This window comes from Molothrus ater, chromosome 3 (genome assembly GCF_012460135.2).
Source record: "Molothrus ater isolate BHLD 08-10-18 breed brown headed cowbird chromosome 3, BPBGC_Mater_1.1, whole genome shotgun sequence".
Lineage (NCBI taxonomy): Eukaryota > Metazoa > Chordata > Aves > Passeriformes > Icteridae > Molothrus > Molothrus ater.
The window spans coordinates 68,903,529-69,047,707 of record NC_050480.2 but is presented as its reverse complement, the minus strand read 5'-3'; the positions used below and the strand labels follow the sequence as shown (position 1 = coordinate 69,047,707).

Genomic DNA, 144,179 nt, shown 5'->3' with positions numbered 1-144,179 from the left:
AAATAATAATAGTAATAATTAAAACAGTAGTAGTAATGAAAAGAAAGACAACAAAAAGAGAGAGATAAACTCCAAGAGAGGCACATTATACTCAACACAAATTGCTCACCATGCACTGACCAATGCCCAGCCTGTTCCCAAAGCACAAGCAGCCCCTCCTAGACTACTTCCCCATCTTATACACTGAGCTTGATGTTTTATGGCATGGAATATCCCTTTGGCTAGTTTGGGTCAGCTGTCCTGGCTACGCTCCCTCCTGGCTTCTTCTGTGCCTCCTTGCTGGCAAAGCATGAGAAACTGGAAAGTCCTTGATTTTGGGTAAGCACTACTTAGCAACAACTAAAACATCAGGGTGATACCAACATTGCTCTCAGGCTGAATCCAAACCACAGTGCTGTACAAGATACTAGGAAGAAAACTAACTAGGAAGAAAACTAACTCTGTCCCAGCTTAAACCAGGACATTCCTTTAGGCACAGGAAGGACGCAGAAAAGCTGATAGTCACACGGAGCATACCAGAAGCAACTCAGCATTTCTTTGCTACTGTTTCTGTGCTGATACTTGTGACATCTTCTGCATTCTAAAAACACAAACTTGAATTATTTAAAAAAAATCCCTTGAATTATAATATGCATACATTGTATATACGTATAAATAATACATTATATAGAAATTTATAGGCAATGAGGCAGATGTGTGCCCTGTAAATATAAAAACTTGCTTTTTCTTGGCATTTTACAGGCAAATTCTTTTTGGTAGAGAAATTCATGCTAACATGAAGAAGATTTTTACCAGAATTTGAAGTGCAAGAATAAGTGCAAGATATTTTTAATAGCATGTTGGTCTTTAACGGCCCGGAATTGTGCTTAATTTATCCTGAAAACCAGTCAGTTAGAGTATTATTCTCTAATATAGTTAATAATATTTAATATAATTGTTTTATTTTTAAAATCTTTCTGAGACATTATGCTCCACATGCTGCATAGGATATAGACCTCTAGATATCCAAACAGGTCTTGGTTCCTCATGTTTAAAACCTCAAACCAATGGCTCCAGGCAATAGTTTCCAGCACATTAGAGCTAGGACAGCATTGTTTAAATGTAAACATCCCAGATTGCAGTAGCCCTTGTCTTTGCCTTCCTCCCCTGGAAAATGATGGCTTCCCATGTCTAAACAAAACACTTCTTCAATGCTAGGTCACTTTCTTGGTCTCAACACTGAACAGGCTGGACTCGCTGTAGCCACTGTCCTTGACACAGCTTCCTTCAATGTGTAGGGAAAGTTGTCACAACCAGACCGGTAAAAACTCCAGCTAGCCAGTTCTCCCAGCAGGTTGAAAAATATACATGTTAAAATTCCAGGACTGTCCAACATTTCACTTGAAATTCTCCATAGCAACACCAATTTGGTACTGTAGTTGCAAAAGAGAGTATAAAAAAAACCCCAAGATCTACAAAAAAGGCCCTTCAACTTTAAAGCGAACGTATTCTTGGAGAAGTGAAGGGTCTGTTGTGCAGATGGCTGTTTGCTCTCATCGCTGGGAGCAGACACTCTCCAGTGGGGAGGAGAGGGGAGTCAGATAGCGTATTACCATGCAAAAGCAGCGAGCTCTGCCTATGATGACTGCAATATTAACTCCCAGAGCTTCCTGCGGCTGAGAGGCAGCGGCGGCAGCAGCAGCAGCAGCGAGTTTCACTTGCCCCCTGCCCCCCACCCCCAAGCTTCCAGGTTCAATAAAGATTACATCATGGAATAAGTATGCCATGTAAGCCTGAGAATCAAAGCCGTCACAATTGGCGGCTGTTTAACTGTAATGTCGCTGAAACACACACTCCCCCTATGTGCACACACTCTCCCCCGCACCCCTCCCGGCCCATCCCGAACCCTCCGCGGCTCCTACGATTAAGGGTAGTGTTATTGGGGAGAAGAAAATCTGATCAAAACTGTCGACGGCAAACTGACAATTTTCTATGGATTCAATGAAGGCCACCTTAACGATTTCCCTAATTAATGGATGACATCTTTGGCTGGAGGAGAGGCGCTGTATTCTACTCTGCCTTAGTCTTTGTTAACCTTCTAATTAACTTTCGTAGGTCACCCAGGTCTCCCAAACCTAAAAGTGAAGAGAGCCATTGTGCTAGAAGCAGTAAACTTACTTTTTCTGCCTGGGTACTTAAAAGGGAGAACGATTATAGGCAGGGAAAAATAACTCCATTTAAACTCTTTGTGACTGCCAGAATGCATAGGTCCCTGCCTTAGAAAATAATTGAAACACCTTTTATACCAATATTTGCATGCATAATACACCAAATTAGCAAATATACATCTAAATTCAGCTGCAGTTCCAAATTGATTAGAGATTTGGAGAGGTTTTTTGGTTGTCTTTTTTTTTTTTTTTTGGAATGAGAACTTCAGTGGGTCGACAAAAGGAATTGGATTTCTTGAGCAAATTGCAACTGCAACAGCCACCAGCTTTTACACGGCATGATCTCCAGCAAAGAGCCTGGGCTAATGGTACACACACACACACATTCTAACACTATAATATTAGGCCAGATTAATCCCTGTGGTAAGACCATTGAAGTCAATGGAATTGTATCAGAGATGAATTTGGTTCACTGCCTTTTGTGGAATCTAATATGAATTGACCATTGAGCTGGAGGCATCAAAGATGATAAATGCAGCCCTCTTTCAAACAGTCTGATGCAACCCAAAAAAGGGCAGGCAGAAGGCATTTAGGATGGGTGGCCTTTTCTTCTGTCTACAGCTTTCTCAGGGAAATTCTGCCCTCATTCACGCCCATTGACTGAAGTCAATTAAATTATTTTAATAAATTGTAATTAAAATTCACAGTGTACAATGAAAGATTGAAACTTCATAGCATAACTTGACTAATAAACCTGAAGTTAATTGCTTCTTGAAAGTAAAGATTTAGAGTGCTTCTTTGGCTTACGGAAGAGACATGAAATTAATTGTTCCAAGTTTTTTCTACTCAGCAGAGGACAACAGAGAGGAATAGAAGAGAGTAATAATTGTTCCCCAATATAAACATACATCCCTGCACAAATATCTGACTCTGCAGCCTGTATTCTTGGACAGAATGAACTGAGCCTAAAATTTACATTGAAAAAAGTCTGAAAGAGTACAGTTTAGAGAAATTTTTTTATTAACTGAGGAGGAAGCATGTTATAGTAATTAAAACAGGCCTGAAAATCAGGCTTTCTCCAGACTTATCCTTCACTGCCATTAGTTCACAGTGGAATATGTCAGCTTTGACCTTGACGCAGTTTCTCCCTCTTTAGAGAAGTTATAAGTCAGTGAAGTAGCATTAAAAAAAACCCAAAAGGCCTTGAACTAATCAGGTGTGAAAGCTGCAGTCATGCAAAATGCAATATGCCTGACCAAGAGTCAGAGTTCTTGAAATTCTTATTTTGATGGTTTGATTCTGCCACCATGTACATATTTTCTAGTAGAATAATTGGGAAGTACATTGACATCTACGGCTCTTTACTCTCCAGAGAGGTGGCACAAAGTACATTAATCATACTCCCAAGGGTCCCTTGATTGCCTTACAAGTGTCTTGGCTGTGGATAAACAAGACCCAAATTTCTGAGGAGATTTGAATCATGGCACCTATCAAAAATATCCTCAGTTGGACACGCCTTGTATGTTTCCACCTGCAGTGTCCTGAAGGATGTTTGGCATCATGTGTGACTGATTGATGGGGAAAAAGAATCAAGTTACAGGTATAGGATCAATATACAGAAAAGAAGCAATTCAACCTCCCTCCCTCCCTCTAGAAGTCTCATCTCTGGATAGCTGGAGAACTACTGGAGGCCCAGTGTTCCACCTTGTCCCTGCTGAGCACCCCAGCCAGGCAATGATTTTCCTGACCATTCAGAGGAGATACAAGCGACCCCACATCAGTCGTCATGTATTGCCCTTTATAGCTTCTGGAAACTTCCAGGGCCCCCAGCATCAGGCTCTCCCTCAGAAGGAGTATTGGTGCTAAAGCCAGAGGTCTTCAGAGAAAGGAATCACTGTTAAATTCTCAGGAAAACTGGGCTCATTCTCAGACACCAAGACAAACCTCCCATGAGGCATGGACTATGGGGGATTCGTCTCACCTGACTTTTAATATCCATGTGATGTTTTCTGCACCTGAGCCTTGTGGGACAGAATGCCTTGAGAGTCAATGGAAAGTAAGAAATCATAAAATTACTAACCAAGAAGTTCTTGTTTTGGATGTCTGGTACAGCAAGAATGAGCTGTGCTCCAGGAGAGTTTTCCCACTATCAACTATGAAAAATCCACATACAAAACTCGAATATTTGCAGCTAGCAATGCAATGGCTGTCTGAGGGCAGATGAATCCCACCTTCAGTCCCTCTTTACCTTTGTTTCCCATCTGTAAGGAAATGATGATTTTTCCGTTCTTCCATTTTCTGCTCTTTTTTCCCCTCTTAAACAGTAAGGCCCTCAATGACCTGTCTAGAATTGACTTGACAGGAAATAGTTACTTTTAGAGCATCTATTAAATTGCTATTTTTATGAAGTAATTAATATCATCCAAATTCAAAATCTAAAATAGATCTGAGAAGTGCATCACAATACATATTTTTTTTCTCAGCACAAAGGGAGTGAACATAACCAAGTCTGCAATTTGGATTTTTAAAGTCAAGTAAAATTAATCATCTCTGTTTGTTTATACAGTACCAATCACAACAGAGGGCTCTGATAAAAATAGTTTCAATTTCTCGTAATACTCATTGAACTGCTCTTTGCATCTTAAGTAATCCAATGACTAATTAATTGGGAAAACCTAGTTAATACTCAGTAGAATAAAATGTAAAACATTTTTCTCAGTGTCACAGTTTAACCTCAGTTGACAACTGCACAGCTGCTTTCACACACACACACCTCCCACCAGTGGGGTTGGGAAGCAGAATCAGAAAGAAGTTAAACCCCATGGGTTAAGCTAAGAGCAGTTAAATGATTGAACCAAAATATAATATTAGCACTATGATAATAATTGTAAAGAAAAGGAAGACAATGAAAAGAGAGAAAAAGATAAAACCCAAAAAAGACAAGTGATGTAAAATACACTTGTTTACTCCTGTGGACCGAATCCCAACCCATCCTGGAACTACTACCAGCCCCTCCCAGACAATTCCTCCTGGTTTGTATACTGAGCATGACGTTCTATGACATGGAATATCCCTTTGGCTGGTTCAAGTCCCCTGTCCTGGCTGTGCTCCCTCCTGGCTTCTAGTACATCTCCTCTTGGCAGAGCATGAGAAACTGAAAAGTCCTTGACTTTGGGTAAACACTACTTAGCAACAACTAAAACATCAGTGTGTTATCGACATTATTCTCAAACTGAATCCAAAACAGAGCACTGTACCAGCTACTAGGAAGAAAATTAACTCTCTAACAGCCAAAACCAGGACACTCAGTAATGAACATAACAATTTTAAACTTGTCATTTGAAGCTAAATGAATGATCAGTGGAAATACTTCACAGCAGCTAGGACACTCATTATTTACCTTCTTGACACAGCATACTGGGCTGTCTGTACCCAGAACTAGAATTAACTGTCTGACTCTGACATTAAAGTAATTTTTCACAGTTTGTGAAAGATGCCTTCTTGCAGTTCATTTTCCAGAGGAAATCAATTATTTTTACCAGATAGTGTAGATCCGGGTAGTGTGCAGTTAAATTAAATTAGGCTCAGATGTCATCTAGAAATAACAATGTCGTACAAATAGCCATAAAAAGGATTTATGGACAGAGAATGTAAACCAGGACACCTAAAATGCATTTAATTTGTCTTGTCACCACAGAAACATGAACCTTTTTAGGTCAAACTCGAGTGAGGTCCAACCCAGATCACTGAATGCACTGCCTTGGCAAGACTGGAGTTGGACCTGAGATAATGTAAATATTCCAGCTCCAGTACTATTGCCTGAACTAGAAATTCCTCCTTGCCCCCTTCTCAGCCCTGAGGGGTGTGATGAGCTGGCTTTCCAGCCCAGGAGGTCTGAATGGGCTTTCTCTGTCCTCTGAACTTTTCTGTGGGTGAGAAGCCCACGGACTCAGCAAAAAGAGAGATGACAGTCCTTGTCCTCTGCAACTTTAGGGTGAGCTCAACTCTCAAACGTGACCCTGCACAAAACACAGCAAAGCTGCACATTTGCTACTTCTTGGTGGTTTTCATACCAAACATGTTTCTTTTGCAGGAAAAAGACAGTGTTTCTTTCCCTGCTTGGTGCTCTGGCAGAAGAAGCCTGGACTCTAAGAAGCAGAAGGCTTGGAAAAGGTATGAAAGATCAACTCTACCTTGTTGTCTAACTGATCCCAGCAAACATAGTGCCCATGCACAGATCACCCTTGTAAAGCTTCAGTACAGTAGGTCTGTTTCTCTTAGAAGCCCAAAACCACCTAAATAGCTCTAAAGATAGAAGAAAGCACAACTCTCCTTTTTATTTCTCCACAGGCCCCGTACAGTGTCAGAACTTTGGGCATGAGCTGCACTAGACTTACAGTTTGAGACACAAGAAGGGCGACTGAGCTGCTCAGCATCATCCCATAGTAGACAGGAAGAAAAGGAAATGCTTTATCCCCAAAATAATGTTTTTTAAGTGCCTCCTGGTTGATATAGGAACCTGTATGTTGATCTTGATCTCTGAAGAGAAAATGTGGACTGAAAGGAAAGCACTTTGTTCAGTCCTAGTGCAAAAGCCATTGCTGAGTGCTAGACTCTCTAGACAGGAAGCAAAAATGACAGGCTCAGAAGACAGATCCATCTGTCCAAGATCCAATTCCAAATACCTGACAAGTTTTGAGGGTTCCAAGGGGTTTATGTGGATGAAAAATACAAAACGGAATCCATAGATTCTTCCCTGTATGCCATTGTTTCATTAAGAATATCCTTTATACTTCCCAACTATATCAACTGAATCAAGACCACGGGCTTTGGAAGCCTTTATGGCCACACCTCAAACTGGATTAATATGTCGAGATCCCTTGTACATAATAGCACTGCTGTGTCCCCAGTTCTCCTCTCCTCACTGTGGCCTCCATTATGTCTGCCAGCTGTGGTGCCAGTCCCTTTCTCCTGTTCTTTTATCTGCTGCCTTACAGTGTGATCCTGGTAACCATTCCTTTTCATCCTCACTGTCACTGATTTGGTTTCTCCTGCTGATTTTTGCAGTTTAACTCCCATATTTAGAACTCTAGTTTCAGCTGCTAGCTCAACAGAGAGTCATTGACCTCACTGCATAGCTGTTTCTGCCTTTTACACCTTGTGCGTTGTCCAATTACTTTTTGGCTACTCTGATTGTCTTTTTTTCCCCTCCTTTTTGTCACTCCTGGTGATAGTTAGCCCCAGCTCTCCTCTTAGCTTCCATCTCTGCCCTTCCCCATGCACTAACTGCTAACTCCTCCAGCCTCTATCCTGCCTTATTTCATCCAAGCATGTGGTCTGGTGAATTTCTCTAGACCCTTGTGTTCGTCCTCTGCATCTTTGCATTTATGCTTGGAAAACAATCCTTTCTTCACCCACTCCCTGCTAGGGTCCCTTCAGCCTCCCCCATTGCTACTCGTTCTTTCATTAGCACTTTCTTTCTCCAGACTCACCAGCAGACTCTTTCTATGGATCACCCTCTTCGTCTGTTTTCAAAAAAGCCTCTGAAGTCTCTGCAAAAACAACCCTTCTCTACATACCATTATGCCTTTCTCATCTCCTTACCTCTTATCCTTTCAAATGACCAGTTTACTCCCATTCTCTTGAACTCACCTCTCTGACACTCAGCAGTCTGGTTTCCAGCCACTTCACTCTGCAGGAATTGCTCTCTCTAAAATCACTAATGATGTCCTTCTAGTCAATTCTAACCACCTCTTCTCCAGTCCCTTTCCCTTTGATTTTTCCAACACCTTTGACGTATCAGACCATTCCTTCCCTTGGAGTCCCCTACAACTCAGCTGCTGTGCTGAAAATTCATTTAAGAGCTTGGTAGCTGGCAGCCAGAATAGGGGCACAATGAAAACGATAATTCTTTCTATTGTCTTCTGCACACTAATGAAGTCCCTCTTAGGAAACCATGAAAATTTTAAGGGCATACCCAACAGTAGGGAAAACTCCAGCACAGGATCTCTTTGCTTCCTATAGACCTCTATGCCAGACTTAATGTATAATAAAGGAAATTTCACTTTCATATCTTTGGATTTTCCTTGATGGAGTTTTGTAAGGAGAAAGAAAAAGGAAAATAAAGGAAACTAGTACTTTCACCTTTCTACAGATCTCTTGATTCCCATTTTTCTCTGTTCACTGATAAAATCAGAGATTAGTTAATTCAGAACTATATACAGATATACAAAACAGACAAAAAGAGGATCAGCCTGGGAAGATAGCTGAGTCTTTCCTGTGTCAGGTTAGCCAAAAGTCAAAGAACATGCAGAGGGCAAAAGCAAATGCAGTGGCATAGCGAAGGTCACAGTCAAAGGTTCGGGGGAGGGGGGTCTGTGGTGTGGTGTTAAATCCTCCAGCTCAGTAGTGAAGCCAGAGGCTCTTTTCAAGTTAAGCTATACTTGCAGAGCTATATGGATAATGTGAACAGATGTTCCTACTGTTTGGCTCTTGCTGTATCCATTTTTACAAAGATAGCTCTACTTAAACCATAAACGGAATGTAACCTGTAATCACCTTATGTGGACCTTAAAATACCAAAAGTTCATGAGCAAAGTGCACAGAGATATAACACACAAGAATTATCATTGACTTCAGATAAAAATGCTGCACTCTTGTACTCTTCTACTCTAACTTCAAGCTGTTTTTCTCCTTAAAGTCTGCAGCAAAGCTGTGGATGATAAGTCACACTGTGTTTTCCATTAGAGTAAGAGTAAGTTACAGAAAACAGTTTTTAAAAATCAAGGGAATTAACTTTAACTGTCGGATGCCCTCCTCCCTCCCCTGTGTGTCAAAACAATCAGTGAGAGTTAGATCAAAGGATCCACTCTGCAGAAAAAGGAGAGATAGAATGCAGTGCGAAATAAATATCCCCCTGCAAAGACAGAGTGTATGCAAATAAATTGCAGGTAACCTGGAGATCTGATACTATACCACCTCCAGGAGGAGAGGGTCAGCAGTTACATCTGATAATAGCCTCTCTCTTTTATTGGGGATCACTATTTTCTAAAAGAATAGCTAAATATTGATTAAGTGATACCTTAAATACCACAAGATTATCAAAGCAATTACAGGGATTAACTCCCCAAAATGCTCCAGTATAACCTCAGCTGCAGAAACTGTGCCAATTTGGTAATGGCTATTAACATCTGTGTGCACAAGAGTAATCCTGTAGTCTTCTTTCTTTTTCCTCTCTCTTTCTCTGATTGCTCCTATATATATCTTGTAGTTTTTCTGAGTGCATGCAATATACCTCCTGGGAGCCTCATTCTACATTTCCTTGTTTGACTTGCTTAGAGTCAGAGGAAGTCAAAGGCTATTCAAGAAGGACACAAGACATCTATCTGTGTTACCCACTCCCACGTGAGAAAACCTTCCCTGATGGAAAAAGCCAGGAGACACTGCTGGTCATGAAGTACCACATGGATATGCTGACTTTGACCATGTTGTCTCCGTTTCATGCCCTGGCAGGACTACCTGCCTAAGGACTGAACGTCCTGCAGACACCTTTCAGAACAGCATCAGATGGCTGGAGAAGTTTAAATCCCCAAAGAAGAGCCCCTGCTTGGTTCCCAGCACAGTTGCATAGTTCAGGATGGGTCCTGAACTATGCAACTGTGCTGGGTAGCTTTCTATTCCCAGAGCCCACACCCATGCTCACACTGATGAGAACTTCTCCTTTTTGCTTCCATTTTCCCCTCTTCACTCTTCTCTTAGTGGGAGAAGCAACTTTAAAGCATGGGAGAGACAGACAGAGAGAGCATGACGCCCTATAATCCAACAAGTCAACTTCCCGAGCTCAAACATGAACTGATTTTTTTTTTCTTCCCTCGCCTTATAAAAAAGAAATTGACTTTTGTTTGGAGTTTGTGAAAAGTGGGACTCGGGGCCCAGTCAATGGGGCTCCCCGCGGCGCGGGCTGAGTGGAGCCATCTCGAACCAGTCAGCCGCGGCACCAATTAATCCGCTCTTTGTCACAGCCCCGGCCTCAGCAGCAGCGGCAGCAGTAGCAGCAACACATTTGGCCATTGTTCAGACCTTCATGCAACGGGATTTACCCTTTCAAAGAGGCAGTTTTGTCCCAAAGAGTTCGAGCGGAAGTTTCTCACTGACAATTTGCCCCAAATAGATAGATTTGTCAGCAGCAACCTTTAAAAGCAAAAAGCCATGGAGGAAAAAGGGGAGAAAAAGAAGTGTGGGGGGAAGAGCAAGTGCATCCTTGTCCGTCTGTCTGTCTAGAAGCCTGTCCTGAGCAGGTGGGGTGGGTGCCAGGCCTGAGGTACAGAAGGGCGAAATGGCATTGATGGGGGCTCTTGTTCATCTCAAGGCAGATGTAGCAAGGGAGCTAACAAGCTCCCAGGCTGTTGTATACCAGCTCTGACTTCTGAAAGCCTTTCAGGGAACTTCTTTTACATGGCATTGTCATGCCTGCTACACAGCAATGTGCTAGGCTGGCCAGGGCTTCTCAGCCTCTAATACTCCAACAGCAGCTCAACCCTGAGAGGAGCAGGCCTCATTCTCTATGGCCTTGCCACCAAAAACTGCATTGAGGCCAATGGAAGAATTCTTTTGCAAACAGGCTTGTGTACCTTTCCCTATGCACAATGTAGCGGGGCTCATATTCCAGGCAGGAAAAGGGGAACCAAACACATGTGTGTTTCCTACACTGATGCTGCTGCACCCCTCATGGGTACACCCTTCGTACTTCAAGGTCTGTTTGCACAGACAGAGTCAAACATGCTCTGCTGCAAACTGCAGTTATTCACAGGCACTGACTGCTTTTGCTCCCACCCTCCGAGCATAGCACTGCCCAATATCCCTGGCTTACACATGGAACCTGCTCTTCCCCACAAAACTTCCTCCCAAACTCCAAAACCAGGACAGAAAAACATGAAGGAAACTCTCTCCACAGTCTGGATTCCAGCAGATCCAGATCCATGTACAGACAGACTCTTGCAGACTGGCTCTCACACTGGAGAGCAGAAACAGGGAATTCCCATTCTCTCTAATAGCACAAATTTTGGGTAAAAATGGAAAAAATGCGCCTACTCTCACCTGTGACTCCACCTTCTGTTACACCTGCTGAGCAATTGGGGAGGTGAGGGGCTAGCACATTCCTGTGAGCACCATGGTGCTGAAATCTAGAGCCCTGTTTTTTCCCTAGGAAGGGTTGGGAAAGGTTGCTCAGCCTGACACGAATGGCCTTTTGTATATGGGAAACCATCATCTAATCACCTACGCAGAAAGCATAGACTGCTCTTCCCCAGAGGACCCGAATTAATGGGAGAACAAATGGTTCTGCTGCAGTCTTAGTGCTTATCTGCTGCCACTCTGGCAGTTTGGCTGCCCAAATGAAGCTGAAGAAATCCAGTTTGCTCATGTAGATCTGCTGCAACCATCTGACAAAAAGGAGAGCATGAGAAATGGATGCAAAGCATCCCAAAAACTTTGAAACAAACTCTGGAAACTCCACTGCTGGGTGACAGGTGGTCCGGCACTCTATCAGAGTATTTTGTCTCACTGTACCTAAAATGGGGTTTATCTATGTTACTCAGAGAACCTCATTGTTTGAGTATAGCCCAGCCCACTCTTGTTTATTTGATGGCCTTCCCAAGGCATTTTCTGAAAGACAAAGATATGAAGACTGAGTTTAAAGTGACATCAAAAATGTCACTAGCCCACTTTTTACCCACCAAGTTCCCCTAAGCCTGCTTACACCTGCTGTTGGAAAGGGAAAAAGGCACAAGTGGCTGCAACCTAATTATAACTCAGCCTGAAGCAGGGTTTGTTCACTATTAGGTTAGGTCTGCTCCAAGTGATTTGGTTTCCAAGAGATCTAGAATGCTTTGAGTTAAACCTGAAACTGACTTAAAAGTCTGAGTTAAAACTGAAACATTGGGCTCCACACTTCAAGATACACCCACACCAGTGGGAGTCACATGTTCTGGGTTCTCACCACAGGGGACAAAGAGCTGCAGAGCAGCAGCATCCTCAGTCCCAGAAGGCAGATGTAGGAGCTAAGACCTTCCCCATCTGCAGAGGAATTTTAACAGACCATAAGGGCAGGTGAGTAAGGATGGACACAACTTGCCATGGCACAGTGCACTGAGATGAGCTGAAAGTCAAGCAGTACAATGGCAAATACCTGCAAACACAGCTTTCTCCATATGGCATCTCTCCAGCGGAGGCCTCACTCCTTCAACTATCCTGGAAATGCACATGTAAATTACCATTTACTCTTTCCTGGCATGGGAGGAACACCAATACCAGGGACAATGGTATTCCTGAGGAAGCTTAACTGTCCTACCCTTTATTCCATTGGCACGATTGGCCTTGGTTATCAATCAAATTTATGGGATTCCAAGAGAAAAACTCTTCTTTCTTTAGTAGTAATTTTGCTTATGATTTTCAATAAAAGAAAAGAAAGGCTACTGGATATGACAGAAAATATTCTACTACCTACAGTGTGCATACCATGTGCGTAATAAAAAGAACAGAAGAAGACCTCATTTCCACTGTTGGCCTGTCAGGTTCTGAATCACAGCAACCTCATTCCAGCAAAAGGGCTGTCTGGATTTTAGCAACATCAGCCAACACTGACTGTAATGGCAGTATATAGAAAATTTAAATAAGAATCAAACAAATGCTCCTGACAGAAGAAAACAGGTTGACCAACCACACAGTAGGTTTGTAACAACTTACCATGTGTATTTGCAGCAAAATTATGGTATTTGGATCACTCTTGGGGTTTCCTAAACATCATGATTTACTATGGAGCATAATCTCTGCACCTGTAGTTGGAATAAAACCATTGCTGAGCAATAATCTGTACATTGGATTTCTACTGATTTTGCTGAATCATCTGCCACACAACTCTGCTTACCAGCGTCAGCACTGTCACAGAACAGAGTAATTATGAAAAGCAGTTAAGGTATTGCTAGTTAAGGTATTCCTAGCAGTTAAGCATTACTAGTTGTTATCAATCCACAAGCACCATTCCATGGTGGATTGGCATCCATGCCAACCCTCGGAGTTTTTGATTCAGTGCTTCAACACTTTGTGCTCTGTGTTGCAGCATGAAGAATGAAGTCACAAGGTAAAACCCTGTCCTGGCATTCTCATAACACATTCCCCTGATTTATATTTGGTTAATAGAGCCATACTTCATAAAAAAGAAGGACACAGAGATAGTGCATCACACCTCAGCAGGGAAAACCATCTCCTATACACATACACCTGTAATTCTCTGATATTTATAGTGATAAAATGTTCTTGTGACAATTGCAGCAGAACTGTATCTGGCAAAATCATGTGAGGGTGTGAGAAAAAATATCTGAAGTCTCTTTTAGGAGCACTTAGAGCTCAGAATCCCTGGGTTGGTAGCATCTGAGTGCCCCACACTGAAGAAAGCACTACATGCACTGAGGTTTGAAAATCACCAAAATATATCTCAAGTTCAAGGATATGCGTTGAATTTTAATGGTGAAATCTTAGTTGAGGGCTGACAGGACTCTTTCAGTCAGGCTGGAAAAACTTTGATAGGCTGCCTAAAACTTTGATTGTTCACATCACATTTTCAGCTCTTGTGCACCCCAGCAATCCTGACAAAGTTGGTTAAAATACAACTTATTTCATATTTATGAGGGAAGACTGTAGGATCAGAATCTGCCTCAGTGGTGTGTTTTCACTGGGCTTCATTTTCTGTTCAGGCAGGACAAACGTAAATAGCTGCAGGGTTAATTCAATTTACAGAGGAACATGGCAGACCTCTGCTTTCCACTTTTCTTAGAGGTAAGAGTGCTAGATTTTGCTACACAGGCTCAGGCCACTGGTTTGCAAGCTCACCATCTTGCTCTCATCAATTCTGAAATCTCAAAAGGCAGAAAACCCCAAACAACCTCTTAATACATTTAGCTAATTGTAGAGTGATGCATATTGTGCTCTCCTCTGCTTGGACTTGCCACTAATTGCTCTACCTGCAAGGATACTTCTGTGACCTATATTTTATGAAGCAAGAGATAAACCAAGCCTATCTATAAATTTCTTAGTCAGTCATTAAACTGTACATGTCTTCTAAAAATCTCTCTGCACCGACTCAATAGTTTCAAGCAGCACTGAATATGATATGCTGATTCAATGCTGCATCTGGAAGTATTTATTGTTGTTGTTTTTAAATTCATTTCCCAAAATAGATACCACAGATCTGGTCTCCAGCCAAAATCAAGAGATATAGATAAATTGAAATCAATGGAGCTGAGCCATTACATTGCCAGCCAGAAATACAGCCCTCCTAAGAGCATTCTTTGCTGCCACTAACAGTATTTTTTGCAATTGCCTCAAAGGTCAGCTTGTTAATAGGCTTCTACAGCAAAATTTGGGAGGCCAGTCTACCACAGAAATTATTAAATTGAAAGGACAATCAATCAGGGTCATAGCTGAGGCAAGTCTTTCCTATGCACACCCAAGTACTTAAGACGTAGCCAGAGCTATTTGTTTGCTATACTGATAAAATGGTTTTTAAATGTTACAGCATGGCTCCAAGATGTATTTATTCCTTGCAGTCGGAATTCTTTTGCTGACAAATTAAAACTTAAAGACCAATCTTATTTTAAATTTTCTTTTATTAGTTTTATAATATATTTATTTGCCCTCTTATTTGGACCTTTCACTTCTTTTATACAGCTGTGTCTCTGCCAGCTTCAGTATTGATACTGTCTTTTGTGTTCATGTCAGGGAAACTAAAATGAGGCCGTTTCTCTCTAAATTAGATTGCAGCTGTTGCTACATCATTGGCTTATTACGACACTTTGATTTATATCTAACTAGCAAACTAACAAATAAGTCAAGTTGCTAACTAGAGCGGCTTTGTCAAGCGCTTGTCTGGCATTGTCTAGATGGGATCAGGTACCAATGTAGGCGTATAAGCCAAGCCTGACATATCCTTTTCAAAGGCATACGTGATTAATGGGGCATTTCATTGCTGCAAGTGAACTCAGGCTTGTTCCACCCCTGAATACAAGTATTGAGGAGAAGTGCCATGGCTTACAGCAATACTCTTTCCCCAGTATAAATTTCCTAGGTATAAATTTCCCTGCTGTTCTGCACAATGCTGGTGTGCACTCCAGATGCACATGTGGAAACTGAGCTGTACAGTTGCTGCTGCTCTCAGCCATTATCTTACTTAACCGAGCACACACACGCACAAGGGAGAAACTCACCACTTTTTCACTGGCATCTGCACGGAACACGGGTCTTCCCCAGAGCTCTGCTGGATAAATTACCCCACTTGGAGGATGGTCTGGGATCTGTTCAAGCCCAAACCCGCCAGAGGTAACTGGTGCATTCACTGTGGGACACGTCAGCATACAGAGATGGAACATATGGTGCCACCAGCTCAGGGAAAGTCATCCCCAGCTGCAGCCAGAAGGTGGTTTTGCTTTACAGAGGGTACATGAGCACAGGGAAATCCCTTCTTGCACCAGAGAGAGGAAGTGCTTGCAGGACAGACTTCACCAGGTCATCTCTCTGTGCCTTGAATTTTCACATTTTGGGGAAAAAGCCTTTTCTTGATTCACCTGGAGAAAATTCACAGCACCAAACTGTGATATATTTTTGTTTTGTGGATTTTGTTAGTTAGCTGGGGCTCTCAGCATGCTCCTGCAGCCCTGGAAGGCACCTGGCCCCAGGGCACCCATGATGGGCTGCCAGGACAGCTGCCACACAGCATCCTCAGCCACCGGGATCAGCTACTTTGGGTGTGTGTGAGGCTTAGCCCCAGCTGGCATCTCAGCCCCACACAGCCACTTGCCCACTCCCACACAGTGGAACACAGGAGGGAATGGGAAGAGTAAAACTGAGAAAATTCATGGGCTGAGATGAAGACAGTTTAATAGGTGAAGCAAAAGCCATGCATGTGAGCAAAGCAAAACAAGGGATTCATTCACTGCTTCCCATGGGCAGGCAGGTGTTCAGCCATCCTCAGGAAAGCAGAGCTGCATCACACATAACAGTGACTTGGGAAGGTAAATACCATCACTACAAATATCCTCCCCTTTCTCCTTCCTCCCTAGCTTTATATGATGCCATACAGTCTGGAATATCCCTTTAGTGTGTTGGGGTGCTGTATCCTCTCCCAGCTCCTCACACACCCCCACCCCATCTCTGATGGGATGGGGGGAGAGGCTGAAAAGGCCTTGACTTTGTGCAAATGCTGCTCGGCAGTAATGAAAACATGGCTGTGTTATCAACACTGTTTCCAGCACAAATCCAAAACACAGGTCTATGCCAGCTCCCGTGAAGAAAATCACCTACCTTGGCCAAAACCAGTGCAGTGAGATGGCCCAGGAAGGACAAGAGGATGGCCAAAACCAGTACAGTGAGATGGCTCAGGAAGGACAAGAGAAGAGCCAAAACCAGCACAGTGAGATGGCCCAGGAAGAACAAGAGGAGGGCCAATGCCACCACTGCTGGTTTTACAGTGCAGGGCCCTCCCAGGAATGCATCCTTGGGGCAGGGGCTTTTGCAATGAAAACTCAATACCACAAAAGAGCTTGTTAAGTGCATTTCCACACAGGGAGCAGCCCGAGCTGGGGACCAGGCAAAGCCACGTCGCAGACCAGGAGTGTGGTGGGACAGCCAAGGAGCAGCATGGTCCCTTCAGCAGCTTTCCCAGTGATGCTGCCCATCCATCTGCCTGCAGGGGGATACAGAGAAGGGATTTGTGGTGGTGCCACCAAAACACAGACTGTGACTTACAAAGAAGGGAAGGCACCTCAGATTTCTGGGGTGATTTGAAAGAACTTAACCCTGAAGGTATTTTTATGCTTCAAGGCTGCTGCTGTACTCAGCTCCCTGCATAGGGGTGCCTAGGGCACCAAGGGACATCTCTGGATATCACCCAGCACATGCACCAAAGGAGGGGAGTGGAGATAGCTTCTCAAGTCTCCCAAAGCAAGAGCAGCTCCTCCTCCCAGGAGAAAATAGCTCTATCCTTTCTCTCCTTATCACCTTTCCAAGAAAACAGGTGTGTTAGATTTGCCTTATCTTACCCATCTGCTTCCTGTTGAGAGAAACAGATGAAAACTCCACTTCCATATATTCTGCTGCTATATCCACACACCTCTGGCGTCTTAAATTTTTTCCTTACCTGACCTTCTTCACTGTTTCCTTTTTTTCCTTTTATTCACTGAAGACCTTTTGGCTCCCCATCCAAAGACCAGAGGGGAAAAGCAAGATAAAGGCAGGAGTGCTGTACTTGAAGATGGGTCACACATTGGATTTTTTTTGCTGCTAATACTCTAAGAAAAGAAAAGATACCTGGCAAGAGCCCATGGCACAATGCTGAGAAATGTCACCATATAACAGTAGAGTCCAGGGTCCTGGAGGAGATACACTTGGAAGGGAGCACATGCCATTTCCTGTCACAGGATTGACAACTATTTGTACTTCCAAGGCAGTAGAAGGAGACAGTAAATTTCATTGCTGCATTAGTATCTTCTGTATATGTAGGCCTGCTTAATAAACAAAATCTGTTTAACCCAACAGACAGCTAACCATCATACATCTGTTCATTTACTGCCAGCACTGTGGGGTGAGGAAGAGAATCAAAATAAAAGGTAAAACTTGTGGGCTCAGATAAAGAAAGCTTAAAGAAACAGAAAAGGAAGGGAAAGTAATATAATGGTAAAAGGATATACAGTGAAAGTGACGGACATTTGCTCACCACCAACTGACTGCTGCCCAGCCAGTCCTCTTGCCATCTCCCCCCAGCTTTTTTGTTCAGCATGATGCTGTATGGTATGGGATATACATATGGCCAGTTTGGGACAGTTGTCCCAGCAGCATCCCGTCCCATCTTCTTGCACACCCCAGCCTACTCTCTGGCACGGCAGTATGAGAAGCTGGAAATCCTTGACTTAGTATAAGCACTGCTCAGCAACAACTAAAACATCAGTGTGTTATTGACATTATTCTCACCCTAAATCCCAAACACAGCACTATGCTAGCTACTATAAAGAAAATTAACTGCTACTCCATCAAAAAACAGGACAATATGGTAAATGTTAAATGGCAATAATGGTAATCATTCCAAGTACTAAATGTTAACTGTAATTTCTCATATTTTGGAAGCTGAAATACTTTTTGTCCAAATGGCCCAGGAAACAGCTTTGATAGAAGCAGCAACAAAAAGCTGGAGGTGGGTGAGAGCTCTTCCCTGTACTCTTGGAAGTACTCTTGCCTTCATTTTCAGGGGTGAGATATCTCTGTCCATCACAGAAAACGCAGGAAAGGCTCTGAAGAGACAAAGGACAAACCTCAGCTGGTACAGGTTTACAAAGCAATGCCAGACACAGCCAGGAAAGAGGGAAGGGCTGGTGGTTTGCTCTCTCCACAGTGACTGCAGCCCCAGCCCACATGCAGAGCCAGCTTTTGGTGTCTGGGTTATGTTAGTGGAGTTTTGGGTGGAGAGGTGGGATGTTTGAGCTCTTTTTTTTTCTCTTGGCAGAGCCTGTACATGGGAGGGACACCCCTGACTGCAGTCAGAGCAGCCTCTCTCAGGTGCGTCTGAAACTTGTGGACATGATCTGATCAGCCTTTACAGTGTTTTTGAGGTGGCTTTGAGTTTACAACACAAACAACTGTGGCTGCTATAAGGCCAGAGATCTGCCTCTCTAGAGCAGGGGATGCCCAGGGCCAGATTTGGGCCCTGCTGCCATTTAATCCTCTTTCTTTTGGCCTTCAGACCTCACTAATGCAGCATCTCCTTCCCTGTTGCTTTTCACATTGCTCAAGGAGGTGAACTTTCCCTGCCTCCCTGGAAGCAGATTTGGAGTGAATTTGTCTGCATTCCCTGATCCCTGAAAGTCTTTGCTTTCTGAGATCTCCCTGAGCAACTTCCCAGTCCTCTGGACCGTGTCCCTCAGTGTCAGGCAGGACCAGGCTTGTCCTGGTTCAAGGCTTCCTTCTGTGCCGTGGATGCACTGGTCTCGTGGGGAGCAAGGAGCAGAAAGTCGCTGGGATTCCAGCGCTGCCCAGAGTCACGCAGCCCCGCGACACAGTTACAGTATCAGCACAAGAGGAATCACCCATAACCTGAGATAGAAAGACGCAAGGGTGAAATATGAAGTGCAGGAGGATGGGGACAGTGTGTTTGGTACTGGGCTGAGCATCGCATTCCCCCGGGATCACAACCAACAAGGGGGAAGTCAGTTGTGGTGCATCAACACCTCACACGAGTGGCAGGGATGAGAAGGAAGGGACCGAGGGACAGCACCTGCCGCCCCTGCTCTCTGGTGCCGTTGCCCGGCCCAGCTTGCATCGGCAGCAGAGACAGTCTTCCCTTCCTCCCCAGATGCGCACCTCTCACCATCCTTCGGCTGCTCTAGCAGCTCTCACCTCTCAGTTCCCAGCAGGAGTGGGAGAGCTCGGCAGCCTCTCGGTGAAACCGGAGTTGAGAAAGGGTCCCACCTCTGGCCCCTCGCTGCCCCCTGCGGCTCTGGCAGCGCTCCTGGGACGCTCGGGGGTGCCGAGCAGCTGGGGGGCAGCGAGGGCGGCGGTGCCCGGGGCTCGGAGCAGCCCCACCGGGCACGGGCGGGCTCCTCGCACGGCCGCCGTGCAACAAGTCCCGGCGCCGGGCAGCGGGAGCACATCCCGCCCTGCGCCTCCGGGAGCCGCCGGCCCTGCTCCCCCCGGGGCAGCCGCCGCCTCCCGCGGCAGGACGGCGGTCCGGCTGCCCTCAGGGAAAGCTGGAGGCTTGGCCCGGCTCGGCTCGGCCCGGCCCGGCTCACACCCCGGCCGACCCCGCCGGCCGCCAGCACAGCCGCTGCATGGCCGGGGCAAGGGCAAGGGCAGGGGCGAACCGCAGGCGGGCTTCACCTCAGCACGGGAAAATGCGAAAGAAACGGGATCTTGATCCGTTCTTTCTGCTTTCCTTTTGTCTTCTGTTGTGGTTTTTTTTCTGGGGTTTTGTTGTTTTTTGTTGGTTTGGGGGTTTTTTGGTTTTTTGCGGAGGGGGGGTGGGGAGTTGTCGCTTTTTATGACAGCGAGGGCACAAGGCGAGTGAGGAGGCGGAATCGTCTCGGCAGCCGCTGCATTTTGTGTGGAAGCCGCTCGGGGGTTCATTAATATCATTAGCATTTAACCCCCTCCCTGCCCCCTCCCCTTGCCAGCGCGGGGTGACGTCACGCGGCGGCAGGAGTTGGGGGGAAAGCGAGGGAAGCTCAGTGGGCAAGGGGCGTCCCTCTCCCCTCCCCGCCGCTGCCTGTCACAGCCTCTCTGCTGATATTATAGGGGCCGAAGCCTGGAGCTCAAAGCGCGAAGTCAGCCAGTGTAATGAACTTCTGGAAACCTTTCCCTTTTTATACCATTCAGTTTCTGAGAGGCAGAGACTGCCTCCTCTGACGCCTTTTCCCCCCTTCCATTATTTTTCCAGGCTCTGATCTCCCTGCTTGCTGCACCGAGGCGCTCGGCGCAGAGCCCCGCTCCCTATCCTACCTTCTCCTTCGCCTCATTGTTGTCCTGGCTGCTGTGGCTCTCGCTTGCCTTGCAGGAGCGCGGTGGCGAGCACAGTCGCACCCCCAGCACCCTCCCAGGGTCCCGAGACCATCTACTCGGAGAGGGGCAGCCGGCGGCCGCCGACTTTGGGTCACTTCGTTGTTCTTTTTCTTTTTTCCTTTTTTTTTTTTTTTTTCATTTTGCTCCACTTTTTTTTTTTTTCCGCGCCCCCCACCCCCTTTCCGCGTCCCCGCAGCGTGTCCCCTTCCCTCGGGAGGACATCGCTGGGGGAGCGGGGCTGCGGCGAGGATGTGCCGGCCCCCGCGGCGGAGCCAGCAGTGAGCACCCAAGGGAAGCACCTGCCCGCAGGAGCAGGGGGGCCCCCGGGGGGGCCGCACCGCCTCGCCCCGGCGCCGACACTTCGCCCCGAGTTTAGCGATTCACGGGGGCTTCGAGCATGAGCAAGCCGGCGGGATCAACAAGTGGGTAATAACGCGGTGGAGGCTTCGAGCAGCCGTTCCGAGGCCGGCTGCAGCCTGGCCTGGGGGGCGGGAGGTGGAGGGGAGGGAGAGGAAGGGGAGGGGGGGTTGTGGCTTGGGTTTGCACCCCCCCACACCCCGCGCCCAATTGAAAAAGAAGTGTATATTTCCAACCGGAGTGGCAACGAGTATATAGGCTCGGGGTCGCTCCGATGGAGTTTGGGCCTGGGGCTCACAAAAAGCCGTTTTCCAGCTGCGTGCCCCGGCTTTCCGGGCTGGGAACCGGGGCAGAAGCCCGTGGGCAGCGAGCAACCGGGAAGGCGACTCCGCCGACGGCGGGGAGGGGGCTGGTCCCGCCGGGACGCGGCCGGTTACGTGCGGGTCTCCGGCACAGGGGTGAAGGGGGAAGGTTTGGGTTTAAAAGGCATTTCGGCGTTTAAACGTGCTGGTTTTCTCACGGGCTTTATGCAACCTTCTGCGACATAATGATTTCTTTTTAAGAGTTTGAAACTCCGGTCACTCAATTACACGGAATCGCGTAAGCAACTCAGTCGAAGGAGGATTTAAATGCAATACTTTGCACACCATTCCTAGTTACAACAAATAATCCTGCAACGAGGAAAGCAGAAACAACTTAAAAGTCACATTTTCCTTAATCCTAAATCCATGCACCTCATAACTGGGGAATTTAAAGCATGACTAACCGCTCGTACAGAATGGCTCAATTCGTATAATCCCAATGGGACTTTCGGAGTTTGTAATATGGATGGAGTCAGTAACAAAGGGGGGAAAAATACCCAATCCAATTTAATGTCTGACAAGTGATGGATCGGACAGCTATTTCCTCTGCGCTCCGGCAGGCTCCCGGGGTTGCGGAGTGGCGGCCAAGGGAGGCAAATCTCCCTCCCGCCGCGGTACCTGCCACCGGCCGCCCCCCGCCAGCCCCGCGGCCTTCTCCTCGCCGCTGCCCTCCATTATTTTGACCCGAGTCCGCCCTTTGTCCGCGGGGGCCGGGGAGCCGGGAGGAGGGCGGGGGCGCGGCGGCGGGGCCGGGAGCAGCGGGGGCCGCGGCGCGGAGGGCGCGCGTGGAGGAGGCGGCGGCGCGGAGCCCCCGGCGCTGCGGCCGAGCTGCCGCCGCTTCGGCGTCGCTGGTTTGCCCTCTTCCTCCGCGGGGCTGAGTGCGGCATCTTTTTGCCCCTGCCCCGCGAGGAAGGGAATAAAATTGTAGTCGAGGTGCTAAGGTACTGGGGTAACCGGGGAAGGCGACGGGGGCTAAAAAACCTGCGTCGGCCGGGGCTGCTTCGGCCGACTGCGTTCCCCAGGCTGCCCGGGTGGTGCGAGGCAGCCAGAGCGGGATCGGGCCCGTGGGCAGCCACGCCGGGACCTGCCGGGGCTCCTGGCAGGTTTCTGGGTGATGAGGAAGGGGCAGGCAGCCCCGGGAGTCTTGTCCCCAAAGGGCAGCAGCGGAGCTTCTGCTGGAGACATTTTGCGGAGGTGAAAACCCGCCAGGCTGGATCGCTCCTCCGGCCCCACGGCGCTGAGCGATCCCCCGGCCACCGCCGCCGCTTTCACTGGTGACCCCCCGACCCCTGGGGACCTCCCTAAAGGGACCCCGAGGCCCGACCCAGTCCCACCCCACGGGCACGGGAACACGCTGTGTCTCCTCAGCGCCGGGGCCCGAGCCCAGCCGGCCTCGGCAGCGCATGCAAAAGCCCGACCGGCTGTCCCAGGGCCTGGGCGATCATCCCGGGGGTCCTGAGGGGCTCCCGGGCCAGGGAGCTGCGTCTTGGCTTTTCTGCCCGCCGGTGGGCGCCCGGCGATGTCAACTGCGATGTCTGCCTGGGTGGTAACAAGACCCCATCCCGCCGTCCCCCGAGCCCAGACTAACTTCTTTCAACAGCCTCTGATGGTAATTACAGTAATCGGGGCTGCCATATATCCTTTAAGCAATTATGACACACAAAAAAAGCCCCCAAGGACCCCCTGTCGTGGGATGTTCAAAACGGTTTCCCTGCTGAACAGAAATCCCATTTTCTTAGCGCTAAAACTTCTGAGACGAAGCGGTACCTCGGGGAACCGGAGCGCTTTTAAACAGAGTTAATCAGTTATCGCATGACCCCGTGTCAAGCTTACATTTTTCCCTTCCCACCCCCCGCCCTGCCTCTTACCCGTCTATTTATTTCATATTTTGCCCAGCAAGAAAGTTTTCTCATAACAGCCCCCGCGGGGCAGGGCTGGGGGCTCCCAGGGGCGGAGGGGGTGGGCAGAGCGCGGCCGGGACGGGGCGGCCCCGCAAAGGAGGGATGCGGGGGGCTCCGGCCGCTGCCTCCGCCGTGCCCCCCACCCCGTCCCCCGCCTCGCCGGGGACACGGAGCTCAGCAGACCGGCCACGCTGCTCGGGCCGCTGGAAACGTGCTTGTGTGGGTTTGGTGAGGTGCTCCAGGTGCTCGCCATCCACGGCAGGAATACGGGGACGTGTAAGGAGTACATGGGCCGTGTGTTTATATGCATGGTGTGGATATGTACTACATAGTGCATAGGATTTTTTTTTTTTTCTCAAAGCGGCTCCCAAACTTAAAATCTATGTGGGGAAAACTAACACAAGTTTTTTCCGTCTCCACTGGCCGACTTAAGCGCCGGCAGAGGAGCCGGCCGCCCCACACCGCAGGCCGGCCGGGCAAGCGGGGACCCCGTGGCTGCCCGGTGCCCCGGGCGGGTGGCGGTGACACGGTGGGCCCGGGTGTGCGGGACCGGGTGTTCCCGGGCCCGGAGCCGCGGGAAGGGGAGCGGCGCTGGGACGGGGTGCGCGGGGGCAGCGCGGCAGAGCGTCGCTCGGCACCGGGATGCACCACCGCCGCACGTACCGCTTCAGTGTGTCTGCCCCCACCCCCAGCCTGCCCCTCCTCCTCCTCCTCCTTTGTGTGCGTGCGTGTGGATCCTCTCTCTCCCCGTGGATGCTAAGGACTGGAGAGGGAAGTCGGGCGCTTTCCCCCGTTTGCATTGTGCGATATCCGAATTCCCATGCTACACTTTTTGACGGGTCACTGGTGCCCCAATAGGCAGGTGGCAAGGAGGGCTTGTAATTACACACTCCCAGAAACCGTGCCTTGGCCTCAGCCCTCCTCACGGGCGCCTACCTGCAGCTCCAAAGCCGCAGTTTACTCGCAGGCAGTGGTGTGCGGGGGGGCATCCTTCAGCTGCGCTCCTTATTAATTGCGCAAAACTTTTCTATTCTTTAACCTCTCTCCCCCCCCTCCCACCTTCCCTCCCTCCGCCACCCCTCCCTCTCGCAGTCCCTAACCTAATCCCCGTCCCTCTCGCCGTGTTGTGTATAGCAGCTGTCGGGTTTCATTTAGGGGAGAAGCTGGCAGCTTGTGCTCATTGGAGGCAGTCAAACGAGTTTCAATGGGCAAAATCATTAAGTTAACACTTTATCTAATGTCCCTATTGTCTGCCAGCAGGCATTGTCTTAGAACCTTAGCGCAGACATGTCTGAAAGTATCTCGGACTCCTAAATTCTCTAGGGAGCGAGAGGAGCCCCTGCGGCCTGTTTCCATTGCCCCCTCCCGCCCCCCAGCACTGCTCCGCACGCTGCCGCTTTTCCCTCTCCATCTTCACCCACCCGTAGCCAGGGTTGTCCCTGAACTACTGCCAAATAAATATAGCGGCCCCGAGAGCCCTCCATTAGAGTTTGGAGACCGAGGTTTGGTGAGAGGGACTGAATTTATAATTTAAGGTCTGGTAAGAGGGGAGAAGGCTGTTTGAGGCAGAGGGAAAGAGAAGAGAAGAGAAGAGAAGAGAAGAGAAGAGAAGAGAAGAGAAGAGAAGAGAAGAGAAGAGAAGAGAAGAGAAGAGAAGAGAAGAGAAGAGAAGAGAAGAGAAGAGAAGAGAAGAGAAGGGAAATGAAAAGAAAACAAAAATATTAAAGAAAAAAGAAAAAGTAAACAAGGAAAAGGAAGAGAATAAGAAAAAGAAAACAAGGGAAAGGAAAATGAAATTTAAAAAAAGAAAAAATAGAAGGAAAAAGAAAAAGTAAACAAGGAAAAGGAAGAGAATAAGAAAAAGAAAACAAGGGAAAGGAAAGTGAAATAAAAAGAAAAGAAAAAATTAAGGTAAAAAGAAAAAGAGAGCAAGAAAAAGGAAAAGAAACATGAAAATGAAAAGAAAATAAAAGAAAAAAATTAAAGAAAAAAGAAAAAGAAAAAGAAAAAGAAAAAGAAAAAGAAAAAGAAAAAGAAAAAGAAAAAGAAAAAGAAAAAGAAAAAGAAACAGCAGAAGTGAGGAGGAAAAAAAAAAAAAAAAAGAAGAAGAAAAGGCAGAAGCCGAGCGGGGTTTTGGCGGGTTTCTTAAACGGGGCTGCAATCGTCTCTGTACGAGTTTTTACACCTCCCTGAGAGTATTTGCAGTTCTAGTGGAAGCCGGAGCGAAAGCAGCGCCCGGCGGAGCGGGGGCTGCGGCGAGGCGGAGCGGAGCGGGACGGGGGGACACTGCCCGCCCGCCAGGCTCACAGGTCCGCTGGCTCCTCCGCGCACAAAACAGAGGCGGAAAGTTTTGCTGCAGGTTTTGGGGTGAAGAAAATGGCACGACTTCCCTGCCGTGAAAATCAGCCCCCTTTCGCCAGGGTTGCTAGCGGGGACAGGAGGTTGCTTGGCTTCCCGATCATTTTATTTTGTTTTGGTTTTGTTTATTTTGTGCATCGGTCTCCTGACTGCTCTCCTGCCCAGGGAAAGTGCCGTCCTGTTTGCCGAGTGCCAGAAAGCCAGGGAAACACACACCCCCTTCACCAAACCCCCCGAGTTCCCTCCCCTCCCCCTCATCCTCACTTCTCGCAGGCAAGACTGCTGCTCCCGCTGCTGTAATCTTCCCTTCCAAAATGGGTCTTGGCGATTATAGAAGATCCAAATAAACGTAGCGGGGCATGAATAATGCTCATTGTAGAAAACTGACACTTGCTCAAGGAAAAGAAAGTTGGCTATAAAATCACTTCATTATTTGCTTGTACTGCGGCTCTGGGGCTAATCCCTCCGGAGGTCAGATTGCTGAGAGCTCTCTCTCTCCCTCTTTCCCTTCTCTGCTTTCAGGTCGCATTTTAGACATCCCTTGCAAAGTGTGTGGGGACCGCAGCTCCGGAAAGCACTATGGGGTTTACGCCTGCGATGGGTGCTCGGGATTTTTCAAGAGGAGCATCAGGAGGAATAGGACCTATGTTTGCAAATCAGGAAATCAGGTACCAGCAGCAGCCTAGCCCCCTCACCGCCTGCACCCCCTACCCTGCATTTCCCCAGGGGCTCGCACTGCCCCTGCCCCGCCAACAGAGAGACTCCCGCAACAAGAGATGCAGCAGCCGCGCAGCCTCACCCTCCCTTGCCGGGTCCCGGGCCGAGGCCGGGCGCTGGGTGCCTCTGCCCGCCTCCCCCTGCACGTCCCCCCGCCCCAGCCCACCGGAGAGGATGGGGGAGATGCGCAGGGAGAAAGAGGGATGCGGGCAGGGGGAAGGCAGAGCCAGCACATCGCCTGGGTACGGGAGGACAGAGAGGGGCGGCCTCCCGGTGAGCCTCAGCACAGCCAGGCGATGGACAAACACGGGTTTACACGCCGCCCGGTGTCGTGCCCGCGCCCAGGCGGAGGCAGCTCCGCTTTTCCCCTTCTGCTCCGGCCGCTCTCCTTCCCACTCCGGGAGCGTCCCCGCGGGGATGTGAGGCTGGGATCGCGGAGGGATGCGCGGTGCAGCGGAAGCCCCGAGGGGGCGGTGCCGCCGTCGCTGTCTCGGGTGCTGAAGGAGGCCCGGCCCGCCCCGCCCGGCCCGCCCTGTCCCGAGGCCGAGCACCTGGCCCGGCCCGGCACGGCCCGGCACGGCCCGGCACGGCGCACGCAGGGCCGGCCCCTCCGCGCCTCCCGGGCCCGGCGGGGTGGGCGCTGCTGCCCCCGGCCCGACGGCTGGCTGTGTTGCAGGGAGGCTGCCCGGTGGACAAGACGCACAGGAACCAGTGCCGAGCCTGCCGGCTGAAGAAGTGCTTGGAGGTCAACATGAACAAAGATGGTACCTGCTCCCCCTCTCCCGGGGCTGGGGTGGCGGGGCAGCCGGAGGGAGCTGCTCGGAACTGAGGAGCGCTGTGTCACTCCGGTGTCTCCTTGGCCCGGCCCCGAATGACCCTCCCATCCTACGGCACCCTCGGACACTTCTCCCCAGGCACCCCTCGGGCGGGGGGCACAGGGCCGGCCTCAGAAAATTGCACGGAGGGAGGGAGGGAGGGAGGGAGGGAAGGCCGGTCGAGCAGCGCGGGGCACCCAGTGGTGACTGTCTCGCCCCTCTTTGGTGCCCACAGCGGTGCAGCACGAGCGGGGCCCCCGGACGTCGACGATTCGGAAGCAGGTGGCTCTCTACTTCCGCGGGCACAAGGAGGAGAGCGGCGGAGCCCCGCACTTCCCCGCCGCCGCCCTGCCGGCACCCGCCTTCTTCACCGCCGTCTCCCAGCTGGAGCCCCATGGCCTGGAGCTGGCCGCTGTCACCGGCACCCCGGAGAGACAGGCTCTGGTGGGCCTGGCACAGCCCACCCCAAAGGTCAGCCCCTGCCCTGGCCCCCCGCGGGCTGCAAACCTTGCTGCTGAGGTGCCTGCAACCTGTCGGCTTCTTCCTGCCTCTGGGGTAGACATGGCAAACGGCAAGGCTTGAGGCTTTGTGGGTTTTGGTGGGGACTTTTGTTACACCCCTAAAGGCTGTGAGGAGATGAGATGCAATCCCTCTGGAGAAGCGGTATGAAGCAGGAGCAGCTGATAACCTGCTCCATACAATCCCTGTCTCATGCATTCTTATACCTTCATGAATGCAGAAATGCTTTTCCTGCCTGGAGCCCATCCACAAGTCAGTTTTAGACCTTGTTTCACAAGGAATGCAATCCCTGTGAATGAGTTTTCTTCAGAGAAATGCCAGTCTCCATGGTGGTGTAGTTCAGAAAGTACTTTGTGTACTGACCAAAGCCTGCAGCTTGTCCCCACAGACACAAAACTCAAACTTGGCTAAGCTGGCTCTCTGCACTTCTTGGTTGTGACATTTCCTGAGCAGCCCAGTGGAAGCACTGCTGTGGCCTCAACTGCAGAGGAATTAGCTGAAAGGTGATGTTTTTCATTAGCCCATTTGCAATGGCATTTTGTGTCTTCACAGCATCTAGAAAATCACAGAAGAAACTGCTTAAATAGTTCTGCATTTTCAGAGCTTGGCAGAACCCATCATAAACGTGGTCACAACATACAGTTTTACGTAGTAATTTTAAAAAATGCTGAATCAGAATTTATTTGGCAAGAAAATGTAGCACACACTTGAAAACATAACTCCATTCAAACCCTACACAGCCTCTGAATAGTTATGCTTGGCTCTGTGCATCTACTTACAACCTGTTGCAGTCAGGGAGCAAGATGAAGGTTTAGGCTAAATGAATATTTACTGCTTTGCTGAGCAGGGCTGGAATGCTAAATCAGCTTCTGAAGCAAGGTTACAAACTACATGTTGTTAATTGAATTCTTATTCTTCTAACTCTCCTATCAGAGGTGTTCTATTTGAGTAACAGAGTAAAGCATGACACATAATTTTGGTACACTTTTTCCCTTCTGATGCAATAATTTCATTCTCCTTTCAAACTCCTGCTCTGAACAGTTTCTTTAGTACAGCTCATCCACATGGATAAGCAGCAAGGAGCAGTTTGAAGTGAGCCCACTGCAAGCAATGCCCTCTGCTTGCAGAACACAAGAGTGCACTCTCAACACTCTGTGTTGGGCATGAGCAGGAGCACTGGATGTAGGGGAGAGGAAGACCAGGCTGCCTTGGTGGCACTGTATGAAATGGCTTTATTTTCTCTTTGACATTAGTACCCACATGAAGTCAATGGCACCCCGATGTATCTGTACGAAGTGGCCACTGAATCCGTCTGCGAGTCAGCAGCCAGACTTCTGTTCATGAGCATCAAGTGGGCCAAAAGTGTCCCAGCCTTCTCCACCTTGTCCTTACAAGACCAGGTAAGGCAGTGGCAGTGGGAGTGGCAACGGCATGGCCTGCCTATTAAAGAAGGCTCAGACTTCACATTGGGTCCTGGACTCCCAGCCCTAGACTTTGAAATCCGTAATGGAGTTCAGTGGCTCTGAAGTTCAGTGCAGTGTTTCAGTCTGTCCCTGAAAACCAGGCAGTGATTTAGAAACTGCCTTCCTCCAACTTTTTTCTCATGAAGCAAGTGAAAAATCAAGAAAATCCGGGAAAAAGGAATCTAACATAAAACTAATATTATGGAAGGACAAGTGCTAGAGGAGAAATCATCATGCTGCAGACCAAACTTAGTATGCCCAAACTGCTTTTCTACTTGTAGGACAACTTTTCCTTCCATAAAATGGGAAATAGCATCTTACTTTGCTATTTAGGGATGATAAATGCTTAGTTAAGTTTATGGTCTCAGGATATGACTGAGGTTGTTTCTGAAGACCAATTCTCCTCCTCCTCCACCAGTTCCTCCTCTTCCTCCTCCCCCTCCTCTCCTCGTCCTCCTTCTCCTCCTCCTCTTCTTCTCCTCTCCTCTCAACTGTTTACACAGACAACATTTTTTCCTTATTCACCTTGGCTTACAATTAGATCAATATGGTGGAAGCAGTATTTGGCCAGCCTCCAATATTTTTCACCATTAATTAAAATCTTCCCTAATATGTTTTGTTTTCCTCTATGATAATTTTCCTTTGCCTCAAGTAAATCATAGGTGAACCATAAAAGATGAAACAATTTCTTAATGACTTGATTCTTGATGAGGACTCGGTGTGCTTTGTATAATGCACCAATTTTTAAAAAAGTAATCAGATAATTGTAAAATGGAAGGGTGGAAATCTACACAAAGCTCCAATCATAAAAGACATCTATTACTTTGATATGATTGAGCTAATTTACCAAAATGGTAACTAGAAAAACTGTGCCATAGATGTTACATAGCAGTCATCAGAGGAACTAGTTCCTCTCCCCAGAAGCACAGTACAAGTGTTGCAGTTGATATGCAAATATGTATTTTGAGCTACAAGAAAAGAGCTTCCTAGAAAACCAATAATGTTTTCAATCTAAAGGTAAATAATAGTCACAATGTGTTATAAAGCTAAGGTATATAAAAATGCTCATTTTCTAGCACCAAACTCACGTCTTGAAATCCTTGTTGTGAAATTAGTCAAAGAGGAATGCTGCTGAACTCTACCTGCTGTCCTGCTATGCAGTGAGGATGAGGGGAGAGATGAGATAGGGCCTGGAAGGTCACACATGCCAGTAGGAAGACAAGAATCCCAGAGTGGCATCCTGCTGCTCTCTAATTGTGTCTTCTGCTGCCACTAATCCTGTGGAGCACTGGGTCTGTCACAGTGAGCAACCAAAGAAACAGGCTCAAGTGTCAGGGACAAGAAGCAGGTGCGCTGCTCCAGCAGCAGCCCCAGCACACAGGAGCAGACTGGGTCCATCTCTGGACCAGTGATGTCCACAGGAGGCTCCCTAGGCAAAGGGTTTATCTGACATAACAGGGAGGCACTTCCCACACTATCATCTCTGTTCGTGTGCAGAGGAGGAGGCAGCAGGATCTGCAAGCAGGGGAGATCTCCCTGGTGTGTGACCAAGCACAGCCTGCTTACCTACCATAGGCACCACAGTGCTCCCATTAAATAACCCACTGCCTCTTTCACTTTCATAGCAGGGACTAATCTTAGTGAGGAACATATTAAAAACCCAGCCTTTGCTCAACATCACTCTCACTTGCTGTAGCTCATTGCAAGTCAGCTTCCTCAAAACTCAGAGCTGCTCAGCTCAAAAGCTTTGATTTGGGCCTCTTCCTGCATGATTCCCCTGTCATACTTAAGAGAGCTGGAGAAGAAATAATTCTGATTTTAATCACCTTATTTCATGAATAATCATACAGTTGATTTTTTTATAACATTACTATCGCTTTATTTAATTTGACAATGGCCCAGCTGTAAATGTCTGCATTTCTCTTTTGGTATCCCTGACATCTGGCTGCGGAGAAACTAAAATATTTTCCTGAATTTTGCTTTTTTTTGTGCTCTTCTAAAAAAGGCAAGTGCACTGTAATTTCAGACCTCTGGGGCAGTTTTACCTTGGAGGCAGGGAAATAAATAGAAACCAATTTGCTGATAAAACACAAGTCTGAGCATTGCTGCGTTTTTACCTCTGGTAAGACAGAGGCTGTGTCCCTTCCCTAGATTCATACAGATAAGTCCATTTTGAACTGGAAACCACACAACAAAGAATGCCATGCTTCTAGTGCTGCTGGCTTGCACACCTGCCCACGTTACCTGTAAGACAGGTTGGCCCAATGCAGGTCCCCAGCAAAAGGTCACAGCAAGGATGGGGTTGATTAAGAAGCAAAACCAGTTGTTCAGAAAGCCTGGTATTTGTTATTTCTTTGAAGAAAGAGGGCTGAGTATGACTTCAGCATGAATTATTTTAATTGGTGGTTTTACAGACTTATGCATAGGCATGAAGAAAGCTTTTGCTGTTGGAATAGTCTCTTATTTCTAAAGTCTTCTGACTTTAAAGGCTTAGTGGGAAAAAAAATATGAAATTGATATCTTCGAGGAACCACCATTCATTGCCATTGTATCTGCATGAATGGATGACAAAAAAAGAGCAAATGAAAGCAAATGACAAAAGCAAATGAAAGGCTGGCAAATCATTTTCTATGTCATACAGACACCTGCACATCCATCAGGTGGGATTATCCAGAGGAGCGACTGGGTTTGCAGGCTGCAGTGGTTAGGAAACTTTAGAGCAGGTTCATCTGCTCTCAGAAGAACGATGAGATGGGCACCACACTCCAGACACAGCACTCCCTCCCCGTCTCCATTTCAGGCAATAATCTGGGCAGTTTTTGGTACTGTGAAACCCAATGTAAGTGTTTCAAACAGCAACTGTATGCAGAGACACGAGTACCTTCCTGTCACAATTCCCTTAAGTTATGGAGAAGTTCCACAAAGCACACAGGGCAAAAAGGCATGAAATGGACATAACCCTGCAGTGACAAATTGAGAATTCAGATTGGAACAGGATGGCTTAAAACCTTTAATCATGGAATCACAGGAGGCATCAGGTTGGAAAGGATCACACCTGATCCAACCTCCCTGCCTCAAGCAGGGTCATCACAGAGTACATGGCACAGGACTGTGTCCAGGCAGTTCTTAAATATCTCCACTGAGAGAGACTCTACAACCACTTTGGGTAACATGTTCCAGTGCTTGGTGCACAGTAAAGAAGTTTTTCCTCATATTCAGGTAGAATTTCCTGTGCAGTTTCTGTCCATTGCCTGGTGTACTAGTGGCTGGCAACAAGTAACACTGTCCTGAATAGCAGTATTGTTAAGAGTTTGCACATAGATGAAGGATTTGCTTTTATTGATGCTTTCTGTATCACCCACTACTTTCACATACCTGATTCCAAGGATATCATCATTCATTTGGTACAGCATCTTTTTTTACTTTGCTCTTCTTTACAGACTCTTTACATACTTCAAATAGCCTCCTTCCTCTTTTCCTAAGAAGCTAAGCTGCTGGTAGTTTTAGGGACCATAGAAACATCAATGACTGCAGGTTTTGGGGTTCTGGTTTGGTGGCTTCATTTTTTTTTTGGGCAATCTGCTTTCACTGCATGGAGCTGCTAGAAGGTATCTTCTGAGCCCACTACAGTTCTCACCCCTTCAAATCTCTCCCACCCTATTTTGTGACACAAGGTCTCAGCAACATGTACACACCACCACGTGCCCTTTGGCCATGCACTTCAGCTGAACCAGAGGTCCTCCAATCCTCTCTTAAGAGTTGGTCTAAACTAACAATCTAACAACCCATAGATGCCCTCAAGACTAAATATGTCTGTCCTGGCTTTGCTAGTCTGCATTTCCAGAAGTCTTGTCTCCTCTTCAGATGCACCACTGCCTCTTCAGGGAAATCACAAGCATTGCCTCAGGGAAAACAGAGAAAAACACATCCTCCATACCGACATGCAATGTGCAAAAACTGCAGAGAACTAGCAATGCTGTCAGCATAGGTGCCTGGATATTCACATCTCTGAAAGGAAACAGCTTTTAGTGCCTGGAATTTCTGAGTGATTTTAAGCAAAAAAAAACCAGAAAAACAAGTGACACTGATGTTCGTGTGTTCAGATGCTGTGCTTGACATATATAGAGAGTGGCTTAGTAAGGAAGGGTAAGATGGATGTGTGCTCTAAAGCACTGCTCCCTACACTGATCCAGGATGTTATCCAGGCTTTTTTTCACAAAATCCTGCCTTCTGGAGGGAAAGGAGTGTAATCCCCAGAGATCAAGAGGAAAGACCTGTCCTAGAACAGCTGTATAAGTGCTTAGGGGGAGGAGAAGAGAACACATACCATGCTGAGAAAGCAGGTGTGTTCATGTTGTGAGCAAATGCTCTGGGAAAAGAATTCTCTCTTTCTTTCTCTTCCCTTTTGGTCCACAACATGGTGCCCAGTGAGCCAACCCTCAGTGTTTTTCTACAATGCATAGACTTTTTTCTAGACACCTTCTCAAAAGGCTAAGAGAAGAGCTAATGAATGCTGTGGGGGAAATACCATGACAGGCATTTAAAGTAGTTTTTAAAATAACAGAAATTTACATATTTAAATTGTTTATAAATCTATAAATTATACACTATGTTATATTGTACATCTATTGTATGACAGCTGATGCTTTTGGAAGATGCTTGGAGAGAACTGTTTGTTCTAGGAATAGCACAATGGGCCATTCCAGTTGATGCTAACACTCTACTGGCTGTATCTGGTAAGAATTGCACAATTTAATGACTTTGTTACAAAAATTACCATAAAAATACATTACTGAAAAAAGAACAACATGTAAAGAATAACAAATTCCTACTGAACAATAGAGCATACCTGTCATTTATAAATCTATATTTAAATGCAAATAATGTTGTTTTGTTGTATTCATGACTGCTTGCATTGTCATTTAAATGCAAATTACTGTGTTTGTTATCATCCAAGAGAAGATTTTATATTAACTTTCATACAATATAGTCAGTTTACATGGAACCAGATAGACAAGTGTGACAATAGAGAGGACATTGATACAGAGGATTTTGTCAGAAATCAATATGAAATAAAGCAAATGCCTTTAATATTATTTATTTCATCTGTTTCTGTTTCAGGCATGAACGGTGACAATACAGATTCTCAGAAGCTGAATAAAATTATTTCAGAAATACAGGCCTTACAGGAGGTTGTGGCTAGATTTAGACAACTTCGGCTAGATGCTACTGAATTTGCCTGTCTCAAATGCATTGTCACTTTTAAAGCTGGTAAGCAGAAAGGATCTCTCACTTGTCTGGTCTGATAACTATGAGGTTGCTGCTTTAAAGTGATGTTTTAAACCAGGCATAGCTTTGAATCACCCAGTAGGTTTCCCTGTATTGAATTCCAATAGTCATTGCTGCATTTTGAAAGGGCTGACAGTGGAGTGCTGGGGAACTAATGGGAACATTTAATTTCCATTGATAGCACTAGCTGAACTGTTTTGATCCACCCAAGAGTCAAGCTGAACTAGTAACTGATCTGCTTTCCAGTGCCCACACACAGTGGTTCTGAACTGAGGAGTTTCCGAAATGCTGCTGCCATAGCAGCCCTTCAAGACGAAGCCCAGCTCACCCTGAACAGCTACATTCACACCAGGTCAGTGGTGTCTTCTGCCAGTGCTTCTGGCAGGTGGAGGGGTGAAATCCTGCTCTCCTTGCACGCAAGGTGGCATTTGCACTGACTGAAATGGGGACCAGGCTGCTACGGAGAGTATACATTGGCTGCCAGCCTGCTGGGATTTCTGAAATAGAACCATAGAAAATGTTGGAAAGGATCCTTAAAATTATTCAGTTCAACCATTAACACTGCCAAGTCCACCATAAATCATGTTCCCAAGGGCCACATGTACACGTTTTAAATACATTCAGGGATGATAACTCCACCACTTCCCTGTGCAGCCTGTTCCAATGCTTGACAACCTTTTTGGGAAAGAAATTTTTCCTAATATCCAAACTAAACCTCCATTGGTGCAACTTGAGGCCATTTTCTCTTGTCCTATTGTTTGTGACTGGGAGCAGGGACCAAAACCCACATCACTACAATTTCCTTTCAGGTAGAGAGCGATAAAGCCTCCCCTCAGCCTCCTTTTCTTCAGACTAAACAACTGCAACTCCCTTAGCTGTTGCTCTAGACCCTTAACCAGGACTTGTGCTCTAGACCCTTAACCACCTTTGTTGCTCCCCTTCAAGTGTGCTCCAGCACATGGGTGTTTTTAAACAAACAGAAAGGTGTTAAAAGGAGAGCTCTTCCTCTGGGAAGTGATAATGGCTGTGCAACACTTTGCAGTTCAGAGGGCTAAATTTCATCTATGTTTTATTCAATCAAATACCACTAAAAGTGATGCTCAAAACATTGCATCTCAGTTGGCATGAGTGCCTTTCATACATGATCTCCAGTTCCCATATAAGCTCCTCCATTTTGCAGACACAGAAATCAGGACACAAGGAGCTTAAGTGGCTCTTCCAAGATGTCACCTGGAGTTTGTGGTCAGGTTCAAATGAAAACCCCAGAATTTGTGAATCCCATTATGGTGCTGCAGCAAAGTCCTTTAGTTGCAGTGGATGTCCATGAGACTAAAACAGTTAGAGATGGAGCAGTGGAAGAGGAACTTTTATACATTTTTTCCCTCTGAAACTTTGATTTGCTGTCATAGTAGCTCTGTCAGGCAGAAGCCCTATCAGTATCAGAGATTAGATGGTAGCAGTCTCTGAAGCACTTTTATTAGTCTACAGGGAATGGCCTGCACTGGGGATGGAAGTAAAAATGCAAATTCCATCCAGTTATGGCTGCTTCAGAGCAAAAAGAGGAACTGCTGCATAGTGGTCTCTTCCTATTCTTAAGGAAGGCCTTTTCCATGAATATTGCTCCCTGGAGACCTTAAGTGAGACAGGGCCTGTTAGAGAAGCCAGGGAGGAATATATAGCCACATCTTCCCTTCCAAGGAATCAACTTTTCCACAGTATTTCTGTGCTGCCAGAAGTATTTAGATACTGTGCTACCCAGTGCATGTTGTAAACAATATCCTTTTACAAGGGAAATGTGCAGTCTACTGACAGGACTCTCACTCAGACTCTCTTTGAGAGGGCTTTCAGCCTGTGTGTTTCATCCTCAGGCTTGAATTTACCCTCCTGCCAATATCACTGCAGTATCAGCCCTTTGATCCTAGTGGAGTTGCTCTCAAGAGGATGCAAAGGAGGGCAGTCTGGGGAAGCAGCATGTTTCTCCAAACCACCTACACTCCCTTTAGGGAGACCTCTGTAAGCAGAAGTTTGAGAATCACTGTTGTAAAGACAGCATAAGCACAGCTAAAAATGCACATCCTGTGCTGTGCTGGCTTCAAAAGCTGGGAGAAAGGACAGAAAACAACCTATACACAAACACATTACCTGGGGAAAAGCACAACTTCTTTAACAAAAACTCTACAAATGTCAATTGGTATGCAATGTATCTGCTAACCAAAAGGGGGTGATTACCATGACAATCCAGCTAGTTCTAAACTGTACTTCAAATGACAGGGCAGTTACTTCAACTCAAGCTCTTCCCTGTATTGCATTGAGAACATTGCTGTATGAGGGACACATCAGAGCAGGTCCAGTTTTTGTATTCCTACTGCTCTAGGGGAATGAACAAAGGAGCTAAACAAAACTCAGAAAGCTTGTCCCGTGCTCTGCTGACTGCCGCAGAGAGTTTTCCTTGGAGTCAACCTTGTTGCTCACACAAGTACAAAACACAGGGTTTTGGCACAGTTGTCCTGGGGTGACAATAGTATCCCACTAGATTCTGAGTCAATCTAGACCATGCAGACTGCACTTAGGTTGAGCTTGGCGTTTCCTCCAAAATTTGTCTCAAACTGGGACACATAGGTAGCATCACCTGTGCAATTTAGTAAATATTGGTCTTTTTCTATAAAATAAAGTCCTTCCTTTGAAAAAATACTATAAAACTTCAATGAAATTCTTTTTCTCTCTGCCTCTAGGTATCCCACACAGCCCTGTCGTTTTGGAAAACTTCTATTGCTTTTACCAGCTTTACGTTCAATTAGTCCATCTACAATAGAAGAAGTGTTTTTCAAAAAGACCATTGGGAATGTACCAATTACAAGACTGCTTTCAGATATGTACAAATCCAGTGACATATAAATTACCTTAAAAGAAACAATCAGGATGGACAGTTTGAGAAGAACTTTTATCTATGGAGAATAAGCCTCAACTAACAAAATCTACCGGAAGCATAAGCCTGGGAATGTTTAGTCCTTAAACTCATTGACAAAAAATACCCCAGTAGATATGATTCTGCTGCTCTGAACAGAGTGATTTAGATCATGGAGAGAATGCTTTGTTCTACAGAAAAAGTGAAAGTGGTTGGAATTTGGCTGCTATTCCTGTTACTACAGGATGGAGGCAATTCAGATGCCAGTCATAGTTAACAAAGACTCTGCTATTCTCTCATTCAACTGGCAGATCTGAGACAAAATGTGAAAGAAGGTACTTTAGCTTGTTCAGTATTTGGAACCGGGTGACCAAACTTGGCTTCTGTTGTAACACAAGATGTGGTGGCCTTCAGAATTGTTTTAAAAGTAGCCTATGTTGGGAAAATGTTTTTAATACGATAGGCAACATTTGAGACCAAGTTACCAAAACATTGCTTCTGCTATAATGCATCATGAAGTGGCCTTCAGAACTGATTAAAAGGTAGCTTATGACGGCAGCTCCATTCTTCCTACAAAGTGAACTGGTGATCTTCGATGCAGATGTCACCACAATTTGTTCGGTTAACATCTCAAAGACAGAAGAGCTTTATACATTTCCTTCCCGACCTTCCCTCCTTCTTCCACACACAGACATACATTCAAGCACACATACCCACACACCCACACACACACCCCCACCCACACCTGAAAAGAGACAACACAAGAAAGGAAGACTAAAACAGCAAAACCAAATACAATGGAGATGACCGCTTCAGTGATCTGCTGGCTGTCCCGTTGGCACAGTGCTGAAACCAAAGGCAACGGTGGCCAAACTCTTTGTCAATGAGATGTGCAGAGAAATGAAATGACTATAAAAAAATCAATGGAAGGAATTTTATTTCAAAGAAATAAAGGTTGTTGACTGATACAATGCTAACAATTTCCAAAAGTCTCCAATGCCTTTTTAGAAAACTCCAGGTTCTAATTTTGAAGCCTTGTTCGCCTACACCCTCTCACACACAAAAATGTTATAAGCTGCTTATTTGATGTACGAATAATGTAGAAAGAAAAAAACATTTAAAGATAGCTGCTGTACTTTTCAAAATTTGATTTGTTATTAGGAACTAGCACTGAGAAAGATCAGCACTTGAACTATCATAGAATGAGTAAAACTTTTCCTGTACAAAGTGGATTAACCGATTTGTGAAGTTAAAAAGTTGTACTCATTGTATTTACAAAGAATAAAAATATATTGAATTTAAATTAATTTCCACTATTCTTTTAACCGTTGTCCTTAATCAGCTTCTTTCACTGTCCCCTACTTACCAGGGAATAGAAGTATTCTTTACTAAAATGGATTGCCCTAGATTCTGTGGAGTTTCCATCATCAGAGGTTTTTAAAAACAGATTAGACAAACATTAAAGGAGTAGCTTAGGTGATCCTGCCTTGTGAGATCCTACATGGAGCTATTTTCTCTAATCCAAATAAATACCAGCTGCCAAATAAATACCACCTTCTTTCTCAAGAAGGTGACAGGTAGCTTTTTCTAGGATACAACACTAAGTGCATCAGAGGTCTAGTATGTGCCTTCTGTTGAATGTTATTACAATTTTTAGTACCAGTGAACTGTGCAGCTAGCAAAAGGTGATAAGTACAAAAGCGCCGCTTCAGTTAAAGACTGAGGTTTTATTAAGGTGTCTAACTGCATAATCACACCAAAAAAAGAGGGAAACAACTCCTAATCAACACAACAACTTGGCAATTGTAGGAGGGAAATGCATTGTTCATATGGCAGTGAGTAACTGAAGAACTATGCATGCTAAAATGACAGGTAGAAATATACAGTGTGTATTGATGGCTCACTGGTTTGCAGTGTCAAGGAATACAGGTCACAAGTGAAATCCTAGCTCTGCTGACTTCCAAGCTCAAAAATCTCACATGTTTCAGAGGTCAAAGTTTTAACCCCAGCTCTCTTCCATTTGCAGTCTGCTGGGTCTCACATTCTATCTTTTCCAAGACAGACAGTCCATAAATACACAAGATGAGTCACAGGCTGAGGGACCTCAAAGTATCTTCTATACAAACTAGCTTGGAGCACTTAAAAATGCACTTACCATAGGGCAGAGCGCATTCTTAGAAAGAAACTAACAAACTGTTTATAATTCATTCTTCCTGCATCTGTAATAATCTCCAACTATCTTCTGCTGTCTACACTGAAAAGAATCTAGTAGGGTAGAAAAATCAATTGCAGTTCTCCAACTCCGTGGCAATTTAGTCTATGAGCTAGAGAAGTAAAACCCAGTGCTGCACAGAATCCATCACAGAACATTCATTTCAGCAAGATTCATGCTGCTGTCCCAGAGCAGCAATAAGCATGAACTACAACCACCCTGCTAGGCAACCAGGCAATCACACCCTGCAGTTTGCTGCAGTCCCTTGTTGCCCAGGCCAGAGGACAAAACAGAGAGTCCTGGCAAAGCAGGCAGGGCGATGGGACCACACCCATATCTCATCCTCTCACCTGCAAGACCTGGCCCAGCTGCAGAGCAGATTCACAAGCTGGGACAAGGCCCAGATCCCTATGGTTTAGGCACAGCTAATCTCAGACTGTGTCTTGCTCCCACTGCTGCACATTGCACTGAAGCACAACCAGTTACACCACACTAGGATTAGGGTCTCTAGCTAGCCTTGAAGGACTTAAGGCTAGCTGAGATCCCAGAGTGCTATGCAAATACCCTGTCATTCTAAGAGACTAATGCTCCAAAGTCCTCACTTTGGAAATAGGAATACTTTGACATCAAGCACGCAGCTTTTCCCTCTTCAGCTTAAATATTTTAGTTTTTCTTTCATGGCAAATGATAGAGATTGTGTCATCATCTTTCAGGTTTAAGATGTGGCATTTACTTTGATTTCTGAAAGAAGCTTCTCAGAAAATAACATTTGAGAGAAGAAAAATAACTTACTCTGTATCTAAACCTACATAATGAAACTTCAATATATTTAATCCTTCTTTCCCTCTTTACAAGAATAACTCAACTTTTAGGGGTGATTCAACAAGGAGAGAGAAATTCGGAAATTATTTACATTATCAAGAACATCTAGAAAAGCGACAGCCCTGGGCTGCAAATGGACTGTTGGCTTTGGTCTTTGGTTTCATGAATAGAACAGTTAGAGAGAATCAGCACAGTCTCAGTTAAGTATGAGGTTTCCACCTAAATTTAAATTATGCAGAGCAATTTTTCAAACATCTATCTATTCAGTGCAGCTAATCAATAGTACTATGTGTAATTCAGCCAGCCACCACTGCCTTGTCACTTCAGTCTTTTACATTCAGATTTCCATAAATGAGGTTAATGGTCTTAGTTAAAAGAAGCTACTAATTTTGCCAGAAAGTTCTAGGATGCTCTTTACAGAGATTAAGTGTCATAAGAAGGAAAAAAGCAGCAGAGCTGAGTCTAAGCCAATACATAGCTACCAAATAGCACAAAACTCTAGAGCAGATTGCTGCTAGAATATCCTGGAATCTGCTGTCAAGAGCATCTGGACAGGCAACTTCCATGTCATATTTTGAAGACTAAGGAAGCTTCTCTAGCTCACTTCCTTCCCATATAAAAGACAACTTCAGCAGTGCTGCCTGTGAACTGCAGTTCCGCCATCCAGCACCTACATTGCACCAGTGGTCAAAGCAGCACAATGCTGGTCTGTGGTCTACGATCACATCTTACACCAGACTTGTATGACTTTATGTTCCTAAGTCTATTTGTAGAGCAGAGCTATTTTAAACTAGGAATGATGTCATAATATAAATTATGTAAACATTCCTTTTTCTATAGGATGGCATAGTTTTCACTACCTAGTTGAAGCTGGATTGATGCTTCTCATGCCAGGCAGAAAGGTACCCTTTTCCCAAAGTTACTAAAGTCACAGATCTGTTGATTGCTTCTCACGAGTGGTATTCCAGCTTTGGTTCCACAACACAGGAACAGCCTTTTATACCTTTATGTGCTCTTTAACACTTCCAGAGCAGGTGCCAGTATCTAAGGGTATTTAGTGCTGGCTGTTAGTAATACACAACCACACTGTGGAAGAGCATCACAGTGAAGCTGTGACACTAGTTCACTTAGCATAGTCAACCTCTCCTCCTCAGAAAGCATGAGACACTCCACACTCAAGGTCAAGAGTGACAAAACATTTGAAGTACATTTTCACTTTTATTTCAAAACTTTAGACAAGTTACTTTAGTATATAAATTCATATTTTTCCTCTTACAGAATATAAAGATAATTCCCTCATTACTTCAGTATAAAGTGTTTTACAAGCTTGAAGACAATTGCATAAGTGTTTCTCATACAGGATTTCAGAAATAAAGCAGTCTTTCTACAGACATTCAGACAGGTGACTACCTCAGAAACAGCATAGCAGTTTAGTCAAATACAAGTGAACACGTGACACTACAGTTGTGAAAGTTCAAGTAAGGCCAAGTCAGTAAACATTGTTAAGTCATTGCAAATAATAGTGGAAAGGTTTGTGAGACATTGCAAGGGGTGGATGGTTTCATAGTATAATACTCTTAAATCAAGGATTCAGAGGGATTTAGCTAGAAGACAAGTGAGTTCTTAAATGCTATAAAGCATATGCAAAGACCAAGCAGTGTACTGGTGTTAGTGGAGACTTCGTGCCTGTTCATCCTCAGCATGCTAAGACAAACTACAACCTCTTAAAACCAAGCATAAGAACCACTAATATTTGAGAAGATGCTTTTAAAATTCAAGTATGCCTTATTTTGGATGGTGTGTAGTTTTTATCTATTACTTCATCTTGTAAGAACATGTGAAGACAACGCTCATTCTGTGCCAGTGGGTGGCCTGCAACCCTGGAGAGAAAAAAAACCAAGAATTAGTGTGACCCAATTGAGCCTACTTGCCGCTATCCTGCAGATCAAGGTTTGTACCAATAACCTATTGTTCTGCACTTGGGCACAGATCCCACTTTCACTTCACTGTTGGCAACTAGAATGCTGTCTAGTAGCAAGATTTATCACACTTCCCCAGATGAAGTTAGTCCATAGGAACCCTGAGCTACCTCTGATGCCGTGGAAGCACCTTACATCATCTGTCACCTGCAATTGATGGGACTATCCAAGTAAGTGCTTATTCTAGCATCAGGAAATCTAGAGCTAAGAAAGGCAAGAGGATTTTTTTTTTAAAAAGGTCTTAACACCTTTGCCATGGGACACCCTTTTAAAGGCCACTTATCTCCTCCATTTTCAGCGTCACTGAGCAGCAGCTCATCAGAGCAGAGCTGAAGCCTGGCTCCAGCAGGGGGTGTGAAGGTTTTCCAAAGGCTCAGGCACTGCTCCAGACAGAGACTGGACCCTAACCAATGTCCTGGCCTGGATGGGCAACACTGCACACAGCCAGGGGCTACTGGCCCTTCTGCTCATTGCACATGTGGTAGCTTGCAAACACAGGAGACACAACTTGCCTGTTCTAGGGGACACCAGATCTCTACTGTAAATTTAATTTAAGCTGAAAAACCATCCTTTTAACTGTAAAGGAGCTGAAATTTAATTAGGAGACACTCACAAACTTGGAAGAAAATCACAAGGTACTGCACTTGAATCCTTAAAATACGATTTTTACCATGCAGGTAAAAATCCAAAAGAATCAGATAGCTGAAAGTTCATCATTTATGGACATGAATATCTAATGCAGTTTGGTTTGAAAAAAACTACATCCAGTTGGTCAATCAAGACAGGCTTGTTCTTAGGAGAGAAAAGACAACCACAGTCCCAAGGGCAGCTTTTGTAAGCCTTGTGGCCTCCATATCTGTCAGAACATTTCTACTCATCTGGCTGAACACATGCAAAACATATTCAGCTCCAGTGGCTCAGCACCACTTCCAAGCACTTCTGTGCATCTTCTCCAAATTTATCTATTAGTGTTTATTTCATCACAGAACATACTCACTTGTCATTAAGGGTAACCTATAATGAGGAAGCTGAACCCTCCTATTCAGTATTGATGGATTATTTCAAGAGCAGTTTTAAAAACGTATCCATCTTGCCAGGTTCTAGAAAAAGGCCAGCAGTCTCAAGAACTAGTTCATAAGGATGACAGTCTAGAGTAACTAGTTTGAGTTTCTTACCCCATCAGAATGAAGTTACTGATGTCAAACTTCAAGGAAAAGATATAGGAGAGGATGAGGCAGCAGTAAATTCCTTCTTCCTTTCAGGAAGGGTTGAAAATCGGTGGCTGAATTGCAAGACTAGATTTGATCTCTGATTCAGCTTTTGGTTTCACAGGAATACCTTACTCTGCATTGGCTTTCCCTCAATATTTTTCACCAAGGTAACCCTTACATATAGCAGCTGCTACTTGAAGAATTTTCATCTATTTCAAAGTCAGGTTGAGACAGACAAGTGTTGAGGCATAACCACCCGTGTGAATGTCACTGTATGTAGTATTGATAGTGCTGCCAGCAAACTGGCCCAAGAGAACTGACTCAAGCTGCACTCTTGTGATTCAGATTTTACATTTAGAGGGACAAAGCTTCTCCATAACATCCATCTCACACTCCTGAATATTAAGAACTAGCATCGGTGCACCAAGATTTTTTTTGTTCCAGTGGTATCAGTTATCTGAGGGACTCTAATTCCGGAAGCAAAGATCAACTTGGATTATGCAATAATGTGAATATACTATGCAAAGAACCATCAGGTATAAATTCACCAGTGCCTAGAGTACTTGGCAGAAGCCTTAAAGCTTCTACACGGTTCAAAACTTTAGTAATATTTACCTAATGAGTTGGTCATGCCATTACAATATACTGATGAGTTAAATGGCTATGATTTGTGCCTGAAAAGCTTTATTCCAGATGTACTCAACTCTGCCACTACATCAATATCTACATTAATCACTGTTTATGTTTCAAAGGAGTAAAAAATAATCAGTAAGTTTTACACTTCCACAAAATCAATTTATTACTTGCAGCAAGACTGAAAAATGGATACTGATAAACTGGCCATTCCATTTCTGTCAGCTATACAGAGTTTTTCAGAGAGACAGGGCAAGATGACTGATTCACATCAGCTTCTTCAGAACACCAATAGTCTTCATCCATGCATATTGCTAGACTCAGCATACAAAACTTTCAGTAAGTGCACTTTTCCTCCATTTAAGATAGAGTTCCAAGTCTGCATGGATAAAGGTTGTACTTTACAGCCATGACTGCCTTTATTTTACAGCAAACCCAAACATATTCCATCTTACTACTGGATGTCTTGGAAGTTCACTCCACTTGTCTTTGAACAGCAAAAAGAGCAGTCTGAAGCATTTTACCAGTTCAGAACCATTCTAAAATGAATTAAGAAGCACCTTTGTGAAGAAAAATTTCATAGATTTCATATGGTCACACTGACTTGTACAGGACAGACAGTTTTAGTGAACCAGTCACTTGCACCTCCAAGACACATGCCTGAACTAACAGTAACTGAAAAGCACATTTTCGTAAGTTCTGGCATAACTCACGGGCATCCTCTGTTCCTGTTAAACAGCATCACTATTTGAACAAGATTAGAATGCCAGGGGAACTGACAGGCTTCAACTCCCCGAGGGAGCAGTCCCAAATCCAGTTGGTCTGAACAGCATTAACCAGAAGAGCTGGTTAATTGACAACACTCCTTACCCACTGTTTGGATCTACACTGTTAAAGAGACTAAACCAGCTACTCAGGTCAGTGTACAGACAGTGGTTAGTAGTGTCAGATGGTGGAAAAAGAATCAAAAGACTTTGTTACTGTAATTTCTGCTCACCTTTTGAAAGGCAGGGACAAAATCCACAGTGACTATTTCAAACCATGTGTGCATACCTCAAGTAGTTTTTACTTCAGAATCTTCAGAAAGATTCTCAAGATGATTAGAGAAAATATGCATCATCACACAAACTGATAATACCTCACATCTGCAATCAAAGTAAACTGCTCTAAGTCCACTGTAAGTCTACTGTTCACCCAGTTGGAAGATATCTTTCCAGAAATTATAAAGTAGAATTATTTTGAACACTAATTTTAGTAGCAATTTGCATAAATTAACAACAACACTAACAGTCATTTCAGCTGTTCAGGTAAGCACTAAGATACCCAAACTAAGCATGGGATGAGTAATGTTAGTATCTCCTATTGCAAGATTATGTGAAAGTTAATATTCTGAACCTAGTGCAGTTACCATCCTTAGGAGGATTAGTAGCTTCAATTCAGTTTTCCAGGGCTGAGCTCCAGGTTTGTCTCTAAATAACTAGATCCAACACTTACTTGTTTATGAATTGTTCAAGAGCCTGCTTCCTTTCCTCTATAAAGGAATCATCAAATATACCATCATCTCCTCGGAAGGGGAGCTGGCGGAGAAGAGCTTTTCCTGGTAGAGGTGGTACCACAACCTGAAAGATTTACACAAGTGTCCTTAAGTGCAGCCTGTAAGCAAGTTCATCCACCTCTTCCTCTTGGAAGACCCAACTCACCACATTCCTAGTGAAGTAATAAAACATGAGCAGAGAAGAACAGTACCTGCCCACACAGATAAGTTGAAATTAAGTAGTTTATCTCTGAAATTACTCAAAACTATTAAAACAAAAAGCCTCTGGCAGTGCAGCACTGAGGCTTGATAAAAAGACTGACACACTGGTTTATTTCTGGGCAATTTCAACCACAGTATCTGCTTTATATGATACATGCTTTATAACAAAATGAAAACTTTTCAGCATCATGACTCTTTGTATGTCTCTGAAGACTTGTATTTACTTTTCACTTTACTCACCTTGCTTTCTCTTTCTAGTTCATTTCTTAGCCATTCAAAGTCACTATATCTTCTTCTGACTGTAGATTCTTTCAGTTTGAAGATAGGTAGATTTGTCTAAAAACAGGAACATAAGCTATTGATTAGACAGATTAGAAGTTCTGATGAGCAGAAACAAGAACCAAGCTGTTAAGTTACACAGTAGTTCCATTTAAGCAACAACAGTAGTACTGAGAAACATTCAAGATACAGAAATAGAGATAAGGCTCTAAGCTACATGAGTAAGCTGTGCCTTGAACTCCATAGTTATGAGCCTCATTTATATGGTATCCCAATTACTGGTATTCTGTCATCATATCACCAAGCAGAATATCTGACCTTCTGGCCACTTGAGATGTTTCTAAGGTTGCAGAAGCATCTGCTGTTCTTACTGTCTCAGGAGCTGAATTCCCAATACATACAAAATTGGAGGTGGGAAGGGGGAAGAAATTCTTATTCCACACAAGTTTCTCTTACTGCATTCAAATATCAGCATAGGGCATTAACCAAACTTCCTGTACTTTTCTACTTCCTGATACAACATGGCCTCCAGCATCTTCAAAAGCAAAACCTGTAAGTCTTACAGTGAATTCATTCAGGACTGATGAAGATTTGATAGCACAAGCTGCCAAGTTTGGGTAGCTACAGAGAAGCCAACAAGGCTGAGACGCCTTACAACATTCAGTTCTGAAGAGATCAGACTGTTTGACTACAGAGTTAAACCAAGCAGAGCATGACTAGGTAGAGCTTTGCTGAACAAGGCTAGGAGGCAGCACTCAAACCCAATACGCTTGAAAGGGACATCACATGGGAGCAAGGTTATAATTCTGCACAAGACCCTGCTACAAGTCCTTATATTAACTTGTGTGAGAGCCTACATTACTTCTGTTCATTCTTGTGGTGCAGTGTTATCTCACTTTTGCAATCCAACTCACACATTATTTTAAAAATACACACTGAGAGAATCCTCTCCTAATGAAATCCTGGCTAGAACACTACAAAATTGTTTCTAGGAGTTATGACCTCCTAAAAATAAGAGCATGAGCCTGTAATTACCATACACAACCAGAAGTCACAGAATAATGCCTACTGTTCTCAGACTACAAATTCAATAACAGTCTTTGTGTACTTTTAAAGAAGCCTCTTGAGAAGCACTCTAGGAAGCTGATGTTCATTTGGGACTACACTTACCTCTAGCTTTCCTGATGGCAGATGCACAGTAGTCATTCTCAGCTATTGCCTTCTACTTTTTGTTGTTTTGGTTTTTATCTTGTAGGCCACCTAACTCAGGATCTGGTCACTGTTTGAGTAGATACCCCTGTGCAATATCATTTGTAGCAAGTTATGCTTAAGCTATGACTAGGGAATACTTTTGGCTGCTCAAAACAGGTTTAATTGCAGATATGTTTTCCTGCACTGGGCAGGTCCATGACTTGGGTCATTGTACTGCTGCCAGCCAGTCATACAATAGTACTTGATAAGTTAGTTGTGTACTTTCACATCATGCAAGTTAGTTCATAATTTACAGGTGGTAACGTTTAGAACAATATTTTGTTATCTTATTGCTAAATGTTTGAAAGTATTCAAGCTCTCTTTCCCAGGTAAAAGATTGTTGACTGTACTTGCGACTAATAATAAAATTGTATTTAAGACTAATGTCAGATGTCAGGCTTTGTAAACAAACACTCTTGTCTTGATGGTAAGAATACTCTACTCAAGAGTGAATACAGCTAAGCTCCCCTGAATGCATGAAGGAGATACCCAGAAGTTAGGTACTGGATTATTCTCCTCTGATTTCAGCTTTTGTTTTTTAAACCAAGTTCACCATTACACAGTACATCAACTCTTTGTCAGTGTCTCTGGTAGAAAGACCTTTAAAATATTTAACATATAGGTTCTCACCTGCAGAAAATATTAATTTCTCTCTCAAGTTACTAAAAAAGGGATTAGAATTGGATAAAAGCAGCTAAAAAACTTAAGTTCCCAGGTCTTCAGGAACTCTTTCATGCTTCTAGGCATGAAGTCTATAAAGTTAATCTCTAAACAATATATCAGGCCTTACAAGTGCAATGTGGGGGTAGAAGTGCCATTGAGCTCACTTTACCTTCTACATTCCCTTTTCAACTTTTGATATGCTAGCTCAGCTAGCAAGTAGGAGAAAAGGAGTTTTTGTTTCTAAAAAGCAAGAGTTCTTTGCTTTCCCTGTCAACTGAAAAATCTTCTCAAATTTTCATCATAAGTACCATAAATATTCAGATTGTAAAGTATGTCAAAAAGCATAGACTAAATTAAGTGTCTTGCAAGTCACAACTTGACAAATATATTCCAAAACAAAGTACATGTTCACCTGGTCTGGATACGAACTAGAGCTATCTACTGAGATCAATTTCTAAACCTCATGTTCTTTAAACCCAGAAATTGCAGCAGTTCTCCTTCCTCTAGAAGTAAGTACTGACAGAGCAGTGTTCCTAAGGTAAGCAGCTGTTAGGAAGGATCTATTTAAAAATGCAATTTGAGAGTCCTGTTTTAGACCGCTTAACCTATTTATATCTTAGGTCCCTATTTTTAATTCAGGCTATATTCACATCTGAAGTTGCTGTATGGGCCTTTATCACTAAGGATTATTGCCCTGCTTGAACAGATCACCCTTTGCTTCAGTAGGCTGGACTTCTGCACGCCCTACCGCCTCCATCTCCTATGGATAGACAGTTTTCATTAAGCAAGCCAGATACCTTCTGAAGCATGGGCTTTCACTGGACAAGAATTTGGTAGAAGGAGACAATCCTGAAGAGCCAACAGAAACTTCCATTTTCTATTAAACTGTTATTTCAAGACCATGCAGGCTATCAAAAATGTATTCTCTGCTTGACATTTTATGTCGAGCTATCCTTGTTCAGTCACTAAGGTGCTACCAGCTATTCTGAGCGCTTCCCATGCTTTGGTTGTCTGCTAGAACAGAGAGCAGAGTAAGGCACAAAACTTGAAGTCAGGCTAGTTTCATTTTTATGAGCATTTCTGCCCATGCTTATTCAGCATTATAGTGTCAACTTTCCGGCCTGCTGATCTGCTAAGTCTACTGTCACAAAACTCATGACAGCATGAAACATGGAACAGCCCTGGAGCACAGCTTATTCCTGTAACAATTTCAGCACAATTTCAGCAGAAATTCTTTCTTCAGCTGTGCAATAATTATAAAATTGATTGGAAAAAAAAAACCATCAACAGCTTCTTAGTCCAAAATCATGCTGCTTAGCAGTTTGAATGCAAGCCCTCAACCTGAAAGGATTATGCATCACCCAAGATGTTAGACAACTGTAAATTACTAGTCAGAATTGCAGATAAAGCATTGTTGCAGAAAGACAAACAAACCAGTTCTGCAGAAGTCACACAGAGCCCAAAATCCAAAGAAAGTCAAGATGGATTTTGTGTAGCACTGTCCCTTTATTGGACTATATGTAGATACCATGAGGCTTTCTCTGACAACTGTCGAACAGCCTGTATTCTGCTGGGGCAGTTAATGGCCAGCCAGTACACCAGAAGAAATATTGTCAAAATTGGTGCCAAGTTACATTGCATAATTAAACAACAGGTGACAAACTCAGATCCTTAAGTCACTCCTGCATTTCTCTACTCAGATGCCAAACAAACTTTCTACAGTCATTTGGCTAGTGCTTGACAAACCAGAAATGGAAAGCAGTGGTTCCGTACCAACAGACTTCAGGGCAAAGTCCATGTTCCCAGTAAGAACATTTCTTCAGCTTCATTTATGTCACCATAACATATTCAACTTTGAGCCTGACTCTAAATTCAGGAGATTCCCAGTTCACCTCAGAAGCAAATGACAATCCTAAGACAGTGGCTTAAATAACCAGGTAACAGTCTTCCAGCTCTTAATACAGTCACTCCCCAAGCTATGCCCAGTCAGAAGCTGAAAAATTGTTTCTGTATGCAAGTGAAGAGAATTTCACAAGCAGAATGCACGTAGTTGGAGTACTAGTCATAACTGTCCATTCAGCTTCAGATACAGTCATCAATGTAGCCATTCTGGTAAACAAATTACCTTAAATGCAGGAGGAAAACTATACTAATTTATTTGTTTATAATTAGTTTCAATTAATAAAATAATTCTAAATATTTTTAAGTCTTAGTTTTTAGACTAGCTTATCCACTGAGTGGAAAAGTCTTGCAAATAGTCAAACTTGCTCCTAAAAATTTGTTTCCAGACATAAATCAAATGCAAATAGCATTTGGGTTCCTTCAAAGAGCATGCTGACAGTCCATAAGATTGTGTGACACTGCAGTCCAGTCCATCCCCACAACAGCAAATTCCCCATATGTTGTTGCTCAGCATAGTCAGAGGTAAATTTGGCTGATTTCCTCATCTGCCACCATAACACTCCGCAGTAGCACTGCATTGCCCATGTCTCCCACTCCTAACAGACTAAGAATAAAGCTGCACTGTTGCCACAGCACCTACTTTGATGTCATCTTTTCAAGTAGGTTATGGTAGCCTTGAGAGAACTCTATTTCCATTAAAATAGAGTGAAAGAAAGCACACAGCTCACTTTTGATAAAAGTTTGTGGCTTTGACTCATAGAAGCAAAATTCAAGCATCTTGACTGTCTCATGCAAGCTGTAATCTTTGTCAAGAGCCTACACTCTTTGACTACATTTACAGTCAAAGAGAGCTCTGGGGTACCACAGTAAATAGCATTCAGAGTGGATAAAAAAAGCATTATGATTTTCTTAACATAAGAGCCTGCTGTCCTTTAGTACAAGAAACTGGCTCCAGTAGTCCACTGTTACTGCAGAAACCTTGCCAGAGGTTTGTTTCCTTCCCGACTCAACATAAGCAGCTACCTCTCAATTTCCTACAATTATGAAAAGCAAGAAAGAAGGAAAACATGCTTTAAACTTCAGTTTCTAGAAGTTTAGATTTTTGGTGGGTATATTACTGAAGGAAAGCTCTTTCCCCACTGCAAAATGTCAGACTAGAAACTGTTATTTTTCTAAGTTTCAGTCCTTTTCATCAAAACAGAGATCTATCTCCCCTTTTCTCCATGTGGTGTCCAGATCTACTGAAGGTACGTCATATTAAAGTTAAGAGAACACTGAAAGATCTGACCATGCAACTTTTAAACAATGCTGACTTAAACTATACCATGAACTTTTGAGCTTCCCACTCTGCAGTATTGGAGCTATGGGGCCAGGGTATTTTCTACCTTGAACACTAAGACAGTGAAGTCCTAATAGCAACATAATGACAGAGACTATCATAACCTTTGCCAAATCCAGTGCTTTGAGTCCAGAGTTGCTCTCTGAAAAATGAGCATAGGGATACCCATATTTTTGCCAAAAAGCATCTATCATCACCTGAACAACTTCAACAACATCATGAACAGCTGAATTACGGCATGCCACAGTTAAAAGACTCTGAATAGGGTAAGCTAAGAAAAAGAGATTGCTTAGTGATTCTTAATTCTTCAGGCTCCATGCTCAGAAGCCAAAAATAAAAACTGGAGCCTGCTTTGAGGACACATTTGGACAAAGACTTTTACAACACCCAGATAGAACTAGTAACTAGATTGGGGTTAGCAAGTCAAAGCCTCCTGTGAAATACCAAATATTGATTTGAAAGAGAAAGGATTGCTACTTTTACACAATTCAAGGTGCAACAGCCATATGGCTCTGATTTGACCTACTGTAATGTTCTTACTCATTCCTCATTAGGAATGACTGAAAAGGGATCACATTAAGTTGATGCTTTAGCATCATTACTGATAATTATCAGCTATAGTCAGATGGGATAAAAAAATTCAGTGAATTGCTGAAGTTGCTAATTTTTTATCAAAAACTAAACTTTTAATATGCTTTGTGAGCTAGAGACTGTCTAGCATCCCTATACTTCAAACACACAAGAAAAAAAGCAGTAAGTTAACTAACTTAAAAGTGAGTCTACTAAGTAGCAAAAAAATTCTCTTCATATTTCCAGTTTTACTGGAACAGTAACACAACACTCCTAAGTAGCCACTAAAAGCTATAGAAAGGCTTCCAACTCCTATTTATTAATTTGTAGCATATCTTAACACTTAGAGGGTGCTACAGCTTAGGCCTATAGAAATAATCTCTAAGCTTTATTTACAGGTCTAGAGGTGGCTCTAAACCACTTAATATATAGTTTCATTTTCTTCTGGATTTTAGAGTAAAGTTGCTATACACTAGCTTATAGTTATACTTTCAAATCGGTTTCGTGGCCAACACAAAGTATACTGTCATATAGGAGAATCTTCTGGGGTATAACACAGATTTTGAATTTGATTCTAAAGAAATAACCAAACCACGGACCTATATTCAGTTGGTAGAACATTTGTTTTTACACTTTGACTAGAAGGTTAAAAACAAATCCATCCTTTTTATGTTAGAAGTTAGAGCAACAATAGCAACTTCAGACCCTTTACTCAGTGTTACAGCTCCACAGGGTACTTGGATTACGCACTTGTTAAAACAGCCTCCAGTAGTGCAACTTGCATTGCTTTACCAAGTGAAAAAACTTTAAATAAAATACTTCCCTTACTGTTAGAAGACATAAACTTCTGCTGCATCATTTATTTCCCCAGATGAAAAGGAGCAGAGACCAGACTGCTCTAAAGTTCAAGCTGACACTTTTTCAGCAAGCCATCTAAAAATAAACACGTATCAAAACTCCCTGGCATCACATGCCTACCTGGACTACAGCCATCTGTCCTATAAAGATTAGTCATTGTTCCATTTGATTTGGTCTGTTCTGCACTGTACTAGAGTGCAATCCTAAAACATGACTGCACTGTATGCTCTAAAATAAAAGGAGGGCAAGTCATCAGTTAAACTAATATATTAATAAGAAGCACTATTCAGAAACTTGGTTATTTTACTTACACAGTAACAGATATCAATGCCAAACTAGTTCAAACCTTTGGACCAGCCTCTCGAACCTAGTTTAATTACAAACCTCTACAGAAAAAAAAAAAAACAACAGCTCAAGAGTAAATCCACTTTCCTTGCTTTGGAAGTTTCTTTCATCCAAGCCATTCTACTTCTCTGTCTCCCTAATCAGTGTCCTTGGAAATTTAGCCTTCCAGTTATCTTTTTCTGAATTACTGCTTGAAGGAATAGTAGATGTTTGTGAGATGCAGTACCCAGGCTGTAGAATAGAAAAATGCTCACCTGAATCACTGCATTTTTATTCTTTGTAGAGGAGTCTGAGAATACCTAACTGGTAGCAGTGTCTAGAATGGGTTTTAAAAGCACAATTTACTATAGTTAGGGCAGACTTGCAGTGTTATGCAAGATTTGTAGTAGTAGAGAAATAGAGAATTACTGCTGATTATGCATCCATAAACACATCCCCACTGAGTCAGTGTTTAGTCATGACTCCACCACAAGCTTCAACTACTCAACTGTGCAATGCTGAAGTCAACTACAGGAATGGCTGATTTGATTGTTTTTGTGGTGGGGGAAGAATTTGCAGCTTCTAACATGAAAGGCAGGACATTTGGAACTGTTCAAGGACAAAACATTGCAAAACACATTCAAGAGCACTACTTTGCAAAACATGGCACAAGGTAAGTGCTTTCTGAGCAAGTTTGACTTTCAGTTCATTTTCTGTCTTACTCTGACTTGATCACAGCAGTCAGACTACAATCAGTTAATCACAAGTCAGTCCACTATAAACATGCTGAAATGTCAATATTGTATCCAAACTAGGTCTTGAAAAAAATCGTTAAGGAGAGAACAGGACTTTCACAAGCAATGCAAGTTCAGCAGTACTCAGATAAACTTCCCCAATCCCTGGAAACCAATACTGCTCCTAATACTGCAGGCACTTTACAGCCTGTGTATTCATTTCCTTCCCCACACTGGACCTACACAGTCGAGCACCTCTGCAGGTCTGCAGAACATGTAGGAAACCTGACTGCTGCCCTAAAGAGCACTAGTACCACCCAACTATGGCATTTCACAATGGAAGCACAGCAAGACATTCCCTTTCTACACCACAAGACAAGCAACTGCACTATGGAATATCAAAAAGCTAAGGTAAACCTTAGGGCCAAATTTAGTAATACTGATTAGAGGCCATTGAACATTAAAGAACAGAGCTAAGATGACAAAGGCTTTTAGTTTGGCTTTGGTTGACAAAAAAGAATTCTTTAACTATTTGGACTAATAGCTCCTGTAACAGGTATTTTATTATACTTCTGTCAGTTTGAATATCAATGACTTCTCTGCAAGTTCTCACTAACCATGAACAGATGATTCAACCCTTCAGTCTAGGTGATAAGCTCAACCAAAATGGGCAGCACAGAAGTCACTTTTACTTCTACAGAAACAAAACCAGATGGAATAGTGTTAACAGTTTATTTCCAGAACACTGAATATTCTGAGTTCGAAGGGATCCACAAAAATCACGAAGTCCAACTCTTAAGAGAAGAGCCCATACAGGGATTGAGTCCACAAGCCTAGTGTTATTTAGCACCATGCTCTAACCAACTGAGCTATTCTCAGGGTTGCCAAAGGGATACTTCCTAAAATGTAGCAAGTTCCTGGATATCCATATGCATTGTTGACAGTATTCTAACCAAAGTGCTTATCTCCTATGGCACTGCCTTTACAATGGGTGTATGGCTGTGACGTGTGACACCAGCCACTGGATCAGTCAGCTTGTAAAGATTAAGTCTTGTCTCCTTAAAGGATTTAACAACTGAAGCTATTGCACAGAATCTGCTTGAGCAAAGGCCTTCCTTTTGACCCACTTATCAAGAAAACTATGTCTCAACTCCAGTAGAAGACAAATGATACCTGGAACTGGACTGAGGACTAAATACATGCTGTAGGATGTTAATATGATAATTGTAATTTGTTCTGTTTGTTTCCTGAAATTCAGAGAGAGAACTGGCTTTTAGTCCATAAATACTAAAGGTATTCCCATGCCCTCATTCAAGAGTGTTGACTTGAACAAGCCCACTGTGAAAAGGTTTAATTATAAGATAAGAAGAGCTAATAAGGACTTACGAGAAACAGCATGCAGGGGTATTTACACTGAGAACCTGACTTTTGGTTCACATTTTTCCTCAAGAGGAAAGGGCGATTAAGTAGTTTACTGTATTCCTTTAGCAGGCAGTCTAGTTGATTATGTTAGTTTTAAATGCTGCACAATCACCATATTGTGATCATCTAGATACCTTCAGATGAGGTAAGTACTTTATCAAGTTTTATTTCGCTAGACAAAGCAATTAGAGCTTTATACCGTGCTGCATTATTCCCAGTCTAGCTCACCCTAAGCCTTCACACACAAAGGACACCTCAGAATGGTACAAATGCTCTGCCTGATGCTGCTGATGGAAAGCAAATTCTCAAGTACCCTCTCGAAAACATGACCCACGCAAATTTGCTATTTTAGCACAGCAGGATGGCATTTTCTATCACTTACTTCCAAACAAGATGTTTGACTTTCATTGCTAGGCTGCACTGTAGTGGCACGTTGCCACACTGTGTGCCTTACAGTGGCTGCTACAGTGGAAAGCTTTCTGTCATCACCTTGTCCAGCTTGCCAAGAACAGCCTGTTATTTAATGCACAGACTCAGCCTCAGAAAGTCAATACTTTGGCCAACTGTCCATCTGTGAAGTAAGCTGCCTGGCTATAAGTGCTGCATAGGGTCTACCTGCAGCACTCCTCTCATTTAAGACTCCTTAAACACTTGTCAAAGCACCACTCAACTACCCCAGCACACAGCCACCCTGCACAGAGACACTCACTGTGACAAACCTTCCTCAGTTCCAAACCACTACTGCCTTGCTTATGCAGCAGCGTACTGCTGAGCAGTCTACCCAAAACTTCAGAGTTCCCCATCAGGCTTTCTGACTTCCACCAGAACTTGATGAGTACAGCATTACAAGAACTAAAGCATGAAGTTGTTCCACTTGCTGCTTTCCAGACAACAGACATGCTTCAACTGCAGTACCAGTAGAAAGCTTGCCAATAAAAGTTTTGGGGAAACTCTGCAGTATTTCACACACATATGTTTTGCAAGATACTTTTAATCAGATATCACTTCAAGAGTCAGCTGGCAAGTTCAGTCTTTCCGAAAAACCCCAAAAGTGAAGCTTTGAGATTCAGACAAAGATAGAATTACAGAGTCTGTAAACACCATGACAATGGTACAAGTGTAATTGTCTCAACACAAACTTGAATTTCAGCGTCCTCTCTGACAATGTTTCTGGCTTAGAATGCTCTCCAGCTGTAACATGAGGCTGCAGTCCTTTAGCTTTCACCAGAATTTGGCAGCACTTAAGCCATCCATTTCTGCACGCTTAACGTTTTACTGCCGGTGTTACTTGAAGACACAGCTCTCCAGATATGACACAGGTAACTCACACCATCTTCTCAGGTTTGCTCTGCTGCTGCTACCAGCACTATTGAAGGAAACTGCATATCAGCTGCTACTTTCTTACTTTCTGTGACCACAGGCACTTGTTAAACCACAGAGACCACTGGTGACTATTGTTAGCCACACTCCAATGAGCAGGTTACGGTACTAGGCCTATCTTTCACAAATACAATACCACAGCAATCCATGCTTGAATTCTCCCTCTGTGCTGAAATTTGTGTATTAGCAACGTGGTCCATGTTCTGCTGAGAAGCAGTTAATTGATACAAGTTTAGACAGTGAACATAATTCTGCATGACTTGTATTACCTGCTCTGTAGCCTTCCAGCACACAGAGACATAAAACTCAAATTTACAGTTGATGGCAGCTATGAACTATGTGTATGGCAGTGCACAACTGAAAAGGGAATGATCAGGAGACAGTCCCATATACCAGCATGTAGAGATGTGAGCAAGGAGGGTGGAGGATGCAATGTTTACAAGACAGTCAGTCTGGGAGGAAGAACAGAGGAAGGTCACAGTACTATCACAGTGTACATTTATTCAAATCATTCTTGGGCTTCATTACAACAGGAATCCAGAATTTTCTACCCCTAACACCAGGTGGGCTAAGACTAACCTGTCTCAAAATCGGTTTTTCTGCTTCCCTTTCTGATTAAGAACTTAGGAAGTTCGACATAATTCCCAAGGCCATATCATGGCCCAGTCCCTTTTGGATCATCTTCCCTGGATCCAACCATTCCAAATGCTCAGTCTCATGGAAAGAAACGTCATCAGGAACTTAAGGTGCAAATACTTTCCAGCAAGATAGAATTACATCTTTCTTCTAAGTGGATTGCTAGGGTTCTGATAAGGGCAGTGCAATGCAACACAAATCTGCAAGTTCTAGTTTGACTTCACACTGAGGCCAAACATAGGCTCCAAGCATGTTAGTTTATTCTTCCTGCCCCATAGACACATCCTGAAACACAGAAATAGCTACTGAATATGACAATTTATAAGCATCAGAAATGAAGAAGTATCCTCCCTAGCAGCTTTACATTTAGGTGATTTTTCTTTTTCAAGTAAGGTTACACCAAGCTGGGGACTTAGACCTTTAAAACCAGAAAATTTACACAAGGTTAAGTCTTGTCTGGTGAATTTCGGTGACCAAGGCAGCAGCCCTCAGCTGTATCCTTCCCTGCTGTGAAGAACACATATTGCAGACAATGTGTGCAGGAAATCAATGAAGCTTCACCTTTTATTACTGACTGTAACAACTGACCAGGTTCAATCATATGTAACATAGAAAAATTATAACAGAGCTCAGTCATAACAGAGCAAAGCTATACAAGGTAGAAGACTCAACTACAAACTATAAAAAAACCCCATCTGTAAGTATCCAACTTCCTCAACACAGCTTATTTCTAGCCATGTACACCAAAAAGGGTTCCCCGCCTCAAGGCCCTACCAGACACAGGCAAGGACTGTGCTGTAGACACTGCATTTTCTGACCATTCCTCTGGGCCCTGTCTATGAAACCAGAAAGACTAGGGAACACAGTAATGACTTCACATAGCTTTTCTCAAGCTTGAGACTACTAGCCTTTGGGGCAAGTCACTGAACACAGCCCTTCCAGCTAGGAAGGATTCTAGTGTTAATAAGAAGCATTTGACAGCAGCACATCGTGAGAAACAGCCCTATTTATTAGACACTACAATTTTATTTCAGGTACAAAAAAAAACCAGGAAGCCCTCCTCCATACCTACACACACACACACAGACACCTTATCACTTCAGCTGGCTCTGATCTAAACACGTGTGCCCACTAGACTTATTTACACCTTCTCTATGTACTTTTTGAAGCCGCTGAAATCCTGAACTTGACCTCTTCCTCAGGGCAGATCTACCCATATTACCCCATCTCAGAGAGCGGAGAGTTTGCTCTCCTCTATTTACCTGGAGACAGACAAGCAATGGCTCACAGTACAGCGGTATTTCAAGTCTGAGGACAAGCTGTACACAGCGGAGCCGAAAGAGCACTTGTCCTTTGGTTATCTGAAACGAGCTGCACCGCCTTAGCTACCAGGAGCCCGTCACAGAGTTATCAACCCCAGGCCGAGGATGGAGAGTCCACTGCGGCTCTGCCACCGCCTCCCAGCGCCCCGCACCGCAGCAGCCGTGACACTGGTCCTGAGGGACACGGCGGCGGCAGCCCGTCACCGCCACCCCGGCCAGCCTCGGGCGACACGAGAGCCCGACACCGCCACCCCGCTCCCGGGCCGGCTCACCTTGACGCGGATCTCGTAGGTGGTGAAGCGGCCGCGGCCCACCCCCACTGTCTGCGGGTTGCCCACGTCGATCTCCAGGAAGTTGCTGGGCGGCCCGTAGGCGTCGTTGAGGTTCTGCGGCTTGCTGATCAGCCGCCGGGTGTCTGCGATCGTCTCGGCCATGGCGGAGCGGGCGCCTTCTCCCCTGAGCCAGCGACCGAGCCCCGAGCGCCGCTACCGCCCGCGCCGCCCGACCGCCCGCCCTGCGCCCAGCTGACCGACCGGGAACGCGCACCCGCCGCCCGCCCGCGCCTGCAAGGCACGCTGGGTAATGTAGTTCTCGGGGGCGGCCCCGCTTGCTCATGCCTGGCGCGGCCTCCCGCCTTCTGAACTACACGTCCCAGCGGGCGCTGGGAGCGCGCCGCGCTGGCCGAGAGCGCTGATTTGTCAGGCTCGCCCACCCCTTCGGCCGGGTGCGGGTGGCGGAGGCGGGGGAGTTGTGGGGGGTGGTTCTGCTCTGCCAGCACATCCTCATTCTTCGGGGATTGAAAAGACTGGGTGGGAAATGCTCTATATGCAAGGTGTTATGGAAAATGAATCAGCCCGCTGCAAACGTAGGCTGGTGGAGATCCCCGCCAAAAGCTTTGATATTGAGAACAAAGTCTTAAGTCACTGACTCAAGCTGCAATCGATGTGACGCTGTTGTTTGTAGTAGCCTGAAACCTTTTAAAACTTACTGCAATTTTAACAAATTATACACATTTAATAATAATATTACCAACGGGGTCAGATTTTTTGTTCTCATAGCTTGCAAAGCTAAAGAGTTCTTAAAGGATAGGAAAGGAAAATAATGTTTACAGAGTAAGTTAGTAAAATTACTTGAGAGAGCAAGAAAGAGAGTGAGAGAAAGGGAGCAGAGCTGACAGAATTGTCCCCTTCTAAGACATAAGGTCTTTATTTCTCATTATCTGATTAAGTAAGTGGTATGTCACGATAAAAGAAGTATTTCTGAAAGTAGTGCAATATTTACCTAGAACGTCAGTGAATTGAATTTATATCAATCCGCTATTACTTCTAAATTTTTCTATTATCTTGGAGGATTTCAGACTTTTTAAATACCTGTTAAAAGTACCCCTCCAATAATTAGATGCATATATCACTTTCCTTCTGTCTTTTCTTATTAAAGAGTTCTAGTAATGTTCCTTTACTATCCAGGCTGAATGAGACTGTGTGAAAACTAGTGATATTTTTTCCAAAAATCTGTGTAGGCAGTAGGTAAAATGGCAGGCTGCCCACAAATCACATCTGAGAGACACAAAGTTAACATCTGGCAAGTTTAGTTAGCTGTTGTCTGTGTTAATAAAAAGGTAATCAGAAAGCAGAGATGATTCCAAAGTTCAAAAATAGTTCATCCCCATAACCAGTATACCATGGGTGATTTGCTTGGAACTTTTCTGTGAATTTCCTTGTCATCAGTCCTTCAGTGTTATTTCTCCCACATACTAGAGCACCTTCCTTACTTCCACTAGTAGCTGCCAACTATTCACTTTATAATTATAAACAGAAATGAGGCTGACACGAGTTTTACAAAGCAGGAATGAAGGGGAGATTTACCTGAGTTATACTAGTTATTAAACTGGTCGTGCTGCAAGGCCAGAAAAAACTCATTAATTCTACTGAGATGACATATGCATCTGGAAAAGCTTTTGTTTGTTACACAACCTATGCTGCCACATCTGACTGCAAATGTGAAAAAGAAACAGAACACTGGTGTTGTCTTAACTACAATACGTTGTCTGTCTCCTGGCCAAGCCTGGTTTCGTTATCTGTTCAAAGCAACAAAAAAGTGTTCAGTGCTGTACATTTGGGAAGTTGCTGTGTCTGTGATGAATGAAGAATTTGTTCTCATGCTGGGTAGCTATTAAGAGTGAGGCTTAAGCTGAATGCTTTTCTCACAGCACACCTTCTCAGTGCCACTATTCTGTCTGCTTTTCCTGTCAGGGATGACTGGTGGTGGAGAGCCTTGTGGAGGCTACAGGGAGTGACTGTTTTAGTCCCCACTTGTCAACAGCATGGGTATATAAAGGGGTTGCAGTGATTTGATGAGGTGTCCCATCTCTGTTTTTCCCACTGAAGTCAAATACAACTCGTCTAACCTGGGAGATGAAGGGGAAGATGCCTAGCTTCATGACTAGAGCCACCCTTACATCATGAGAAAGCATAAATGCCACACTGGCTAATGGGGCAAGGAGAAGGAATAAAGGTAGGGGAAAAGCAGAGTCCTTCGAGCCTCTTTGTTTCCTTCCAGTCCTCATGTTTACTTTGAATCATGTTCCAGGGATTTTTTTGTGATCATGAGACTAGAGTTATGTTAAATGTAGTTGTTTCTTCATGCTAGAAAGGTTCATTTCTAAGCATGAAGGTGAGCATAAACTCAGAAAATAGAAAGTTTTAATTCTGTTTCTGACATGCACTTTGGGCCAAATTTCAAATCTGGAGGGAGAGAGGTCAGCTGTGTTTGTAGTTTCGAAGATTAGGTCAAGCATTTAGAATTGGACTCGATCCTTCTGGGTCCCTTCCAAGTCAGTATATTCTGTCATATCAGTGAAAATCCTAGTGAACCTAAATTCTTTAACAATCAGGTATTCAATGATTTGTAATTACACCTTGTTTATCAAACCATGACACAAAGATTTTCTGGCATAACTTCAAGTGGCAAAATGGATACCAGAGTCTCACAGCACAAACCGATACAAGCAACATGAATGGATGATTACTCCTGGAATTTTGGGCAGTAATACTTCTCCAGTAGTTTTTTTGCTTCTTTCTTTGTTTTTTGAAAGAAAGACTCACATTTAACAGGAAAGGGAACCAAATCTCTCCATTGTCCAGTTAAGACTCTCCAGCCTTTCTGACAAGTGTCCGGGTTAGCACATTTTAGACAGCATAGGCATATTTTGTTAGAACTTGTGGGAAATGCTGACTCGGGATAAGGCAAAACCCACAAGGCATGGAACTAATTGTGAAATACCTTGTGTGGAAAAATGACTTCCTGATCCCTGCAGTAGCTGCCAGTGCTTTGAAACAAGATGTTGAATGTCTGCATTGTGCTCCTGCCTGCAAGACAGTAATAAGCTTCTAAACATAATTTGTAATATCTACATTTATATATACATCCATTTACTGTGAACTCCTATTCTGAGAGATACTGTGTAGCTGAAATACTGCAGTGAATTTCTAACACATTGAGCTATTTGAGCTGACTGAGATGCAAACTGTAAACTGTAAAGATAGTGAAAAGGGCTGTAAATCCATAATTTTGGGAATGTTTTCATGGCTTTGTTAACCTGAGGGTTTATAAGCAATGCAGACTTTTAACAGCGTATTTGACTGTCTCAAAATAGATGAGGTTAATATCAAGTCTACCCCCAAGTGTCTTGACATAATCCAAGGAAAATGACTTTTGATGGAAACTGTGTTGATGAAAACTACCTGCAAAATCCATTTTTGCAGAGTAGGCTGAATGGTCACTTCTATATCAAAAATGTCTTTGTGTTTGGGAACCAAAGATATTTCCCATGGTGGGAATATCTTGGAGCCTTGCAGTCAGGTAAACCCAGCCCTCCTTCTGCAGAAACTCGGAATGGTTCTGGAAGAGACCCAAAGACTCTTGGACATATCCATCCCCATAGGGTTCAGCACATCCAAATTTCTAAAAGCAGTGCATTTATACCAGCAGAGGCCGTAGAAGACACTTGGAGTGGTTTGATTTTACCCTTCATTTTTATTCCTATTTTATTCATGCTGCAGGCCACTTTTGGCTAGCTGGCAGAGTAATAATGCAGCAGGGTTGAACAAGTGCCAATTTAATTTCTACACAGTTTCAGTGTCACATTTTTGAAGGTGGGCAAAGGCATAGGTACAGAAAATGAAGGGTACAAATGTACCACATGATGGATCTGTACCTGTTACAGGACATAAACCATGGTAATCTACAGAAATGTACTTGAACGTCCTGTTTGTTTAGGTTAACACCAAAACTTGCTTTTGCCAAGTGCTTACAGCCAAAGGAGAGTGATTTCCTGGGATGTGCAGTGCAGTGCATGGTGGCATTTCAATTGGCCAGTATATAGAAAGTTCAGAGCATCGCAGAGGGTTTATTCATTTAAGTAGAAGATGTCCAAATAGATCCAAATGAGAAGTTTTTCTATGCTGCCTTGCATAGCAAGGTTAAGAAAAAAACAGGGACAATTTAAATAAATCAGATGTTTTTGCTGAAGATTATACTGTCATTTTCTCCAATTATTCTTGACATTTCACCCATTCATATTGTGATCTGAGTTAATAATGGAAGAAAACCCAGCTCTTGTTGCCTTGTTTATTCTTTGTTCTCAAGGAGATAAGCTGTTTATAAAGATAACTTATTTGTTATTTAAATCACTTTTACAGAATTTGTTTGTTTCCTTGTTTGAGTTTCTAAATATATTGCAACAATTGTGATGCGTCTTTGAGATGCCTATTCAATTCACTATGATTTGTACTGGAATTCATTCCTAAATGGGCACAGGTGTTGATAGCTATAATATGCTGGAATGAGTCAAAACCAATAAATGCCCAATAGAGGAAAGATGAAAGAAAATGCACTGAAAACAGCTCTTTTAGGATGTGATAAATAGGCACTTTAATTCACTACTTAATTAGGTATATAGCGCTGAAGATGTGTCTGGAGCAACTACGTATTTTAAACAGCTGAACGTGTTAGAGTGTAACTTCAATGACTGCTAATATTTTCAAGATCATAAACATTATTTTTAGAATTAGCAATACTATTCAGGATATAATCAACTTTTGTTTGCAAGCTGTTCTGTAGTTCCCTAAAGCAACATTTTTCAATACTTTTGTTAAAAAAAAGTTCATTGATATTCTATGAAAACTATTTGCTCACTTTCTCATGTTGCTCAGAAATTAAATGCTAGAATGACATAAAAGAATTCTGATGTTACAAAACCAAAAGTCAGTTTAAGCACTTCCTTCGTGCTTTACCAGGAACAGACACTTTGTAAACTATTTCTTGCACAATGCACTCTGCAGACAACATCTCCTGAAGCCCCATCCTGGCCTTTGGGTGCATTTCTTTCAGTAATGACAGGCTGGCCAATGTTATGATTAGTGATTCCTGAGTGCCAGTGCCCTTCCCTCGGAGTGCAGGCTTTTTTCATTGTGCCTTTCTCTCTCTCCACTGTAGTTGCAGTGGAGGTGCTTGGATGAGGCAGTCAGGTACCTACCAAAGGAGGAAGGTGGTCTGCATTCTCCCGAGGAGTTCTCAGAAATCCCATGTGGGTATTTGAACTGATACCAAAGACAGGGTCTACTGTATACTAAGCAGACACTGAGACTAAATCAGCTTCTAGGGTTTGAATTATCTCTAGAGAAATCTGCTTTTATGCTAACATATCTTCTTGTTGCATTCTAAACACACATTCATAGGCATAAAAATTATACTGATAGATGTAAAACTGATACTGCTGATGTGCAGATAGGTTGTAACTCTGGCCAAGGATATTTGTCCTTAATATTTTACAAATATCTATCCTTAGTATTTCATGGTCCATGTTTTTAGAGATAAAAGCAAATAGCACAAGACAGAAATTATCCACAAATGCAAATTCAGCTGCCAAAACTCCCTGATGACAGCTGTGGCACCCAGTACAGGCATGGTGCAGCACAATACAAAAATTACAGACTCACAGAATAGTTAGTGTGAAATACAAAGCTGTATTTCGTGTCAGGTACAAGCAGGTGACGTGTGTATTTGTGAGTGCGAAATGTGTGGAGTCCGACAGTGGGAGAGCTGTGAATTCCAATAATAACTGAGGAAAATAAAGCATGGAAAAAGGCCTTTGAACCTATCTTTTGTTTGCAATTAACCCTGGTTGATTTAGGAGCATTGGAATTAAAGCGTTAAGGATGTTGCTTTTTGCTTGCAGTTCATCCATAAAGAGCTCTGCAATAATAACCTTTTGAAGTATAATTTTAGAATATTACTTATATCCTTGAAACTATAGCTTTAGAATATATATAAAGGAAATATGCTTATCTCACGCCTTATTGAAGCAGAGAAAAACAGTTTGAGAAAGGAAGATGAACATCACCTGAAGGATTTATGGTTTCGACCAAGGGAAGCTGGACATCACTGTTATGAGATTTATAGTCTCTGCAATTAAAAGGTTGACCCACATCTGGGGAGCTGGGCTCTACCAGATGGGATTTGTCTTTCTTCTTTCAGAAACTGGACCACCACCATCTGGGGATACTCCTTTTGAGATACATCCTGAGAAAAACTAAAATCACAATAGTGTATAGAATTGTGACGTAATAATTTGGACTAGAAATTGCTGATGAGTAAAAATTGGAAATAGAAACTGCTGAAAAAGCTGATGAGTACCCCTATAAATACCTGTAACCCTCAACTATCAGTGTGCAGTTGGAGGGAAAACTTCCCCCTCTGTACCCAGCGCTGTATTGCTCATACTTTACCATATTACATAATAAACTGATTGCTGCTTGAATATTGGCCTAGTCAAGCTTCTTATTCATAACATTAGGGTTGGAAGGGGCCTCTGGAGATCATCTAGTCCATGGCACCTAGAGCAGGTTACCTAGCAGGTCCAAGGTCACATAGAGCAGGTGACACAGAAACGTCTGAAAGTCCCCAGAGAGGGAGAGTCCATGACCTTGCTGTGGAGCCTGTTCCAGTGCTATGCCACCCTCAGTGTAAAGAAGCTCTTCCTTGTGTTGAGGTGGATGAGGAAGTTCAGTTTGGAAACTGGAGTGCATGGGTAGGGCAGTAGGGTGTTGTGTGAGGCTCCAAGTGGGTTTGGAAAGTGGATTTGTACCAAGTGGCTGTGCAGGGAGTGTGGCCCTGGGTCAACCAGACAGGTGGGCTCCTTGGGGGCTCCCAAAATGCCTGCGGCACAGTTTGGGGGAAAAGAGGGGGAAGGAGCCAGGGACCAGCAAAGGACCTGGGGGTGCTGGTTGACAGTGGCTCAACATGAGCCAGTGTGTGCCCAGGTGGCCAAGAAGGACACTGGCATGCTGGCCTGTATCTGGCCAGCTGCACCAGGGCATTGATTGTCTCCCTGTACTCAGGACTGGCAATGCTGTGCCTCAGATCCTGTGTTTGGTTCTGTACTTCTCACCACAGGAAGGACATTGAGGGGCTGGAGCAAGTCCAGAGAAGGGCAATGAAACTGGTGATGGGTCTGGAGCACAAGTCCTGTGAAGAGCAGCTGAGGGAGTTGGGGTTGTTTAGCCTGGAGAGAAGGAGGCGCAGGGCTGACCTTATTGCTCTCTTTGACTCCCTGAAAGATGGTTTTAGCCAGGTGAGAATTGGCCTCTTCTCCCAGGCAACCAGTGTCAGGATGAGAAGACGCAGGCTCAAGCTGTGCCACGAGAGGTTTAGGTTGGACATGATGAAGAATTTCTCCACAGAAATGGTGATTAGATATAATGTGCTGCCCGGGGAAGTGGTGGCACCGTACCTGGAAGTTTTTAAGAAAGACTGGACGTAGGACTTAGTGCCATGGTCTAGTCGACATTGTGATGATAGGTCATAGGTTGGACTCGATGATCTCAGAGGGTTTTTTCCAATCTAATCGACCCTGTGATTCCGTGACCCAACGGGAGCGGTTCGCCCGGCACCGGCCGCGCAAGGGCTCCCCCACAGCCCCGTGGGACTCCATTTCCCAGCGCGCCCCGCGCCCTCGCCGCCGCCGCCGCGCCGGGAAGATGGCGGCCCTTGTGTCGCCCTTGGCTACTGCGCGCTGCTTGCTGCGGGCTCTGGGCTGCCGCGGCCGCCTGCTCCCGCCGCACAGAGGTCAGTGCCGCCGCCGCGGCTCTCCGGGGCTCGCCAGGCCCGGGCGGGCGGCAGGCTGCCGGGGCACCGCACAGGAAGGGCACCGAGGAGCGGTCGCAGGAGCCGGTGCGTGCCTTCCCTCCCCGTCGTGCCGCGGGTCTGTCCCCGGCGGAGGGGAGGTGGGTGGCGGTGCCGGGCGGGCCACACGGCAACCGCCGGGACACGCACGGGCCTCGCCGCTCTGCCATGACCTGCCGGTGTTCTCGCATTTCCGGCCGGGGCTTGTCCGCCACACAGCCCTGGAGGGGACCTGCCTGCGGGGGTGACACCGAGAGTCGCCCCGGCCACCGGGTGACCCGCGAAGGGGGCCCGTGGCTTCCCGAGCTTTTCCCCTGGCAAATAGGGCCTCGGTGCGCTGCCCGGTTAAAGCCTTGCGGCTGCACCGGGACTCGGCGAGTGCGCCGCTGGCTGCCAGCGCTTCGGCCGGGCCTTGGGGAGTCTCGGGGACTGTTCTCCCTCAAGGACCCTCCGAGGTATAACGAACGACAGCTGTGCTTTCACAGCCTTGCTTTGAAAGCCTCTTCAGTACAAAACTTTATGGAGTTTTGTTAACTTGAGGCTTAGGTTAGGAGCAGAGATCGTTTTTCCTCAGTGAGAGCTGTTCGTCCTCTGCCAGTCTGGCCAAGGTGTGAGAATTCAGCTGGTGACTGGTGGGTCCCAGGATTGATAAATGTCCACATCCACACATTATGTTGTGATTGTAAAATATTTATACATCCTAAGAAAAATAGACAAGCACTGCAGGTAGTACTGTAGTTGCGTGTGTTTTATTTTATATTGGTCTAACACTTGGACTCTCTGTAGGTTTGTTTTTTTTTTATAAACAACATACTAGTATTTAGAAAAAGTTGTCTGAGCAAATTTAGAGGCTTCAGGCAGTTTGTCAGCTCTGTGTCAAAGAAAAGGTAGTCCTTGCATATGTTGTTTGAGGACATCACACTGCAGGGATGGGCTGCCATCATGGAATTGATTTATAATCTTGGTTTTATGATCACTGGTTTATAGTCTTTTCTTTGTTTTTGTGATTTGCTTTCCACAGTTGTGTACCTTTTCCTTAATTAAGTAAAGACATGACAAGTATTTTTGAAGTCAGAGTTTCACTGGTATGCTTCTCTTGTCTCTACTTTCATCTATAGGTCAGGTTGTGAAACGAGGTGTGCATGGAAAATATACAAGTAATCTTCTAGCAGAATAATGTATCAGGCACTTATGCACAAAGTAGAATTCTAGTTCCAACTCATGTTTCTCTAGAAGATTAAATACTGTGTCTTATGCTGCCTGAATGAATGGCCTTCAGTGATTCATCTGAGGTCATATAATGAGACAAAAATGTAAATCCTTGTCCTTTTGTCTTAGTTGCAAGCTGCTTCTTCTGGTTTGAACCACTAATTTTAGCATGTGGGGGGGGCTTTTATGAATTTTACATTATATAGGCCTAACATCTTCAATTCATGCAGATAACTTAGTGTGTATGCCCCCCCTCAATATGGTTGGTTGGATTTTGATTTTTTAAGCTTTCTGTTAAGCACTGGAAAGTAAATAATTTTTTCAGATCACCTCATCTTACATTCTTGTCATTAATCATAGTGCAATATTTTGAAAGGAACATTTGTGTATTATAGGACTATAAATGTATTTTTAGCTTTATACCTAGCACATGACCTCTTTCCCAAGAAGCTTACACGACAAGTCTTTGTTCTTCTGCAGGTTTATTCGTGTGCTTAACTTTAACACACGTGTTTTATTTATCCAAATCCTTATACATCATGGGGCAATTTACCTGCTTGAGACTGATTCTGCAAAACTTGCATATATATTTAACAAAAAATGATACAAGAGAACATGATTATTGCTTACAGATACTAACATGAAAATAAATTCTTTCTGGTATTTTGCTACCTTTGCTCCTATTTTCACACCGGAAAATAACCTTTGGAGCTGCAAGACTACCATTGCCCGTCCTCGTCACTGTGGTGTCATCTAAGAAGGATACATTTTGCAGCAGTTCTATTACTGGCTTAATCTTGAGTTTAGGTCTCTGATACCACCATCACCTGTTGATGAAAGTGCCCTCTGACTCCCAAGTCCTCTTTTTCTGTCGTGGCAGTTGTGTTTCATAGGCAGTTTTAACAGCTTTACACTAAGAGCTTTAAGGTTTGAAGCAGTTTGGCTTCATTGTGACCCAAACTGATATTCTGAACTTCAGCTTGGATTATTGAAAGCATGACAGTTTTTAAAAGTTAGTTTCTATGACGTTTTTTTCCCCCTCTCTCCACACAAATTCCAGAGTTTGTGAAAGCTCTCAAGGCAGATTGTGCTGGCAGAGCAGTAATGAAACAGATGTGATCCTTGTACCTTACATTAACATTGATTTAGTAGAAGCTATTCCAGCTTCTTGATCTTGACTGTCAGCAAAGGTGGCACTCGGATGATTTTGGGGTACTGAATTTTGGTGCAGTTGTAACCTACATGAGTTTGGTTTAGATGCAGTTCTCACAACTCTTTGCAGTTCTGCATTTCTTCGCAGTTGGAAATCTTCTCTGTTTTTAAGACAAACAGTAATTAACAGCAAAGAAGGAAGGAGGAAGTGTTAATTCTCTACCTTGTAGCTTGGTAACCCTTCTGTGCTCTCTCTTTTGGCTGCTGTCAGGATCAGTTTTGGTATGCCACAACTCAACTTCCATTTCAGTTTGTCTTCTTGCATAAATAACTCTAATGCCTGCCTCAGAAGTGACTGTTGCTTTCATAAGCTGTGTCATTGAAACTCATATCCCTTTTTCTGTGTTGTCTCAGACATCAGTTCTAAGTATCAGTAGAAAAACTCAACAACACACTGATCAGTTTTCCAATTTGCTGCTTTTCTCCAGGTCAGAAAGTCCCTGGAGTTAAGAACACTTTTTATAATTTTATGTAGGCATTCATTATCTTTGCAGTGGTAAATTGATGTCAGTTTACCAAATATGTCTTAAGTACCCCTCTTGAAAAAAAATTTCTTATAATTCCAGATTGGCCTTTTTAAAAATAAGTTTTATTTGCCTTGGTGAGATTTTCCCCTCCAATTTCTTTCTTTTTTTTGGGTGTGTCATGGTAGGTTTCCACTGCAGCTGTGTCTGTGATCCTTTTATGTGTAAGCAGAAAGGCACATGCAAAGACCTAATTACATGGTATGAAATAAAGTGAGATTATACTGACATATGTATGTTTTGGGAACAGGAATTTAGGAAAAAAGTTGCAGCTTGGTGTCAAATCTAAAGAAGCAGGGAACATCATGTTAAATGTGGTAACATCCTGCACTGTCCTGAAGGTGGGAAAGGTAGGTTATGGATAACCATGTCTAATTTTACACTGTTCTGTGTAAAACTGTGTGAACAGTGAATTGATGTTGTGCTTTTCTATAGTTGTATCCAGAACACTGCATAGGTGTGGAGGATGTTTTTTCTGTGTGTGACACTTGAAGACTTCAGAAGGGAAAATAATAAATAATTGAGTTGAAGTTTCTGTAATACAAAGATTAGATAATGAAACAGTAAGGAATAAATGAAGACCCCTATTTTGCAGTGTGGAGAAGAGGGCTGTAGGACTGTAGTTAGTACACTGAATCATAGGTGACTCCTGTAGCTGAGTGATAGATTTTGCAATCTGTTCCACAAAATGCAGGTTAGAATGGAAGGTGCACATTTTTTTCTGTCTCTTAGAATATTGTATCACTTGTACCTTCTGTTGACTTATCTCTTATCTCTAAAACCCCACATGCTCTTCAGTAACATCTGCCTTTTTTTTGCAGCTACAGGTGTGAGTTTATCACTTTACCAGTTACTGGGTGTCTCCTGGTAGTGCACTATAGTGTTCTCCCGTGATATTTAAATCCCAGTGTTCAATATTATATTATGAGAACAGTGAGTGATTTGTGCCAGGACACCCTCTATGGCCATTTGGGCATAGTCTCCACCTCTGTCACATGTTAATGACTACTTTCTCCCACTCCCAGGATGGTTAGCTGTGAGAACATGTAATCTGAGACAGAGCCCATGCTTCTGAGCAGTCCTGCTGCTGATGTGCTTTGTCTATGGCCAGGAAGGTCATGAGCCACAAACCCTTTCTTACCCCTAAATCAGCTTATTTTTTATTTTTCTTTGAGTCTGTAAGAAGTAAGAACTTCAGAATTTATAGGTATAAGGGGGCACGCTGGAGCTCTTGGGGCCATCAACTTCTACATATTGCAAAGGCACAGATAGTTCAGAGGTATGGATCACGGGACTGAGGTGGACTTTTTTTGGGAGTGGAATAGTAGAAAACAAGATGAAAAAGTTTTGAGAGATCATCTGAGCAACCTGGTCTGGTGGAAGGTGTCCCTGCCCATGGCAGGAGTGTTGGATCTAGATGATACTTCAGCTCCCTTCCAACCCAAGCCATTCTATAATTGTGTGATCTTCTCTTTTCCCCTTCCCTTCAGAGGCAGATCAGGTTTTGCTGACCTGTTCCTGACAGATTTTCCTCAAAGTTATTTTTAAAATTCACACCAAATCTTTGGAAGTTTTACAGCTTCTAGACTATTAATCTATGTCACTACCTTAATTACAGTTATTAAGTTATCTGTATAAATACTATATCCTTTCATTTTCTCAGTACACTGTATGTATTTGGAGACAGCTATATGTTTTTCTTCTCTACAGGTTTTACTCACACTTTTGCAATAACATACTTTGAACTCAACTTTCTTTATGTGATCTCTTTGGATAGAGATAATTACTCTTAATTCAAAGCAACAACTCAGTTCCTCCAGGAACAAGAGAATTTGGTGCAGTTATTGGCTGCAGATATAAACAGTGACTGTCTTTTTATGGAAAAACTGTTACTTGCAATAAGTAAACATAATTTGATCTCCTAGTTCAGTTTTGTTGTTTTCTAATATTCTATCTTTCTTATAGTTATTTAAAACTCTTTTTGTGCCTTTTATGGCATCTTTGGGTTGTGACTCATATTTAAAAAAAATTTAAAAATCTCTATATACTCTGTCATTTGGTTCATACTTCTTATAACATATTATGTGAAAATGGAAAAGCGTCTTCCAGGGCAGACTATGCCAGCATTGAATAGAACAGGGTGTTTTTTTCTCTCTGTGTATCTATATCGGAGGACTTGTATTTATTTTATTTTAGTTTATTTTTTCCTCTAATAGTGTTATTATATTGTCTCACTGGCATTTTGTAATCCGGTGTAGCTGTTGGATCCTTTTTTGCGGGTCTTTGCTCTTTAGCTGGTCATTCCCCCTATCTTGAGTTAGTTATTTCCTCTAAATAACATGCTTTGTCCCTATTGAATTACATCTTAATTTTATTAGTTTATTTGTCCAGTTTGTCAGAATTTACTTGCCTTCCTAAGTGTCTGCACCCCTCTCCTGATTTTCTGTTATTTGTATTCCCAGTCTGTTTACCTTATTTTTCCATATATGGATGGAAATTCAGGGTTGCACCAAGATGAGATCCTGAGCTCTCTATGAAACTCTGCTGCAGATATACACCTGGTTTAAGTGTAGTAATTATTTACCACATATTCTTTTTCCAGCTGTTTTGTACCTGCTTAAAAGTACTTTCACTAGCAACTTTCTTCCCTGCTTTATAGATGGCAATGCTATGGGACAAAAGTGTTACCGCAATTAACATGATATTCCTTTAGCCATTAAGAAATCATATTTTTCTTTATTATACTTAACCTGTTAAATGACACTGGAAGCAAAGATATTTAACAACTTTCCAATGTATGCCATTGTTTCTGATATTAATGACTTGGCAAGCCTTCTTTGTAATCTTGTGCATTGTTTCTTTCCCTAGTTATGTCTTGTTTTATATCTAGCAATTCTGACTTTTTTTTAATGTCTTATTTCTGACAGTATTCTACCTAGACTTGTCCTTGTCTCTCCTAGACTTGTCCCTGTCTCTTCTAGGCAGAAGATAATGCCAGCAGATCAGGCTGTGGCATTGCAGGGCTTCACAGCTGCAGCCTTGCTTAGTGTGGTGTTTGACAGGTTGTTTCAAATTCCTTACAGAACTCCTCGTTTGGTCTCATTTGTTGACTTTTAAATATTTTTGAAGTTTTACCTAAAAGATTATCTATTTAGAGAAATGCACTTTGGAAATGTAAATGGTTTTACCCCAATTTGGAAAAAAAGAAGGGTCGAAACCTCCCATGCAACAGCTCAGCCAAATCTTACCAACTCTGTAGCTGGACTTCTTAGAATGTGTGCTTGTTAATAAAATAAAGGAGTGTTAAAACATACTGGTAGAGTTAGTAAAAAGTTAGAAATCGAGTTAATGAAAAATGAAGGGGTAACCAGTGGTTATATAGGTAAAACATTGTCATGTATATATGTCTGTGTGTAAACTGCTAGGAATATGTGTTGTTTATAAGGAGATGCTTTTAAGAACTTCTCTATTAATTGGCTACTTTTATTTTTACAGCCTACACAGCTCAGGCAGATGAAAAGACAGGCCCTGCTACTCCTACAGATGCTCATGCCAGAGCCTTACAGGTTTGCAATGGACCTTTAGAACATTATGACTTTTTGATTAAGCATCAAGAGCTGAAGAATGACGAGCAACAAAGAAGAGTTGTGCAGCACCTGCAGAAATTGCATGAGAGCCTTAAAGGCTACAGCATTGATTCGAAAAATGTTCTTTCACAGGTGAGGTTTATAATAATAAAAATATTTTTTGCATTTATATTTCCTCCTAAGAATGTGCTTAAAATGCATAAATTTCTGCCAAGAGTACAAATCTTATTTTTGCAAATGTATCTTTCCAGATAGATGATTCTTCATGTTTCAATATGTCTTCTTTCTTTTTTGGTTTGTAAAATCCAGTAGCACTCTAGAAGTAGCCAAATTAGATACTATTGAAATAATTCTGTAAGAAAATCTAATGTGGTTTTAGTTATGGTCCACTGCCTACTTTTCCAAAAACATCATTTGGCTCTAGGAGAGAAGGGCCTAAACCAGGTTTTAATTCTCAAGCACTGGTATTATACTTGTGTGTTTGGATTAGATAAACTGAACACTGATGTTTTGTGTTCTAACAGATATTCCACAAATAATTCCACATTATAATATGTATCAAACGTGACTTTTAAAAACAGCTCCATGTCGCTAGTTTCCACCTGAGGTAAGGAAAGAAGGCCTTGGTATAATCTGCACCCTTGTTGTGTTTTTGGGGGCATCACAGTTTCTTTTCAAAGATTTACAAAAGTTTATATCCCTGTTGCACATTGCCTTAACAATTACAGAGATGTTAGCCAGCTGTTGCATCTCTGTAACTTTTACCTGAAGCTCTAGACACAATGTTTTCTAGACTCTCTTTGACAGTATTTTCCACGTCTCTTGTTGTCATGCTATTATTCTCAGATTGCTGCTCTGGTGGCCTTGCACCTGCAAATATTGATAGCACTGGTATGGCACGTTCTCATGGGAAGCAACTAGAACCGATGTGGGAATTCCCTCTTCAGCTTTCCTTGCCTCTTGTTTTGTAGATCTGAGTGTATATCCCAGAAAACCAAATGTAGCACCTAGCAAAGCAGATAAGACATTTAATGCATTGCTAAATATTGGCATAGATGTGCACAAAAGTTGAATGCCCAGTGAATGTGCTTCATTTGCACCTGATTAACATATTTCAGTCAGCACAGTTGTAAGCTGTGGTAGGATGAAACAAAAAGAGTGGGGTGTTTGACTAAGTATGATGATAAAAGTATAGTGCTGGGGAAAAAGCATGGCAAAATATACATTGCTGTCTCACCTGCACTTTCCCACCCTGGAGAGACCTCCTTGTCCCTGGGAGGAGGGAATCTGTCAGCATTTTCCCCAGCTAGACTCTGAGTTTTTCTTTTGATTTCACTCTTTTCTTGCATCACTTAAGGGTTTTTTTTTTTCATCAGAAGTAACTTTAACATTTATGGTCAATAAATGTCTTTTGCAGTCCTTGCTAACAAATCTCCATGTCAGCCTTTTTAAGCGTTCATTGCACCACACTCCTCTTCTCATGAGCGTAAATTTAAATAGGCTACTCTAAACTTGTTACCTAACCATACCAGATTGTTCTCTTACCTGGCACAAATACTGTCATGTTTGCAGATTGCAGGGCAAGACTAAATGATGTAGCACAAGATAAGGGGAGCCAAAGCCTGAGAAAAAAATGTTATGATGAAGGCATTGCCTTTACTGCCAAACCTGAGGGATCAGTAGGCTAGAATATTTTGATCTTTTCTGGCAAGAAGTTGTGGACATTTGGTTATTAAGTTCTAAAAGCACTGCCCTGGAGAATAATTTCGAGAGCTGACTTGTGTTAACTGGAGTGCCCCCAATCATTGTTAGAGCAGGTGTCATGGCTTTGTAGATCAAGCATTCTGTGGGTTTGTTATTTACTGATTCTTTGATTGGGAAGTGTGAATAGCAAAGAAAGCCTGTATTGCAGAGAACAAATTACCAGCCTTACTCTATTTAGGAATTATGATGCTACTATGTCCGTATGTAACAGAGCTAATTGCAGTAAAGCCAGACTGACACTTTCTTACTTAAATGCCATTTTTTACTTGAGAATGTGTTTTTCACCAATTTCTTTAAAGCATTCTACTTCTGCATTTAACATTGCTTTGATTTTAAACCAACTTTTGAAAATTGTTGTATGGCTCACTGATGAACTAATGAGTCAGTGAGAAGCAGCTGAAGAACTACTTGCTACAGGGGTAAGTGTTTCTACAGTTTGAGGTTTTTCTTCTGGAGTTTGATATTTCTATAGAAATCTTAAGATTGGTAACAGGTTGAGCACTATAGTGCCATGCCGTACGTTAAAACCCCAGAAAAGGAGAGCAGTGACTTCTGCATAAATCTGTCAGTGTCTGCTAGCTTGTGTAGTTCAATTGAAATCATGATTCAGGGAGAAGTCGTCACAACAGCTTTGTTCCTCTTCTGCTATATTTGAGAAAGCAATTTGCCAGTTCAAACAGAGCTCCTTATGAGATAAAATGAAGCCAAACAGATGATAGTTTAAATTCTAGTGCAGGCCAGGTTTTGCTTCAGCAAAGCTGTAATCAACATCTTAATGAAGGTTTCCCCAGATAAGTCACAAATGTGACTAGGTAGTTGTGAAATCATATGCTTATCATATGCTTGTATCTATTGAGGGGTTTCCTCAGTAAGCAGTATACTTGGCTTTTTGCTATGGGCTTTCAGTGTAGTGATGCTGCTGCAGACTTGGTTCAGTTAGAGCTAAGGCTTTTGATGCCGAGAAGAGCTGGTGCTGAGTACTGCTGTCTGGAGTTGGCCTGGTTGAATAGGATTTGTATAGGTTTATGGGTGGAATTCATTCTGACCAGTTGAAGGCTTCTCCAGGAAATACTAATGATACAGGTAAATCCTGTATTTGTGAGTAGCTTGTTGGCAGTCTCCTGTCATGGAGGCCAGGTACTTTGTAACTTTGAATACTGTCATGTTTGTGTAATAAAACCATTGGATTTCCTTTCTGTTTTGTACTTGGTGAGTTTTAATAGATGTAAATGAAACAAATGGATGTTTTTTAAACTAATTAGGATATATTTTGAAAAAATGAAATAATTTATCAGTTATACTTAGTATTTTGTAAGTTCAGTTCTTGCTTTTTCAAGAGGTTTCTAGAAACTTGAATAGCCCACTTTTAGTATGAAATCTCCTGTTCTGAGAAGAAATTAATCTACTGGCAGCTTTTTTTAAAAAATAGTGGTGCTTGGCATTTCAAGTGTGCTCATTTTCTGGCTCTGTTATTGAAGGGAATGTGGTTGAGAGGTTGTGGTGAAGAAAAAGGGGTGGTGGAAGAGAAACCTCTCTCTAGCAGCCTCTTCTATAGTCTGATATTTCTTATTTTATTGCTTGATTTCTTCTGTGATAGAATTGCAGAAGCCTCTTCCAAAACAGCAGAAACTATTCCAGAAATAGAAACTTCTTGCACTTCTGAACTGTTACAAGAGTGGTATGCTTTGGTTTTAGCTTTGTTCTTCTTTTGTCACTTTTTCTCTGAATAGTTTTATTCACTAAACTGTGGTAAAAGTAGGATTAGGGAGCAAATATTTGTATCAGATACAATAGAGGCCTTTCAGGTTTTTTTTTTACCCAGAACACTTGTGTTACCTCACAGGCCAAACCTTTTTGAAATGAGTAGTCTGGGGCACACAGACACACCAGATGCCATTTTTTTCATGGTAATAAAACTATTTTGTTATGATGTAGGTTTTTTTGGGACATCAGCTTAGAATGAATCTCAGGGGGAAAAAAACAATTAGTTTTGCTGCCAACCAAGTAGGCTTCTGTTTTTTAAAATTACTCCTCAAATTTGAACAAGGACTTTGATCTTCAACTTGGTGAAAGCATGGCCTTGTGTGTTGAGATATTTTGAGATCCTCTGAATTGAAGTTCAAGGCTGTAAGAGTTTGCATAGACATTTCAGATCTCCAGCTTTTCAAAATAATACCAATTGGGACATCTTAAGAGTTGTTGAGTTGCTGTACTAATGACTTGAAATAAGCTCAATTATAAGTGAGGTCATGTTTTGAAAAGAGGTATGAACAATAGTAAACACCATTCAAGACCTTGAAAATGTCTTCAAGCTACAACAACAGCCAAAAAGGAGTCTTGAAAGAGTGGGAGAAAGAGACAGTTTTGTTAGGTTTTAAAAAAAAAAATCTGCTGTTGGGAGACTTGTCTTGAATTTTGCATATTTTAATTAACCATCTTAGTATTGACATGCATTTGCACTTACAAGTTTTTCCAATCAGGGTGTAAATACTGCCAGGAAATGATTTGCTTTCTTCTGGTGTCTGAGCACGGGAGAATGTGGGAAGACATTGCGTGTTACTAAAGATATTCTCCCCTTCAAACTCAAATTTTGTGTATCACTTAATGTCTTTTAAGTATGTATTAACATACTTAAATCTTACCACTGTTGTCAAAGAAAACATATTGTCAACAAATTTAACGTTGTTATGCTGAGACTCCAAATGTACCTCAAGATAATATGGAAATGAGCAAGGAGAAATCATTAATTTAGTTCGTCTTCCTACATTTCCTACTTTTCTCCTTTCCTGCCTGAAATAAAGTAGAATGTCCTTATTTTAGCGTGACTGGAGGATCTTCTGCCTTAGATCTCCTCCCTCCTTCTTGCAGAGCGTATGTTTGCATAGAACCAAGATCAGTATTCTGCTTTCTTTGCCCCCACATACCATTGACTGGCTGCTTGCTGTGATTTAAATTGAATCAAATGTTGATGGGATTTTATCAGCAATCCTAGTGGAGGTTTCCCTTTTTCTTAGACAGCTTCCAGGCTTCAGAAGATGCATTAGAATAACTAAAACAAAAAGAAAAGAAATCCATTTCATGATCATGCAAAATAGCTTGAGACTGGTAGGATATCTGAGTTGTCAGTACTAAAAAAAAATCTACTGATAAAGTTTTACTTTTTGAAATAAAATCTATGTTAAGAAAAAAAGGACAAAACAGAACAACCAAAGAATATAAAAAGAAATTATTAGAGTTAGATAGTATCTGACAGGAATGAGGAAGTCATTATCCTAAAGCTATCAATAGTGTGATGTTTAGAATTATATGTAAAATATTTTCTACAAACTTCTTTAATTGCTGAAACAGGAAAGAAGGTTTTCTGACATTTGATTTGTTTTTAGAGATGATCAGCAAATATACTTGGCTCTGCCACAGTATCCATGTTTTTTAGCAGATAGCAGATATCGTTCAAAAATTACTGCCTTCAAAAGGAAACAATTTTAAATTTTTAAACCAACTTTTATGGAGGCCAGGCCATTATTTTTGTTTCCTTTAGTCAAAACAAAAGTTCCTTTTTCTGTAACATGTTATCTGGAAATAAGTATGCCTAAAAAGACAAATATTAAAGTAGTTAAATTAAATTAATAAAAGCTTTACAATTAAAATATTGGTATAAAAATGTAGGCATTTTTATTTGTTCTGGTTGTATAACCTTTGCATAAAAGCAGGTGAAGCTGTACTCTACACATTGATTTGTTTTTCTGACTTTGTGCTGCTTCCTGTGAAACTGCAAATCACATCAATACAGCCTTTCTGTATAATAATTTGAATATTATAGTCCATTATATTGTTAAAGTGATTGTTGGTAATCTAAAACTAAATCCAAAGAAATTATTTTGAAAATGTCTCATTTGGATGTCTCTGTTTCTTTTCTCCTGTAACTTTGAGCATGAGTAGTTTTATTGAGCACAAGCTCTTTAAAAAGTACACACTGAAAAATATTCAACAATTAAATTGTCTTACAATGCTTTCAAAGTACTAGCAAATAGCTACAGCCTTGTAAATTAATGGAATAGTTTCCAAACATCTGAAACCCTTTCCAGCCACAGATTGATGATACAAATTTTTGATTACCCTATTAATAGAGATCCAAATTAAATCTAAAAGGGGCTCTTGTGTAAGAGCCATGCTTGCATATTTTCTGAGTGAGCTGGTACTATAAACCCGAGATATTACCCTTCTACTTTTTGGTCATGCATTTTCTTTTATATTTAATTAGTGTTTTGTACTGACTCCTCTATTTCTTTACCACAGCACTGTATTTTCAAAAAGTGCTTTAGATTCAAGTTGTTTAGCAATTACCCAGCTCCAAATGAGACCACAGCCACAGGGTTGCAATTTTAATTTTCTTCTGTGTTGGCTCAGCCCATAGAGCTCTGAAAGTGGAGCACTTTAAAATAAGCAAATACTCTTTTGCAGTGTGTTTTGTGGATGTCAATTCAGTTTCATGGATTTGATTGAATTTTGGTAAGGTTTCCAGTTTTTTAGAAACTGTTTCTTTTTTGAATTATACTTGGAAGTGGCTGTGCATAGTAGTGGGGGAAAGGGAAAGAGAACTATTCCAAATAGAAAATCTTAGCATTTCTGGAAATTTTTGCATAAAAATATATACTTGAGTAAAATAGATATCAAGTGTCATAACATATGTCCTGAATAATATTAAGAGATTTAAAATTTTTAAACAATATTCATTCCAGATGAAAGTAACTCACTTGAAAAAATGGTTAATAAAAGGCATACTTTGAAAGTATATTTTTATATGTTTATATATTTATACATATAAGGACACATGCATGTGCATATAGGTACATATTTTTACTGTGACTCTATTGATTTTAACCATGTTTAAACCAGAGATAATTTTGGGTTTAGTATTCAAAGCTGAGAGAATAGGATGTACAATGTTCATGGGCTTTGCAGTACTGATTTTCTGAGTCCTAATACTTTATCTCTTTAGCAGATCTGCTCTAATAGGTATTTAGTACATATGTCTATGCATGGTACCATACTGCTTCACTTTATATCCTGTTTTTCTAAGACTATTTGCTCAAATGGCTTAATGAGGAAAAGGATTTATTTTGATGATGGTGGATTTGGAAACATTGAATCATTTTATGTGTTCTGATAAAAAGGTACATATGCTAGGGCTGGGAATGGGGATATTTTTGCAGTGATCTAAGAAAACCCCAAATCCCAAGCCCTACATGTGTGTTTTGCTTCTTATATAGAATTTGCACAATGAAAACATTACTTATGAATTCTGAGCTAATGATTTAGTCAAGGTTACGCTTTGCTGCCTAGTGCTACTGTTGTGGTTAAGTGTAGCTTCTTTCTTACTTTATCACAGCCATGTGCTTGCTTTTATTTTAACCTATATCTATATTTACTCTTTTTCTCTTGACTTGCAGCTCTTTGCCAAAACCGACCCCCCAAAAGGTCTTTATGTCTATGGAGATGTTGGTAAGTATCATTTGCATCCAATAGAATTTTTTCTAAATTCATGTCTATTTGAATTCTGAAGCTGTATGTTTATGTAGCTTTATTGGTTTAATGGATCTTACTGGATGTAACATTATAATGTTATTTAATATAATTACACTCTGAATGCTGGAAGCTGTTTGATTGGACCACATTACTGTGTGTAGTTGTTTTCAGCATTAGCCATTCTCTTATATTTAAGAATGCAATTTAAGAATTTGGGAACTAATTGTGGGAGAGAGTTCATATATTCTAATTGTAACAGTGCAGCATGAAAACATACTTGCTTTCTAAATGAAATACTAACATGTTTTATGGGTGTATGGGGAGTAATTTGTGCAACCTTTGGGCCATGTCTGTATTTTAAAACAGAAAAATAAAAATGTAGTTCTTCCAAGATTTTGAACAGAAAACATAACTGCTCCTCACAGCAGTCTGGTCTTGTACTTGGCCTGTGGAAAATTAGAGTTTCATTAGGGCCAAGCTGACAAACAGTCATTACTGTAATCAGTACATACTGCTCTTAAATTAACTACCTCTTGAGTGATTTTTATTGTTCTTACTTGAAGGCACAGGAAAGACAATGGTGATGGACATGTTCTATTCTCACTTAGAAGTAGAAAAGAAAAAGAGAGTCCATTTTCATGGCTTCATGTTGGATGTACACCAGAGTAAGTGCAGACACAGGTATTGACAAGAATTTTATAAAATACAGTATCTATTAAAAAGTCTGTCTCATATTCATATTAATCACTGTAATTTTATTTAAATATTTAAGCATAAAAAAGTAAAAAAAATAGGAGAAAAGTTAATGCATGCTAGCTAGCATTGTTTATCATACCAGCATAGATATTAATTGCATATTATTTTTCAAGTATCTTTTCTGAAAGAAAAATATACATACCTGGTTGTATATATAACTTGAGTATATTGCTTAGAATGAAATACTTAATGAAACGTTTTCCAGGTGCCAGTTAGCTTACCTGAAATCTGAAGAAGGCAATTCCTAAAACTGAAAATGGAAAGGTTAAACTCACTCTGTATTTTGAATAAGCAATAACTAAATCAGATATAAATGCCAAGGAGAATGGGACCTATTCTGGCTGAGTAACTTAGTAATAACTGTCAGTAATTTAGAGGAAAAAAGCAATAGAAAGAAGCACATTCCAAGTTTCAGAAAGTTTTCTGATCAGCTGAATAAGGCATTTTGTTTTGACAGGGATGCTGTTCTAAAGATTTTAAAACTTGCTTCTGTTTCTAAATTCTATGACCTTAAAATACTGTCAAATTGTTAACTATTGCTTTATTTTACAAGTGTTGTGACTTGTAAAGAGCTGCATTTTTCTTGGGAAGCTTTCACTGGTGTAGATAACTTGAGCCACTTCTTAGTGCCCACTTTTCAATCATTGCTGGGTCACTTGAGATTTTCTGTTTCCATTTCTTGTCATTTGTGCTTAATCTTAACAAGGGTAGCTTCCTTCTTCAAGATCCATTTTTCCTGAATCTTTGTTTATAGTCAGGTGCAATACAATCCATGAGACAGTAAAGTATGGATTTAATTATCTTACCATATGCCATTATCATCATCTTCAAGTGTTGAAGTATAACTGCATTGCTACATCTGCCTTCTTTCAGCTAAATGCATTCTAAGAATACCTTCAGAGCAAGATAAAACTCCAATTTGTATCAGTTTATAGAAGAGTGCATAGCATTCAAGATGTTTTTGACATTTGTTTTACAGCCTTCTAAACAAAATAAGAATCACAAAATCTGTGAGCTTTTAACTGTTGTGTGGATGTGGTTGTGAAGTGTTTTAGCCTCTTGAAACTGGATTAAGTTTGACGCTTTCTTATTTTTACTGGACTAGTTTACTTTTTATTTGTTAGCTAAGTAATTTGTTCTTCCTATCTTAGAAAGAGAAATAAGAAATATTTGTTCTTTTTATTGTCTAAGGAATACATCGCCTTAAGCAGAACTTACCAAAGAGAAAAGCAGGATTTATGGCCAAATCATACGACCCAATTGCACCTGTGGCAGAGGAAATAAGCAGAGAGGCTGCTCTCCTGTGTTTTGATGAGTTTCAGGTAAGTCATAGATTACTCCTTCATTTCAAGGGAAACTTCATAAAATTACTTTTGATCTTAAAATACGATACTTGTTACTGAGAATATCATATTTGAATCACTGGCCAGTAGTGACTGGTAGAAGTTAAAGACTAGAAGTCACTTTACAGTTTTGAAGATGGTAGGGTTTGGGGTTTTTTCTACAACAGACAAGATGCAAGTTAGCAGTGTAAGTCCTCTTACAGTGCTTTTGTTTACCAGTCTGGTCATTGATCATACAAGGAGGTGTTAGAGTTTGTCTAGAGGCTCATGAATTCTTCAGGACAGGGATCATCATCCTGTACTGAGTCTGTACAGTGCCACCTGATGCTTGCTTGCCACTGATCTTTGCTTTTGTAGTTCTTATAATGCAACAAACACTCTCAATGTGATTAAGGATTTTAAGAAAGTTCTATTGAATTAAATGTGAAAATTAAAAATAAGTTTATAAAATGATTTTACCCAAGCTAACTTGATTATTTCATTTGTTTTACACAGTTTGTGAATGTTAATGTCACAAACTTAAATGTAAAATTCCTTATACAAATGTTTAATAAAAAAACTAGAGGTATTTGGCAGCTTTAACCAGCTGAGATATTTTTTAATTCAGACAGAAAATGCAGAGCAAGATATGAACAGATCTATGTTAGTTCTCAAATCACCAATAGTAAAATAATCTTTTAAGTGAAATTGTCTGTTATGGTGTTAAATTAACACATTTCTGAAATGGATGGAGCAGTTTATGTCTCCTAGCTATTATTTTGCAAACCTGCACACTTGAGAAATAACTGTTCTATGGTTGGCTGCCATGAAGGGACTTTTGATCAAGTAACAGTTGTTCTTGTTTAAATTTCTCCTGCATTTTTCAGGCAGGAGTGATTTCAGAATGTGTGGGGTCATTGCAGTTGCTGCTGTTCAGGTCATTTAATTTGTGCTCTGTCCAGTGAATATGGTTATGCTGGGCTTCCAAAACCTGAGTGTAAAATCTAAATACAGAGACAATTGTACTTACACAATGAAGAAATGAGAAGGTTGGGAGAGGGAAGTGTTAATTGTCACAGCATTAAATGCTCAAATGGTAGAAAATGGCTTTACCATGTATTGGTATAAATACCTGCTTTTCTGTATAAATGCTCACTGCTTTCATGTGGCAGTACTGTGGTGTTTACAGACTGTCTGTCATATTTCCACATTTTGAAGGGAGAGACTGGGGGATATTTTGTTCCCAAGTTGATTGCCTGCTCCCCCTGCTGACTTGCTTGAGGTACACCAATGACTTCAGTTGTAAAAATCACCTGTTCTGCTGAACTGTCGCAGTTGGGAAATTAATACAAGAACTATACATTTTAAATGTGTTTCCAAGACATTGCATTGATAAGTGAATTTTTAAAATCTACTTGGTTTGGATATACTAATATTCTACATTCACAGATTTCTGAATGGCTGGATTTCTTACCTGATTTTCTGTAACGTGGAACTCTACACTGATTCTGCCTGATAGGAGGAGTTCCAGCTTTCTGAATTTTTTCAGAAGGCAATGAATTCGGGATAAGAAACCCTCTGCTTAAATAGTCATAAAGTAGTGCAGTGGCTGGAAGAGGAGCTCATATGGTGAGACAGTTAACAATATTAAGGAGCCATATTTAATTTGGGATGTTTGCAGCTCATTTCTGCAGTGGAGATTCATGGCTTTATTTCCCTGCAGTCTGATTTCCTAGTATTTAAAGAATTGCTAGATTAAAATGAAACTGGAAAGAGCTGCAGGCTTAGAACATACACTGCTCTGACTTGTGGACAAAGCAACCCTCTGTTTTGACAGATGAAAAGTGAGGTTGTTTTGGCAAAATAATAGTGTGTGGAGACAACATCAGAAAACTATTGAGATTTGCTTTAAACACTTCAAGTTGCTTTCAGATGCCTGCTGAACAAAAAAAAAGGAGAATAAGTTGAAAATAATTATTCATTTATCTTAAGAACAGAAACATGGATGAGTTTTTTAATATGAGATATTTTAAATGAGATATTTTAATATGAGATATTTTAAACAGGGACAGCAGAACATACTGTTAATGCTCATTTTGCAGAGGAAACCAAATGCAGAACTTCAGAAGACAAAAGCATTGTTGAGGTTGCATTTTCCTCATTGACAATGGGTTAAAGCAAAACAGAAGTATTCTGAAGTGAATCTTCCTGCAAAACCCAGAGAACTATTAAGCAAATGGAGAATTGACTAATTGATCTAGAAAAATATTTCAGTACTTATTTTAAAAGTAATTTTCTGTGTTCCAATGTATTGTTGTATTAAAATTTATATTTTAATGTTTCTTTGTGCAAATACTGTGTGATGGCCAGGACCTCAGTGACAGAACTATGCTTCTGTGTTTGTCCATTTTGAAGCAGGATTTTGTCTGCAGTTGCCTGAGCCCCAGGCTGTCAAGTTCTTAAAGCATTGCTGTGTCTTACTGATCTTTGTCATACAGTTTACTGGAAATATTAAAGTCTTTTTTTCATCACAGAACTCTTAAGCCATTCTGAAAATATCTTCACTTTGAAGAAAAACCCTAAAATTAAGCTTTTTGTAATGATGAGATTTCAGAGCACAGGGGTGGCTAGCAGTGACCAAATAACTACACACAGGTAGTTAGAAGCTCTAATTTTGGCACAGGACTGTAACCTATGTTATTATTTATAATAAAACCAGAGTCTCTCCTTCTTGGGAAGCTGAGGGATGATGCAGTGTTAACCTTAAGGTACCAATGGTACCATCTGGACTACAAAAGTGAACTAACAATTTAGGGAGTTTTTACTAACCTACATTCTATTAAAAGCCTCTAATAAAAATTAGGCTCTTATTTTTGTGCTAATACTAATTGCTGATAATACATGCTTATGTTTGTCATTCATTACGTGGAACTGTACCAATCAGTGGCTGACTGAGTCTCAGGCACTTAAACATGTAAATTAACTATTAGTCTAGTGTCTTTGCTTTTTTTTTCTTTTTTCTCTTAAATGCTAATGAAATTTCTCCATTCTCTCCTCTAGCAGGCCCTCCTTATTGGTAATTTGTAGGCTTTGCTTTTGTTATCAGTTGCAATAAATGCTGGATACAGTAAAAAACATGAGAACTTACAATCCTTTAGTTACTGTCTTCTACCTGCTTTACCTTGTAGAAATTGTTTATCTTTTCTAAAGTGTATTAGATAAAAAGAGCTCACATTTGCATCCTTGTCCTCAAAATGGCTCTTGCTTTTTGACAGAACTTTCAAGAGGTTTGTTGGGGTTTTTTTTGTTTGTTTGGTTGGTTTTTTGGCTTTTGGGGCTGGGGGGGTTGTGTATTATTGTTGGGGGTTTTTTTGTGTTTTTCCTTTTTTGTAATGGAGCTCAGAATTCTGCATCAAAAACCAGTTCTTCTTAATAGGAGATTGTTATTGGGTTTTTTTATGTGAGCATTATTACTCTTTCATTCCCTGATTGCTAGAGGCAGCATGCTTTGTAGTGCTATTAAACAAAAAGGTTTGTAACAAAATTATTTCTATAATAGAATTTTAAAATTTGGCTTTTAGGTGTGCTTTGTGGTACAAGAAATTCAGTTACCCTTAAGATGCACATCTATAGTGATTCCTTGTGTGTCTGGTGTTCTTAGGAATGGGACAAGTTCCTGAATTTTAGTATCTGGAAGAAATAAATTATTGATAAGTGAAACATAAGCAAGTGTGTAAAACATATGGTATGATAGTGAATTACTATTTTTTTTAATATCAGCTCTTAGGTAGCAGAGAGATGCAAATCTGAGGCATGTGTAATTATGTAAAAGTTTGTTTTTTATAAAGGAAAAAAATCCATATTAAGGCATTAATAGAGCAAAATAGAAAAAATCTTTGGAAGAAGGAAGCTAGTGTTTATGTATTGTTCATTAAGAATGTTACTGCTTCAAAACTAGTTGCCAGAAATGAAACCTAAGTCTTTTACTTAAGTTTCTAGTGTAGTATTACCTTTCTTTTTCTTCTGCACTGAAAAGTAATTTAGAAATGGGAGAATTATGGGGGGGTGAAGGGGTGTGGAGTAGAAGAAAACATTATGCTGGTAAAACTTTCTGTGATGGCACATGTGTTGATATCACAGCATACACATCTAAGCTGGTGAAAGCTCAGCAATCTGTCAGTCTCTTGTGTAATGGGAATAACTCCCAGCATGCCACCACTGGTTTATTTCCTCAGAACTGTGGTCTGTTTTGGCAAGCCAAAATGCAACAAGTGTCTTTATAATAGCTACAGGGTCTGCAGGAAAATGAAGTGTAATTATCATAAAGGTGGTTTATGTATTAAGGTGGTGAACTCCTGTAAAATATGAATTGCTGGTTTTTCAGAAAAACTTGATGTATTTCTTTACAGCATTGTTCCTGTGTCCTTTTATTTCATGGTACTATAAAGCAAATTCGTTAAGTTAAAATTAAGATGCTTAAAGAAATTTTACTTAATGGCTTATCTTGTAGTCATTTTTTCTTCCTTACCCCTCCCCAGTATCTCTTGTTCTACCCATTTTTATTTTTCATTCGTGTTTTGTGCCTGAAGGTTAGAAGAGGCTGACTGTGCTGGAAGTGACTGCCTGCCTTTTGATTATTCATGGACAGTAATAGAAGGCACTTAAAAAGAACAATGAAATTGCTTATTTTTGTGATGGGCCATCTGTTGAATTGTTTTTTGCAACAATCACACAATAGTATCTATGTCATATCATTCTATTTTCAACAGCAGCTGATTATGTATAGTTGGCTACTTGTCTTTATTTTCTGAAGTCCCATGACCATTTTAAATTCACCTCTACAAACCTTTGCCTCAAAGGTAATAGAAATGTAAAACAGCCAGTGTGTATCTCTTTTTATCTTCTGGTTTTTTTCATGTTGTTCCTAATTAAGTAGTCTCTTAAATGTTTAGGTCTGTTTTCTGTGTCTCCCACCTGTAGTTTCATAATAGAAGTTAACATGGAATCATTTAGCAATTGGTAAAGAAATGGTGGAGTTCTGCAATAAAGAATGGGCAAGTTTTGAAAGACTGTGGTACATTCACTGCTTATTAATTATCCCTTTTATTTTTTTCTCACCAAGCAATAATTAGAATCTTTTTCCATGGCTTTCACTAACAAGCATTTTCCTAGCTACAAAGCCACTTGCAGATCTATTGCAGCAGAAGCTGAAAGCAAGATATAACAAATGTGTTGTCTTCTCAGGTCACTGACATTGCTGATGCCATGATTCTGAAGCAGCTTTTTGAAAATCTCTTCCAAAATGGGGTTGTCGTTGTGGCGACATCTAACAGGCCGCCAGAAGGTAAAAACAAACATTGCACCAGTGTTACCCAAATCCAGTGAATCTCAGTATCTTACAAAACAGTTGTATTTGTATCATACAGTATTTAGTTCTAAGGAACTCTGTAGACTGCAAGAATCAGAGATACTCCAGCTTGTCCCCTACTTTTTCTTGTTCTTAAAGAAGGAAAGGTTTTTCACTTAATCTTACCCTTCCTGTATCTTGAACTCAGTGTTCTTTCCTCCACCACTCTCAAAACCTCCTGTGTTTTCTGATCTCCTCTACTCTATCCAAACCAGTGAGAGGGTGTTTGGGCACAGGGCAGTTGAAGAGGAGTAAAATATTGCCTGTTCTGAATGTGTTTAAGGATAGGAAAAGATCAGATCCTGCCAAAGAAGGGAAATGATAGCACATTGCTTCCCAGTTTCTAACTCAGAAACTTGCAGATGTGGTCCACCAGCTTGAAGGAGAGCCACTTACTGAGATGCCATTCTTACCTTCTTACAAGCTGGTTTGAGAGAATTAAGTGGAGAGCTCTTTCCATTTCTACCTCTTTTTTACAGTGACTAGTCCTTTCTAGTGATTAGCTAAGTAGATCCTTCTACAAAGTTCCCAAATCTGTACGGGTTTTAACCATTCAGTAACTGTAATTTTTTGTGAAGGAGAAAAATGTTTGTGTTGTAGAGCATTAGCAGTTAGCATAATGCATAAACTTTTATGACATTTCAGATTGATCAATTTCAAATACTGAAGAGTTACCTTAATTGTTAACTGTAACAGCCATTAATTTTCCTACCCAAATTAATTGAGTAAAAGACAATCACTAATGACGGGCAATTCTACAATGAACTTTATCTTAGCAAAAAACAAAAAGCAACAACGATAACAAAACCCCAAAACAACCAAAAAAACCCACCCAAATGTTTTTATTAGGGGAGAAAATTATTTCCCATTGGCTTATTTTCCTTTTCTGCACAAAAAAAATGGAATTGTAACTACTGTAGTTGTGTTGACTACAGATGGACTGAATGCTGGTGCTTTACTCACTTGAGAGCCATCCTTGGATTTTTTTTAAGGACTACTCTTTAAAGTTCAGGAGAATTTTTTACCATAACCTGAGGATTGTAGCCAGTGCTTTAAATCAAGATGTCATTTTGTGACCTTTATGGTTGTATGGGTGTTTTTCATATACATTAAGTCACTGTATCAACCTGAAATACATCCACCTATATTAAGTACCCCAGAGAATGACAAGAACAGCATTTCCAAAATTACTGTTTATTTTTCTGATCTCATGAAACAGAGACATAATACACAGCTCACAGTCCTATCAGCTAGAAGAACTAATGGGAGTAGCTGTCTTACACTACTAATTTTTGCAAGTAAATATGCAATTGATTGCTATATATTTTAACAAATGTATGACCATGCTGATTTGCTGAGTTGGGAATGAGCACGATACATGGTTTCCTAGAACTTTTTTTAGTAATTAGGGTAATGGAATTATCTTTATTGCTAATTTTTCTAAATGTTTCCACATACATATCCAATTTTGTGAAAACCATTCTGTAGGTGGCCTGTTGCTGTCTCATGGATGCAGCATCTTCTGTCCACTGTGAAGTGTTGGTAAAGCATAAAAGCTTTAGTGTATTTGTGGCTTCAGGACTTATGGGGAATATAAAGGATAATCATAACCTGGCACGTGCTTTGAGTGGAATTTTGGTGATATCTCTGCCAGCTGTCTGTATTCTCTTATTCATTCCTTTTGTCAGCTATAGGTGCTAAGCTGCCTTTTTATATGGCTTCTGAATATTAATGAAACAGAGCAGATCATCATACAGTTTTAAATTATTGTGTTTTCAAAGAAGTCATTCTGTTATGAATTTGTTGGGCAGTTGGTTTATTTCCAGAGAAGAAAAGTTTATGTTGTATAAATATATAGAGATAAGTAAGATGAAAAATGCTGCTTTACAGTTTTTGTTAATTTGTATTTTGTTTGATGATGCAGGTCTGCATTTTGTTACATAATATACTATTTTTTTCTTTCTTCAGTTGCATTTTTAGCAACTTTGCCTAAGTTTACATATTAATTTTCAGGTTTTTGGCCTTAGGGGTGATCCTTTTTCTTGCTTTTGAGGAGGAAGTGTACCTGGCAGGATTGCTAGAAGATAAAGCATATCACAGAACATCAAATAAGAATGATGCTAACTTAGCAAAGACAAACTGTATATTTTTAGTTTGTGTGGGGTTTTTGCCCTCTGCCAAATACTTGGGTTTAGCAGTTGCATAGTTTGGCCTTACAATCTATACCAATGTATACCCAGTATTACAGATATATTTTAAGACCTTACTTTAAAACAGATGCTGCTCTAATTTCTTCTGCTAGAATTAGTTTTATGTCATTAGAGATCTAAGTCATTTTTTGCTTCCTGCTGTTTTCACACTTCTAGGGATGTTCCGTTCTACCTTAAGGTTGTTTTGAGTTTTTGTATAGTAAAATAAGAGAAATGGATTTTAGCTTTCCTTTTCTGCCTTTTGTTCCTCCTCCTGTCTCCAGCAACACTGAGTTTTATTTGCTAGACTAGAAGACAAGCCGATGTTATTAAGACTAAGTAGCAAAATGGTACTGATTTCTTTTCTTTCAGATCTCTATAAAAATGGTCTTCAGAGGGCTAATTTTGTACCATTCATTGCTGTGCTGAAGGTAAGGGGAACCACTTGTTTAATGCTTTTCAGTTTTGCCTGCTTTATTAATTAATTTGTAGGAGATTTGTAGAGGATTGCTTTGATGCAAGTTTCCACATTATATATATCTGCTTTAGCTATTTTGAGCAAAACTAATTGAAGGTAAGGCAAGAAGGGACTTTTTCCTTCTGGAATTAACATGTTTTTAAAGCTGGACTTTTTTAACATGAGAAAAAATTATCTTTTTGACTAAGGCAGCAGAAAGTGTGTGTTTGGATAAGATTTTCCTGCTGGCGCAGGTATGCTGTGTAACATAGTGTCCCTCTAATATTTATACTGTGTTGTACTTGTGGGTATCTTAGATTTATAATGTTAGAACAGCTTGCAGTTACTTTGATGTAAGGAAAGTCGGGTTTGTTCTGTACTTCTCAATTACCTTGTTTCTAGGTCTTTCTCGTGTGTAAGTAGTTTTTTTTCAATGGCTGTTTGTGAGGCTTCACATAATGTTCAAGAAGCAGTGGCTCTGAAGCAAGCTTCCTTCAGTCTGCATGTTGTATTGTGGGAGGTCAAAAACTATAATAGCTTCATTTAAATTTAAAAATGGAGGATCCTTCCTCTGTGAATAACATAATTGGTGCTTATTTTGCTGTTAAAAAGAGTATAAGCTGAAATGACACTTAGAAGTTGTGGACAAGTTGCAGATATTTTTTATTCCCAAGCTACAATTGTATTGTTATGTTATTGGGGGCTAACATACAGGTCTCTTATCCTGCTCTGGATTGACATGACATGTAAAATGGAAATATCAGCATTTCCCTACTTCACTGAAGTATGGCTAGAATAAAAGCATAAATAATGTTAAATAATATTGGTATCTAGGATAAAAGAACTGTAAGATTGAGTTTAGGTAGGTTTGGCTTTTTGATAAGAGATTTGGAATCGCTGAATTGATGCATTGACTGGATGTTCCTGCTCAGATGGTCAGCAGCAAAGCAGCTGACAGTCCCTAGCAGTTTCAGTGGGCCCTCTCAGAATTATAAGATTGCTTAATTGCCTAAGAACCTTTGAAAATCCCATCTAATGTTGACATTTGTACAATTATCAGGTTTAAAAGTTAATATGCCATTGACATGATTATGGCACTCTGGTGCATCTCAGAATGGCTGTATATGAAGTCAGGGAGGTTACTAGTGAGAGTGGTTCTTACCTGGATGGCTTTAGAGAAGTAAGGAACATAAAAACAAATTAACATACAACTTCCATTTCAAATCGTTGAAAAGGGCTTATTTTGTAGCTGTCTGCATAGGATGAGAACTCCCAATCATAGAGTATTTTCAAGCATAGAGGTAGTTTCATATGCATTTGCTTTTTGAAATGCAGCAACCATGGCGGGTCATTCTTTTCTATATGTCTTTCTTTGTTGACTCCTAGTTTTCTCCCTGATAAACATAAGACTCTTCCATTTCAGGCTTTAAGAATACCTATCATGTATGCTTATTTATAGTTTCCTTTTTTGTCTTTTTAGCTAGCTGAATTAAAAAATATGAAATGTAGTTTTTGCATCAGAGCACCTCATCAGGACTGGGAAGGTAATAAAAATTTTTTAGTAGGAAATAGATGGAATGCTGAGAGAAGCAGTAAAGGTGGCTTAGTCTAGAGAATGGAGTACTGCAAAAAGAAACAAGTAGCACAACCCAGACAAGAGGCAGATGAATATTATCATCATAATGAATGAAGGGAGAAGCAAATGTTAACGTAATTCGCAAGGGCAAATACTGGATTTCCTGTACTTGTTCTTTTTCCCAGCACCTTTGTGTTTTTACACTGCTCTAAATATATGTGCCTTCAATGTCACTTTAATAAATATTACCAGTGTAGCAATATTCTTTCCCAAAGACATAATGACATAATGAAAAGCTGGATCAGAGAAAGCTTATTCACAAAATGCTTCTCTGACCCTGGTTGGGAAGTGGAAGGATAAGGGCATGATATTAAAATTATTAATAAAAAAATATTGAAATCTACATTTTTAATTCAATATAGCAGAAGTCAGCATTTAAAAATCACGCTGGAATGTATTCTAGAGTATGATTTTAACCATTGACCTTTACGTTACAAAGGTGTGGATAGAACATTGATACTCTGGCTTTGGTGGTTTGAGAAATGCAGATTTAGGCCTCCCCAATGTGTAGAATCTGTGTGATGACATTGGTGTGAATGGATAAAGTAGCTTCTGCCTCAGATGTGCATAATTCTGTGACTAGGAAATGTAAATATGATTTCTTCTAGGATTTTTGTGAAAGTGGGAAGGAAAATACTGCATTGGTTGCTTGCAAATGTTTGATTTACTGTCTTCTCAACCTTTCCCTCACTCTTAAGCCATGTGTGTCTGTTGGTCTCATCTGACCTGTCCCCTGGTACTGGCTTTGACAGCTGGGACTAACTCCTAGCTTAGTTTTCTCTGGGCTCAAAGCCTCCCAGAGGGCTTTTGTTTGGGGTTTAGTGGGAGTGAATAGGTGGGTTGGTTTTGTTTGTTTTTTTCAGTAATTAACTTTTATGATCATAAACCTTAAAATAAGACTTGAGCACTAAAAGTAGTTCAAGTTCAGCACAGGAGTTTCAAATTTCTTTAAGTGTTCTTGGGAAGGTGGAATGAATGGAAACTATTGGCAGTATATTTCTGTGATGAAATGCTTCACTTGAAATAGCTTTCAGGCTCTTTTCATTTTTGTCAGTGGAACACATACTTTCTAGATACCTGGGTAACTGTTACACAAATATCTTTTCTTGTCTTCAAATGATCAAAAGTAATGGTTTCTTCCCCAGATCTGGAGTTACCCATGTTCATCCTCAAGTTTTTTTTAATTTTCTACAGTCTATGTAATTCCAATATCTTTGTTTGCATTCTGTTTCTTACAAAGATAACTGTAAACCTGTTTCTGTGGAATAAGCAAAAGGGTGAAATAGCACTCTAGAGAAGATACAGTTATCTTCCAGAGTTTGTCCATATTGTCTTTCTAGGTGGTAGATTACTGGGACAAGTGATTGTCGTGTGAGGTTGCAACTGAAAAGTTCCAATTTTTAGAGCCACATGAAAACTTCAGGTCCTATAGCTGGTAGCCACATAAAAGCCCCAGGTCTGTGTCATTGGGCAGGTCAGTAACACCACTGGCAGCTTTTTTTGCCCTATGATCAATTCTGATCTTATCCCAGTGTTCTCTTGAAATAATAAATAGTTTGAGATATATTTTTTCAGTGATTCTTTAATCCTTTAACTCAAAGCTTTATAAACAGGGAAAAACTCTGAATTCATCAGTTCATTGTTGTGGCTATGATTCTTTGGGACACTGTATTCCTTATGAAAGAGTTTAGTTTCTGCAACAGATAAGAGTGCTTCTTCAATCCATGAAATTTTACAAAGATAGAGCTTTACAGAGAAAAGAAGTATTAGGAAGAAAAATCTTTTAATTCTATAATTGTAATTCGATTCAGTCTCTTCCGATTGAGCTTTTAATCTCACAGGATCTCTTGCTGAGCATTTTAAAGTGTGTGGAATTCCTGTGTGATTTTTTTTTTTAAAGACAGTTCTTGAGAAAATCATTGATTGCTCACAGTTACTTTGTTCAAATGCAGAGAGCAGAAATACTCTAAAAATTGTTACTTTCAACCTAAAAGAAATATACAAAGTTTCTAAATGTTTTAAAGCTGATTTACAAATAAAGCTGTGTATCTTGGAATCACACAATTAATTGTTAAGATTGGAAAAGACCTTGAAGACTATTGAGTCCAACTGTTAACCCATCGCTACCATGTCCCCAGGTGCCACATCTGCATGTCTTTTCTCTGGGGATGGTGTCTCGCTTCCTTGGACAATCTGTTCTGATGCTTGACAAACCTTTCTTTTGGTGAAGAAATTTTAATCCCAGGTCCTTTTTTGCTGTGAGCTTTCCAGCCATTCTGTCCCCAGCCTGTAGCGCTGCCTGGGGTTGTTGGGAGCCAAGTGCAGGACCCAGCACTTGGCCTTGTTGAAGCTCACACCACTGGCCTTGGCCCATGGATTCAGCCTGTCCAGATCCCTCTGCAGAGCCTTCCTGCCCCCAGGCAGATCAACACTGTGCTAATCTTTAACAACTTGATGTAAGGTGTTATGTGAGGCTCTCGGAAAAAAAAAAAAAAGGGAGAGAAAGCGTGCTTTAATTTACTGTTTTGGTGTTTTGGCAGTAATTTTGGCAACATTTTAATTTTGGCAGACATTTAATGAAGACGTTTGCATCAACCCTCAACTGTTCTGAAATCCTAACTCTAATTCAATGGCTAGTTCAATGTTTCATTCTCTGAAAATCAGGAAGGAAAGCTCCTCAAATAATTTGTTGTGTAGAGTCAGTAACTTGAGTGAGCAGTTCTTGTGATTCCAAAGGTTTCCTGGAAGTGTAGCATGAAGATTCAAAATGTCAAGCTGTGTTGAAGTACCAAGTATGTAACTTCTGTGTTTTGTCAGGTTTTCTTCATGCAATAGACTTGCACTACACTAAATTTTAACTAAAAGTCAAAAAGTTTTAGGGCCCTTCATAGTCTGAGTATAACTTAAAAAGGCCAAATTTTAGAAAAAAAACATAGGCTTTGGCTACCTGCATTTTGCTTTGAGTAAAGGGGAGGAATCAGCTAGAAATCTATTGTCAGTGGGACATGAATTTACTTTCAACATCTTTTTTTCCCTTCTTTTTTTCCTTCTGCTATTAGGGACCAAATAATTATTTCTTTTAAAACTGTTCGGTTAAAATGACTTTTAACCATGAGTAAGCATTGTACACTCCTCTCAAATAGAAAGCAATGCATTATTTATACACTGTATTTCCCTGTCTTTCTTAAAATCAGTTAATGATTATTTATTTAGAATGTTGCTGGCTGTGGTTTTAATTAAAGTGTACCCTTTCCTTCAAAGCAACAAACTGAGGAATTGAAAAGCATTTTCAGTTTTCAATAGCTTAGTATGAGAACATGAAAAATACTTGTTTTAAAAACATTTAGAGCTGCCTCTAAGGAAATTGTGGGAGTTAGTTTTGTACAAAGGCATTTGGTAGATATAAAATGTCTTTGATGGTGCAGTCAGCTTTTGTCCAACCACCTGTGTGAGAAATGCAGGGATTTGTTGAGTGGCGGATCTGCCTCTCTCCTCCCCCTCTCCCAAAAAAGTCATCTCCTTGATGAAATTGATTTGTCAGTTTGTTCCAGTCTAATGGTGTGATAGCCCAGCAGCTTTCAGTATGCTGAATAGTTAAAACCTGCTTTTGAGGTCAGTGTCAGCCACTCTGACCCCTGTGAACTGTCACCTGAGTCAGAATTGCAGGGATTAGGCCTTTGATATTGTGATGGCTTCGCCTATCAATTGACTTTTTCATTACTGAAGATGTTGGGCCTTTTGTTTCCCTTCTTAGTATGTAACCAAGCAAACTCCTAAGTAGAAGGAGCATTTGTTCTTGTTCTCTCTCTGTGCAAGTAATAGAAGTGCTCATCTTTTGTGAAGTGTACCTAATTAAACATAGAAAAAATAAAAATAGGAAATACAGCCTGATTGCAAGTATTTTGTGCTGCAAGTATTTTTGAACCTCAGTATAATTTCTGTGAAATCTTAGTTTGATAAATTTGTGAAACTATCAAGTAATAAAATGTTACATATAGAAAGCAAGGTGTCAGATTAGAAGCTACCAATCCATTCTGCATTCAGCCTTCTAAACCTCTATGTGTGTGTTAAATTTAAACACCGGGGTTATTTGAATTCTGTAGTTCAGAGCACGTAACTGTTACAATATCTTACAATGTATCTATTTCTTTACTGTGTTCTCAAGGGATGAAGTGTTCAATTTGTTTACTTTTTATATCTGTCTTAGGTACTTCCTCCTAGACAGCTTATTTAGATGCAGATCAAAACTTTATTTTAGGATTAAATAGTTGCTACTGTAACTCTGTGCCAGGCTTCCTGCCTTCTCCCTTTCTTAAATTGTTAGGATTTTCCTGAGCTCTTGCTTGGTTTGTTTGCTCCTTGATTAAAATGACTAAATGAAAGCATATCATAGATATGGAATAGTTGATTCCTGCTGTATCAGGGTAAATTAGTCTAATTACACGTGGCAGTTCTGTTTGCTTGTGATGTAATGTGAAATGAGGTCCTGCCTCCCCCTGAAAAGCCCGAGCCAATTAATAAAGCTTTTAAGCTCTTTGTCACAGGCCACCATGGAGGTCTGCAGAGAAGAACTTTAATCCAATAAACATTTCATTTAGATCATGAAAAGAAAGCATGAGGAGAAGCTCCTGCAAGAGAGGGTGTTACCAGCAATTCTAGTTGTGAAGAGATGTGAGGAATTTGCCAAATTAACCAAGAGGCCTTCATATTTAACACATAAATGTGTCAAAACTAATAATAGAATAATTTAATTTGAGTTGAACCTTATATTGTTAAAATTCTAAGAAGCCACAACTGTTTTCTTCAAAGACTTTGCTGTTGAGTTGGATGGACAGGGCAAGGGGAGGTTGTGAGAAACCCAGATAGCAAATAACACTGGCCGAAGCTGGTGGAAAGGGGGAAAAAAAAGGAATAGATAATTAGGTGTAATTAGCGTGTATGAATTGTTGTCTCCCTGCCCTTGCCTTGAATAAATTTCAGAGAAAAAAAAACCCTAGTGGCAAAAACCCTTTGATGTAAGAAGAGTCATTGTGGTTTGGCAGCATAAAGGCAGTGTTTTATACTTCTTACATAATGGTTGTGATACAGAAAGAGTGAATGGACCCTGCACCCCCCAGCCTGCTTTACAGCAAGGACTTTTGGATTCCCTTGAAACAAAATGCATCAGAAGTTTTCAGTTGTGGGTAATGAGGTAGTGGACCTCATCAGAGCTAAGCGTAAGCCATCTTTAGCCTTTGTTTAGATCTTAATCGCTTTTTTTTTTATTATTATTCTGGGAAATTCAGTTTTGTAAATCATGACTACTTTTTTTTCCTTTCCTTTTTTTTTTTCCTGCCTGCCAACAGTTCTGGCAGGAGCAAAGGCTAATACTGGGGAAAAGAAATACAAATCAAATGTTAAAAAGAAAAACAACAGCATAAAAGAAATCTAGACAAATAACTTTGTCCAGGATATAATTCCAGTGAAGTACATGTATTGGGATAAATTTGACCCTTAGCTTACGAAACATCATGTTATAAATTCAGCGTGAACTCTTGGTGTTTGTTTCTCACAGAATGCACAGCTTGCTTATTAGGAGATTGAAAGTTACAGTCATTACTGGTCCTTCAGCAAAACTGGGTGTTATGCAGTGATTTGTGGTTTGCAGGTGGGTTTTTTTCCTTTTGTATTTATTCTTATTCTGCAAGGAAGATTTTTTTCAGAAGTGATGGGAAATGGGGAGCACTGTTCAGTGTAATTCTTAGTGCATGGAAGTTTACTCTGCCATTCTTCTGTTTCCTGACTGGAAAAAGGAGAGGCTACTTGTCTCAGAGCCGGCACAGCCACATCTGTACCTCCTGAATTCTTTCACTTTTGTCTGAATATCTGAAATACTATTCACAGAACAGTACATTTTAAGAGTCTCTCTTTTTATTCATGCACCATTATTTTACAAGTTAATTGTCTATTTTTCCTCTTCTTAGGGGGTAGCTGATTTGTAGCTAGACATTAAAATAAGTTATTGAAAAGTTGTACAATAGATCGTATGTTCCTTGTGGTTGCAAGAATGGTGGGGTTTCTTAGTTGTTAAAGTTTTGAAGGCTGTAATGTAAACTTTTGCAACTTCCACTGAATGAATTTTGCCTCTCAGTTTATCTCTGCTAAACTCTTCAGTTTAAAGTTTTAATGTTCTTGTCACAAGTCTAAGAAAAAGATTGATTGCAAAAGTTATATTTGGCAATATTTATTTTCCCAGATATTTTTGCTCTAAGTCCACTGAAAAATAATTTGCAAGCAAAATGTTTGTTATCCCAAATCAGCTTGAGAGTGATTGCTTTCCCTGATATTGTACAGGATTTTTGGATGACATTTAGAAAGTTTTCCTCAAAATTTGTTCATGTGGTTCTTTGGGGTTTTTTTTGTTTAGTTTTGTTACAATGTTTGCAATTGGGATAAACATGAAGTATCTGAGGCTATTGCAATCGTTTCCCATATTTAATTATTGCAGAAGAATATAGGGGAAAAGATTGTAAAAAAATCTTTAGTTAACCCTGTAAAGCATTGCACTATTTTGTAGAGCAAATAGCCTTTTCTGCTTGAAGTTAATTTGGTCTGTGAAAGGCAGTACCTGAATACCACGCCAGATAAGTAATTATTCCTGATTGTAATGTTGGGTTTTTTTTTCAGGTATAGGTCACAAGAAATTCAGTTAGGGTAGAGTATGTACAAAGCTAAGAAATATGCAGATTTTCTGTTGTAAGATTGTGTAAAAATTATTTACAGTTAATACTTGCACAAAGGTTAGAAAGGTTGATGAAGTGATACTTAGTTTTGCTTTACTATTCACTGCATGTCAAAATGTAATTATGACTGATTCATGAAACTGTCTTAGCAATGAACCATCTTTATTAAAATGCTGATCAAGAAAAGAGCTGACAGTAATAAAGAATAGAACACTTTAGTCTTGTTGCTTTTGAATGATTGCTAATTACCCCAGAGGTCATGTATAGTGCTTATGAGGATTCATTGACATTTTCTTTAAAGTCTACTGTTTCAACAACATCTGAACAAGGAGACAAAACTATATGTACATCCAACAGTGCTTGGACCAAGTTTTTCTTCACCACCAAATACCTGGTGTTTCCCTTTCTCCTTCCTCCTATTCCTGAGTACATCTCAATCCCAAGGATTAGTGGAGCAGAAAGTTAGGAGCGCTACAACCTTGATTAATTTCCTTTTTTTTTGTTTGTTCTTTTTTTGTTTTCAAGTAAGGCAAAAGGAGAAAAGAAGCAGCCCTTTGAAGGTGCCTCACCTGTACCATGCATACTCCTGTCTAACAGTCTGGTTGATCTCCTTGTAGAGCTGCAACAGAGAGGAAACTGCACTTACCCTTGTACACTTCTCTCAGCAGGCTGTGGACAGACCAGTCCAGCTCCAGATTCACATTCTGAAATTTCATATTCTGAAATTTCACATTCTGGTGACTGTCACATGCTGGTGACTTTGAAAGTACACTGAATTAAAACCTGTGGGTATGCTTTGTATATCAGCAATATTTTTATTCATTACATACTACATTTTTGCTGAAGATGATTCTTGTTCTGCCATAGTTATAGAAAATGCAGTTGTAATAGTATCCTTTGGATGGAGAAGCCTTTTCTTTAAATTGCTTAAGGAAGAATATTAAGAAAGAAGAAATAATATGCTAGTTGATAATTTAACTGCTATATGGAGTCAAGTAATGAAAAATAAAAAAGGTTAAGTCTAGTGAGCTTTGTTTACCTGAGGAACTCTTTCTCTGTTAGCTGGTGACTCTCATCACATCTACATGTTGTGTGATGTGGAAGAACACCTTAGGCTGAATGTAAATGTATGAAAAGAATGATTGCAAATGAACAATCGAATTATTTTCTGGTTTGCTGGAGGAAAGGAGTACTAGTGATCCTGTGACCAAATCAGAGGATGCATTTGAAAAGGAGGGTGAAATCTATGTGAAAATTGTGATTACTTTTCCTCAGAAAGAGTGGCTGGAAGTTGCACTTCTTAGATAGGCATGGTTACTAATAGTAGGTGTTCTGATGGGCTTGTTCAGAGGCCAAGAGTGTGAATTGTGCAGCTTTGCCTGCTTGGAGATAGGACTGTACTCTTCCTTGCTCATATGGAAAATCAGCATTTGATACTGCAGTGCTGCCACTGCATTTTCCAGGTGTCTGGTTTGATCCAGGCATGAAAGGCTGTGGAAGCTCAGCACCTGTGGGAATTAAGGTGACGATCCTCCTAAACTGAAGCACTCTTGTATCTCTGCTCCCCTACACCTTCCCTGGAGGTCCTCAGGTGGACACAGCTAAGTGCTAATCTAAACACTCCACTTAGTTCTTTGGCTGCTGATTAGAACTGTGGGGTGATTAGTTTGTCTATTCTTGTGGTCTAATAGGATGATTTATATGTTGGTTTTTTTGATTTTTGTTTTAATACCATTAAAATTCAGAGCAGAGAATGATAATTGAGTTAACTTAGGGTGATCTTCAAGGTTAAGAAGCATCTACTCACCTGCATTATCAAGTGTTACAAGCTGATCACAATAAGTGAGCTCAGAGGGCACATGGTACTTAGTGTGGTGTTCGTTGTGGACTGCAAGGCCATCTATGGCATTTCAGGGCTTTTTGTGACACAGGGGAGACATGTGTGGCACAAGTGTAATAAAAAGATTGATTGCAAAAATTATATTTGGCAATATTTACTGCCAAAACCTAAAACTTGAGAACTTGCAGGTTATTCAGCAAATGTAGATTGCCTTTTGAAATTTTCTGAAGTTTCTTTCTTCATAATAATCTATCTGTCATGTGCTTTAATTTCTTGAGCAGTTAAACATTTTAATAGCTACCATTCTTGATTGCAGCAATAAGGGAATATCAGAGATGCTTACTGGAAAAAAAAGTATTTGTTAGTCTGTATTTAATAACTTTCTAGAATAGATCTTTTGACAGTCTAATTTTATCTATTCTGTCTAAAGGTGGTTGTTTTAAGTGTCTTGAGTTGAGCCATGACGTTTTACCTTTTTTTCCCTTCTGAAATAAAAAGTTTTTGAGCCACTCAGTGGGAATGAGTCCATGCTTACACTGCATTTTCAACTTACTAATTGCATTTTCAATTCTGTAATTGTATTTGCTCTTTGTATACATAAATACATAATAACTAATTAATTTTATGCATTTGAATTGAATAGGGTAAGTCAGACTTTAAATATCTCAATAGAATAAAAAATTTGTTGGAAACTGAGGATGGTTCCAGCAGACTGACTGTAGCTTCAATATTAAGCATGTATTTCAAAAGGATTTTAGCCCAAAATGAAATTTGCAAATTTAAAACTCCATCTTAAGAAATGGAAACCAGTTGTTATAGTTATGGGTTTGACAATTAAGTGCTAACAACCTGAGCACTCCAGTTAGTTCTTTGGCTGTTGATTAGGATTCCATGGTGATTAATGAGTGTGAGAATGCAATCACATCCATAGCTTTAATCAGTCCCGTGCTGGATGAGGAAGTCCAAAGATGGAGAAAGAAAGAACTTCTATATGTAATCTTAGTAGAGGTTTTCCCCATGCTGTAAGAAGCTGAATGGTAAAAAGTAGAGAAGCCTATCCTTTCACCCCTCTCCAAACTTCCAGGATCTTTAAATTATAGTAGTGATTTTTTAGTACCATGATGCAGGAGAATAATATTGCTGATACCTGTGAAGGGTAGACAAGATGCATGGTGATACTCACATAGACACTCTCTCTGATGTTCAGTATTTCATTTTTACACTGTGAGCAGGATTTGTTTTTCTGTACCATGCTACCATGCATCTGGTTTTCTTTTTTCCAGATCTAGTATTTTAAATGTTTAGCTTGAACATTTACATTTTTTTTGTGTGCTTTATTTTATTTTGTTGTGTATTCTGATTATATGCTGTCTTTTTAACATTTAGCCATGTATCCTAAAAAAAAGTTATAAATATGCATAGTTTTCCTTCTGCTTTCCTGTGAAACAGATAAGTGAATGTTTATGTGTACAGAAATAAAGAACCAGGGTGGGTATCCTTGTTGACGAAGGAGACCCCAAAAAGAAAATCTTTGGATCTCTACTCAGCACATAACTTCTCTGTGACCTTTCTGAGTGAGCAAAGATCACCATGTGCTGCATCTCCCTTTAGAGCTATCTCCAAGGGTACATTCTTAGCTCAGAGAAGAGATGGTGGTGTTATTGTCTGGCAGTGTGAGCAATCCTCCTACTACTGCCCTTCGGTTCACTGCTGCTGCTGCTGTCCCACCTTTTCTCTCCTCTACTATGCTGAGCTCAGTTTGTGTAAATAACATTTCCCACTTCTGTTTGGTGCTTTGGGGTTTTTTTGTTATGTTATTTTCCTTTAGCACCTATGGATCTGTACTTGTCACATATTCACATAAGGAAAGGTTGTTCCTACCCTGCAAAGGTAGCTTATACTCTAACTGCAGGGATCATGTCCTAAAGGGCTGTTTTCTGAGAGTGTGTTGTGATTCAGATGATGATATTTGAGTTGAATGGCAGGAGCTGTTCATTTTATGTATATTCATAGAGTGTCTTAACACAATAGGTGTGGGTGAGCTTTGAAGTGTCTCAGTGAAAATAATTAGCAATGAGTATGGATAGACACCTGAACCTGTAGAAGGGTTAGGGAATTCCTGTGGCTCTTATTTGTATTTAGAATATGATCTCTAAATGGCCAGAGGACTTTCCTGAACTGACCATCAGTCTGGAGAGACCAAACATATCAATTAAATAGGAACTTCCCAGGAGTAAAATGCCAAATATTTCCAAAAGAACTAAGTATTTCTTGGCTCCTCTTAGCTGTCCTCTGCTTTTATACTTACACTGTGCATTACAGAAAACTGCTGTACATCAGAATTCTGTTTTTCCGTTTTGTTTACATTTGGTTCAGTTGACTTCTGCCTCCTAAGGAAGCAAAAAATCACTAGGACTATATGAATTGTATTTTATAGATCTCTGAACTGGATTCTGCTATTGCATTTTTGGCTGAAAGGTCTTACATCTAACAGGGTTTTTTGAAATAAACTACATCATGTTGTATCATATTAGAATCAAAAATAGTACATCATTACAGGCAAAACAAACAAAGCTTATAGGGAAGGAAATATCTCTGTTAGGCAATGTTTGTATCTTAAAAGAGGTCCAAAAACTTTAATTTTTTGAACACAGACGTTCTTTTTAACTAGAGTCACTAATTATAGTGTTTTTTCCTGAAGAGTGATAATACTAATTACTTCAAAGACAGAGAAAAGAGAAGGAAGGAAAAAAAAAAAAGAAAAAGGCATCTTCTCTTTAGCTGTATTGGTGGTATTTACATCTTCAGTTTCATGGTTCTTACCTTTCTTACTGAAACTCATTCAGTGTTATGTCATGGAGTCATAAAAGCTGTCGGTGCATGGAAGGAGTGACAAATTTGTAAGTGGAACACAGTGGACTAAAACAGTGTAGCACTGGGCACCCATTTCTGTTTCATCAAGCTGCACAGACCTGCATAACATAGCCCAGTACAAGTCTGTATCTGAGTGCACAGGACACCTGCTTGTCATTGGCAGCTGGGCCTCCAGCACCACTGTAAATATCAGGGAACAATTTTACACCAGCTACAGTGTTCAGGTGTGCTTTTGTTTTTTCAGCTCTACCATAACCATGGAATACTCTCAAGTATATGTGGGTCTATGTTCACTTTTCACTATGTGCAACACAACACCCTAAGGGAGCAGTAGAGTTTATAAATCTGACTTGAAGGCCAAAGAGATGAGGCTGAATTCATGTAAAAGTCCCATCTCTTGTTTCCAGGAAAAAAACAAGCCATATTGATTAACAGCATTACTAAATTTGCAAGTATCTAAAGTTAATCCAAGTAATCTCATCATTCTCAAAGCTGTAGTAGTAATCTGTGGGGTTTTTCCCCATCTAACATAAAGAAAATAGTACTTAAGTTATTCTACTACTTTGGAAAAATAAACCATTAGGTGGAAAGATGCTGGCAAAGAAAAAATAACTGAACTAGCTTTGCTGTGAAATTTCAGTAATCTTCCTTCTGGCCTTGGCTGCCAGACTGATGCTGAGGAAAAGCTTAAACATCCTCCCTCCCCTGTGCATATTATTTATTACATGCCTCTGGAACTTTTTTCTTCTGCTCTGTTATTCTCTTTCTTTGTGAGCTCTCATGAAAAGAAAGGGAATAGATTATAATAATATTGTAGCACCGATGCTATTGTGTTTGCAGTAGCCTTAGTCCAAGATAATGATTTGATTAGCATGGCTTTTTCACTAACTGGAATTAAAGATACATGGATTTTCCTGGGATTCTGTGCTTTCAGGATGATTTTTGTTTTACCTTCTTTCTTCAGCTGTATATCTTTGCAGAGAAGTTGGAGGTTAAAAGTAGGTATAGAGCTTTCACTAATAGCCAAGGGCAAAAAATTAGTGCAATGAGTCATCACAGTAATTCCTGCAGATATTTGTGGTCTGTGTCCTATGCAATGCATTTGTTCAAAAGGGCCATTGTTCCCTAAATCACTGATGGTAGTTCTTCTAAATATTTTTCCTGCAATGTAGTTGCTGTGACTGAGGTTTGACGTTTCCAATTTTGTTATTTGATTGGCCTCAAGGAGGCCTTGAAAATTTTGAACATGCAGAATATGAAATGCTTGACAAGAATATTAAAGATAAACCAATAGTTCACGGTGCAGTGAAGAAGCAGACTAATTTAGTGGATTCTAGCAAATGGAAGAATTTTACTGGTGTTGAATTACATTAAAAAAAATGTTTTATTGCTTAAATTTAATTGTTGATACAGCTGTGTTTTCTAAAATACGAAAACTTTCCTCTCTTTCTTCTATAGCTTCTTTTGCTTCTTGCTCTATATAACACCCAGAAGTTGTGTGTGTTGGAAATAGTCATAACAGATAAGCAGAGCTATTCCCTTTGTTGGGGTGGGGTGGGGGGGTAAAATGTTGATCTTACTGATAGTAGTGAGAATCTTGCTGTCAGCCTCAGGCCTTGAATCAAAAAAAGCACCCTTTAGTACAGCTGGGTTTAAGTTTTTTAACAGAAGCAATTAGTGTAACTACTCAGGGACATCTGTTTCACACTTAGACTCCTACAGGTTGTTTAAAGGAGAGCAGAAAGGATCCTCTTCTGAGTTAATTCATACATTGCAAAAATGAAATAAAATCTTCTAGGTACAGAGCTTTTTTTATTCCCCCCTCATCCATTTTGCTGCAAAACTTGTTGTGGTTCATGTTTGATCTTTGTATCAAGATCAAAAATTATTACTCCTCTTAGTAAAAGGAAAAGATAAAATTATTTTTAGCTTATAAAATAGAAGTAGTTTCACTTGTTGCTAGAATTTGTGTTCCATCAAACTTCTAGTGCTTCTAATTTTGTATTTCAAAAGGTATATATTTTAATGTGAAAATAATTTTTGCAACAAAGTGGTGCCTAGAGAGAATGAGGAATATCCACCCTCATTTCATCCCATGTGCTTCTAATCTATATTAATTTTTTAGTTGATGGACTTGTGATAGGCCTTTTTGTTTTGCATATGTGAGTGATTTTTAGCTTATTTTTTTTGCTTCAATAATTGCAAATGAGACTTCAGCTTTTAGATCTTGAATTTCAGTTTTGCAGATGATATTCATGCTGATGGTTTATCACAGCAGTGTGTCTTCTCTGTATCACAGACAATAGTAAATACAGCTTCAGCTCAAGGAAAGCTATTTTTTTTTCTCTGTAGAAATACTGCAGCACAGTCCAGCTTGATTCTGGAATAGACTACAGGAAACGAGAGCTTCCAGCTGCTGGAAAACTTTACTACCTGTAAGTTTATCTATGATATTGTATTAGCTTCCTTCTTCCTTCTTATTAGCCAATAATTTCCTATTCAAGGGGAAAAGAAAATTGTAAAGTAGAATTAGCAGGGTGTGACTTTTCCTTTCTTTGCCTTCTGGTCCATTTTGTTTAGCAAACCGCCTTCCATTATGCTTTGATATTAACTTCATTAAACTACATTTTTGGTAACCACACTAGCATCATTTATAATGTGTGACTGAATAAAAACTAATTAGATTTTTTGGGGAGGTGTGGTATTTGGAGAACTGAAGTGACAGATGGTTAGAAAGTGATGAATATCCTCTTGTAAGAGACTGCACAATTCTCTTATAATAGAATAACATCCTTATTGTATTTAAGTAATTAAGTATTTATAGAAATCCAATGACAAGGATTTATTTAATTTTGGGTGTTTCCAATGCTGTGGATTAAAAAACCCAACACCCTTCTGTTTTGACAGATTGTTTTTGTTTATCATGACAAAATTTCTTTAGCACTTTATATTTGCAAATAAATATATTTTAAAATATATTTGCAGATGTGTTTCTGCTTGCAGCATAAATCTGCCTTAGAGGAATATCCTCTTTAATACTTTGAAACCTTTGCAATGTTACATTTTTCTGTCTTGTATTTTCTCTTGTAATATTATTTACTCAGTGACAACCTGAACAAAGCAGACTACAGTCACTTAATATTAGATTTATAATAGTTGTATCTTTAAAATACTGATTTAAAAATCATGTTTCCAGAAAGGTGGGGTATTTTCATCACTGTGATGGGTGTTTGAAACCATGTATGTCCATGCTACTTTTTAATGAAGTTAGATGTTGTAGCTGTTTGTCTGGAAGGAGGAATACTGCTTGGTAGAACTTTTCCTGCTTTTGAAAGGAAGTGACAGAATTTCAAATATGGAAAACAGGTCCAGTGCAAGTTCTGTATCCTTAAACTGTGGCTGTATGAACTTGAGAAAAGTAGCTCTTGTGCTGTATTTTTGCCTGGCTGCACTTGCTCAGTGCTTTGTCACATCTGCTCAGAACTTTCTGAAGCCACCACTGATACCTGTGCTCATCATGGTCCTCCTGAGTGCTGCTGTCCCTGCCTGTGGTGCTGCTCCCTGGGCCTGCTGCACTCTGTGACTTTCTGCTGGACGCTGTGGAGAGCACCTGCCACATTGTTTTCCATAATCTGGAGAAAGGAAATGGATGTTTGTGGTTTCTAGCAGGTAATAGGCCAAACATGGTGCCTGTGGCATCAGCTCTAAGAGGAGAAGCAATATAAACAAATTCCAGGAGTAGTACCCAGCCAAAATATCTCATTGTGTTCTGCTGTAAAACTTCTGATCAAGTGAATAGCAGAGATGGGCAATAATTCTGTCTTATGGATAGATTTTATTCTCTCTTACTGGATAGATGTTGGTTGCCTTCAGAACTTGATGTGTAAATCATTAGGAAGCAGTGGGGTGAAAAAATTATTAAAAAACCCCCATAGCTGCCAGTGGAATTAGATACTTATTTCTTTATCCTTTCTTCTTCTGAGGGAATCTTATTAATTCTTCTATTCAAATTGGTTCATTTGAGCTTTAACCCTGTAGAACTAGCTTAGTATGTGGGGATTCCTTTTGTTTGGTTTGTTTTAAAATTGGGTACAGTATTTTGATACAGATTCTAAAATTTAATTAGCAGGCTTGTCCCCCAAAGAAAATGTTCTTGTTCAACATGTATATGTTCTTCTATTAATGGCTATAGTATCATTGTCATATTTTTTTAAAGAATCCTCTTAATGCTTCATATGTTATGTAGTCCTGTCTTCATTTAAAACATGTAACTGAGGGTTACTTAAAACTGTTTCATACTCCTCTGAGAGCAGTCAGTGTAACACCATTACAAGATGCCTGATCAAAGCAACTTCATCGATCTCAGTCTCAGGTGTCTATTTTCAAAACAAACTTTCTTGGCAATTAGGTACAAATATTCACCTTAGCATCATATTCACCTGTTTCTTCTGGTAGCCTTTCAGTTGAAATTTCTGTTACTCATATGCATGCACATGCACATACTCTCTGAGATAGATACAGATATATAGATACATTTATACACGCATGCACACACTCTTTACTCCCTTTTATGGCCTTTTTCTCTGGTGTTTTGTCTGTTCTTTATTGTTTTGTCAGAGGAATGCATCACACCAATATCAGTGTTGAGAGAAGCTTCTAGAATTTTATGTAACCTGCTAGTCAGAAAAGGTTTTTCATGTCTTCAAAATGGCACTTGTATAAGTCCATGGGTTTTTAATTTTTTTTCCCAAATTCTTTGTATCTACAAGGTTTGTCATCATTAAGCTTTAGCTAAAAAGTAGTTACTTCAGTTCTGCTCTTAACATTTTTAAGGTGCTTAAGGCCTAATGAGCAGGAGAGTATGTGTTTAACAAGCTGATATTCATTTGTCAGTTAAGAGGATGTCTAGAATTGTGTGAAGCAGTGTGACTTTAGTACATCAAGATCTATAAGATTTCACACCAAAAGTTTACACCAACTTTATGAAGCATTATATATCCTAGTTCTAGTTTGTTGTCTGCTGTAATAGTGATTTACTATTCTCAGCTAGAAATCTTATCTATCTCTCTATCTATCTCTCAATTCATCTTTAAGAATAAAACATGGAAAGATTGGCTCACTACCCTATTCAGTGATTAAAAAAAAGTTTTCTGATTGGACTGATTTTTTAATTCTTTTGGCCCAGAAGATGAATGTAAACTTTACTTCAGCTATCAGCACAGATATTTTGCATTTTTACCATCTGTGGTTGATCTTTTACCAAGCAGTATTAGGAACAGAGGTTGGGAAACTGCTAAAACTGCTAATAAACAGATGATAGTGGTATTTTTAATTTCACAGTTAAATTTTGCAAATTGTTTGGTCAATATAATCGGTTGACTTGACACAGCAAACCCCTCCCCCCCCCCCCAAAAAAAAAAAGAAAATCTGTTTCAACATTTAATTTCACAAAGTCCCCTCTCAGAAATTTCAAAGGATACTTCTTTAGGTGCTTGACTGCCTTGCCTTGCCTTGTCTATTTGCTCTTATTTTGCATGCAAGATAGAGCCAGAAGCCTTTTTTCTCATTGTATACACATAGTGTTAATGGGTCTGCTCTGCCTGTATTGCCTCATTACTGGAAACAGCTCAAAACACAGAAGTCTTTCAGTGTATGCAAATAAGGCAGAATCATCTACCTGAGAGTTAATATTCTCTACTTTTAAGTGTATTCTAAATGTAATGTTTGTATTTAGAGCATAACATCCTGTTCTCTTTTTTTATGGGCAAAAAGCTAAGCAGGCTCAGGCAGCTGTTTGATGTTGGCTTCAAGTGTTATTAATTTCATATTCTATTATTCTTTTCACTGTAGCACAAGTGAAGCTGATGTGGAGGCTGTCATGGATAAGTTGTTTGATGAGCTGGCTCAGAAACAAAATGATTGTACGTAAGTTAATTTCTCTTGAAAGAGAATACATTTAGAACACAATGCCCAATCTCCACTGACCAATTAATAAGTTCCATTGCTGTATATGGGTTGATGCCACACTCAAGTGGCAGTCATTGTATCAGCATTTTGTCTAATTTATGTGTTGAATCATGTGCTATTATTCATGAAGCTATGCATTTCCTATCTGTAAGAGATGAATTTTATAGTAATTATCCAGAGAAGATTGAGTCTTTGTTCATGTTCCCATAGTAACTAGACCAAGGATTCTGAAAGTGCAAGGCAGAGAGCTGGGGCTGAATAAAGCATGTGGAACCATTGCAGACTTCACGTTTGAAGAGCTGTGCGACAGAGTGAGTACCCAGTCCAATCTAGATCGGTTAATGCTCAGGCTTTTCACAGTTAAAAAAAAAAAATCAAACCACAAAAATTTGCTATCTTCCCAAGATGCACTGAATTAAAAAGGCTTTTTAAAAAACTTGATTAACAGAAATATTTTTAATTTAACAGGAAAAACCCCTTTCTTCAAAAGAACCATACTAATTTTCTTTTTAATGATATAGTAAATTCACTCTTAGGTGTATCACAGATTATCTACAAAAATCCTACTGCAGTATATGCCTGGCCTAACATCAGTGCTGGTGTATGAGTGGTGGTAACATCTCAATATGTAAATAGCAATCAAATGCTGTTTTTATAATCTGGGATTTCAGTTTGATACTCAAGCAAAGGAGCAGTCATCCTGGCACCACTAGAGTAACACACTGTTCCATGCTTTGGTTTCAGCTGCGTGTACAAGGAATGTTTAATCCGAGGCCTTCTCAAAATATTCCAGATTTTGCTAAATACTGGCACATTCTCTGCTTAAACATGTGAGATGTGAATCTTGAAAAGTTCTCCTTGTATTTGACCTCCAGTGGGTTGGAAGACAATTCCCCAGGAGTTGCACTGCACTTCAGTGTTCTTTGTACTGATGTGTGAAGTTGCTGTTAAATGATCACAACCCTAAACTGGCCAATAGCACTTTTGATTCAGGATGGTGACCAGTCTTTTGGTGATAATGTTTTGCTTTCACTTCCTTGCAGCAAAGGAGTTGATAACTATTTGGACAGAAATTATACTGGTTGTGTTTCAGACTGCAGGTTTTAGACCTGGAGTTGGTTTTTAGTTTCAGACAAAACCAGTAAGCCATTTGTAAGAGTGGAGGTGTGTCATGAGTAGAATAGCTTGCTTTTCACGTAAGGTTTTGAGATTTTTTTCTGCCTTGTGCCCCTTAAAGCATGGGGAAGCTATGCTGTCAGCAAATACTAGTACAATTCTTTAGTCCAGGAAATGCCTTATGTACTTAAATGGGATAATAAGTTGCTTCTAAGTAGAAGTGCTCTGATTGGCTCACATGTCAGTGGTCTGAAGGTTCTCATCCTGTTCAAGAATTATTTGAGGTTCAGATCATTCTTACATGGATTGCCCAGGACTTAGGAAATCTTGCTGTCTCAAATCAGATGCCTTCTGCAGATAGTAGTCCCTTACAGCAAAATCACATGCTTAAAACTAAAACAACATGGCAGACAGGAAATGGTTTTCTTTTGACAGCTTCCTCAGTTATCACTGATTTTTCTCTTCAGATCACTGATGTATCTTCATAAATATTACATCAGTATGTTGGTAAGGGGTATCAGTGTGCTCCTTTCATAGGCAAAAAAGTATAGTCATTGAACTTCAGAATTGTCTATTAAATTTAGATGAATGGTCAGACTTGCCTCCACTGTGATTTTTTTTCCATTACTGTAAACTTTTGCAATGATTTATAGCAATGGTAGAAAATTTCACTATATTTCAAAATAAGCTGTGTTTAGGACCTTGCCTGCCCCATTGCTCTGTTTGCCTGACCTGCTGCCATTAAAATCTGCTAAAAGGAAAACTTCAAAAAAAGGAAAAATGCAGCTGTCAACCCATGAAACCCTCTTCCTTTTTTCATGAATTCTTTTAAATTTTGATGGAAAAACTTAAAACATGCAGTATCTTTTTTAAACAGTCAGAGAGGGAAATTGCTCCCACTCATGTCACAGAAGACACAGGGAAGATCCAGAAGAGTGCACTGGTGGTTTATAGCAAAAAATTACCCCAAATTAGGAGACATTCAACATGACAGGAAGTATAAAGTTTTTTATATATATTCCACTAAGATTGCTAATAGTAGGAGGGATTTGTGGAGGGATAAAGCAGAAATCTTTAAGGGACATAGCAACAAGATATTTGCTACTTCTTGTGAAGCCAAATGGTAGATAAGTTGACAGGCATCATAAGTGCTGCTATTAAAAAAGGAAAGTAGAAAGCTGAAAAAGATGTAATGAAAAGCAAGATTGACAAAAGAAAATACTGGAGGGGAATTTTTTGGATTTGCATGGAGCAGATCTGCAGATTTCTTTGTGCAGGACATGGGGACAAAATCCCATGGGAAGACAGATTGTACAAAAGGACATGGGGCAGGAAATCTTCCTTGCTGGAGCCTGTTGCAACCAGGGTGAAGCTTAATTGACAGCTTAAGCAAAACTTCCAGGTAGATAAATGAAATCTAAAGTTGGTGTTGTAGGAGCTCATTAAACTTGTACCAGAATTGAAAACAAGATTTGCAGTCGGTTTTGTAACAGTTTTAAGATGTGGTGACAAGCATGATAAATGGGAAATTCTCAATAATGGGGGAAAATGAGAGATAATTGCTATTATTGAAACCTTGTGGGACAATTCATAAAATAATAATACAGAATGGGTGCTTACAGCCTGCTTAAAGACAGAGTGGCTGAAAGAGGTGGAGAGCAGTGTGCAACATTGAAGGTACTGGTACCTGCCTTAAAGTTAATTAATACAAAGTTCTTGAGTACCTATCAGTCTGCTAATTAACAAACCTGAAAGGAAAGTACTTGTAGGGATCTGTTACATATGGAACATGAGATAGATTGTTCCTTGAGCTATAAGAAGCATATAAAGAAAATATACCGTTGTATGTTATACTATAGATGAAACACAGGAAAAGGTGAAATGTAATTAGCCAGAAAACAGCAAATGATAATTTTCTAGCATAAAATGTACTACATCCAGTACAAGGTCATTTGGCTGGTGGTGATGAATTAATCTAGAAATTTGTGTTGTGTAGGAATAATCTTAATTGTCTAGCCTTTAATGAAACCGAAAGATATTCCAAACAGTGAAGTTGCATATTTGAGTGTTCAGGAGGAGTAATTTTCAAAAGCAAAAGGGAAGTGTGACTAACTGGAAAGTGAAGTGTAAACAACAGTAACAACAAAAAGAGCAACACAAACCCAAGAAGAACTCTGAGGACGAAGATAGTAAAAGTATCTCCTGTGTCAGTGTTGAGACAATCAAATAATACAGAATGAATGGCAACTAGTTATGAAGTGCAGGAAAATTATAAAGTAAAGGTCATGGGCAAATGTGTCCAGTCACATAAAAGACTTAAGTAAAATTGGAGTTTTGATGTTTTATATTATCTGAATGGTACTGGCTTATTCTTAGCTGGATGAACTTTTAATAATGATGTGGAAAAAGGAAAAGGTTTGGCAAAGAATATGTGTTCTAGGTGAAGTAGAGTGAAATATTAATTTTATTTAAGGATAGTGAAATAATTTTCAGTCTCTAAATAGTTAATATATGTTAAAAAGAGCCTGCACATACATTTTGTATCATTGGAGTCCTGTAAAACTAGACTGAGACCTTTGACTAGCTTTTTATTTTTATAAATGTTAAAGTGCAAGAGAAATTCCATGTCACTAGAAGAATGCTCTGTGTGTCAGTATTAAAAACAAACAAGTAGAATGCTTATGATGATGGGTGGAACTGCAGGCTGTTGGTGAGATTTTAGTCCAGAAAGGGTAATGGAGAAGCTAATTCTGGATGCATACAATGGATGACTAAAGAATGGAAATAAGATTTAATTCTCCAGTCTCCCTGACTTTATAGGAAGGGTTGAATTTTGAAGATGCTGTTCTTATTAGGAAAGTGACATTATGCAGTCTCAAGAAAGTATTTGTTAAATGGGTTCCGAAGTTAGTTAACCAACCTATAAAAAGAAATATTGCTGAAGGTTTTTTGTTTGTAGCATTTCTAATGAGCACATTTTTATACTAAGCCTGATATAACAGGTTTTTTCCTCCAGGAGTTTTGAATATAACATAAATGCTAATACAAACTTGCTGTAAATACAGAGTACTGTGTGTATGGGGAAGGAGCAATGAAGACAAGAATGCTTTGTGCAGTTTATCAGAACAGGTATTTTGAGGAAATGGTTAGGGTTGTTTACTTTTTTTTGAGAGAGAGTTTGTTTCATTTTGGTTTTTTTTACATCTAAGAGTAGACACAGCCTCCTTTTACTGTGTATTGGGTCAAAACTGGATGTCATTTTAGGAGGAGGCTTTTGTGTTTGAGGTACTTATTAGTTTTTAGGCTTAGCCATCTCTAAAATACAGGAACTTGAAGTACCCCATGATCTTTTCTGGTTTTAAAGTGCCTGAAAGAAGGGATGTGAGGGAGTCAGGGTTCCTGCTGCCTGTTGGCAGCTCTCACTGCTCCTGCACATGCAGTGAACAAGTTCAGCAGCCAGCAGGGGAATGTGCCCAGTCCATCTTGAGGGAATAACCAGCTCTTATGCCCCTCATACTTCTGGGAGTAGGCAATGCTTCTTAGTCTACAATCAGTCTGTGCAGTCAGTTCAGACTGAGTTTATCCAAGGCTTATAACTTCCTTGGGTTTGAGGGGGGTTTCACAGGAAGTGTTATGGGGCATTTCCCTCATACCAAGCAACCTTTCTTCCAAATTTGACATATCTGGTCTGCATTATGGAAGCACTTACAAGTTATAGCATTATCTTGGAGTTGCAGTAGTATTTTTTGAGTTTTCTGAAACTGTTGTATACTGCTGCTCATGTGGGTGTCAGTAATAATTGCAGCACGAGTGGACAGCATTGTACTCAAAATTTGGTTAATTGATTCCTTTGGCTGTCCATTACCCTTAAGGGTTCCAGAAAAAAGAGTAAGTTTTGCAAGAATCAACATGTGAAACGATAGATGCTTTTGTTGTGTTGGCAAAATAGCTTATCACTCAAGTGACTCTGCTTTCACTTCATTGCTGCAATCTGTCTTCTGGTCTGGTCTTGGGTAACTGTTACAGTGCATTCCAAGGGATAAATATCCAAACCTAAAAATCTGCATTTGCTGGTGTAGGATTAAGGAGATGTGTTTGAAATTTACATTTTTGGTAAAACAATATTTCATATGAACAGCCTGTAAAACTTCTTTATTTTCACTATAGTTTCTTTTAAAATAAAATCAAAATTATGTTTTAAGGGGAAATACTGAAACATTTTCCACTTTGATAGCACATGAATTAATGAGATGTTAGCTAATAAAATAGCAAATCAGCAATTGGTAACTATTTATAACATCTCCTAGCTTAAATAGAATTTTCATAATAACTGCTTTTTAATTAATACCTGGAGACCTTGGGAATTAAGAGTTGATACCTTTCTGGTATTGTAATATTTCATTCTTGTTTCATATATTAGCATCAAACTTTTTCATGTCAAGAGTATAAAGAATTACTTCTATCTAAAATAATGCATCAGATACTGGTAATTACTAGTTGTTCATTAATGTTCATAAAAATAAAATACAGAGAATATATTGTATGCAATGCTGATAGGACATGCGGTTGACTTGCTAAGCTATTGTGTGCATCAATTTGTAAATCCTGGTTTCCCAGATGAGGACAATCCCAAGTTTTAGGTAACTAAGTTAATATCAAATTCATACACTTTGTTTTTTTTCTTTACTAGCTATGTGAACATGTGGAAAACCAACAAAAAACCGGATGAGAGGATACTGATCTATTTTGGTTGCTTTAAAGCAAAGGGGAAGCAGTTTTTCAGACTGACACACCAGGGTTTATGTGGCAGAGTGGCACGTGCTGGTCTTCCTCATGGGCATGAAGTAGTTACCCAGTAGTAGAATGGAGCCCTGTGAATGTGCTTCTCCAGTGTAATCAGACAGGAGGACTCTGCTTGGTTTTCATCAAAATGTAGCCACAGGAGGCTGGGACAGCCACCAGGCAGAATAGAGACATACAGTTCCCAAATTTTAATGCTAATGTTGACTTCTTCCATTCTTTGGGGCCTTTAATTCCTTTCTTCCAGTTTCTCCATCTATACAATGAGGGAAACACTACCAGTCATGTTATATTTTTGCAAAACATTATTAGTTAATTGAGTTAAATGTCTGAATGAAAGATCACCAGATGCCTTTAAAAATAAAATGTATATATTAACTTGATTTTAAAATCCCTATATATACATACATATAAATGTGTGTGTGTATATATATATATATGCAATTGTGCAAATATAAGTGTTGCCCATTGTAGTGTGTTCACACATGAAGAACACTGTTCTTGACACCTTAGAAAAAATTACTCTCTACCAGTTCCCTTTCTTCACTTCCCTTTTTAACAATTTCTACAGGAAAATTTTATAGTGCCGGTTAGATCTGTTGTAAATAACGCAGCCGACAGCGTACCTGGTGTGTAATCTCGATGGAGCTGCGGGAGTGGGGAGGTGCCGAGCTGCTCTCGGTGCTCCCCGGGCTTGCGTGCAGCAGCTGCTGCCCTCTGCCGGGATTGCCGGCTGCGGCCGCTCGGGCATGCAGCCTGCTCCTCCCAGAGCCTCAGCTGCTTTGCTTCATGGATCCTCTAGGCTTTCCACTAGGTAATCCAATAGATCCCTTCATCCCGCTCCCAGTACCAATGAATGCAGTGTCTTAACATCATTCTAACCATTAGCTAACATACGATAGCGTTAAAACTCTGCAAATAAATTTAGTATCAGTATTTATGTTGTAAAAGGTTATCAGACTGTGATTTTTTTTCCTAGTAGTTATTCAGTGTTTCTGAAAGTGGCAAAATAGAATTTTCGTGTAGATTAACACAACAAATAACTGGTGAACAGTTTCTGTTAGGTTGCTGTTCCATTGCAATGGGCACATTGTATAAACCAGGAGGAAGATGTAGTTCTTAACTTGAATAGCTTGCACTTGAAAGGAAAAGATGTAACTAACTTTTTAAAAAAGAAAAGAAAATAAAAAACTCACCATTTTCAAATGCATCAAGTGATTTAGAAATGCAAGTGTCTGGTTTTGAGTCAGCTGAATGTCTGCCCTACATGATGACATAACTCAGCTGCATTTGTGATTTAATGATTCTGAGTAATTTTGAGGGAACTGTTTTATCTTCATTAAAGGCTGCTGAATGTATCCACAGTATAATCTGGTGTCATCTTTAGGATTGTAGGATTGTCAGGCATAGGTGTAAATAAATGTACCATAGATAAGCACTATTTCCAGTAACCTTAGAATCATAGTTTTCCTTAGTTTGTGATCTTAGTTTTATTCCTAAGAGATTAGCTTTTGTAGCTTAAGCTCTAGACTGAGAGTCTGTTTTTTATTAGCTACATTTACCTTAAAGATTTAATCAGGTTCTCTACTCCTCAAAAAAATTGGCTTATCTTATTCACAAGCATTTTTTATAAAATAAACCCAAGAAACTTATTTCAGGTGTAAATATTGCAATACAGTTATATTGTTAATCAAACCACCTTTCTGTTTTATATTTTATGTGTATCAAAGCTTAATTTTTAGAGAGTACTCCTTTCAGTGAAAGCTGCATAAACCTTGAGGGTTTAGATCCTATACTTTGTAGACCAGGTAATACAAGCTTTTTGAAGCTCATTGGAGTTTTAAGGGTTTGCCTTTTTAATTTAATTTTTTTGTTTCTTAAAGTCTTGAATGTACTTCTCTCTCTTTTTCAAAGCTTTTCTGATCATGGCTTTGAAGTCTTAACAGTAAGTGTAAATACTTAAATAGCCCTATAATTTTTTTAAGCCTTAACTATTTTTGGAGACCATTTCATTGATAATGCTGTACTTTGCAGTTGGAACTGGAAATTTAGCAGTGAGAGCTTTTAGAGCAGAAACATTCCTTTTCTGTGCTTCCAGTATTCAACCAGCTTTGAGCATATTGTTTAAAAAAATACATAAATAAATAAAAGAATGGGAAATTACAAGCATCTTCTTAAGCAGAAAAGCAAAGATCTGAAACAACTTTCCACTATGAAAAATGAGACTATAAAACTTTTGTTGTAAGAACAAGGAAAATTGCTTCTTAGCAGGCTTCTGTGGTGAGATAACCTGAGATAGCGAGGGGCTGTGCTTGGTACAGAAAATGTCTTTCATTCCAGGGTTTACAGATCTTATATTCCTGCTGTCCTGGTTGGAAGTAGATGATGTTTAAGGGATCTTGCAACCCAGACTGTTCTATGGTTCTGTGATTTGCACTGCAATCAGTAGCTTTAAATTTTTTAACCAAGTTAGCCATGCCCTACCTCTTCCCATTTTTATTTAAACTTTAGCGTGCTGTGGCATCATATATCATGCCTTGGGTTTTTCTGTTCCTTTCTTGGAGTTATGACCTTCACACATTATCTCAGTGCTCTCTTTTATGAGCCTCACTAGTGATAGTGTGTTGTTCATTTGGAAACAACAGAGCTTTTTTTTTGTTTGTTTATACTTAAAGATTTTAAGTTGTAAATATTACCTGGTCTTAAACTGGGTGTTGTCTATAGGAAGTTTTGGAGTGTTAAGAGTGTCTGCACAAAATTATAGTTACTGTCAATCATGCGTCTTCAGGATTGGCTGGAACTGGTCCTGGAATATCTTGCAGCATCAACAAAAAATACAAATTGAGATGACATATCCTCTTCTATAATATGTAAAACATTCTGTATTCTTCAGACAATCTCTTAAAGGTGGTATACTGGGCCACTGATGAGTCAACAAAGAAAAAAAGATGCTTTATACTATAATTAAATGAACTCTATAATAGAAACAGGAGATGACTAACTCTAAAACAGCACACAGAGAGCTCCAAATAATAAACATCCTACTTGAACTGAGATGATGATAGCTGAAAATGCATTAAGTAGACAGAGAAACAAAAACAAAAGGTGAGAAATCAGTCAAGCAGGTTGAAGTGGAGTAAACACTTTGTCAGGAGTGTAGACCATGTTAGGGCTAATGTGTCTTGCATTAGTATGATGCTTGTAAAATACTGACTCTTGGCATCAGAGCTAATGACAAAAACCCACAACAGTTTTACAATATATACACATGCAGAAACAATAATACCATAAGAAAGATTCTTATTTATTAGTGTTTTGAGTTTTTAAAATAATATTATAGAATGTGAAAGAACTGGTAACAAATGGTAAGTGACGGTCATTACATAAATGTCTCACTGTTCTGCTGTTGAGTTTTGATCAATAATTGATGAAACAAAAGAGATCAGACAGTACCAGGAACACACACCAAATGAAGTTATTTTTATAGTGTTATTCAGAGGATGAGATTAATCAGGCTAAACTTTTAGTAAGAGGATTACATATATATGTATTAGTATTAGGAGGATTTGTGGCTTCGTTAGCAACTTCAGAGGAAGAAATACCTTCATGTATGCTGCTAACTAAAGTGAAATACTTTCTGTGATTGGTTGAGATTGAAAAAATAAATTTCAGCTCTGGAAAGTTATACAGAGGACAGTGCTATGTGTCTAAAATCGTGTGCCTCTAATCTTGTAGCCTAGTCTGAGCTGGTGTTGCTGCCAGTTGGGACCCAGAGAGTGCTTGCTGCAAGGTGAGGGAAAAAGGGCCTGAAGGCAATAAGGCAGTGCTGTGAAGGTAGGGGAGGGCTCTGAGCTGCTGGAAGAGCAGGAATTTACTCCTTGGTAAATGGACTGTACAGCCAGAGCAGTGGCAGTGGCACAATCTGGCCTTGAACCCATTTCCCTGTCTCTGTTCCTGTGTGGCAGAGGTGGAATGTGGGTGCTTGTGCCAGCCTCATGCCAGGTTTGGGGGGTACCAGGCTAGTGAGAATGTGAGTTGAGAAGCTGCCAGGGTGCCCCTGCATCATGGTCTCTTGCATTTGGAGCATTTTGAGTTGGCTGGTGGGTTAGACTAGCTTTGAAGCAATTACAGGGAGCATGGAAACTGGGCCTATAGCAAGGACAGAGGGATACAAAAAAGGGCTCTAACCTGTAACCAGAGCACTTGCAAACTTGCTGGTGGTTCCTTCTTTTTACACTGAGTAAGAAGGAAATTAGAGGACTTCCCAAGACAAGAGTAAGTCATGTTAGGAACAAGATTAAAAGCTTTGTCTTTCATCTCCAGGACTGTCTCTAAACTCCAAAAGCAGGGAGTTTTGAGAACTCCTCTGTGTAAGGGACTTCAGCTGATATCAGCTGAGCCATATGTAACAGCAGAATGGCTGATTTGGCATTTCAGTTGTGCCTCACTAGACTTGAGTCTTGTCAGGGAGGTACCAAATTTACTCTAATAAAGTACTCATGCTGCTAGACTCAAATCTTTCTGAGTGTAAGATTTGGGAGTCTCCAAAGGCACGTTTCTGCTAACATTCACAGAATATTATCACTTAGTGTTGGTGTCAGTTTTTCAGAAGTTCTTGTTAAAGCTTGAAACGTTCTGCCTTTTATGCCCTTAATTAGAGGAATTCTTGAATTGCTTGCTTTTTGCACTGCTGAGGTAGATTGAATTTCTGTTTGACTGATAAAGCTGCATATTGTAACCTTCTATAAACCATGATGTTATGTCTGTATGAAAAGCAGTATAAGTATTACATCTTCCATTCTTCCCATTTGAAATGCATTAGCCTTATTTTTGTCTTCCACCTGTTTCTTCCCTCTGACTACCCAGGTTTTTTAATCTCCTGTTTGGATATCCACCAAAGTTCTTATCTGTATAGCTCATTAGTTGGGCACTTTTCTGTATAGCTTATTAGTTGGGCACTTCAGTTTGCCCACTTTGCAAAAGTTTGTATGCTTTAATTTTTAGTTATATATTTATTTGTTTTAGGAATCACTTTTTAATATCTGGTACTTTGAGATGAGGAGGGTGTATTGGTATGGTTTGTGTGAGAAAGTGTGTCACATTGGGTCATGGCAGAATAATTCCTCAGGGTTTTGGGTTTTGGCAGAAGACTGCTTGGGCTCTTCATGTGATAAAAGAATGAATCAGCATAGCAGTGATTTCTCTAATTTCTTACCTAAGGGGAGACATGCGAAATTCTTACCTTTCTTGTGTGCAGTGAGATTACTGCTGTTCTCCCTCATAGGTACTCATCACACAGGCATACTTGATCTCCTCTGTGTTTAACAGTGCTTCAGTCCTAAGTATGGAATAAAATTACCAGTACTGAAACTATTTGCTTATCACTAATCTTAAAATCTCCAGCAGCATCCTGGTTGTGTTGCTTTTAGTGCTCCCATTGTTTTTCTTTTGCACTTGATACTTGCTGTCCAGATGTAGCACTTGTATCTGGCGGCAAGGTGTCCAGTGAGTTTGCTCTGTGTTGTTTCCATCCATCAGTTCCTTCCACTTTCTTAAACCTTTTCCTGCTTTATTTCATCAGAATATTTTGAGTTCAGCTACTCTGGTTTATCCAGATAGGATTTTGGTTTTTTCAGAGGTGTTGCATGAAGCTTTGCTGGGGGCCCTCATGATGATGAGGTTTTGGTTTCTGATGAACAAGTCCATAGTAGTAACTAGGGGACTGAAATGGAGGGAGAAAATAAGCATTAATTATAATTCTGAGGGGAGAATACAGCATATACTACTCTTAAACACTGCTCTAAAGAATTGAAAGATTTTGTAATAATTCTTTTCCATAGATGCTACAGGGAAGTTGAGTGCTTGGGAATGGGAAAGCAGGGTGATTTGTGAGACTGCAAGTGGGAGAACTGGTGGAGAGTGACAGGCTTTAGAACCTGCCTGGAAGGTTAGCTTATTCCCATTAATTCCCAAGAATTTTTGGAATGCCATCAGGGCTTCTCTCTGCTGTGCTTGTGTAGAGACCATTTCTACAAGTTTTTTTTTATTCTAGTATCTAAACAAAACCTAAAGTCCTGTTCATGAGCAGCTATTGATAATTGCTTTAAGTAACTTCTTGCAGAAGTGTTCTAGTTAAGAAGTTATGTTTGGCCTACAACAAATTAGTCTCATAATTTCAGTTAAAGCAAATATTTTATATCTAGTGGTTTTAAGTTAATAGCAGTATTGCAGTGCTTTATAACAGTATTATACTTGGTACAGCACAAGGTGCAGGTGATTACCTGGGAAGGGAGTTGTGACCATCCAAAATGCTGCTGAACTTGTTTCCTGCAGTAGCTGCAGACATGATTCTGAAGTATTTGTACAAGTAAAACTAATGGAACAAGTTCAGGAGTATACAGATTTTAATAGCTCACGATAAAGTACTGCCTGTGGTACTGATAGGACAGATCTTGCATAAAAAAATACCTTCCATGTAATGAAAAAGTAATTTTAGAGGAATGTACTTGAGTGAGCTGCTGCTATTTGTGCATATTTTCCGTTGATGGTTTAGATACAGAAAGAGAAACTAATGAGTTCTTCTTGAAGATTTTTATTTCATCATTACAGGAGAAACCGTGAACAAAGGAACTGCTGCAAAATTGTATTTCTGTCTGTTTCCTCTTGTTTTCCATACTTAAAAAATAAGATACTTATTCAGGCTGGGTTAGTCCTAGGTGAACTAAATGCAGGTCTACTTAGGATTTAGTAACTAGCCTATACATTTGCATTTACAAATCTTTAAAGATCTAGAAAGCATCCTAATAGCTATTCAAATTATTTATGCTTTAGGTTGAAATCACATGTCTTCTATGGATTATGGTTTATAGTGATTATTTTATTTGAGGTTGTCAGAGAGAGATCATAATGTTGTCTGGGTGCAGAAGAGCCACATTTTTCACTCTCAGTGTTCGTGTAAAGCCAGGAGTATGAACACCCCCAGGTACCTATGTCCCTAAGGGCAATCGAGCATTCCTCAAGCGAGATACAAAGGAATAAAAATAAGATTATGATCAGGACCTGACAGCTCTCTTCTGTTACTGTAGTATGTGAATATACAGAGTTTGTGTCATTCTGTCATGGGTTTCCATTGCTTATGGTTTGTTTTGTTTCAGCCTCTTGGAGCCAGCGACTATTTGGAAATATCAAAGCATTTTGACACAGTGTTTGTTCGTGACATACCACTCCTTACAATAGCAAAAAGGACACAAACTCGTCGTTTCATTACTCTTATTGATACCTTTTATGAGCATAAGGTGAGAACCAAGCCTTTCCTGTATGCATAGGAATAATATTGGGAGTCCTAAAACTCATTCTTACTATTGGTTTGAAATAAGGCTTTCTGTAGTAATGGTTTGGAAAACATAAGCAGAATGAAGTAGCACTGCAAAGAAACATCATTCCAGCTTCACAGAAAAAAGAAAAAAAAAAAGGTCCCATTTCAATAAAGGCAAATAAACAGATTTTTTTTTGTTTCTACGAGTATTAAGTATGAGCATAAATATAAGTCTGAGCTCATTTGCCTTTTTTGAATTAGGATGTTCTTTCCTAACCGAGGAAAACAACAGAAACCATGTCATTATTTTAATAATGAAAGATTGTGCTGCCAACTGTGCTGGAATGAAATGGAGTTTTTTAGATTTTAATCTGTATGGGCAGTTGGTCAGGAATCAGTGCCTTTTTGATCAGGAAGGAGGAGTTAATAGCACAATTACATCATAAAGTTTAAAGGAAACAGTCACTATAGGATTTACATTAGATTGCAGAATTGCTCATGGAATAATAATGATAAATGCAGCACTTCATGTGGATTTACAGAGATTTCAATCTCTGTAAAGCAAAATCAGCGTAACTAAAACAAAGGGAAGTTCCTGCTTAAGGTGATTTTTTTAAAAGTGATGCAAGGTTTGAAACACTATCGTATATGTGATGATATTTGCATACACTTAAACATTTATGCAGCTGGAAGTGTCAGTTGGGATTGGCTCTTATCGAGAATGTTCTGGCATGGGTTGCTGATCAGAAGGGCCCCAACTCAGTAAGGTGTTGAACTGACTCAGTGTATGAATAGTCTCATTCAAATCAGCCAGATTCAAATCAGTGTCATTCAAATTAGCCAGATTCTTTATTCTTTATGGTTGGGAAGTGGACATTTGCTAAGGCAATATGCTAATATTAAACGAATGGGTTAGAAATAGAGGGATGGTCTGCTCTGTGTTTGGGCTGTCATTAAGAATTGCAAGCAGTCACTTTCTATTATTTCCTCCATAGGAAACACACAAGGTTAAACTCCCATCAAAAGTAGTTGGGAACAATACCTAAGTATATCTGTGGATGCCTGTCCACAACGCAAACGTCTTGCTTGCATGCTCTCAACAAGAGTCTCCTTCTATAGGATTATTTCAGTCTGTCTTCATTGCAGCCCCATCTCACACTGCATGTTGTATCTCTTCCCAGCAGACATGAAAACAGCATCATTATTTTTACTAGCAAATAACTTACCGGAGTAGCACAGATGGAGGCAGGAAAGGCTTCACTCAGTCTTCTGAAACTTGTAATTCTGGAATTGGAAATTTGGAAATTGGAAATTTGGAATTTAAGTATTCTTTTAAATAGCGCAGTGTATCTACCCACTGAGAGGAGTCTCACTATGGATGAAAAGTAAGCATTGCTTACTGTACAGCTCTCATTTTAGAAAGTAAACTTTGTGGTGAACTCACTGCCTGTGTAGCAGATGTTCTGGGTATTTGAAAGCACAGTTCTGTTCTGTGAGTAAAAGTTACATCAGTTGTTATTGAGAAAAAGATCCTGTAAGGTTAATAGTTCATCTAAAGCAGGTAAATCTGTAACAGCAGTGCGAATAAGAGAAAGAAAAATCATTGGGGAAAAAACACTGCCAATTTAACGTGAAGTTTGCAGTGCATAGATGGTGCATTTTACCCTATTTCTGTAAAGCCCAAGGGATTACACTGTTGTTGCCTCTCTCCTCCTCTCAGGTGCGCATTATCTGTTCTGCAGCAGCCCCTCTCCAAAGCTTGTTCCAGGTGAAACAGGACAGTGCTGAACTGCAGGACAACAGAGTGTTGATGGATGATTTGGACTTGAGCCAGGTACACGATTTTAACATTGTCTCCCTTCTGTAACAAAATTTGGTTTAGTCTCATCATTGCAGTGCATTTTAAGAGGGGGAATAAGGAAACATTTAACTATGGATATGCTGCTTTTTTTGCAGTGTCTGTCCCTCTGATTATTACATGTTGTGCTACTTATTCATAGTCAAAGAAAATGTCACTATATGTAGAACCATTTTGTTTAAGTTTTAGGGTAATTTTGAATGCTAATCATTGTATCTGTTCAGTTATATATGAAAACGCTGATTTAAGTTTAGCACCTACATTTAAAATACAGAAATAAAAGATAGTTTGTTCTACCTGTTCCTAGACTACAGAACAGCCTCAAAAGTCCTCACAAACAGTACTGCTTTGCATGTTGCTTATTCTGTTTTTCTTTCTCCCTGTAGCTCAGTTATTGCTAATGACTTTTTAAATAATTTTTAATGGGTGTACAATTAGTCAAAAAAAGGAAAAATAGATGGTTAACCTGTTACTGTGTTGTTTTAAAACGAAATTATTCTTTTTATGTATTCCTTCAGGGGATTTCCTGGCTGAAATAGGTGCTTTTCTTTAATTTTTGGACATCAGTTTTAATGTTTTGGTGCCATACTGCTGTCTTGTTTTGTTAAAGCCTGTAGAGCACTGAGCCTTAGGAGTTAGGCAGGATGCACTTGAGTACAGCCATGAGTCTCACAGGTGTGTGGTACTGGTTTTGTGTATTGATGTAGGATTCTGCCAAAGGACTCTCCGTGTTTACAGGAGAAGAGGAAGTCTTTGCCTTTCAGCGTACTCTCTCACGGCTCACAGAAATGCAAACTGAACAGTACTGGAATGATGGGGACAGAAGCAAAAAAACATAATTAAGAGTTGAATGAAATCACCCAAAAGTAAAATTACAGCATGAAATCACCAAGAAGAAAAATTGGAAAAGCTTCAGGAAAGCACTGGAAAGTTTTTTAGCACAACTTGAATAATAATTGCACTTTATCATCTGGACCATGTTTTCTTTCATCAATAGTTTTTTGAGTTTAAGACATGAGGTCTCAATTATTTGTCTGTACCACCAGTGTGTGGACATGTGAAATTCTGCCTTCATTTGTTCTTCTTCAAACCTGTCTGGATGTCTGGCTCCATGCAGTGGTGGTGAATGGAATTACCTCCAGCTGGTGGCTGGTCACCAGAGGTGTTCCCAGGGCTCAGTATTGGGGCCAGCCCTCTTCAGTATCCTTATGCATGGTATGGACAAGGGGATCAAAGTGCACCCTCAGTAAGTTCACAGATGATGCCAAGTTGGGTGGGACTGTTGACCTGCAGGAGGGCAGGAAAGCTCTGCAAAGGGATCTGGACAGGCTGGATCAATGGGCTGAGGTCAGTTGTATGAGGTTCTACATAGGCCAAGTGCCAGGTCCTGCCCTTGGGTCACAACAGCCCTGGGCAGCACTAAGGGCTGGGGCAGAGGGGCTGGAAAATTGCCCAGGGGAAAAGGACCTGGGGGTGCTGGAAAACAGAACATGAGCCAGCTGTGCCCAGGTGGCCAAGAATGCCAATGGAATCTCAGCCTGTATCAGCAACAGTGTGGCCAGCAGCACCAGGGATTGTTCCCCTGTACTCGGCACTAGTGAGGCCTCAGCTTGAGTGCTGTGTCCAGGCTGGGCCCCTCAGTACAAGAAGGATATTGAGGGGCAGGGGTGGGTCCAGAGAAGGGCAATGAAGCTGGTGAAGGGTCTGGAGCATCAGTCCTGTGAGCAGCAGCTGAGGGAGCTGGGGGTGTTTAGCCTGGAGGAAAGGAGGCTCAGGGAGGCCTTACTGCTCTGTCTTAACTGCGTGAAATGAGGCTATAATGAGGGGAGGTTTGGACTCTTCTCCCAGGCAACCAGTGACAGAATGAGAGGACAGAGCCTCAAGCTGCTCCAGGGGAGATTCACGTTGGACATGATGAAGAATTTCTTCACTGAAAGTGTTGTCTAGTATTGGAACAGGCTGCCCAGGGAGGTGGTGCAGTCACCATATCTGGAAGTGTTTAAGAAATTGCTGGACATGGCACTTAGTGCTGTGGTTTATTTGATAGGGTGAGGTTTGGACAAAAGTTGGATTCGATGATCTTGGAGTTTTTTCCCAACCTTAATGAATCTCTAAAATATACCTTTGATGTTCAGGAAGTTTGATGGGATTAGAATTTTTCTGGAGAATTGTTCTACAGACAAAGTTAATGGGGCGGGGCGCTATGCAGAGTAATTTTATGATGTCACAAAGCAGGGTATTTCAGTGATTATGCACTGCTTCTGTCATGTATAATGCTGCTTGCACAAAAGAAAAATCAAATGCTTCTTTAAGAAACTCCTGATATTGTCCATAACTCCTGATATTCCTGGAACTCCTCTGTAGTGTGTTTTGGTTTTGTTTTTTTTTTCTATTCTCTTGAGTCTAGCGATGTGTTGACATGCAGGCTCCAGGAGTTTTTTTTTCAAATCAGACTGTTGCTCAGTCTGGTTCATTGAAAGCTAATGGTTTTAGCCAAGAGAGAACCCTGAGGAGGAGCTTTAAGGTACTTGAAGCTGCACAGGATTAAGATTTAAATAATGGATGAGAAAAGAGACCTTGATAAGACAGGGTATGCTGTAACAGTAAGTGCAAGTTCATATTCTTCCTTAATTTTGTGGTTCTTGCAAGCCTGGATATGCTGCCTCTACAGCAGTGACATCTCTACCCTGAATTTTCTTGTGCTTCTTCTACACCAAGCCTTCCACTGCTGCTGACACACCTGCCCTGGTCTAGGGGGAGCAGTACTCAGTACTACTGAGGCAATTCATCACATTACCATAGGAATGTGTTTTATGGAAAAGATAGGATAGGAACTGATACCTCAAGACACATCACCCATCCTCATGTTTGTAGTTGGAAACTCTGTTTTAGAGTTGAAGATACAGTGGTGTCATTCTTGATTTTAATCTAACTGAAACAAAACATGGTATTGTGTGTATTGGCTTATTGTGTATTTTTATAAAGTAATCTTAAGAGCATATTTAGAAACTTTGAGTAGAAAAAAACATGTAGATGGACTGAAAAGACTGCACTCATGTCCTAGGGAGGAGATGTATAACACTCTGTCCCCAACTTTAAGAGGTTTTGTTGGATTTTGGCAACATGACCTTTTTCTGTCTGTTACCAAGTTGTCTCCCATCACAATTACAAAAGGCATCCAAAGGGCCTTCTGGGCAGCAGGGAGGGCTGGAGAGGTCCTGTGCACTTACTTTTGTTAGGGAGCCACATGCTCAATTCTAGTTTTCTGTTCTGATCCCTTCTGCTTGTCCTGGAAGTTACTTATTCTGGCTATACCTGCTCTTCAAATAATTTTTAAAGCCTATATTTATAGTTTGCAGCTAATGGAACTGTATTATTATTCCCACAAGGGTGACTACCATGGAGAATTGTAATGCATATTTATGAAAACTCCAATCAGAATACATTGTTTATACTTAAGAATATCCAAATAATTGTTGTATGCTTCAGAGTTTTGGATTAGGTTTCTCAACCGAGGGACTATTGACATTCATGCATGTGTGTCTGTATATACAAACACATATGTATATTTAATTTATACATGTACTTATAAATCTAGATAAAACTAATATATATGATTGAAATGTGTGTGTTTCTGTATTTATATGTGGCACTCTATACTTATCAGCCTGGGACTATGCTGATAACTCTCCTGAAGCTTCAGCCTTGAGTTTTTTTGAGTAGCATTCAAATGCCTCCTGCCTTGAACCAGAATGTGTTGTAGGAAAATGGGAGATGGTGGTAGATAACCTAAGGCACTTTGCATCTGGATATTTATTTACATTTGCTTAAAAACTACTTATATGTTTAGCCTGTATGTCCTTCTCTGTCAGGTGGTATAGGGAAATGTGCAATTTTGCAGAACACAGATGACACGTCTGGGACATATGGGAGAGGAGGTCCTGGCAGGTTCTTCATTCCCACAGAGACTGCCTCAGGCCAGGGAAGTGAGGTGTTTCTCCACTGTCTGTGTGGGTGATGACGAAGCTCCTTTAACCACAGGATCCCTGTTTGTGTTCAAACTGCTGCTGCTTTGCCCATTGGTATTTGAGGCTTTTCTGCAGTCTGAATGCACACCCCAAACTCAGATGCCCCAGGTTTTTGAAAGCAGTGGGACTGATGTACCACCTAAATGCAGTGGGACTGATGTACCACTGAAAGCCTCTAAGGATATAGGTGAGCTCTGTGAAAACACAGGAGGGAAGTCACCCAAAAGCTTCCAGAGCCAGCACTACTTCTGGGACATATTGCTAAATAACACCATAGTGCAGTCTTTCCTTGGCCAGCAAGGAATTTGTCTGTTGGGAGTCCCTGGTATGTACCAGCAATAATCAAGGAAAAGAAATGGGGAAGATTCCAGAGTGTTTTGAGGCTGAAAACAAGAAAAGTTGCCTAAATCGCTGTGCTGTATTTGTGATTGTGCTGCAGAGGGAGGTTTGCCACTTTTGGGTCAGGTCCACAAGGAGAAATTTATTGGACTGGTTTCTCAGCCAGCCCAGATGTGGCCAGGGCAGAGGGTGCCCCTGTAACCACAGAAGCAGCACATTTATGCCCATCTACCTCCCTGAAGAAAGTGAGGCCCTATTTGCTTATTTGATGGTGCTGTAGCATGTATAAAGCCTTTTTCCAGTGCTGAGTTGGAGGTGCTGCTTCTGGGGTCAGACACCTTCCAGGCAACTGGTGCTGGCCAGATCTCACTGATACCATGGACAAGAGTGGTTTTCTTGTGCCCCAGGGTGCTGGGCCACCTGTGCTCCCAGCTGTCCTGTCCCCTGCTGCCTGGCCTGCTCCTGCTGCTGTGAGACAGCAACAGTCCATGACTTTATTCCACATGAAGATGTTGTATTTGCCAAAATGTAAAGAGTGAGATGCCTGTGACTAAATTATGCATGCTCCATAATAGCCTTAAAAATTGCTGGATTTGTGCTGAATGCTTCTATCCAGAGTTTAAGTCCTGGCTTTTTAGGTTTTCCTTAACTGGTGAATTCATGTCATCTCAGATCTGCAACAAATTTTTATTTCCTTTAGTCATTCAGCAAACATTATTGACAAGTTATTTTTAAAGGCCTTTTCAAGTGACCTTTATTGATGTGGTATAGTATTTTGCTGTCATAGGAAGTAAAATCCTGGTGATTATGGACCATGTGAAACACTTCATGTTTTCTAAAGGTCACATCCTGGCTGAGAATCTCTCAACTAACTTCTTTCAAATACTTGATTGACCAAAGAATGTTCACAATGCCCAAAAATTTAACTTTTTTTTTTTAATAATAAATAGTGCAATATTTAATAATAATATAATAATATTATATAATAATTTAATAATTAAATTTATTATACTTATTTATTATTATTATATTATTATAATAATATAATAATATAATAATTTAATAATAAATAGTGCAAGTCTTTCAGAGTTGCTGGTTTTCAGTATTTGTTACTGTGCAGATTGAGGGAACAATTGCAGTATTTTGGGTAGAACAAGACGGCCTTCCAAAGGCTTTGGAGGGAGTGAAGAGGCATTTTTTGCTGTTGCTGGGTTTTGATCTGAAAAGGAAAAGCATTAATGTCTTTTCTTTTAGTAAAGGTGTTTGTGATGACAACACAGCTGGATAGATGTCACCTATTTTGCAGCAATCTAAACATGAAAAAAAGCAACTGAGCAGGTTTCAAACAGTGCCCAGTAGGGTCACCAGCCACATAACAAGGAGGAAGAACAGTCTCTCCGTCATGACGTGGCTAACAGAATTAAGGTTCAGGATTTTTCTTCCTGCAGTTTCCTGGGTCTGAATACACCTGGTGCCTCAGTTTCCCTGTTGATAAAATGGGAATGATGCTACTTTCTCACTTGCTAACTCTGGCGTACTGCCAGGCTTCCCTCATTAATATTCTAAGATGCTTGCTGAGGCTCTGGGATGAAAATACTTCAGTAAAGTATGTAAATAGTGCAAAAAAATAATTTAGCTACTCAGAGTGGATTAGTCTCCTTGTTTGGGTTACAGAATTAATGTCATCCACTAAACACCACGTCTCTTCATAGTGATTTTGTTTAATTAATGCATCTATTTTAAGAATCTATTTAAAGAAAAAAAAATTGAGATTTGTGATTAAAACTGTAAACCATTTGTGTGGTTTTTCTTTTACTTGTAATAACGAATTTCCTATAAGATTCATAACAACCTCAGATCCTATACATTTGAAATACAGTGGCTTTGTAAATTCTGTTGGCATTTTCCTTGTATAGAGAGAATATTTTTTAAAATACGTCATTTTGAATCTAGTATATTACAAATTGAACACTGTCAAATCCATCTGCTATTTGAGAAGAATTTATCTTGTAATAAAAATTAATAAATCCAGATGTTATGAACTTGTCACTTACTCATGCTAATTTTAGATATGTGTTCTGGATAGACAGACCCACTATTAGTTAGAATAACAGAATTTTAAGGAGTTGGAATGGACTTTCAAGATCATCTAAACCCAACCTCCCCTGCCATGGGCAGGAGCACCTCCCACTAGACCAGGTTGCTCAAGGCCTTATCCATCCTGTCTAGGAACACTGCCAGGGATGGGGCCTCCACAGCTACTCTGGGAAACCTATTCCAGTGCCTCCCCATGCTCACAGTAAAGAATTTATTCCTAATAGCCACTCTAAGCCTCCCTCTTTCAGTTTAAAGCCATTCCCCCTTGTCCTGTAACTACATATCCTCGTAAAAAGTGCCTCTCCAGGTCTCTTGGAGTACCCTTTAGGTACTGGAAGGTGCTGTAAGGTCTCCCTGGAGCCTTCTCCAGACTGAACAATCTCACCTCTGTCAGCCTGTCTCCATAGGAGAGGTGCTCCAGCCCTTTGGTCTTCATGACCTTAGTGTGATTGCTTTTCTTGGATGTCTGTATCCAGGGGGCAAACCTGGACTGGCAGCACTGCCAGTTTCTGGGCATGTGGTTGGCTGCACAAGCTGTAGCCATTGCCCTACACATGGTTCGGCTTTTGGAATATCCAGGGCTTGTCAGAAAGGTCCTCCTCCAGCAGTAGTTTAGACTTGTCTGCCTCAGTTACTGCTGCCAGCAGCCATAATTTTTGAGTTTGGAACCCTTTTTTCCACCTCTTTGCCTCTTTCCTCCAACAACTTGAGGGTGAGACAAAATAGCTGCATGGAAACCACAATTAAAGTGCATTTTCACCCTCATAATTTGAGATTCTTACTGTTCAAGATGTGCTTGTGCTGTCAGCCAGTTAGTTCTGTGGTTGGTTGTTACAGGTTCTGCACAGCTTAGATTATTGCTGGGGGAAGCAGTTGGCTGACATGAAGGCTGGCAGAGAGCCCCCACATGGAAGGGTTGGCAGGGTCTGAGGATTGCTGCAGCTCCCCAGTGCAAATGTCCCAAAGGAGCACCTCTGAGTGCTGAGAGCGACACAGCACTGCTGAGCATGGCACTTCTCCATGGAAGCCAGGGGCAGACGTGCAGGTCTTGCTGGCAGATGGCAAGCAGTGTTTCATAGTTCAGACTTGAGAAACCAGGGGTGTAAAATTTTTAGGTTAACCTTTGGGTCTATTTCTACACCTTTTATTGCAAACATTGTATTTTCCCGTTTCTTGAAGAGGGATATTGTAATACTGAAAGTCGAGCAACTAACTTGCTCCAGTATCTTGCTTGCAGCATTATGGTACGCAGTGTTTGAGAAGAGCATCCAGAATGGGATGTCTTACTCTCCCATTACAGATTCACACAGATTTGTGAAGGAAAAAGGATGTACCCTTAACTATGTTTGCATGCCTTGCCACTCATGGAAATGTTAGACCCTTCTCCAGATCAATTTAAGATCCTGTTTTTCTTTCAAACATCCTGCAGCAGTAAGCTGTCAGGGTTTCATTAGAAATTTTGCTCAAAAAAAGGTCCCTAGGCTTTGCTGCCTCTTCTGAAATTCTTCAAGAACAGGTTTTGCCAATCTGCCTTTGCAGCTTTGTTTGTCCAGTGGATGCTCCTCTCGTGTCACCCTGATCCATTTGCTCTCAGAGATGAGCAATCCCCAACATGTCCATTTCTTGTCAATGAAGATTGCTCCTCATCCTCGGGTACTTAATATTCTCTTGTTCTGTAACCTCATTTCTGATGGAGAAGCACAGGTTTTTGTGTCTCAGCTTCCCCAAGACCCCTGGGCTTAGAATTTCCTGCTGCTTGGCTTTGGGCCTCAGGAGCTCTGGCACACATAAAATACAGGCTGTGGGGTCTGGGGGTGCACCCATGCACCTGCAGAATGGGAGACATTTCTGACCCTTGTTTTTAGGGCACTGCCTGCTTTTGCCTCTGTGTCTGCCCAGAAGGGGGACTTGCAGTAGCAGTTCCTAGCATGAGAGGAGAGGGAGGATGGAGCAGATGGAGGATGCAGGCCACTTGCTCCCTCTCCAGCCTTCTGCATTCTCCACATATTTGTAAAACAACTTTTGTTTTAAATTGAATTGATTTCTAAGAGAGCTATTAAAATACAGAAATGCTTCTCACTGACCTAGTACTCTGCATTCATTTTGGTAAAATTTTGGATGTGTTTCTATAGTCCTCCCGCCAGTTCTTTGTCAGGGTGAAGGGTTTAGTTGGCTCTGTTAATCTACTCTCTAGCTGAAATTGTTCATTTAAATAGTTATAAAAATCCACTCTTTTCCAATGCGAATCCTATACTCCCAGATTTGAGTACTGCTGCCAGAGCAAAGACTTCAAATTCTCTGAGTGCAACCACACTATGTCAGTCCAAAGCCAAATTGCAAACACTTATCCACAATTCCCCTTACTCAGCTTTAAGCTAATTTTTCCAGCAGGCAACAATAGCCATAAAAGTATAGAGGAAGATTATTACAAGAGCTTAAGAAATGGTTAACTGATTTCTTCACAAGCTGTGGGATAATTCTACCACATTCTCTTATTGCAAGAAGTTACTTAATGTATTTTCAGCACATGGTTCTTCAGTGTCACAGTAATTAAGAGCAATCACAGCCACTGAAAAATGAAGCATGGAACAAAAGATTGAGTGTTTAAGCTGAAGTCAAGGAAACTAGGAAAAGTAAGCTCACCAGCACAAAGAAAAAACCTTTGAGTGCTCTGGTCTTTTACAATTAGCAAAGGCAAACACACTTCTGTAACTTTTTCTACATGCAGTGATGGATAATGTTCAGGTCACAACATGCTGTGTTGGGTGGGGAGGTTTGCTCCTGCAGGCCTGTAAAGAGCATCACTCATGTCAGGTCTTTCCTGTAGTTGAGGTATGATGTGCCCAGCAACACTTCCCTGCTAATCAAGGTTCACATGCTTTAAACAGGTAACAGAGTTCCTCAGGGGGCAGGAGGAACAAAGCTGGTTGGAAACACAGGCAGAGGACCAGTCTCCTCCAGTTGCAGTTGATACCTCCCAAAAAGTAACATTTCAGAGGCCAGTGGAGAGAGGAGCAATTACTGTCCAGCAAAATTACAATCTGAATGGGCTGCCATTTCCAGTGCTTCACTAGGATGGCTGTGATTGCTATAGAAACTTCTGAAAGTGAGACAGAGAGGTTTTCCAGCACTGGAAACTGCGAATGGAGAAGGTTAGACTGGGTGCAAAGCCCATTCAGTCAGGCAGCTGCCAATCCAGCCTCTTTGCCAAGTAGATTGTAGGAAATGCTGATTAAAATGTCCACAGAATGCACCAGGCAAATTAAATTTCAGTCACAGCCGCCTGGGTGGTTTCGGTGGGCAGACAGCTCCAGCCTGTGGTGCACCTGGGCTTGCTCTCCCACTGTGGCCTCTCCCACGGCCACCTGCCCCTTGCACACACGTACTGCAGACATGCTGCAGCCATGGCAGCCTAAGGAATACTAGTGAGATGAGGCTTGTGGGGAAAAGTCTGGTAAAGGATGTTTGGGGGGGAAAAAAAAGCCAGACATCATTCCAGGTAAGGGAGCAGTGTCCTTACCCACTCCAGCTTTGACACTTCTCCCAGGGCATAAGTCTAGGAAATGAGGGCTGCTGCCATGTTCACCCCCCTGTGACTGGGCTGGCACCCCCAGCCTGTCTCGCCCACCCTACTCCCTGTGTTGGCATTTAAACAGGACTGCTGTCTTTGAACACTGCCTGCCAACCCCTCCCCTCCAAACAGCTGGCAGTGGACAGCTGAAAGTCTTCCTTTGGGGCAGAACAGCTGGCAGTACAGCCAAAAGCCTGCCACAAACCAGGAAACAAGCCTAAGTCTGAGGGAAGTGTTGGTGCTTGGAACTTCCCCTTTTCCACCTTTTCAGCAGCATAGACAAGCCCCTGAATTCCCCTCCACAGCCCGTTGTCCCAGCTTTGGTGGGACACCCAGGTGTAGCTGCAAGTCCAGTAATGATTCTTCTTGAGAAGCTGCTCTGACCTCCTTTCCATACCCCCAGTCTCCAGCCCTTTCATCTGTGCTGGGGGAGGGTTTAATATCTTTTTGTGTTCATTGCTGGCCTTGGTAAAGCAGCTTGTCACCCTTCTGGCAGCAGGCTGGCAGCAGTTATTCCAGCACCTTGCTCCCCACTGATCCCCTAAAGGAATGTTGGTATTAGCAGGCTTTATCACCACCATAGTTTCATTTCCTTCTCTTTGCTGTCTCTCCTCAGCCTCCTTAGGTTTAACTCCAGGCAGTCAGCCAGAAGAGTGTCAGGCAGGTAAGTACAGACACAGGTAACGCTGTGGGGCAATCACACGGCCATTCCCTCCTCCTCCAGGAGCTGGATGCAGCCGCTATGCCAGGCTCAGGCAGCCTCAGCACTGTGCCCCCACGCCGTGTCCCTTCACAACAGCTCCACTTAGGTCAGCTCCTTTTTTGCTCTTGGCTTTGAGGCAAAACAATAAAACCACTTTGTGAATCAAAGGAATTTCTTACCTACCTGTATTGCAGTTTGCAAAGGTTCTTCATAGGCTGTGCTAGGTTCCCATTTAGGTACACAAAATCATATGGCCTGCATAAATAAAAGCAATGAGATTTGTCTTGCCACATAAGGGTGAACAATGTAAAAAGTCACACTTATCAAATCCATTAAATGTTTGCTGTATGGATTTTTTTTTCCCCCAGAAAAAAAAAAAAAAGAAAAAAGCCCTTTTGGTAGTGAATATAATGGGTATTTTGGTTTATTTGATTCTGCTAATTTACAATTCCTCAATACACGGTTCTTTAAAGTCAGAGTGACTTCATCCTGTGCTCTCAGAGCACCTGAGGACAAACATTGAGACATCTGCTCAAGCCAGTGCCTGTCACTGCCTGCCCAGCCTTTTTACATACCTTGGTTATTTGTTTTACTAACACCAAGTTGCTGCAGTACTGTCTATGTGTATATATTACATGTGCTCAAGGAGTTACAAATGGGTTCTGCAGCTCTTGTGGCCTGTAACTGCTCCCACAGCGATGAGTTAAGACTTGGTTAATGGATGCTAATCTGTCAATTCTTGAACAATTCAGGAAATTAGTTATTGACATAATGGAGAAATTACCTGAGTGTATCACAGCAGCCCATACTTGAGGACACCTCTGTCTGCTAGGGTTGACCTTAATAATTAACAGCTTTACCCACTGCCCCAGAGGTGCTTTATAAGGCAAGGGGCTGAAGATTAAATAGCTTCTGTGCATCAGATGTGCTCATTACACCAGTTTGTCTATAATGGCTTTTCTGAAGCCACAGCAGCTTGTTAATTAATTGTTCTCATTTCACAGTCTTTCCAGGGGTCCCCTGTACCATTACAAAAGTGCGCACTTGTCCTTGCCAGATTCCCTTTTCCTGTTCAGACTAACTAGTGTTCCCTCTCTGAACAGGGACTGCCTTCCATCCCTTTGCCTGCCCTTGGTGGGCTGTATGGTGCTTGGGCACCCTCCATCCCACTCCTCCACCTCAGCTCTTCCTTCTATCACACTCACAGGCTTGACTGCCAGCTGCCTGCAATTCAACCACCTGCCTCCACAGCACAGCATCCAGGCAGCCCTGCAGTTCTCCTGGTTTGTCCAGCATTTATTTCAGTTTTCCAAAATGAGGCAGCAATGACGAATCAGAAGCAAAGTGTCATAAGTGACTTGGTGTGGAAGAGGAACAAGGTTTGCAAGGAAAGCACAACTGAGCAGGAAACCACCATTCAGTGGTCACAGCCAGCATGGCTTCCTGAGGGCAAAGTCCTTCTTGTCAAACTTCATTTTACAACACGGGAACCCACCTAGCTGACCAAGGGAAGCCAGTTGATGTAATCTTTTTTAATTTCAGTAAAGCTTTCAATACTCTCTCACAGTATCCTTCTGGACAAAATGTCCAGCACAGAGCTGAATAAACACATCATTCCTGGGGTGAGCAACTGGCTCACCAGTCAGGCATGAAGGGTTATAGGGAATGGAGTGATAGCAAACTGGTGGCCTGACACTGGGGTTCCACAGGGCTCCATCTTAGGCCCTGTGCTCCCTCAACATCTTCATAAATGACTTGGATGCAGAATCTGAAGGGATTCTGGATAAGTTTGCTGATGATACTAAACTGGGAGGAGCTGCTGAAGCTCTCAAGGGCAGGGAGGCCCAGCAGAGAGACCTTGACAAATCAGAGGACTGGGCAATCACCAACCATATGAATTTCAATGAGGAAAGTGTTGAATTCTGCACCTGGGATGGGGCAACCCTGGATGTATGGACAGACTGGGGAACGAGAGGCTGGAAAGCACTGCTGTCAGGATTTGTGGGTCCCCCTCCTCTGACTTTGGTGCATCTACCATCACTGACAACAGTCAAGTTCAATGCTGTATTTTAAGTGTTCCATTATCCAGGCAAAACAGAGAGTCCGGGCTAAGGCAGGATAAACAGTAAATTATCATGAAAGACTGACAGAGAAAGGAAAGCTAGCCCCTAGTTCTGTAGGAATACTTTTGTACTTGGGCACATCACACGCCATCATCTGGCACCACTCTGTGTTGAGATCTCTTCTCTTGCCTCAGGGGAGGCAAAATTTTGTTCCTCACCCTTTCCTAGAGGAGTGTGCATGCACTTGCATCACTCTCTCTTCAGCAGGCTGTTGTAGTAGTGCCAAGCAGGCAATTTCTCATCAACCACGCTCATTGCTTCTGTGATTCAGTGGCACTTCCAGTCAAAATGCATTCCCTGTTCTTCACTCATCTTCCCCAGAATCTGCACACGCTGAACTCTCTGATGGTAAAAAATTAGCAGGCTGGGCCTATTAAATCCTAGACTGACAAGGATTTGTGGGGATATCTGTCTTTAGGATAACAGTAGTCATCCAGACAGCCCAGGTTCCCCACAAGACTTGCACCTGCAGGGGCTCTGGAAACACATCCACTCACTCTACAATCAGCCACTTCCCAGTGATAAAAGGGAAAGCCTGTCTTAGGACACTGCTTTCGGCTTTTTCCTACCCTTGTTTGCAAAATCACAGAATCAGAATAGTAAAATAGCTTGGGATAGAAGGGACCTTAAAGTTCCCACACCCCTGCCATGGGCAGGGACACCTTCCACTAGGCCAGGTTGTTCAGAGCCCCCACCCAACCTGGCCTTGAACACTTCCAGGGATGGGGCATCCGCAGCTTCTCTGGGCAACCTGTTCCAGTCCCAGCTATCTTCCCTATTTTAAGTCTGCTCGGGAAATCTCCCGTTGAAGCCCCGAGCGCCGCCAGGGCTGGGCTGAGGGCGGCCTGCAAGGCGGGCAGGGCCCACAAGATGGCGGGCGCGCTCCGCGGCTGGGCGGCGGCGGCGGCGCGGGGGAGGCGGCCTGGCAAGGAGAGGGTAAAAATACACCCCGGAGTGTCACCGCCAGGCTGAGAACAGTCAGGCAAATAGACCGTACTAGCCTGGGCTCAGATCCCTTCCAGAAAGTTCCGTTTGGAGTAGAGAAGACTGAGAGGGTATCCCATTAATGCATAGGTATCTGTCTCAAAGGCAAGAGGATGGTGCAGGACTACTGTGTCCCACGTCAGGCAGGCTGGACACAAAAATGGGGGGCAGAGGGGTCGTGAGGGGCTGCAGGGCGGCTGCTGGACAGGGAAGTGTGGGGCAGGTGGGCAGCAGGGATCCCGGTCTCCAACTCATCATTTTGAACATATATTTGTCAGCGTGTTGCCTGAGTGATGTAAGGCTGTCTCCAGCCTGGAGCGCTGAAGTTCTTGGTGGGGGTCATTGCTGCCCCTGCATGTGGGGACCTTTTGGCAAATGGAGCTGGAAGTGCCATCTGTTCCTGGGATTGAAGTAAATCTGGGATTCTTCTTGCACATACAGGTGGTCTTACAAGAAACAGTGACTCTCACAACTTCAGACGCACCTGTGAATTCCCCATGTTAAAGGGCAGCTGTGTTAATGAGTTGTATCTCTGTATCTCAGTGAAGAAATCTATTGAGGTTGTCTTCTGCTGGGATCCTGTTCTCAAAAAATCACAGTATCTGGAACAGACTTAGAGGAGTCTAGCTTTTGAACCAGCCTGAAACCCCAATGCTGTGAAACCTGGAGCACTTGTAGGATTTAGCTTATGACAGGCTCCTCAAAAATGCCCCCAAGACCATGCCTTTGTAAAAGAAGATGGCCCTTGCTTTGGCTTACTATGGTTAAGAGCTCCAATAAGCTCCCTTAGTCCTATTCTTCCACCCCTTCATCATCAGTGTCTCCACTTCTCCTCCTCCTCCTCCCACAGGGTTCAGCTTGGAGAAATCCTACCCACTGACAACATCCTAGGAGAATGTACAGACTGTATCCTCTCCAAAAACATGAGCAAGGAAACTAGAAGGTACTAGAGGGGATGGGTCAACCTCTGTTTAACATTTCACAACTTGTTGTTTGGTTTGGGTTTTTAAAAATTATTTTGTTGTTTGTTTTTTATCATGAGAGCAGCTCTTGTCTGCTTGGTCTTCCCCGTGTGATTTCCCCTTCCAGGCTCATACCTCTGTTGATTGGTGCAAGCAGCTCCTTGTGCGTTCAGGTTCTGTTCTTCTGAGGCACCAAACTTTCCCCTCATAAAGTGCAAGCACTCCATGTGGCACTCAGGGAGTCAGGCATTTCAATGCTCAGTGTTCCTGCATACTTAAGTACCTTTTAGGCTCCATTTCTTAATCTCAAGTGTTAAAAAAAATGCTAAATTCAAGTGGAAAATATAGACAAACTTGTTAAACATTGGTCCCTCTGTGGCTTGCCTAAAGGAAGAAAATATATTGAGATTTTTTCAAGTCAAACTATTGCATAAACACATTGAAGGGAAGTACATAAGAAAAGACCTTTACTGGAACACTTTACCCCTATAGAGGATCTGCTGAAACAGAAGTCTGATGATATGCAGAAAAATTACCTCAGTGTTTCAAGACTTTTGGTCCATGTAGAGTGAAGAAGAAACAAGGAAAAAATCAGCTCCAACCAAGCATGCTAAAGCATAACCCTCTCTGCAGATATCTTCTCATAACAGTCCAAGCTCATGAAAGGACTGGCATCAATAGATGCTGAAGCCTACTGAAGGCCTTTATGTAGCCAGTCAATGAACTTCTGGCTTTTCTGGAAAGTCAGCTGGATTGCCAGGGTAACCACATCACAAAAGGATGCAGGATGGAAGGATACAGACATTTGCTGAAAAGTTCTATGGGCTTGAAAAAATTAAATGAAACTGGATGTCCTAGAAAACAGTTTTCACATTCATCATGTCTCTTGGCTGGATTCCACAGCATTACAGAAACATTTCTACAAGAATTGATTGATTTTCACATTCTGGGCCCTGGAGAGCTTCCCATGCTGCTCAGAATAGGTAGGTTTTTTTGAGTACAGGCCTGGAGGTGAGATCTAAGCCAGCTGGGCAGGGCCAACATCCTTCAGTTACACATTACCATGCATATGACTGAATCCTGCATCAACAAGCTGAAAGGAAAGGGAGTAAAAGGACAATCTGCTAATTTTATCCACATTTAGCAGCAGGATATGCAGATAAACTGTGGGGACAACAGTAAGCTAATCTAAGACAGAGAGCAAAGGTAAATCTTTTCTCTGAGACAAAGAATAACCTTCATCTGGGCAATGACTAAACAAATGGGTCCAAGCTACAGGGTAAGGTTAAAAGCAACATTCATCCAGAGTTTAAAGAAGTTTTAGACTCATGCATTCAGTTCAGACTAAAACATGGGGTTCTTAAGTTCTAAAACTAAATGTTTCCTAAAGTCTGGGTGAGTTCCTGCCAGGCTCTGTTTGCAGCTGCAGTCTTTGCAGAAAAGCCTACCAGTGGCTGCAGGACTTCACCACTTCCATCTCTCCAGTAAAGCCTTATTCTTCTTACATCCTCTGTACTTTCCTGTGTTGGAGCTCTTTGCTCATGCAGATACTTCTGCTGCTTTCTAGAGGCATGAGGACTTCAGGAAAACTGGTTGAAAACTTCTTGCGTGTCCTCCAAAAACCCCAAATCTAAAACAAACACGACCACCCTCGCCCTCCAACATTTCTTATTCTTCAAAAGGTTTTTTTCCCCACATAAAAGTAAGTTCAGGACTCTCGCTATCTGGAGATGTCACTTCAAAACCCTGCTCTACCTCTAAGTTCCGTGTTCTAGAGAGTTCTAGAAATTGACAACAATACCATGATAACTGGATGACAGCTCCACCCCTTCATTCATAAAATCAATAGACTGGTTTGGGTTGGAAGGGACATTAAAGATCAACTAGTTACTACACCCCTGCCAGGGGCAGGGACACCTTTCACTAGATCAGATGGCTTCAAGCTCCATCCAGCTTGACCTTGAACACTTCCAGAGATCCTCAGCTTCTCTGGGCAACTTGTTCCAGTGTCTCACCACCCTCACAGTAAAGAATTTCTCCCTAACATCTAATCTAGACCTATGCTCTTTAAACTTAAAACCGTTCCCCCTTGTCTTAGTGCTACAAGTAAAAAGCCTCTCTCTCTCTTTTTATAAGCCACTTTAAGTACTGGAAGTCTGCAATGAGGTCTTCCTGTAGCCTCCTCTTCTCCATCAAGAGAAGAGCAATCCCAGCTCACTCAGCCTGTCTGGGCAGGAGAGGTGCTCCATCCCTCTGATCATCTTCATGGCCTCCTCTGGACTCCCTCTAACAGGTCCACATCTTGTGCTGGGAACTCGAGCTGGATGCAGCACTCCAGATGGGGACTGAGAGCAGAGCAGAGGGACAGAATCACCTCCCTTGACCTGCTGACAACACCTTGTGATGCAGCCCAGGATGTGTTTGGCTTTTTGGGCTGCAGGTGTTCACTGTTGGCTCCTGTCCAGCTTTTCATCCACGAGAACCCAAAAGTCCTTCTCCACAGGGCTGATCTCCATGAGTTCTTCTGCCAGTCTGTACTGTCTGGGATTGCCCTGACCCAGCTGCAGCACCTTGCACTTGTTGAACCTCAGGAAGTTTTCATGCTCCCACTTCTCCAGTTTGTCCAGGTTCCTCTAGATGGCATCCCTTCCCTCTGTTGTGCCAGCTGCACTGCTCAGCTTTATGCCATCTGCAAACTTGCTGAGGGTGTACTTGGTCCTACTGTCATGAATAAAGTTACTAAAGAGACAGAGCCTCAAGGGGCACCACTCAGCACCAGCCTAGGCATAGAATCTTTGGCCACAACTCTCTGGCTGCATCCATCCAGTCATTGCCTTATCTACCAAACAGTCCACCTTTCAAATCCATGTCTCTCCAATTTGAAGACAGGGATGCTGAGTGGAAATCATTTGCCTTGTTTCAGCTCTGACTTTGTACCCTGCCCTTTGGAACCAGGAAAAGTGAGCAAACTTGTCTTAGGGCTTGAGAGTATAAAATACTTGCATCATCCCTGGCAGATGGCCAACAAGCATGAAAGCACTGGGACCCCAGAAAAGGCAACAGGAGATAAGAAATTCCTGATTTCCACCACCAACTGGTTTTCTGGAAAAGGAGCCTTGTTTTTAAAATTAGATTCTCGAGATACAGACTGCAGGTATTTTGCAAAGACACCTTAGTGTGTTTCCATCAATAGCTACAGCAGATACAAACTTGTACTTTTGGATGAAAGGTACTTTATCAAAAAGTTCCTGACAAGCTCTTATCTACACAGCACATCACTGACATACCCATCTCGTGTGAAATCTGTGCAAGAAAGACAGTGTTTATTTTGTCAAATTATGGGTAGGAAGCACTCTCCAAGACATCCTGCACCACAGATTATCAATGCAGGAAAATACACTGAGCCTGGTGGCAAAGGCAATACAAGGAAATGGATACTAGGGAAACAAGGAGATGTGAAGAACAGGCAAGACCAAAGCTTATGAAGATGGAATTAAAAAAAAAAAAAAAAAAAACTGAAAAAGGAAACTACTTATCCTAGCTACCACTGAGCCGCTGAACATCACAAATTTTTACTCATGCTCTCCTAAAATGAAGGGTGCTGATGCCAATCTGTACAGAGAGCTTGTGGACTGGAGAAAGGTTGCTCTTGTGTTGGCAGTGGAGCAAACATTAGCAGAGCCCCAAGCAGGTGAAAGACACAGTCCTTCCAGAAACAGAGGTCACAGGAGTGTGCCAGCAATGAGGCTGTCATTCTGATTCCTCCCTTCCACTTTCTGCTAAGTGCTGTTTTTCTCAGTCTCTGTGAGGTTAAGGACAGATGGGAACCATTAGATCTTCACAGCTCCTTTGGGAGCTGTTAGTCAAGCCTGTCACACACCACAGTCCTTCAAATCTCACCTGTTTACCTTGCCTGAGACTTGACTGCAGTGTCCCTCATGCTTTTAACTGTGCTTAGTGCACGCCCTTCAGAAACAGGCCTGTCTTGGCTTGGGCACATCTGGAAAATGTTCCAACTATCCTGACAGCTTGTTATGGTGATTAACCACCTTCATTCCAATAAATTTGTGCCCAGTTTTTCATATGAATGTATCTGATTTCAGCTTGCTGAAACACATTCCCATAATTTACTAGATTAAAGAGCCTTTCAGTACCTGATATTTTTCTTCCAAGGAAGTTCCTTCACCATCATAATCAATTCTCTGCTCAGCCTTTTTTGATAAACTGAAGAGACAAAGTGCTTCATGTCTCCCATTGCGAAGCATTTTCTTCAGGCTCTGAATCATTTTGCGCGGCTCTAATGTTCCACCACCCATTTTTCAACATCAATTTGTAACGTGCAGGCCATCCCAGGGCTGGTCTCACAAATACAGTACATGCTTATATC

The 144,179-nt window shown here is 41.2% G+C and overlaps 3 protein-coding genes across 5 annotated transcripts; 2 read left to right on the top strand and 1 right to left on the bottom strand.

Annotated features, from left to right (window-relative positions):
- Window positions 1-20,908: 20,908 nt before the first annotated feature.
- Window positions 20,909-38,730, top strand: NR2E1 (nuclear receptor subfamily 2 group E member 1). The gene is made up of 9 exons (XM_036379548.2): window positions 20,909-21,163; window positions 26,242-26,387; window positions 27,113-27,200; window positions 27,487-27,722; window positions 29,024-29,170; window positions 33,873-33,969; window positions 34,355-34,504; window positions 34,769-34,874; window positions 37,255-38,730. The coding sequence occupies exons 1-9, from the start codon at window positions 21,139-21,141 to the stop codon at window positions 37,415-37,417; spliced, it is 1,158 nt and encodes a 385-aa protein (XP_036235441.1). The 5' UTR covers window positions 20,909-21,138; the 3' UTR covers window positions 37,418-38,730.
- A 2,929-nt stretch (window positions 38,731-41,659) lies between these two features.
- SNX3 (sorting nexin 3) lies at window positions 41,660-59,248 on the bottom strand. Its single transcript, XM_036379549.2, has 4 exons — window positions 58,993-59,248; window positions 46,281-46,376; window positions 45,779-45,903; window positions 41,660-42,341 (listed from the first exon to the last, which is right to left on the bottom strand). The coding sequence occupies exons 1-4, from the start codon at window positions 59,152-59,154 to the stop codon at window positions 42,236-42,238; spliced, it is 489 nt and encodes a 162-aa protein (XP_036235442.1). The 5' UTR covers window positions 59,155-59,248; the 3' UTR covers window positions 41,660-42,235.
- A 7,511-nt stretch (window positions 59,249-66,759) lies between these two features.
- Window positions 66,760-130,286, top strand: AFG1L (AFG1 like ATPase). 3 transcript variants are annotated; one of them, XR_008508275.1, is made up of 14 exons: window positions 66,760-66,847; window positions 73,345-73,568; window positions 80,651-80,702; window positions 81,290-81,391; window positions 82,674-82,804; window positions 88,049-88,148; window positions 90,773-90,831; window positions 106,282-106,364; window positions 109,780-109,850; window positions 110,107-110,207; window positions 122,967-123,107; window positions 124,848-124,961; window positions 125,693-126,185; window positions 127,635-130,286. XR_008508275.1 is itself a non-coding variant. In XM_054514327.1 (13 exons), exons 1-13 carry the CDS (start codon window positions 66,760-66,762, stop codon window positions 125,822-125,824), a joined length of 1,398 nt encoding a protein of 465 aa, XP_054370302.1. In that variant the 3' UTR covers window positions 125,825-130,286. The 3 variants fall into 3 exon arrangements, 2 of the variants coding, with proteins under 2 accessions (XP_054370302.1, XP_036236297.1); XM_054514327.1 differs by having other exon boundaries at window positions 125,693-130,286; XM_036380404.2 differs by lacking the exon at window positions 122,967-123,107 and having other exon boundaries at window positions 125,693-130,286.
- Window positions 130,287-144,179: the final 13,893 nt, after the last annotated feature.

Coding starts and splice junctions, on each gene's coding strand:
- NR2E1 (XM_036379548.2), top strand. CDS start 21,139: ATGAGCAAGCCGGCGGGATCAACAA. Junction 27,201..27,486: donor GGTCAACATGAACAAAGATG/GTACCTGCTCCC, acceptor TGGTGCCCACAG/CGGTGCAGCACGAGCGGGGC. Junction 33,970..34,354: donor CACTCTACTGGCTGTATCTG/GTAAGAATTGCA, acceptor TTTCTGTTTCAG/GCATGAACGGTGACAATACA.
- SNX3 (XM_036379549.2), bottom strand. CDS start 59,154: ATGGCCGAGACGATCGCAGACACCCGGCGGCTGATCAGCAAGCCGCAG. Junction 46,377..58,992: donor CCTACGAGATCCGCGTCAAG/GTGAGCCGGCCC, acceptor TCCTGTTTTTAG/ACAAATCTACCTATCTTCAA. Junction 42,342..45,778: donor CTTGAACAATTCATAAACAA/GTAAGTGTTGGA, acceptor TTTTCTCTCCAG/GGTTGCAGGCCACCCACTGG.
- AFG1L (XM_054514327.1), top strand. CDS start 66,760: ATGGCGGCCCTTGTGTCGCCCTTGGCTACTGCGCGCTGCTTGCTGCGG. Junction 80,703..81,289: donor TTATGTCTATGGAGATGTTG/GTAAGTATCATT, acceptor TCTTACTTGAAG/GCACAGGAAAGACAATGGTG. Junction 82,805..88,048: donor TGTGTTTTGATGAGTTTCAG/GTAAGTCATAGA, acceptor TTGTCTTCTCAG/GTCACTGACATTGCTGATGC.